The sequence below is a fragment of the Callospermophilus lateralis genome, unplaced genomic scaffold, assembly GCF_048772815.1.
Source record: "Callospermophilus lateralis isolate mCalLat2 unplaced genomic scaffold, mCalLat2.hap1 Scaffold_139, whole genome shotgun sequence".
NCBI lineage: Eukaryota > Metazoa > Chordata > Mammalia > Rodentia > Sciuridae > Callospermophilus > Callospermophilus lateralis.
Window position 1 is genome coordinate 3157668 of NW_027512543.1, and position 133859 is coordinate 3291526.

General features: G+C 36.6%; 1 protein-coding gene across 1 annotated transcript; it reads left to right on the top strand.

Moving 5' to 3' along the window:
* Window positions 1-47262: 47262 nt before the first annotated feature.
* Window positions 47263-119162, top strand: LOC143640239 (coiled-coil domain-containing protein 102B-like). Its single transcript, XM_077108115.1, has 7 exons — window positions 47263-47343; window positions 78018-78630; window positions 81036-81256; window positions 86770-86878; window positions 113949-114065; window positions 115215-115407; window positions 118945-119162. Exons 2-7 carry the CDS (start codon window positions 78034-78036, stop codon window positions 119160-119162), a joined length of 1455 nt encoding a protein of 484 aa, XP_076964230.1. The 5' UTR covers window positions 47263-47343; window positions 78018-78033.
* The last annotated feature ends 14697 nt before the right edge of the window (window positions 119163-133859 follow it).

Genomic DNA, 133859 nt, shown 5'->3' on the forward strand with positions numbered 1-133859 from the left:
TGTTATATTTTCATTGCACATCACTAACCTAGGCAATCTGAAAATGGTAAAAAAAATTGCATTAATCTGATAATGATCAAAACAAACTTTAGGATTCTTGTGCAGAAAATATATTAAATTTCCATATGGTAAAACTTATACTAACTAAGTTCTTAGTACTTACTCATCTGTCTCGAGTAGTGATGAATGCCCTTAATATTTAAAAGTTTTTATAATTGTGACAAGTGTTTTTTTTTTTTTTCTGAAAAAGACTTTCAGATGAACAATGGATGCATATATATGCTTTTTATATTTTGCATGCACATTGCTATGGTCTAAATATCAAAATATCAAAATTTATATTTTGAATTTTTATTGCTTATGTAATAATAAGTGATGGGGACCAACAGGGGTAATAAATTCGTGATAGTGGAACCTTCATGAATGGGGTTAGTGTCCTTATAAAAAAGGTTAAAAGGAGCATTTTAGTCCCTTTTTTGCGTCTAACTTCTACCATCTGAAGACACAGCAAGAAAGTGCCACCTTGAAAGAGATAAGACACCCAGTCTGCTGGCACCTTGATAAGGAATTTCTCAGCCTCCAGCACTGAGAAATATTCTTTTTAATTAATTGTAAGTCACCTAATCTGAATTATTTTGATGTAGTAACAGAAGCAGGCTAAGACGTACATCTTCACCAAAAGGTGTGTATGAGGATATCTATAATAGAATTCTTTCTGTGAAAGACTAACAACTAAAATGTCCAATAGTAGGATGGATAAATTGTGTTGTTCTCCTATAGCTATAAGAACAAATGAACTTTTGTATAGGGAACTTACATAGATACATATAATAAATTAAATGTCAAGCAAGAAAAGCCATTTTATTATGATTTTATTTTTTATTTTTAATCTATTTGTTTTGAGTCCAAGGGATTGAACTCAGGGACACTTGACCACTGAGCCACATTCCCACCCCTATTTTGTATTTATTTGGAGACAGGGTCTCACTGAGTAGCTTAGTGCCTCACTTTTGCTGAAGCTGGCTTTGAACTTGTGTTCCTCCTGCCTCAGCCTCCTGAGCCTCTTGGATTACAGAGGTACGCCACAAAAACTGGCATGATTTTATTTTCATAAGCTCAAAACTAGTGGGACAATAGCACCGAAATTCAGGGATTACAGGTAAATGTTCTGTCTCAATGTGGATTTGTAGAAATGCATCAAAGTCTTAGTGTTTGTGTACTTTTCTGTGTGTATAATCTAACAAGAACAGTTTAAAACAGAATAATAAATAAAATGATTCAGGGTTATGTTTTTCAATAAAAATATATAATGTTCAATGGTGCTTCTCAAATTCTAGTATGCACTAGTTGTTACACAGCAAAGATTGAAAAGTGGAACAGTTTTATAAAAATGCATGTTAAAAACTTAAAAGTCAGAATTCTAAAATATAATGAAAACTGATTGAAGAATGAAAAGGATTTGAGATTGGATAGGCATTAAAGAAGTTGAGTCAAAAGTTTGAAATTATCTCATAAGAAAACATTAGACCTAATTTCTAAGATGTCCATCTTTATGGAAAAACAATTGTATATACTATACATGTACACACACACACACACACTATATATATATATATATATTGGTTTGTGTTAGTTATGACATTCAAGAGATATAAAACCTATAGGAAGAGATTAATTATTGGGAATTGGCACAACATGTCCCATGTTCTGCCACCTGTAAGCTCCAGAACAAGGATAGCAGATGATACAAATGAGTTCAAGTCCAAGCACCTAAGAACTGAGAGCCAGTGATGTTAAGATCTAGTCAGAATTCCAAAACCCAAGAACTGGCAGCAGGTACGATGGCAAGAGAAGGTGTATGTCTCGGCTCAAGCAGAGGGAGTAAATTCACTTTCCCTGCATCATTTTGTTCTCTTCAAGATGTATGCGGGTGATGCCCACCCACACTGGAGAAAGCCATCTGCTTGATTCAGTTCCTGATTAAAATGCTAAGCTCTTCCAGAAACATCTTCAAAAATACTCCCCAAAATAATGTTTTACCACCTATCTGGGTATCCTTTAACTCACTCTTGTTGACACATAAAATTAACTAGCAGATTATTGTTACAAACGCTATAAGAGCAGAAAAATGAGGAATTTTCACCAGCTCATTCAATGAGGCGGCTATCAACTGGAACTATACCAGAAAAGGCATATGTGAGAAAGGAAATTATTCATTCGAAATTTCACAAACAAAAGCAGAAAACTTTCCCTCTGAAAATACCATCAAACCATATCTAACGGTACCAAAAACACAATACATCATGACTGAAGTATATTTTCCAGAAATACAAGCATGGTTTAACATTAGATGAAATGTTAAATGTAATTTTCTGTAGTAACCTATGAAAAATAAATCCTTTAAGTGCAGTAAAATAATTTTTATATATTTAAATTTCTAATCATAACAGTAAAACTAGGAATAGGAAGTCAATTTTATAACATGCTGTGAATGGTAATTTGCATCAGTTCTGGAATTGCCCAGAGCTGTTGTGCTTAATTTCCTGCATGACACTAGCCTCTAGTCAAGATCCCAAACATGCTAATTAATAAATAACATTTCTTTTCTAATCTTGGATTCAAAGAATTTTCAGTGTTTGCTTCTTTTGTTCTTCTGTTTTGTTTGCCTGGTTGTCAGCATTGTTTATTAATTAGAGTGAGACAGTGGACTTACATTTGGTATCAGTGAGACCCCAGAGAGTTCTATGGTTGGGGCTGATTTTGTTGCAGAAATATGGGTAAGTGAGCAGTATTATATTTAAAAACCCAACTAAAATTCCACTTTGGAATTCCTAGTTCCACAGTGTTCTATGTATATGTAGGTAGTTCCTGATTCCAGAAAGAAAGTGCACATACCTATGATCCTTACAGTAAAAAAGATCTACATGCTCACCTGCTCTCTTTTCCAAACCGCTTGCAGTGAGACAGTGTTACTGTGATCCATATCATTATTTCATCACTGTTGTTATATTGTATCCTTTTCCTGCAATTAATCGTTTGGTCAACATCCTTACTTAGAATCCTGTGAAGGTTTTTTTTAAGCAATTGAACTGTTTTTGTATAACCAGTATTAGAAATGAGATTACTAAATAGATTCCTGGCTTATTCTTTACCCAAAATATCAGTTAGGTATTACTTAGAAAAAAAAAATGATGCTGAAAACTGGATAAAAACAGTACTATTTATAGAGATAATTATCAAGCTATGCTTGGTTTGAAATACCGCAATCTTTAAAATTTTATTTGTTATATATGACAACAGAATGCATTACAATTCATATTACACATATTGAGCACAAGTTTTTACATCTTTGGTTGTACACAAAGTAGCGTCACATCCTTTGTGTCTTCATACATGAACTTAGGGTAATGATGACCATTGCATTCCACTGTCTTTCCTATCCCTATGCCCCCTCTCTTCCCCTCCATCCCTTTTTCCCTGTCTAGAGTCCATTTAATCCTTCCATTTCCCTCATCCTTGCAGCATATCATGAAACCGAATCCTTAAATCAGAGAAATCATTCAGCATTTAGTTTTGGAGATTGGCTAATTTGACTTAGTATTATATTCTCCAGCTCCATCCATTTACCTGCAAATGCCATGATGTTATTCTCCTTTAATGCTAAATAATATTCCATTGTTTATATATACAACATTTTCTTTATCCATTCATCTACTGAAGGGCATCTAGGTTGGTTCCACAGTTTAGCTATTTTGAATTATGCTGCTATGAACATTGATGTGGCTGTGTCCCTGTAGTATGTTGTTTTAAGTCCTTTGGGTATAGACTGAGGAGAGGGATAGCTGGGTTAAATGGTGGTTCCATTCCCAGTTTTCCAAGAAATCTCTATACTGCTTTCCATATTGGCTGCACCAATTTGCAGTTTCATCAGCAATGTATGAGTGTGCCTTTTTCCCCGGCATCCTCGCAAGCACTTATTGTTGTTTTTCTTCATAATGCTTGCCATTCTGACTGGAGTGAGATGAAATCTTGGAGTGGTTTTGATTTGCATTTCTCTAACTGCTAGTAATGATGAAAATTTTTTCATGTATTTGTTGATTGTACATCATCTTCTGAGAAGTGTCTCTTCAGGTCCTTTACCCATTTATTGTTTGGTTATTAGTTTTTTGTTGTTGTTGTTGCTGTTGTTGTTGTTTTTGGTGTTTAGCTTTTTGAGTTCTTTATATACTCTAGAGATTAGTGCTCTATCGATATGTGAGGGGTAAAGAGTTGCTCCCAATATGTAGGCTCTCTATTCACCTCACAGATTGTTTCTTTTGCTGAGAAGAAACATTTTAGTTTGAGTTCATCCCATTTATTGATTCTTGATTTTAATTCTTATGCCACAGGAGTCTTATTAAGGAAGTTGGGGCCTAATTCCACATGATGGAGATTAGGGCCTACTTTTTCTGCTATTAGATGCAGGGTCTGTGGTTATATTCCTAAGTACTTGATCCATTTTGAGTTGAGTTTTGTGCATGGTGAGAGATAGACTGTTACTTTCTTTTTGTTGCATATGGATTTCCAGTTTTCCTAGCACCATCTATTGAAGAGGCTATCTTTTCTCCATGCATGTTCTTGTCACCTTTGTCTAAAAAGATAATTGGAATTTTGTGGGTTAGTTTCTGTGTCCTCTATTCTGTACCATTGGTGTACTAGTCTGTTTTGGTGCCAATACCATGCTGTTTTTGTTACTATTACTCTGTAGTATAGTTTAAGGTCTGGTAGAGTGATGCCACCTGCTTCACTCTTCCTGCTAAGAATTGCTTTTGCTACTCTGGGTCTCCTATTTTTCCACATTAATTTCATGATTGCTTTTTTTCTTTCTATGAGGAATATCATTGAAATTTTGATCAGAATTGCATTAAAATCTGTATAGTGCTTTTGGAAGTATGGTCATATTGATAATATTAATTCTGCCTATCCAAGAGCAAGGTAGATTTTTCCATCTTCCAAGGTCTTCTTTGATTTCTTTCTTTAGGCTTCTGTAATTTTCATTACATAGATCTTCAACTCTTTTGGTAAGTTTTTGTTTGTTTGTTTGTTTGTTTGTTTTGAGGCTATTGAGAATGGGATAGTTTTCCTCATTTCCCTTTCTGAGAATTTGTCACTGATACACAGAAATGCCTTTGATTTATGGAGGTTGATTTTATATTCTGCTATGTTGCTGAATTCATTTACTAGTTCTAAAAGTTTTCTGGTGGAAATTTTAGGGCCTTCTAGGCATAGAATCATATCATCAGCAAATAGTGCCAATTTGAGTTCTTCTTTTCCTATATGTATCCCTTTAATTTCTTTCATCTGTCTGATTGATCTGGCCATTGTTTCAAGAACTGTGTTAAGTAGAAGTGGTGAAAGAGGGCATCCCTGACTTGGTCCAGTTTTTAGAGGGAATGTCTTCAATTTTTCTCCATTTAGAATGTTGTTGCCTGGGGCTTAGCATAGATAGCCTTTATGCTGTTGAAATATGTTCCTATTATCCCTAGATTTTCTAGTGTTTTGAACATAAATGGGTGCTGTATTTTTTCAAATGCTTTTTCTGTGTCTATCGAGGTGATCATATGATTTTTATCTTTAAGTCTATTGATTTTGTGAATTACATTTATTGATTTCCAAATGTTGAACAAACCTTGCATCCCTAGGATTAATCCCACTTGATCATGGTGTATGATCTTTTTGATATGTTTTTGTATTTGATTTGACAGAATTTTATTGAGAATTAGTGCATCTATATTCATTAGAGATGTAGGTCTGAAGTTTTCTTTTTTTGATGTATCTTTGCCTGGTTTTGGAATCAGAGTGATATTGGCCTCATAGAATAAGTTTGGAAGTGTTGCCTCTTTTTATATTTCCTGAAATAAATTTGAGAGTATTGGTATTAGTTCTTCTTTAAAGGTCTTGTAGAACTCAGTTGTGTATCCCTCTGGTCCTGGGCTTTCTTGGTTGGTAGACTTTTGGTGATGTCTGTTATTTCGTCACTTGAAATTGATCTGTTTACATTGTGTATATCATCCTGATTCAATCTGGGCAAATTATGACTCTAGAAAATTAATGATGCCTTCCATATTTTCTATTTTACTGGAGTACAGGTTTTCAACATAATTTCTAATTATCTTCTGTATTTCCATATTGTCTGTTGTGATATTTTGTTTTTCATCACATATGTTAGTGATTTGAGTTTTCTCTCCCCTTCTCTTTGTTAGCATGGCTAAGGATCTGTCAATTTTATTTATTTTTTCAAAGAATCAACATTTTGTTTTGTCATTTTTTTCAATTGTTCTTTTGTTTCAGTTTCTTTGGTTTCAGCTCTGATTTTAATTATTTCCTGTCTTCTGCTGCTTTTGGTGTTGATTTGTTCTTCTTTCTCTAGGGCTTTGAGATGTAGTATTAAGTCATTTATTTGTTGACTTTTTCTTCTTTTAGGGAATGAACTCCATTCAATGAACTTTCCTCTTAGTACTGACTTCATAGTGTCCCAGAGATTTCAATATGTTGTACCTGTGTTCTCATTCACCGCTAAAAACTTTTTAATCTCCTCTTTGATGTATTCTGTAACACATTGTTCATTCAGTAGCATATTTTTTAGTCTCCAGGTTTTGGGGTGTTTTATTTCTTATTTTATCATTGATTTCTAATTGCATTCCATTATGATCTGATAGAATGCAGGGTAGTATCTCTACTTTTTTATATTTGCTAAAAGTTGCTTTGTGGCATAATATATTCTCTATATCAGTTAAGGCTAAATTATTGATTGTATTATTGAGTTCTATAGTTTCTTTGTTCAGCTTTTGTTTGGAAGATCTATCTAGTGATGAAAGAGTTTTGTTAAAGTCACCCAAAATTATTGTGTTGTGATCTATTTGATTCTTAAACTTGAGAAGAGTTTGTTTGATGAACATAGCTGCTTCATTGTTTGGGACATATATACTTATAATTTTTTTTAAAGAGAGAGAGAGAGAAAGAGAGAGAGAATTTTTAATATTTATTTTATTTTTTTTTTTAGTTTTCAGCAGAAACAACATCTTTGTATGTGGTGCTGAGGATCGAACCCAGGCCGCACGTATGCGAGGCGAGCATGCTACCGCTTGAGCCACATCCCCAGCCCTATATTTATAATTGTTAAGCCCTGTTGGTGTATGGTTCCTTGAGTAGTATGTAGTGTTCTTCTTTATTCTTTTTGATTGACTTTAGTTTGAAGTCTACTTTATTGGATATGAGGATAGAAACCCCTGCTTGCTTCCACAGTCCATGTGAGTGGTATGATTTTTCCCAACCCTTCACCTTCACTCTGTGAATATCTTTTTCTATGAGATGAGTCTCTTAGAGGCAGCATATTGTTGGTTCTTTGTTGTTTTTTTTTAATCCAATATGCTAGTCTATGTCTTTTGATTGGTGAGTTTAGGCCTTTAACATTCAGGGTTATTATTGAGACATGATTTGTATTCCCTGCCATTTTTGTTTATTTTTTTTGTATTTAACGTGACTTGGTTTCTCCTCCGATTAGATTTTCCTTTAGTGTAATCCCTCCCTCTGCTAATTTTCATCATTGTTTTTCATTTCCTTTTCTTAGAATATTTTGCTGAGGATGTTCTGTTGTGTAGGCTTTCTAGTTGTAAATTCTTTTAACTTTTGTTTATCATGGAAGGTTTTTACTTCATCATTAAATCTAAAGCTTAGTTTTGCTGGATATAAGATTCATGGTTGGCATCCATTTTCTCTCAGAACTTGGTATATCTCCTAACTTTGAGGGTCTGGGTTTAAAAATCTGATGAGATATGAATTGGTCTTCCCCTATATGTGATCTGGTTCCTCATTATTATTGTTGTAATTTATACATTTGGTGTCCTGTAAGCCTCTTGTATTTGGTTTTCCAATTTGTTCTTCATGCTTGGGAAATTTTCTGATATTATCTCATTGAAGAGATTGTGCATTCCTTTGGTTTGAAACTCTGTGCCTTCCTCTACCCCAATAACTCTTAGAATTGGTCTTTAGATGCTGTTCCATAATTCTTGGATGTTCTGTTGATGGTTTCTTATTATCTTCACTGGGTGATCAACTTTATTTTCCAGATTGTATACTTTGTCTTCATTACCTGATGTTCTTTCTTCCAAGTGATCTAGTCTGTGGTGATGCTTTCTATTGAGTTTTGTATTTGGTTTATTGTTTCCTTCAAGGATTTCTGTCTCCCCGCCTCCCCCGGGTCTATCTCTCTCTTGAAGTAATTTTTTGCTATCTGTATTTTCTCTCTTATCTCATTGTTGGAGTGATCAATTTTTGCCTGTATTTGCTCATTTAGGTTATTCTTTAATTCACAGATCATTTAATTATGAACCTTCTGAACTCCTTCTCTGATATTTCATCCACTTGGCTGTCCATGTTCTGTTATTATATTATCCTGGTTGGTTTGGGGAACTTTCCTCCCTTGTTTTTTCATGTTGTCCATGTGTCTTCCTTTCTTGCAGTGTGGTTCTGAGATATAACAGTTTCTTCCCTATATTCTTGTAGTGCCCGTGAAGATTGTCTGTAGGTTGGGCTTCCAGACCCTGCTGGTGTCCCTTAATGGATGCTACTGCATCCTGGATCTGGGACCTGAGTAAGTTGGAGCCATTGGATCTGGGCCACTGGGCTTGACCACCCATGGTAGTCTGCTGGTCAGAAGGGGTGGTCCTGCACCAGAGGCTAGGCTCTGGCTAGGTATCTGCCCCACCAGGAAAGGGTTGGACCAGGAGTGCTATATACTTGGGCTCTGCAGAGGCTGGTATAGGTGGATCTGGGATGCTGGGCTTGACCTCCCCTGGTAGTTTGCTCAAAATAGCGCAGACTTTGCAAACAGTTTCTGATATGAGACTTTCAACTGCAGTCTAGAAACACGGAACATGAACTCCAGGAGCTAGAAAGGGGACAAACTGATGGCAGGTTGATTAAAAATTCACTTCTGTGAGAAGCGAGCTCACCTGTACAAACCCATAGAGTGGACTAAGAGAATGAGGTACAGCCAAAATGAGGCTTCTCTCCAGTGGTCCTGCAGAGTGAGATGTCTGGGTGAGCAGGCACACCTAGAGCAGTTACAGTCAGTCAGAGTGCAAGGACCCTCCTTGGTTCCTCACTAGCTGAGTACTATGGGGTAAAACAGTTTTCCCCAATGTCATCGAGGTTGTACTGTCTCCTATTGGGTTATTTAAATATTTCCTTAGTTGTCCCCACTGATTTTATTAACCCTTGATTGACATGTTGACTTCTTGTATAAGAAATTCCATGTTCTCTTATGCATTTCCTTCCCTTGATGTGTCCTTTCAGAAAATATCTGGTTCCTTTTTGTGGAATATTGATTTCAGGGACTATATTATGGGCTGTATGTTTGCAGATTAGGTTGGTCCCATGTGGGATGCCATTCATTCAGTGGACAGAGTGATAAGATTAAATTATATATATAATTTATATATATGGATTTTTAAATCAATCTGTGATTATATCTCAAATTATAGAAGAGAAAATAGTTTTCAGATTTAATATATATTAAATATATATGTATATAATTTAATCTATGACAGAATTAAACTAAATCTATTACACAATTAAATACATATAGAATTTATATGTATATAAATAATATGATTAAATTATATATATACTAATTTAATCTGTTACACAATTATGGTAATTCAGATATTATTCTGGAAAGTTTGAAATCTCTGAACACTGTTTCCACTTCAATAAAAGTACAGGAGTATGAATATACATATTTTAATCAAACTATGATTATATCTCAAATTATAGAATAGTAAATAGTTTTCAGATTTAAGTTTCAGTATCTACTATTTCCTAATTTTCTTAAAAAATAAAAATAAATTTTCTCTGGCTTTTTATGCTTATGACCACTTTTAGAAACTTTCTCCACTTTGACCTATTCCAGTTACTCAAATGTTAAAATTCAGAAAGTAAAAGAATTTAAATAAATATAGTACTTCAAGGATTAACTCTTGAATCTCTTTGCATGGGCCAAGTAGCATTGACATGTTTATTTTAATGAGCATCCTGTGTATTTTGAGTATTTCTAGTATTCTGTGGTGTGCCCAAAAGAGGTCTGGAAACGTGGAAGTCTTAGTCTTCTCAATGGCTATTCAACATTTCTCTAGGGATTCTAAAAGAGTATGTCCTAGTCATCTTTCTTCTGTAACCCTCACTTGACCACAGATACTGTGACATCATCTCTTCAATTTTCTATTAAATGTTTCAGAACATCATGATTCCCAGAGGAATATATGGAATTGTAATTTTGAATCATCCAAGTCATGACCAGGGACCATATTAATTAACACCAACCTGAAACGAATGGATTTCCTTTTGGATCCTCAGATTAGAAACCTTCCATAAACTGATTTAAGCTGGTGACTAAAGGAAGACATTCAATCTATAGGGAGAACTGTACAGAGAAGATGTAAGAACTGGGGAAAAGTCATGTAGAGACTAAAGAGAATCAGAGGTTAAACAGACCCATTTTATGACCCTTATTAGAACTTGCAAATGTTAATGAATTAAAGCAACTCAGCAATGGAAAGAAAGTTGGTCCCACAAGCCCTAGTGAGAAAAGGAGAGGAAGTGAGGTGGGTGTGAAGGTGAGACACCAAAGATCCACACTTTGCACACACTTGTCTCTTTGTCCTAGAAAATAAGACTATGGTTTCTGAATTTAAAATAGTGTTGTTTAGTAAGAACCCTTAAAAAAAAAAGAAAGAAAGGAAAATAAAGGAGATGGGAAGAACATGAATCTCATGGTGGTTGCTTAATATAGCAAAATTACAAATCTCCCTGCTTAAACACCTCCAAGTATTTCCTTGTGGTTAACAGGGAAGCAGACAGGGAAGAGATGATAATGTGACACTCACCAAGGGAGAGGAAGGGTGACCTTACAGTCAGACATTATAAAACTTCAAGATAGCTTTAAAGAAGCACTGATAGTATAGATTTCAATGGGGGCTGTAGTGCTTCCCTAGTAGAATATTAAGGATTTATCATGTGGTTGAGACTATGTTATTCACAGTACAGACTACCTTAATACTCAGAGGCTGAGATCTTCATGGTTGGACTTTGCCAAATAAATCCTTATGCCTTTGAGGCAAGGAACATCACATGTTATAACTTAACCCTCCTAACCTTTCATTTGTTTTGAACTCATTACTTTCCCTTATTGATGAGTAAACTAAGATTCAGGAAACAAAACACCAAAAACTTTCCTGAAATGAAAATTAATCTAGGAGGTCCTCCAGCTAGCCATTTAGGTTCAGCCATTGAAAGGGAAATCATGCACCTGATTGCCTGGGTTTACTCCTTTCACTTTGTGATGATTTCTGCCTCCTGAAAGCGAAGATGGATTTATCAGCTTGGAAAAACATTTAGGTTCCAATATTTTTTTAGGAATAAGTAATTACTTCTGCTGAGACTGTGTGTCTCAGTATCAGAGAGCAAGGCTTGAACAATTCACTTCACCCATATATCTATCTGTATTTCCCAGGAAGGACCACAGACACATGTGAATGTAGCAATAACAAACACCCTACTTGGTTCAGAATAACAATTTATGATGAAAAAAAAAAAGCCAAGCTCCTCAAGACAGGGGTTTGGGAACTGAAATCTTCTGGAATAATATTTTTTGCCAAAAAAACCCTACATGATTAAACTTAAAAAAATCAGAGAGAAAGCAGTGAGCAGTGGTTGCTATAGTATCCAATACGCATCTGTCCTCTGGGAAGAAGAATGGAGAATAGTGTGCTGCCACAGGGAAGCTGGCTTTAGGGCTCATTAAAGACACAGATGACAGGACATGCTCAGCTCTAAAAAAGACAAACAGCTAGAGAAGTGTCCATCCGTAAATACTTTTATTACCATCAGCGCATAGAGAGTAGCCCAAAAGCAGGGTTTTAATACCTGTATTGTTTCAAAATCTGAACTGCATTTTACAGTCAGCATGATGCAGTGTGCTTTGAGTGCCTCCGTGGAACAACAGTGAGGGACTGCTGTCATCACCTCGCCTGGGGAGAAATTCTATGCATCACATATACTTAATCCACAAAGAGAAATCGAGAAATGCCAAGGGCCTTATGTGTACTGATTCAAATGCCACCATTTTAAGTCTACTTAAGATGTAAGGCAACACCTCCTAATTCAGTATTCTGAAAATGAGTACCCTTTTTTTATTCCTTCAAAAACCTTTACAAATGTCAACCTTTTCAGAATTGTTTTCAGGCTAGAGGTCACAACCATTTAAGTACATGTCTTGAAAAAAACACTTGTAATTTTAGTCTCCATTCTCTGGATGTTTTCCATCTTATGTTTTTGCAGCTTGGCAGGACAGAGACAAAGTGTATGAATGGCTGAATAGCTCCTTTGCCGTCACTTTCCTCAACCTGCTGATATTTTATGAAAATTTAGACTAAGATTTTATAGATAGTCTTTCTTTAATATTTTTTTAATAATTGGGTTTTTTTTGATCCCAAAATACTTTGTGGTATAATTTGACCAATCTTACTGCCCATCTCCCTCATGGCAAATCATTTTAGTATTCTCTTCACGAATGTCTATGAATGGCTTCTTTACACACAAACATTTCTGAAATCTTGCATTGCCAAGATCATATTTTATGATAACAGTATTTGAAAAGGACTTCTGCTTGTGTGTACATACAGAATTTTCTATCCAACACTTTCTCCCTTAAGTACATAAAAACATAATATTCTTTATTTTCTTGCATTCATTTTCATTGTGAGGTCTGATGTCTTTCTGATCCCGTTTCTCTGCAGGTGATTTGTAAAGAATCAAGACTGAATTATAAAAAGCTCTATATGTTTCTGTGTCTTTGAGGTTCTTTAAATCTCACTATAGCGTTTCCAGACATGGGTTTTTCTCTGTGTATCCTATTGGGCAGGCAGGCACACATGACAAGGAGACTCAAGTGCACAGGCCCTGACTCACCTTCTTACCATATGTTTTCACCTAGCTGCCCAGAACTTTGCAAGGGGTTCCCTTTTTTCATAAGGAACACACAATATCCAGTGTAAATTCCCCAATTCGAAACATTCTGTGTTGTAAGCTGTGTGGCTCTGTTGCTTTAGCTGAGTACTTGAATCTGCAGAGGTCAACATTTGTTTCTGAAGGCCTTTGATGCCCGAGGTAGCCTGACATTGTGTAGGCTTGTCAGCTTTATTGCCACCCAGCCACTTTTCTCCTTAGAGACCAACTAGCCTTAGTCACCACAGGCACTTTGTCCCACAGTTCTCTTAGGCCAAATACCACACATCTTATAACCAAGCAATATTTTTTTCACTGTATACTAGCTTCAATTATTTAAATGAAAACATGTTTGGGCTGAGGCTATGGCTCAGTGGTAGCGCACTTATCTGGCATGTGTGAGGCACTGGGTTCAATTCTCAGCACCACATGTAAATAAATAAAGGTCTATCAACAACTAAATTTTTTTTAATATTTTAGAAAAAGAAAAAGAAAACATGTTTTACAAATAAATACAGAGAATAGTAATTCTAAAGGCTGTGTTAGGGCACACACTGATCAAAAGTATAAAAATTCATTAATGCATGTCAGTTTTGAGAGTACCTTAAATTTAAAGTTGTTCAACATTTGAATCTTAGTCACATACATAAAAATGTTCAACATTTGAATCTTAGTCACATCTTTAAAAATGTGAGGCATCATATGAGGCATCATATCATCAGTGATGATAATCTTAAATATTGAATCCAAGAGTAGCTCTTAGAAACATAAAGATGTTTCTCTAGCTTCACAGTGAATTAATGTTAACAGTATAAACTAACATATGCTTGTGAGCTTCAAATTATGTTTTTCTGGCTTCTTGGTCAAACTGATGATTCGTGTCACTACACCATGCATATTCCTTTATCACTCTGTCCTAACACTATGAGTTAAGCATGTGGTTTTTATAGAACTTTTTTTTCCTGCATGCAAGTGCAAATTGTTATATGTGTGCTGTGTTTTCTCATGTTTGTATTTCAATGATTTACATTCTGTCTAGTTATAGCGCATTGAAGAGCAAACATCAAGCTTTGGTTCCTAGCAGAGTCTAGGCGGGATTCTTGGCAAGTGATTTGGTGAAGAATGTTCTCAGAAGAGCATCAGGGATTCAGGACGTGGGAATTCAGCTCAGCAAGAACGTGTGAGAGCTGATCCCTGGGGAGGCTCTAGAGCAATCCCATCCAGGAGAAGTATATGACATGCACACTGCACAGCAATGCCTCTCTTCATGAGCTGGTTCACCTGCCGAGGAGAACAAGAGAAGCAACAAGCTGAGGGGTGACTGGAGTCTACATCCACAGCAGAGGAAATACCTGTGCATCTTTATCTACTTTCCCAGCTATGAAATAGAAGGAAACAGGGAGGGGCAGGCTTGAAACCTGTTAGCGGACAAACCTGAAAAAATACAGTCAGACTAAGTATTAGTTTCCCAAAGCTACTGCAACAAGTTACCACAAACTAGCTGAGTCAAAAGAACAGAAATTTATTGCCTCACAGTTCTGGAGGCTGGAATCTCGTGCCAGGCTTCCTGCAGGATGGCTTCCTTCTGGATCTGAGGGAGAATCTACTTCTTGTCCTCTTCCCAGCTTCTGGCACTGCTGGCTATGCATGCAAAGTCTTGGCTTTCAGCTGCATAGCTCCAGTCTCTGACTCCGTCTTTATGTGGGTCTCTTCCTGAGTCCATCCCTGTGATCTTGTCCTCTTGCAAGGGTACCAGTCACTTAGTGATCCCACTACAATCTCATTTTAACTTACTACTTACCTGTTTCTCTAACGACCCTATTTCCAAATAAGGCCCTCTTCACAGGTGCTAGGGATTAGGTTTTCATATCTTTTGGGGAGACACATTTCAACCCATATGAGACTAATAAATTTCCAATGCTGCCCTTTGACATATTAATGCTTTGATATAAGGTAAACTTAATGACATAAATAATTTATCAATAGATAATGCCATGAACCACTGACACAGATTAGTGGCTGTTGTGGTAGAGCTGAAAACATTGATTTTCTCCATTCACTGACACCTTGATGCCATTGAGTTCCTGCTAAGGTCTTTGCTGTCTCCAGAAACTCCATCATGGAAATGAAATTTGGCCTCACTACCTGCTTTAGAGAACACAGCCTGCTTTGTTTTCTACCTTTCCTGGACATAGGGAGAGTTTAAACACTCTTCTCTTTATGAGAGGGACTGTCATTAACATAACTGACAGGTGGTTTGTAACAGCTCTAGCTTTATATCTGGGGAGGCCTGGATATCTGGCTTTGACTTTTAGGCAAGAGTGATGGAAATTAATATATCTGTTTAAGTTCTGGTCTATGGAATGCTTTTACCTTGTGATTTTAACTGGCATGATGGGTGAGATGATTTGGTCTTACTATGGATCATAGTGCATTAAAATCTTCTTTTGGAGTTTCTGCCTTGAGCTCTCTGGAAGGCTAGCTTCATGATATACATCTTGATGGCTCAATTCAGAAAGTGCATTGGTGTGTGAGTAAGGAGTGGGAGTTAACATTTGCATGTTTCTCAAATTCCCGATGCTTGGGGAACTCTCTTATCTTTCTCTTACAGAATCATCTGTGTTGCCACTAAGCAAATTTCTGTATGAGTAAGGCATGGGCAGTCTTATCCTACCAGACACTTCAAGTCATGATACCTTTGCAGAGGCCGATGGAAGACTTGTCTTGGGGCTTTATCAATATGACCTTCTGATTAATTTTATGTTCTTAAGCAACAAAATAAAGTTTAGCAACAGACTGGAGGTTATAAATTATGACTGATAGTCTTTGATACTCGTTTTATGAAATCAGGGCTTATGTGTATTCCTTTTTAATATAGTTCTTGCTTGTAAGGACAGATTACAGTGGAGTGCCTAACTTCTGGGCTTAGGTCAGCAAAGGCCACACAGCTTCTCCTAGTTCTCCTGGGACACTTGTTTTCAAATCAGCATGGAGTTGTTAGATAAGAAGTCCACCTGCATTGAGATGGCAAGCCGTGAAGAACCCTGGCCTGCACAGTCAGTGTGTAGGTGTTCTGGCTCACAGCACAGTGGAGGTCCCTACTGACAGATTCAGCCACCTGGGATCAATCTGCAGACGTGTGAAGACATTTCCAAATTACCCCTCAGCTCTCTAGTGACCTCCATCTGTCAGTTCACCCCAGCCAAGACAGCAGAGATGGGAGAGCGAGACAAGGCATTCACCCTGCATCAGCCTGTGGACAGTAAAACCCACTGCTGTGCAGCACCATGTTTTGAGTGATTAATTCTGCAGCTGTGTAACCAGAGCATGGTCTCAAAACTACCCATAGAGGAGGAGTTGACATTGGAGATATGATCCAGTCAAGGCTGAAGCCAGGCACCCAGACTGACATGGGTTTTATGTCTCTAAGAGAACAGCCTCGACCCTTATTGACTGTGGGATTAGCATAGAGAGCAGAGAATGAGAAAGTGAGCAGCGCTCTGGGCAGGCTTGTGCTCGCTTACTCCTGTTCCTGGAGTCAGGAGAAGAGGCACTAAGCCCTCTCGGACTCCTTCCAGTTCCTGTCCCTCCCCACAGAGGTAAGAGAAAAGGCAGTGGAAGTCATGTACTTGTTAGAGATATATGAATAAGAAATGGGGTGTGCTTAGTTCAAATCACAACCCTCGGCTTTCTTTTCTGGAAGCCACCCTGACCACAGAGATCTGAGCGTCCTCTGCTAATTTAATCACAGAGTACTGAGAGAGCCTAGCTCAAGTGAGAACCAGTCTTGAAGTCAGCGTGCCCCTGCCCCACCACATACCCTGTATGCTACCTTGTAGAACTAAGTTTATAAATAATAAAGATGCTTTGTTCTCCAACAGCCTCTTTCCTCACCAAATTAAAAAAAAAAAGAATTATTGGTGCATTAAGGATATTTTTACTGGTGGGATATATTGTGACATACATGCACTTAATATAATCTAGCCTATTTCATCCCCCAGTACCTCCTTTTCCCTTCCTGCCCTGACATTTCAGTCCTCTATTCTATTGGTTTCCCTTTTATTCCTCCCCCATCCTTTTTTTTTTTTTTTAACTTTCTAACTTCCATATATGAGATAAGACATTCAACCCTTGACTTTCTGAATCTGGCTTATCTCACTTGGCATGATGCTCTGCTTTTCCATCTATCTACCAGCATAAGAAATAATTTCTTCTTTTTTTATAATTGAGTAACACTTCATTATGTATATATACCACAATCTACCTATCCATTGATGGACACTTGGGCTGGTTCTGTAACTTGGCTACTGTGAATTGCACATGCTATAAATATGCATGTAGCACTACAGTGTGGTGGTAGAAGCAAATGTGACACCATTTTGTTTTATGACTTCATCCTGTAAAACAACCATGCCAAGTAGAAGAGTCATGACTGGGGCAAGATGCTCTTTTTCTTTTGCTATAGAAACCTTTAAGAACACGGAACTACCTAATGGGGTATTGTTTCTGTAACTAGGGTGACGGGCTGTTTCTGTAACTGGAGTGACTGGGCTAACTGTGATTGGTTAGGCTTCCTTCCCTCTGCTTAACTGCACCGTTCCGCTTCTGTAACCTGGCTTGCTTGCATTGATTAGACCCCCCCCCCACCCCGAACATCCCTTTTGCGGTTTTCAGGCTTATAAGGAGTGCCCTTGCAATTGCTGATCAGGGGAGAGCTTTATGTTCTGGTCAGCCATCACCGGTGTGCTTCAATAAAGGCTTGATTCAATTATACCTAAGTGGTCTGGAAGTCAGTTTATGAAATCCTGGGAGGAAGCTTTAACTATAACAACAGTATGTGACTTCAATTCTTTTGGGTAAATACCAAGGAGAGAGATAGCTGGGTCATATGATGTTTCTATTCTTAGTCTTTTGAGGAAGCTCCATACAGATTTTCATAGAGTTTATGATCATTGACAATTCCACCAACAATACATGAGTGTTCCTTTCCCCCATATCCTTGCCAGAATGTATTATTTGTATTCTTGATGGTTGTCATTCTGACTGGAGTGAGATCAACTCTCAGTGTAATTTTGATTTTCATTTCCCTAATGGCTAAAAATGTTGAACATTATTTTTTTTCTTACGTTTGTCAGTAATGTGTGTTTCTTCTTTTTAGAAATGTTTATTTATTTGCTCATTTGTTGATTGTTTTTGTTAAGTTGTTTGTGTTCTTTAATTCTCAGTTGGAAAAGTTGCTGGCCAAGATTATCTCCCATTCTGTAAGATCTCTCTCTTCACACTCTTGCTTCCTTTGCTGTAAAGAAGCTTTTAATTTGGATATCATGAGTTTGTATCTAATTGAGTTAGCATTTTCAAGACTTCTATATGGTTCTTTTTCAGAAAAACTATCTCTTTACTGAAATGCTTTTTCATTTTCTGCATTTTCTTTCTTATTTCACACTTTAACTCTTTTTTCTAGTTCATTGGTCATTTTAATATTCAACCTTTTCATTTCTTGCCCTGACATTTCCTTTACTTTATGCCTATAGGAGCAGTTACTGGAGGGTTAGGAACTCTGGGAGGCATCTTACTGCCTTGCTTTATTATAGTTCCTGAGTTTTTATGTTGATTTTTGGCACATCAACTGGAGTGATTATCTTTTCTACTTTGCTAAAACAAGAGAATTTTTAATGAGTTTATTTATCCTTGCTATGTGCCCCAGGATGAGTGTATATCTGTGTCAAAACTCCCACTCAAATGACCACATGCTGTGTCAGTCCCCAGGACTACTTGAAGAGTCACCAGTAACTCTGACCTTTCAGAAGGAAGCCACGTAGTAATAAACCTTAAGAAAACATACTGTAAATGTTCTCCACAACTCCACTAATCCAAAAGCAGAAAAAATCAATAATGCTCTAGAATAGGCTGAGAAATTAGGCAATAATATAGTATTAATATTGAAGAATAATACATGGCATGATATGAAAAAGAGAAAAATAAGAAAAGAGGAAAAAGGGGATATTAGAGACAGGGGCAGATAAGGCAAGAAGAAAACAATCAATACTTTAGAACATTGAAAGAAATCCATAAAAATGAATTAAGGAATGCAGTATCCAATAATAGGGAGAAACTATGAAATCAATACAGAAAATAACATCTGTGAAATCAAAATCTGATGCTAGAGAGGTTTAAGTTATTCCATTCTGAACTATCATGATGGAGAGATTTCTTTTTGGGGGAGGGTAGATACCAGGGATTGAACTCAGGGGCACTCAACCACTGAGCCACATGCCCAGCCCTATTATGTATCTTTTAAAAAATTATTTTTTGGTTGTTGATGAACCTTTATTTTTTATTTATTTATATGTGGTGCTAAGGATCAAACCCAGTGCCTCACACATGCTAGGCAAGCGCTCTGCCACTGAGCCACAACCCCAGCTCTCCTATTTTGTATTTTATTTAGAGATAGGGTCTCACTGAGTTGCTTAGCTCCTCACTTTTGCCGAGGGTAGCTTTGAACTCATGATCCTCCTGCTTCAGCCTCCTGAGCTCCTGGTAGGTATGACAGGCATGTGCCACCACACATGGCTGGAGAGATTTCTTGGTGGGTCCTACAGATTTGGATCCCATCAGGTTTGGGGAGGGTTAGCAAATGCCCACAACCCTTGGCTCTACCTCTCAGTTTCTCTGTATGTGGTGTCTCACCCTCACTCGCTCCCATCTAATGCAAATCTAAGAGGCTCCCTGTGGTCATTGGTGTGTCCAGGCACCTAATAGCTTTTGGTAGGTTAAGAGGAAATAAGCCCTAATTGTCACCTAGTAGCCAGGTCTCTCCCTAATAGGGGATGGAGTCTTGTGTCTCCACACACAGAAAATTTTCTTGTGCCCAGAGCTATTAAAACAGGTGTGAGCTCCCCTGTGTAGACTTCAGGGTATACAGAGCGTGATGCTGTGTGGCAGAGGTGCAGTGGCCCAGTGGCAGTGTTTCTGGGTGGTATGTGGGGGGAGTGAGGTAGTTGCACATACAAAGTGCACCTATGTCTGGAAGTGCTCTGTCCTGTCCGTTTTCTGTAGGGCATGTCCTTCCACTTGCCTCTGTGGCGTGCATGGTACTGCTTCTGCCTGCAGCTGAGGTCAGCAGGGCTTACTTCAGCAGGCTTGTGTCTGGGTGTGCTTGGCAGTGATTGGCTTCTGTGGGCGCACACATCTGCAGGCTGGCTCTGTTGGACTGCTGGGGCCTACGCAGCTTCTGATAGCTAGTGGGGATAGCTGTTCGGGTATGCTCAGTGGGGCCAGCATCCGTGGTGCACAGCATACTGCTGGGGCACTTGCAGGCAGGTTCTGTCATCTGCTGAGGCTTCGGCAGCTGGGACCAGCAGCTGGGGCACTTGCTTCTCCCTAGTGGTTGAACTCCCTGAGAAAGACTTGGTCTCTGTTTCACTCCACCTCAGTCCCCTCAACAGGGATGAGAGTTAGCAACTGCCAGCTCTCTGGGATCCCTCTATACAGATATGGAGACAGCCCATCTCAAAGGTGTTCCCTATAATAGTAAACTGCTCTGTGTAGGTGGGCTGAAGCTCTATAGATTTAATTTCTTCTAGAAAAGTGGGCTTAGGAGTGGCCTCCCCAAAATGGAGGCCCAACCACAGTTTTCTGCCAGCAATTTGAGATAAGCTACGCTGTGCTCGCTCTCTAAGTGGCTTTGCCGCTCCTGCCCCAGCTTAACTTGCCTACTGTTGTTTTTGAAGTGAGCTTTTCCACTTTGCCTCTCCCTCCTTCTCCCTTTATTATTCCTCCCCACAACTCACGTTGGTTAGAGTTTGGGGTTAATCAACTCTCCTGTTTTCTATTTACGTATTCAGAATTTTCTAATCCCTCCAAGTCTCTAAGGTCGAATACTGTGTCTTAGTGCGTTCCCTCTGTCACCCACATCTCTCATTGGCTGTTCTCTCAGGGCACTGATTCCAGACTGCGGATGAGTCCACATTCGCTGCCTAGGTCCACTCCACTATCTTGCCTCTCTTTTACACTAATTCTTACTATGTTCAGAACTTGGGTGAGTATGAAAGGTATCATTTACAGAGTACTATGGTTTAAATGTGTGCCTCAGCATTCACATGTTAGAACAATCTCCAGTGCCTTCATAAAATGACTAATGTCCTTATTGCAGAAGTGATTTGGCTATCATGGGAGAGAGAGTTGTTATAGTAGGGAGTTCAGATCTCCCCTATTCTTTCACTCTTGTCCTTGCTTACCCTTCTGTCTCTGCCATGGGATGATGCAACAAGAAGGCCCTCACCCAATGCACACCCCTTGACCTTGGACTTTCCAACCTCCAGAACTTTAAAAAATGAATCCCTATTCTTTTTAAATCACCCAGTCTCAATATTCCTGTTGTAGCCACACAAAATGGACTAAGAATTTGAGCTTCTTAGCATATACAAGAAAATTCCCCTATATTTGTATCAGACACTCAATCATATTATTTACAGTGTCATGTGAATTGTCTAACCACAAAGCAGAGTAAACCTTTAATGTTATTACTAACTTATATCATATTAAAATTTATGCAGTGTATGACATATTGTCCTTATGCTTAGAAATAGACTCCAGATGTGTGCTTGGGAGCCAGACTGCCAATATATCACTATCATATTAAGAACTTATTACAAAAGAGCTGAACTTTGCATAATTCCTAGGCCCTTGAAGTTACCCTTACTTCAGCTATTTCTGAATATAGTCTGTCACTTAAAGAGGTGAGAAAACATTTGCAGATTACTAAGAAAAACAGTTAAAGCATTTTCAGATGGGAATCCTTTTCTATCCAAAAGACATTTCAAAGGGCTGTTGGAAGATGTATAAACTTTTTCTCAGAAAGGAATCTTAAGCAGTTTGTTACCTAATGTGATGTGCTTCTTTCATAATCCAAACCATACCAGGATTGCACAAAGGAATTACAAAGTCCCTAGTCATAGAATTCCTGGTGAACAGTAATATTACGGGTTTAGAACAAGCAATGGTTCAATATCCTCTTTGATCATAAGAAAAATTCAGTCATAACTTTACCTTCACAGACACAAGTTTTCTTCTGTTACTCTCCTTTTTAGGTTTGGTTTTATACCCCACTGCTACAAATATTTTCCCCTAAATTAGCTACACTTTTAGTTGCACAGATTCTATATTATTAATGAGTTATCATATTATAAAAATTAACAGCTTTATTGCAGTATAATTGATATACTAAAACAGAACCTATTTAATGTATACAATTTGATGAGTTTGGATGTAGGTTTATGTCCTTGAATCCATTATCATGATGAAGGTAAAGAACATAATTTTCACATTAAACCCCTCCCTTTTAAGTTAAGAACACTTAACATGCAAGCTACTCCTTCAACAGATTTTAAGTGTACAAGGCCACATTATTAATTGTAGGCATTGGGCTGTACCAGGATCTCCAGAAGTTACTCATCTAATGTGACCGACTGTATACCCATCCATCAACTTCCTACTTCCCCTCCCCCTCCAGCGACTGCTAACCAACATTCTACTCTCTGCTTCTGTGAGTTGGACTATTTTAAATACTGCACATGTGTAGCATTCACCAAGTGTCAGGTTTTCTGTGACTGGCTCATCAGCCTAATGTTCTCCAGGTTCACCCATGTTGTCACATGTGGAAAAACTTCTTTATCAAGATCAAATAAAACTCCATTGTACGTATGTGTTAGTCCCCAGTAATCTCTGTGGAAAAACTACCTGAGACAATCAACTTCTAAAGGGGAAAGGTTCTCTGGGCTCACAGGTTCGGAGGTTTCAGCCTATGACTGGTTGGCCCTGTTACTTTGGGGCCTGTGGCGAGCCAGTACCTCATGGCAGAAGCACATGGCAGAGGAAGCTGCTCATGTCCTGGCCTCCAGAAAGCAAAGAGGCAAGCAGGGCCCGGGGCCCAACATCTGCTTCACTCTCCCAGTGACTTGACTTCCTTCAACTAAGCCCCACCTTTTAAAGATTCCACCACCCTCCAAGTGTGCAATAAGCTAGGACCAAGCCTTTAACGCCTGGGCTTTGGGGGACATTCCAGACCAAACAACAGCACTGGACATACCATGTTTTTTCTGTGATGGATGGGCACTGCTGCAGTGAATGTAGGCGTGTGGGTTTTCCTTCCTCACGCTGGTCCCAATTCCTTTGATTGCATAGTAGTGCAACCATTTTACGTTTCCACCAATGGTGTTCAGGGGCTCAAGTTTTCCATGTGTTCACTGACACTTCTCTTTTTGCAGTTGATAATAATCAACCGAAAAAATGTGAGATGACATTTCACAGTGGTTTTGGTTTGTGTTTTCCTGATGATAATGGCTTTGTGCCCCTTTTCACATAACTAAACACTTTTTCATGATTTGGGAGTAATGTCTGCTTAAGTACTTTGCCCATTTTTGAGTTGGCTTACTTGTTTTAGTCTGCTGTTTGTTGTAGAATTCCCTTATGTATTTTGGACTTTAACCCCTTATCTTACTTTCTAAGCTAGAATCCAGATGAGACAGGATTTTCCACTTGTGTGCACCTTGATGAGACTCTGCCTTAACATAGAAGCTTGAGCCTGAGCAGACAGGCTGAGTGCTAGGTGTGCATTTTTCTAACTGGCAGACTTGCAATCTGCAGTGGTGGCCAAAATTTCCTAATGAGGCAGCTACATATAGTTGTTTTTCCAATTGAGTAATTTGTAGTTCTCTGACTCACTGTAGTGGTGGCAGTTCCTGAGTCAGCATGTGCTGGCGGCACAATAGCAGACAACCCAGAGGCTGCACAGGCAACTTGGTAGCTGGCTCAAGCCGGTCCTTCAGTGCTTCCTGTTTTGAAAGCAGTTTACCACATACTAATAAATCCTCTTTTCAACCTGGCAAGAACAGACTCTGTGTTTCCTGTGTTGAACTCCTACCTGATAAGTTGCCTAGGTGGTAAAAGTATAGCAACATGTATACAAAAGACGGATTCTAACTCCAGGTTAATGGTTGTCACTAGCACTCTGATGGGGGAATAAGAATGGGGAACACAGATAATTTCACTGTATTATTCTTTACTTTTTATTTCTTAAATAGCTTGTGAATACCTGGGATTTATAATAGCGATATCTATTCTTTTTGCATGTTAGAAATTTTTTCTTGAAAATATCTGACTGGACATTCTTTTGGACTCTTTGGGTATGTTTGTCCAGCCAAAGGAAAAAGTGGATCTTCATTTTCTTTGGTTGAACTCATCTTGAAACTTGGAGATTAGCAGTGAAGAGGACAAGAAACTAAGACCTAAGAACCAATTAACCATCTTATTATAGATAATCTTAACTATGTAGCAATATACATACACCCAGGCACGTGTGCGTGCACATACGCACACACATAAAGATAAAAGAGATATATGTATTTATATATATATATATATATATATATATATATATATATATACACACACAGAAACACACACACACATATATATACACACAGTTAAGATTATCTACATCCCAGTTTTATAAAAATAACAGAGTTCTTTGTTATTTTTAAATTATAAAAATTGTTCCAACATTGTCTTGTGTCCCAAATACTAAGAATGGGTTTTGTATAAGCCTGGCTTAATACTCAATCATCTCCTTCTTGCTCAAGTTGATTATAGATAGACCTGTTAATATTACTGTGTATCAATTTCTTCCCTTGAATTTTTTTAAATGTCAATTTTATTACAGTTCTTGTGAGAGATGATATTTAGTTGGGTCTGAGTTGTTTATTTCACAAAGGATTTGAAGAGGCTTACAACCAAGGTGACCATGATAAAAACTGCAAAACTTTTAGCCAAATGGAAAGGCCATAAATCATTCCCTCGTTCTGCCTTGTGAAGTCCTATTTAAATATTCAAAAGATTTAAAAAAGGAAATTCTCCATATTCATTGGAAGCCAGTAAAACTTGCTATATTCTGCATTTTAAGGAACCAAAAGAAAGTCTGCTAAATTTAGTAACAATGTGACTGAATTGAATTGAACAGGCTGTGTAAGATGGCTATGCAAACCCCTCTTAAGCAAAGGATGTATAGATAGGACTGGTGATTGGACATCAAGAGGACAGGGTCAGAAGCAATGGTGGGCTGGGGAGACCACTATGGACTTACTATTTGTGTCCCCATAAATCCATATGTTGTAACTGTAACCCCTGATGTGAGGGTTTTAGGAGATGGAGTTTTGGTACATTCTTAGGTCATGAGGGAAGAGCCCTTAAGAACAGGATGGATGCCCTCATACAAGAGGCCCAAAAGAGCTTTCCAGCTGCTTCCACCAAGACGGAAATGTGTAACCCAGGAGGTAACCCAGCAGACACTGACTTCACTGGTATCTTAATTTTGAATTTCCAGTCTCAATATGTGTGAGAAATAAATTTCTGTTGCTTTTCAGTTTCCAGTCTATTGCATTTTGTTATAGCATCTTCAATACACTAAGAGAGAACATCAAGTAAGCTATTTCAGATTGCTTCTTTATTCTTGATCTCCATTCATTGAGAAATGCAAGAAAGCTGCATAATAATTCAGAAAATTATGCAAAACCTAGAAAGCCTCAAAACTGTTCTCCAGTAGAGAAATAGATGTCTGGAGTGGGAGATGCTGCCCAGGAAATCACTCCAAGTCTTTATCGTAGTAACTACAGCTTGGCTGCTATTTCTAGGAAGATCTAGTTGCATGGTTACACCTCAGTCTCTTGGACCACTGGACTTGGAGACAGAGGAGGTCCAGGTATGACTGACATGACCAGGCTTTATGCCAGCCTGACAGAACCAGTTCAAGCCCTAAAAAGTCATGATTGGAGAGAAGACAATCTATGAACAATGTATCAAAAGAAAGGAATGCTGATTTCTCTTAAAGTGAAAAAGTTTATCTTTCTCTGCAGTATTACTATTGTAGAAATAGAGATATTTTATACTTATAAAAACTGCAATGTAAAGCACAAATATGAAAATTATAGTTTGGGGTTTTGTCAAATATGATATGAAATATGTAAATTGTCAGAAAAGTAATTGAAACAGGAGATTTTATATTCATGTAATTGATTCATAATAGATTTAAGTAAAGAAAAAATGGAAACAATTGATAACAAAATTTTATTAATGTATATAAATATACATTATAGTTAAATATATAGTTTTATAAATATACATTATAGATATATGGATATATATATATCCAATATTTGAGATTTGAACTTCCCTACAAACATCAATAAAAAAATTATAAGAACCTATGATTTAGAAGACCAGTAAGCAATGAAGGGCATGGTGGCACACAGCTGTGATCCCAGTCGCTCAGTAAGGCTAAGGCAGGAAGATTGAGGTTCAAAGCCAGCCTCATCAACTTAAGGAGGTCCTAAAAACCTAGTGAAAGAGACCCTGTCTCTAAATAATATACAAAAAAGGACTGGGTATGTGCTCAGTGGGTAAGTGTCCCTGGGTTCAATCCCCAGTATCAAAAACAAAAAACCAGTAAGAACTTTTCTACAAATTACAAATAATAGAAATTGTGTATAGAGTTGCCAAATTTGATCAATCTAAACTTGGGATGCTCAGCTAGAACTGGGTTTCAGGTATCAGCATTTATAATTCACTTATCATTTTCAGGGCTCCTGTATTATATCTGGGAGCCCTAAACACCTAGGTGATGCTTTCCAAACTGCCTCTGCAGACTAAGTATTACTATCAAACTTCTGTTTTCAAGTATTTTTTTTTTTTGGTTGTAGATGGACACACTATCTTTATTTTTATTTATTTATTTTTATGTGGTGCTGAGGATCAAACCCAGGGCCTCATGTGTGCAAGGCAAGTACTCTACTACTGAGCTACAACCCCAGCCCAAACTTCTATGTAATACAAACCCACATTACCTCAATCACTTCAAATACTGTTCCAAGTAACTGTGAAATTAGAGAGCAAATCAATTATGAGATAAGTTAAAAAGTTGGTATTAAGCATTCAAAAATAAAATACCAAGAAAATTATCATACTTTGGCTCAAAGAAGGTTTCCAATAATCATATTTTCAAATCAATGAATTAATTCAGGCAAATAAGAGAGGATAACATGGAAAAAAATGAATATAACTAAAGAGAAAATTACTTCAAACACTAAAATTAAGTAGGTTATATTGATAAATTATTTAATAGTAAATTAATAGTATCTTGTAGTTTCTAAAATAAGTATAGCAAAGCCCCTAAAACAATAAAATAGATGACCCCCTGAGATAACAAAAACAAAGAAAACATATATAAACAAATTAAAATATGAAAGACAATATAGCAGATACAAAATGTATTTAAAAAAAAAAACTCTTTTAGGCAATGTCTTTTTCTATTCATCCTAGTAAAGTTGCAAATTTCAAGAATGCTTTAAAATAGAAATCCAAATTGCATGTGTTGATTCAATAAGGAAAACGTTTTGGTAGAGTGATGGCCATATGTGCCACATATGGTAGGTATTTCTAATTGCACTGAAGGCAAGAAATGCCATGCCCAGTGTGAGCTGTATATTTAAAAGCTTCTGCCTGGAGTTTCACAATATGGCACATAGCTTGTGAGGACATACCTGGTGTCCTTAACAAGAGCCAGGGAGTGTTACTTCTAAGGGACATTCAGAAGCCAAGTCAATACAACCATGGGGGTAGTACAGAAGTCCCTCGTACTTCAGAGGCCAAGTTTTGTAGCACTATGTACACGTCCTATTGATGCAGTGCTGTGTAGCCCTTCTATGTAGCATGTCCACGCCTGTGAGTTTAACCCAACAATTGTACTGAGAGCCAATGACAACTGGATGCTCACAGCTCTGCTCTGAGCTTACCTTCTAGAAGTGAGTTCTTCATTACTTCTGTAACTAAACCTGCATTGCCCCAATCACAAAACCTTAACTGTTACCAAAAGCCTTTTTTCCTTATTCCTGACTTCTTAAGGAACATAACTGTGTTTATTTCATGTTGAGAATATGGTACTAGCTTGCATGAAGAGAACAGGCTCATTGTCTTTACTGAGATTGCAGGTTCCAGAGAAAGGTATGATTTTATGTATGACCATAGACATTTCTGCCCCTCCTAGGAATTCTAATTTATTTTCAAAAACAAATTCAATCTAAAACAGCTGTTGAAACTGCCCCCAAACTGTCATGTAAGGAAAGGAGAAATAATTCTGTTGATGAAACTACATAACAAACTAGTCATCCCCATGGAAATTTCAGTTACTCCTAAGAGAGACGTTGTCATTTCTGCATGGATGAGTTGGTAGCTTAAAACATAAGCATTCAAGAGTGCACACACACAAACACAGGCATGTCTTTTGGAAATAAGAATTTTTAAGTAGCTAAATTCTTAATGTCTGGTCAGCTTACCTTTAGATAAATAGGTTTCTCTGTTTTATATGGTGGTAGAAATATTGTTATGGTTTAGATATGAGGTGTCCCTCAAAAACTCATGTGTGAGACAATGCAAGAATTTTCAGAGGTAAAATGACTAGATTATTAGAGGTATGACCTAATCAGTGTATTAATCCATGGATATGGATTAATTGAGTGCTAAATGTAGGCAGGTAGGGTGTGGCTGGAGGAACTAGGTCACTGGGGTGTATCTTTGGGTTTATATTTTATCCCTGAAAACCTAGTTGCTGTTCTGAGCTGCTTTTCCCCACCACAGCCTCTGCCATGATATTGCACCTCATCTAGGGCCCAGAAGGATGCAGTCAGCCAACCATCGACTGAAGCTCTGAAACCATGAGCCAAAATAAACTTTTCCTCCTTTAAATTGTTCTTGTCAGGTCTTTTGGTCACAACAATTAAAATGCCAACCCACACAATTATTGTTTCACTGAGCCTTTGTTTAGATGTTATTATTTCAGTTCTGCCCATTTCCAAGGTTAGGGATAAATATAACTCAGTGCAGAATCCAATGCAACGAGGAGGAGCAGAATCAAATTCTCCTGTGACTTCTGCCAAAGATCCAAGAGTTTTTGACTCCAAGTTTGAACACACTGGTTTGTGGATCAAAAACAAAAACTTCCAGAGTCTCACATGCAATCTAGTATCATTCAATAGAACAAAGATTTGCCCACTAAAAATGGATGTATTTTATTGAAACCTTTTCTTGTTGCCAGCATGAGGTGAAATGAAAAGCTGGAAACTGCTGAAAATCTGGTCAGCATGGGCCGCTGAACCAAACAATGAAGACAAAGCACTGTGTTCTTAGAACTTGTAGAGTACAAATTATCCACAGCTGTGAATAACTCCTAGTATTTGAACAATGGGTGAAATTTTACTTTTTGACCCAAACTGTCTGTCTTGGCTCTCTCCACAAACCCTCTGGCCAATTCTCCATTTTGCTTTGTACTTTACAGTCTTTGGCAGAATCTGTACTGCTAAGAAACCAGAAGTTTTCGTTCTTAATTTTATATACTGGAGCCAAACTATTTAACAAGTCTTTTCTGATTTATTGACATATGTATATCTTGATAAGTGAAATAATAAAAATATAAATATTTTCATTCATTGGGAAATTGAGACTTAAAAACAATTTTTTTCTATCCCAAGGAAAGAAGATATGTGAACAGTAGAGTATACCCTGATTTTTCTTGATCATTCTTAACAGACTAATTAAAAAAATAGCTTGAATATTGTTTTAGGTAGAGCTGGATGATACTCATCTCCAGGAACTTCTATCGTTTAACAGAAACTTCAGAAAGAATATCAGAAAGATAGAAACTTAGATGGCAAACTGGTACAAGTCTGCAAAAGCAAATTAAAGAGCAAAATGATTACTGAAAAGGGCAAAGGAATGTTAAAACGTTTGGAATACAAAAGAAAAGTCACAAAATAAAGGATTGAGTAAATTTCAGCCTTTACTAAAAAATACATCATGTGCTATAAGAACTTATTCCAAAGTTATAAAAGAAATTTTCATTCTTGAAGCTACCTCTTCAAAATTAAGAAGAAGAAAAAAGGCCATGACAAAAGAACTGGGCTGAGTTTCTCCCCTAAATTTGACACCGGGTTGTTGTTGCCAGGGTTAGAGGATGTCTGCAGCTGTAAATAATCTGAAATCCAGAAGTTGTGGGAATGATGCTGATGAAATCCTGGTGACACTGGAAGGGATCCAGGGAAAGGGAAGGTTAATTTGATAGGTCCTTCAGAATCCAAGAAGTTAGTGTACTTCATATGTTTTCAACAGAAGAAAAATTTAAAATGAAGGTTTTAAAGTTAATCTTCTATATTTTATTTTTTTCAAAACATTTTTATTTAATGTAACTACTAGACTTTATGAAAAGTTGAATGACTAAAATCCCTTGCTATATAGCATCCTAATATAAATGTATCTTAATTGTAAATTGGATCTTAAATGAGGTTTTTAAAGCTATGCTTAAAATAATTTTATTTTTTTTCAAACTAAATATATTTTTCTTTAATTAAAGATATTTTCCAAGTACAAAATATGCAAACCATAATATTACTTATTGACTATCATTAAGGATGAGGATTTCAAAATATGTAAAAAAAATTTAATTGTTAAGGATAATTATTTAAAATATAAGCATGTTTGTGGTTGGTTGTCATTAAAATGTTTGAGTGGAAAAACATTAAGATCTCTTGCCTAATTTTCATATTTGCACAACATTTAGGGTTTTTTTCACATTTTATAATTTTTTTGGTCCCTATTCTTTTGTTTTTTGCATTTGTTCTAATTATACATGACAGTAGAATGCACTTTGACACATCATACATAAATGGAGTATAACTTCTCATTCTTCTGGTTGTACATGATGTAAAATCACACTGGTCATGTAGTCGTATATGCACATAGGATAATAATATCCAATTCATTCTACTATCCTTTCTACCCCATACTTCCTCACCTCCATTCACTTCCTTCTGCCTGATGCAACATACTTTTATATTTCCCTAACTCCTACTTTACTGTGAACTAGTATACTCATATCAGAGAAAACTTTCTGGTTTTCCATTTTCCTGAAAATGCCATAATTTCGTTTTTCTTTAAGGCTGAATAATATTCTATATTATTCTGAATAATATTCTATTGTGATATATATATATATTATTTTCTATCCATTCATCTGTTGAAGGGCATCTAGGTTGGTTCCATAGTTCGATTATTGTGAAATGAGCTGCTGTGAACATTGATGTGGCTTCATCACTGTAGTATACTGCTTTTAAGTCCTTTAGGTATAAACTGAGGAGTGGGAAAACTGGGTCAAATGGTGCTCATGGAAACTCTAGCCAGAGCAATTAGACAGATAAAAGAAATTAAATGATACAAATAGGAAAAGAAGGACTCAAATTATCACTATTTGCCAATTACATGATTCTTTATTTAGAAGTTCAAAAATATTCCATCAGAAAACTTCTAGAACTAATAAATGAATTTAGCAAAGTAGCAGGATATAAAATTAACACCCATAAATCAAATGCATTTCTATATATCAGTGATGAATTCACTAAGGAGAAATTAGGAAAACTGCCCCATTCACAATAGCCTCAAGAAAGAAAGAAAGAAAGAAAGAAAGAAAGAAAGAAAGAAAGAAAGAAAGAAAGGAAGGAAGGAAGGAAGGAAGGAAGGAAGGAAAAAAACTTGGGGAATCAATCTATCAATTAAAACTATAGAACATTAAAGAAAGAAATTGAAGAGAACCTTAGAAGATAGAAAGATCTCCTATGCTCTTGGATAGGCAGACTTAATATTGTCAAAATTAATAACCAAAAGTGTTATACAGATTTAATGCAATTCCTATTAAAATTCCAATGACATTCTTCATAGAAATAGAAAAAGCAATCATGAAATTCATCTGGAAAAACAAGAGGCCCAGAATAGCCAAAGTAATCCTTAGCAAGAAAAGAGAAGCCTAAAGCATTACAATACCACAATTTAAACTATACTACAGAGCCAGAGTAACAAAAAGGGCATGGTATTGACACCAAAACAGACATGTAGACCAATGGTATAGAATAGAAGACATGGAGAGAAACCCACATAAATAGTTATTTCATACTAGACAAAGGCACCAAAAACATTCATTGGAGAAAAAATAGCCTCTTCAACAAATGGTGCTAGGAAAACTAGAAATCCATGTATTAAAAAAATGAAGTATAATTCCTATCTCTCATTTCACCCTGCACAAAACTCAACTCAAAATGGATCACAGGCATAGGCACCAGAACACAGACTCTGTGCCTAATAGAAGAAAAAGGAGGTCCAACTCTCCACCATGTCGGTTTAGGAGCTGACTTCCTTAACAAGACTTCTAAAGTGCGAGAAATAAAATCAAGAATCAATAAATGGGATGAATTCAAACGAAAAACCTTCTCAGCAAAGGAAACAATCAAAAACATGTAGAGAGAGCCTACAGAATGGGAGAAAATCTTTACTGCATGCACCTCTGATAAAGCATTAATCTCTAGGGTATATAAAGAACTCAAAAAGCTTAACATCCAAAAAACAAATAACCCAATCATTAAATAGGCTAAAGAACCGAACAGACACTTCACAGAAGAAATACATGCAATTAATAAATATATGAAAAACTATTCAAAATATGTAACAATTAGAGAAATGCAGATCAAAACTACTCTAAGATCTCATCTCACTCTAATCATAATGGCAATTATCAAGAATATAAGCATCGATAAATGTAGGTGAGAATATGGCGAAAAAGAATACTCATACACTACTGGTGGAACTGCAAATTGATGCAATCATTATGGAATGTAGTATGGAGGTGCCTCAGAAAACTTGGAATGGAACCACCATTTGATCCAGTTATCCCACTCCTTGGTTTATACCTAAAGGACTTAGTATCAGCATACTACAGTGACACAGCCACATTTATAATTCTTTATTCTGATACTTCTATTCCTTAAGTATTAAAATGTTTTATATCTCTTAATAAACTTATACATCTGCATAACATAAATTTCTAGTTGACATAGAAACATTAATTTATTGTAGATTATTCATTGAAATATTCTAACAATTGTGAAATACATCATTGATACTGTTGTCAGAGCCATCCTGGAAAGTTACTTTGCAGTCACACATGTTGATTCACAGCACAAAAATACTAAAGAATATTAAGTAATAAAGAATGTAATGTTTGTGTAGAAAAGTTATTAAGATACACACAGGGGAGTGATGCTGTAAAGAAATGTCTTGCCTTAAAGAAGTTTGGAGGTTGTCCAATTATATTGAAATGTGCAAAACACAAAAATATTTTACTTAGGTTAAAATTATCAGGAGAATGTTTTGATAGGCAACAAGTATTGTTCAATGATGTTAGCTTTTGCTCAATTTATAATTTTACTGAGAGCTTAGAACTCTGTTATGCATGGAAAATGGATGAGACTAAGGTCTTCCCTTTGGGAATTCTTTGTTGTAAATTCCATTGTGACAGTTCATATTCCCTCCATAAATTTTGCTCGTATTTCCACCAGAATAGTTACTGTATTTTTATTCCATAAATTATCAAGTTATGAACTCTTATAGGTCTTTCAAATAATCTTTGAGCTGCTTTTTCAGTCTCCCATTGGGACAAAAATCTGTTTATTATATTAATTCAACAAACAACTAGGGGTATTTTTCTTAGATGTTTTCATAGTTTCTTTCTAGTTATACATAACTTTAGAATTCATTTTGACATAATTTTTTAAAAGGATGGAATATAATTTGCTCAAATTTCATCCACAGTATTTTTCCTTTTCCTCCCATCCCTCTGCTCTCCTGATCTTTCTGCTATTTGCTTGTAGACTTTTTTTTTTTCCTTCGTTACTGTCTTGTGGTTGTATGTGGTGAGAGTCACTGTGGTATACTCACATTCGTACGTAGGAAAGTTAGGTTAGATTGATTTAATCAAAGTTTTTGGCACCTTTGTCTAGTATAAGATAATTGTATTTATGTGAGTTTATCTTTGTGTCTTCTATTTTCTTCCGTTTTTTTTCATGTCTATTTTGGTGCCAATGCCATGCTCTTTTTGTTAGTGTCAACCTGTGATACACTTTAAGGTTTGGTATTACGATGCCTCCAGCATCACTCTTTTTGTGCAGGGTTGCTTTGGCTATTCTCAGTCTCTCGTATTTCCAAATACATTTTATAGTTGCTCTTTCTAGTTCTGTGAAGAATGGCATTGATATTTTGATGGGAATTTCATTGAATCTCTATAATGTTTTTGGTAGTATGATCATTTTAGCAATTTTAATCCTGCCTATCCAAGAACATGGGATTTCTTTCCAACTTCTAAGAGCTTCAATTTCTGCCGTTAGTGTTCTATAGTTTTCATTATAGAGATCCTTGGTATCTTTCCTTAGATTAATTCCCAAGTATTTGTGAAGTTATTGAGGAGTTTAGCAATTTTGCTTACCCTTTCAAAAAATAAACTTTTTATTGATCTTTTGTATTTTTTTATTCTGTTTCATCAATTTTAATATTTTCTGTCTTCTACCAACCTTGATTTTGATTTGTTCTTTTCTAGGGACTTGAGGCATAATGTTAGATTTTATATGGCATATATATATATATATATATATATATATATATATATATATATATATATATTAAATTTTTAGTTGTAGATGGACACAATACCTTTATTTTGTTTATTTTTTTATTTTTTATGTAGTGCTGAGAATTGAACCCAGTGCCTTACAGGTTAGGTGAGTTCTCTACCACTGAGCCACAACTCCCAGCCCCTGTATTTTTTTAAATGTATGAACTCAGTGCTATAAAATTTCCTTAGAACTGTCTTTATACTCTGCCAGAGATTTTGATTCATATCACTATTCTCATTTGTTTAGAAGACTTTAAAATTATTTTCCTGATTTCTTTTGCTATCCATTCACCAAAGTGCATTAGTTAGAAACCAGGTATTAGAGTGGTTTCTGTTTTATCTTTTGTCATTTATTTCTAATTTCACTCCATTGTGATCTGACAGGATGCAAGAAATTCTCTCTCTCTCTCTCTCTCTCTCTCTCTCTCTCTCTCTCATATTTGGTACTACACTTAATTTTGACTAGATAGTCCCTTCTTTGAACATTCATCTCTTTTTTTGAAAAATAAAAACAAGGATAACACCGTAATTCCTTCTATAGCTATAACTAAGTCACAAATTTTGCCACAAATTGAAATTTTTCTCTTGCTTAAGAGAGTAAACATTACATTTAAAAATATTTACACTTTTTCTTTGAAGGTTATCCATTATTTGTTAAAGCAACAAATAAAAGTGATCATGATATCATTAAATCTGATAAGAGAATATAAAAACAACACTAGAAATTGGTGGGCAGATCACTAGCATTCTCTTATAGATACCATTGAAATTATTATTTTTTTCTAATGTTTAAATTACTCTGTTCTATTAATAAGACTTATTTTGAGTGGGAAATAGTATTGGAGGATCATATTTTGGGAGTGAGGAATAGTATTTGTTACTGGGCTTAACATTGTTCCTTGGCTTTTTTATTTAATAAAGCTAGGATGTGTATGTGTATGTATAATATGTTTGTGTAGTTGTACGTGTAATTTTATGTGTCTATACAAAATAACGGATTCTCACTCATATTCTATTTAAATCAGGACTAAGCTTTCTCCTAACCTCTTTAGTCTTTTCAGTACCTCTTTTATCCATGTGGCAGACCCTTATGCTGAGTGACACCAGAATCATATTAGTATATCGCATATCACGAATTTTTCATTTGTTTTATATACTGTCCATATATTGTTTTATATATGGACACAATAGTCTCAGAATAACAATATCCATGCTGCCATCAACAATATGACTGCTGGAAAGTTTGATTTTTGCACTTATTTTTGTCAAATTTCCATGATATAAATAACTTGAATCATTGGTCATTTTGTGGTCATGACAACTTATTGAATGTACATGTGAGTTCATTTATTTTATTTTGTCTAGAATTGTAGAGATTGATTCCTTTTTAATTTAATTTTACATGGGCTCAAAATTGATCCTACAAACAAGGTATATTTGATTTAACTTTTTTATCCTGTGCTTTCTACCCAATAATCCTGATAGTTGCCATTTTGAAATATATAGTTTATTCTTAACTTTTCCATACATATTGATGATATAATTCATACCACTCTTAGTTGTTGTTTGAAATATTATAGTTTAATACATTATACAAAAAACACATTAAGTACATGATACATACATAGCTACATATGCATGTTTTGCCTTTCTTAAATGCATTGTAAGATGATACACTTTTTATTATGTTTTCCTTGGCTTCTTCACTCTCCACTATAGATATCACTTTATAGCCATGTATGGGAATACCCCTCATTCCTTTTTACAACTGGATAAATTACATTTTTGTGTCTATATTTAACTATGCATTTCATCTATTTTAAGATTGACAGATATTTGTGCTGATTTAAACATGTTTTTTCAGTTTTTTTTCTAATTAATGATTTTGTTACATTTCCTTTTCTGCTTTCACCAGTTTAACTTTGGCATACTGGCATTGCTGCTGCTTAAAATGCTAAAAGAATACGTCCAATTTTGTTAGTGCTAAATTCTTTTTATTATATGTGAGATCATTTTAATTGTTTATTTAGAATGAGCTTTACATAAGATCCATGCTTTGCACTTGGCTAGTCTGCATTTTAAGTCTATTTTAATCCACAGATTCCTCTTTTCCTTTGGAAATTAGTTATTAATGTTAGTAAGTGTGACTTTTTCTGTCTTCTCTTTTCTGTATTTCTTATTAACTGGATGTCAGACTGAGAGGTTCGTTCTGACTTTTGTGTGGGGCAGTTCAACAGGCTGGAGACTGTGGTTGACTTCTCTACTGAAGTCACAGCTGTTTGGACTCGGGTTTATGTGAGTGAGAGTCAAGGAACCACAGCCACACCTGTCAGGGTCTCCTTCCCGCCTATGCCCTGAGCCATCCCCAAACAGAGGACCAAAGTTCCCAATTGTAGAGACATTCTTTCACAATAAAACAGCCTTCACAACCGCTTTCCTCCTTGATTTCTAATGTGACTTCCTGCTTGGCCTAATACTTCTCATTTTTTCCCACAGTTCTGCAAAATATTGTTTCTTTTTTACTCTGCTAGTTAAAAGTTTATCATTGGAAGGGCCCCAAGGAAGTCTTTAGATTGTTATGCTGCTGAAAAAAATAAAGTTGTTCTATGGTAGAGAGGATTTTAAAGTTGCTATCAATAATAAAATATTCAAATTAAAGAGCTCACAATGTCATATGCCTCAAATGTATAACATTAGAATAAGTCAAAGAGTTCTTTGCCTAGTAGCAAATGAATAAACAACAGAAAGACACTAAGAACAGTTTCCTAAATATATCCAAAGTAGTTGTTGCATTTGTTTGATTCTCAAGGGAAAAAAGAAAAAAAAAAAACAAGTTTGACAAGCATATTGTAATGAATTCAATGGAAAACTTCCTTCCATCTTTTAAAGATAGATTCTCATTATCAAGGTCTTACTTGCTGACAGGGTAGAGGTACTAGATTAGAAATTAGTTCAGAAGCCATAGTGCTTACACCAGGGTGTTAATTAAACCACTAATCCATAAATCTGACAAGTGAGGTAGCACTTTCAGGCACGAAATAGCAAACATAAGACTGGCCCTTCTATCTAATATAAGAATAACTTCCTACGACAGTTTGATGTACTTGGAAATCGTGTAGGTGGTGGACCTTTTCCCTCTTTGTAGTCTAACTGTCCAAGCATATTTCTTTCAATTAATGGTGAAAGTTTCTGGTTACAGGGCCAAAATCTTCACTTGCCAGCAAAGGAAGTTTCTTGATTAATTTTCCAAATATAACATCATCTAGCTTTTTCTAAGATTTGCTACTTCCTTTTCATCAATCTATATTCTATTTATGAATTCATATTGGATATTTACCATTTTGGGAGGAATCTAATTGCCAGGAATGGTTTATTTTACCTCTAACAATACTTCTAATTGAGTATCTGCCAAGAGTTAATGTAGTAAGCACCCACTTTGAGTTTGCCATCTCACCAGACAATGCTGATTGTCTATCAGGACTTTTTTTTTTAATAAGTAACAAGCACAGACCAAGGCACATTGATTTGTGAACATTCTCCCCAAGTTGCACATCTAATTGACATGTGTTTATGTTTATGCTGAAAAATACCAAATCTCTGATGCATCACTGATTGAGTAACTAACTTACACACTTATTCAAAATGTGTTCATTGAAAACCAAGTACTTCTCAGGCTAAAGTGCTGGGAACTGGGGAGAAGGAGGCGAAGAGGGCTGGGAACTGCTCTGGAGGGATTCCCAGAGGTGGGGAAGCAGAGCTATGAAGAAACCGTGATGACTTTTGATCAAAATGATTTCCTGCTCTAGCCTTCAACTAACTCATCCTTTCCAAATTTCTCACTACAACGATGAAAAGGAGAAAAGTTAAAGAAATACAAAAACAAAAACTGAGAAAACCCAGTGCCAGAATTCCAAGAACAGAAAACAATTTTAAGGAAGATGGTGTGTGTATGTGAAAGATGAGCCCTCAGCACCTGGCTTGTCCTCAAATTGGGTAGAGGTTACTCTGAATGATAGTGAGAAGACATTTAATGTGCTCCTATTTAATGACACATGCCACAGGGAGAACTGGACAGCCATCCTCAGGCGCTTTTCTGTGACCATAACAGAAAACTTACTGTGGCAGTAATTCTGCACGTTTGTGTCTTTATACAGGTGGGGGATGGCCCTGGACCTGACGTCAAGACACACACAGTCCTGTCACAGAAGGATTATGAGGGAGGGTGATGATGGGGTGTCTAGCAGCAGGATATGCTGGGAATTGCATTTCTTCCCAGACAGTGTGCCTGGATTGCTGAAGTAATCAGAAACTGTAGACAAAATAACAAATTTGCTCTTTCATAGTTCAATAATATATGGCACATATTGGCACAATAATTCATGAATATATTTTTATGAATGAAGACATTTGTATGGGTGTGTGTATGTATGTATGTATGTATGTATATACATCGTATATTACAGGTTTATACTCAATGTAATTGCCGATGGCTCTGTAGTCAGAAATGTGTGGAGACCACTACAATAGAGTAGCGAAATGTCATGCAGTGAGGGAAGGAAAAGGCAGTAAAGGAGAGCTGTTTTACAGAGATAAGTTATATTAGTTATTTCCCAGGCCTTGCTCTTGATTTTAAGGAGCTCTGATAAATCTTAGGCAAGCTCGCTGCCTCACATATGGGCTGACTTTAAAAAAAAAAATAAGTTAGTTTCATGGAGCTATAACTCACAATGGCATATAGTCCACTTTATTTAAAGAGTACAATTTAATCATGGCATTTACACTGCACCCATGAGCAGTTACTCTCCGTTTCCCCCCAACTTCAGTGGAGGCACTCATCTTTCTGTGTTTATACACCTTGCCCACTTTGGACATTTCATAAAAATATAACTTCCTGCAAATGGATTCCTACAGCGTGTTGTCGTGTTTTGACTGGCTTCTTTCACTAATCATCACGTTTTAGAGTCTCTTCAATGTTGTAGCATATTATAAGCACTTCATTGACCTTTATTGTTGAATTTCATTCCATCATCGTTTATGGGGATATGTCTCCTTTTTAAATTAAATTTCAACAGGTCCGGTGTACTGTTTTGAAGAACTGCCAGATTACTTTCTAAAGGAGCTGTCCATTTTGTATTAGTCTCAGTGGCATATGAAACTTCCATTTCTCCCTCATCCTCATCAACACTTTTTTTTAAATCAACACTTTTTCTTATATCATTTTAATTAAAGTCATCATACTAAGTCTAAAATAATGTGCCATTTTTGCTTCCTAATATCTGTCATTTTGCACTTCCTAATATCTAATGATGCTATGCATCTTTTCACATACATATTACCATTTGTATAACTTTTTTGGAGAGTGCCCACAGAGATTCTGACAAGTTTTACAAGTTTTTTATTTTTTCTTGGCTGCAGGTTTCCCTACTGCACCACTTAACTGATGCTACCTGGATCAGAATCATTTTGCACACACTCACAGTGACTACTCTGTTCACAGTTCTATGTCAACGTTTCTGTTCTCTGTTGTAACATGTTTTAAGAAGACCTGGATGAGTGTCAGACAATGACGTGATGGCTATCACACCAGGTGAAAGGGCTGCTGGGACACATGCCTTACCAAGCATGAAGGGAAAAGCCTAGGACATCAGTAAAGTCTTTAAGCACACAGGATAACACACTCAGATTAGTGCAACTTGGACATAGTATCCACAGATAAGCATGATTATCTATGTATCATCTGTATCATTCACTAATGATGCCCTTAAAAGTATAGTAATGCCTGCCAGACTTCGCTGACCATGGAGGCAATGGGTGGCAATCTTCTTTGTGCTTATTTATGTTCTCTTTACAATAAATATATCTGACTTATGTAATATATATTATCTTTAGACAAAGGTATATTTTAATTTCCAGATAATTGATAAAAGGCTAATGAGTACATAGACCAAAAGAAACCTGGACATATATTTTTCCTTGCTGAAGTCAAGATTCTTTATCTGTAAAGTAATGCTTTTATTGTGTTAGTTGTTTTCCTAAGTGATCCCATGGAGTCTGGGTTCTGTGGATGACCTCCAAGGACCATTGTTGGAGGAAATTAGATGTGAGGAGAGTTTCCAAGTAGGCAGGTATCCAAGGTTCCTCTACGCCTTAGTGGGAGAACTTTCACTTCAGACATAAATGACTTCTGTGTAATATATGCTTTTTTTATTGACTCTTAGAGAAAATGCTTCATTACTTTATAAAAAAATTCTGAAATATGTTTTTGTTTAATAAAGATTAATTCTGGCCTTATACTGCCAAAATATTAATGTATGATTATTATTTTGTTATTTTTCAAATTGCCAACAACTTATCTGAGTATTGCTTATGTAATGATTTGGAGTTTAAATAGAAGAAAAATGAATTGGTTTTCCCACTTTATACATTTTGAAAGTTTTTATAATAATATCAAGTATCACTAAATCCTATAAATTATCTTAATTTAAGTGATAATATACAATAACTTTAATTTTAAGATGTGAGAGATATTACAAATAGAATAGTAATTGAGGTATTTTTTAGGGCTCTGGGACATCAACAGAAGAGAAATTGTTAACACCAAAGCTGGCTTTATTGTAGTTGTGTGTTGACAATTTTTAGCATTCAACCAGAAAGTTAAATCTTCTCTGGTTTCAAATAAAAACAAAAGATAATTTCTAATTGAAGAAATAGTTGTAGTCCTGGTTAATACTATACTACCAAATATATTACCATTATTAAATTATTTTGGCTAAAATTTTAATGACATATATATATATATATATATATATATATATATATATATATGAAGTATATCTGATTATTTTAAAGGAAAATGTTTGTTTTGGGGTCACTTTTTTGTGATTAGATCTTCCAAGGAACATTCCTGAAATGTTCAGAGTCTCACAATCACAAATGCATGGATTTTATTATAAGTAATGTCCCTAATTGTCTTGGTCAGATCCTAAGTGTTGGGTGCCAGAACAAGACCACAACCATGAAACTATCACTTATTGGCAGCAATATGTTAAGCCATCAAACTAAACCATGCCTACATTTATTTAGCATTTATATGTAGTATGTAAAATTTTGCTTTAGACTACCTTATAGATAATGTAGTTTAGGACGGCATAATAATAATTACTACTGATGGTAGCTTTCATTCATTCATATGTTAAGTACCTTTTGCAGCACTTTATGTCTGTCATCTCTTAACCTTTACAATCTGTCTAACACCCACCTCATAAATGAAGGCATGAGGCTCAGAGATGTTCCTGGGAGCACACTCCACTAGACGCCAGCTCAGGTCTGTCTGGCGTCATCTCTTTTCAATGTATTAGATTTTATAAATCAGATTCATGACTCATTTTTTTTCTTAACATTTCCTTTGACAAAATAGAACTATAAGTGACTTAATGCTAAAGCCTCGCATTCTTATTGAGAATATATATTGAATGTAAAGCAACGGAGAGACAATAATCTCCATTTTTAAAATAGTAAGAGAGTTAAAAATGTTATTTTCTATTTGTCACAGCAGACTCACATACTGTCTTTTGGGTTTGTTTATGAGGCTGATGTAGGAGGGTGGGGACAGGTTAGTTAGCTTAATAGATGACCATGACCTCCCAGTCCACCCGCTTGATTAACAAAGGCAACTTTGTAACATCAGAGCTGTGGCTTAGGAATTTTGTGAATTTTGTAAATGTGTGTTTATAATCACAATTCTAAACCACCTACTGATTCTCAGTCAAAATCACAATTGACTTCCTTACAAGAAATTTTCAGTTACTGACACTGTCACGTTTCCTGACACTGTAACGTTTCAAATACTGTTAAAACCATTAAAATTGTGGCACTTAAAATTTAAAAGTATGGCTTGGTTTAAATAGTTACTAAGGTCCACAGAAAATTCTATGTGTCTTACTTGGTTAGTATTTCTATTTTTTAAAAGTTGTCTGGGAGAAGCACATATGCATGATGTTGGCCCTATTAATTCTTTTAATTTGTAAAAGCCGGAAGAAATGGTAGGAAAAATTTAAACATCAACATGGACCTCTTCACTGTTATAAGGGCATGTTTTTTTCTAATTTATTTTCTCTACAACTTCTCCAATTCTCAGATATTCTCCTTATTTTTATTTTCTTCAATGCACTCATAGAGCATTCATTCATCAACTCATTTACCATTTGTACTCTCAGCCATTTGTCCATTGACTAACTTGTCTATTTTCAAAAGACCCAAAGACAAATACAATATTACCTCCTTAGGAAATTTATGGTCTCTGAGGCAAAGCATGTAACTAAGTGCAGAGCTTTGGTATTAACCCTGAGTCATGGGAACGAGGAAATGCCTCACAGCAGGGTAAGAGATGGATGTGTATCTGGGTGGAGGTTGCAGTATGAGTTTTCAATTTTATGCTTTCTTCTGGACCTCCCAGTTAGGGGATAATGACCAGGAATAAAATCATTTTTGATGAATAGTTATTTCCCATTGCTTCTCCAGCAGAGACCATTACCACTTTCCCTCAGCTTGAAGTAGCTCCTGACTCAGTAAGAAGGCCCCAGGAGAAACCCGACAGTGTCTTAGCCAGGTGACCACCTTTCCCCGCAACACTGAGAGCTGTGCCAGCCCAGCTCCTTCTGCTCTTCTCACTCTGTGTCTTCCACAGGAATCAGGGGCCCAGGACAGCACCATCATTCAGCAGTGGCTTCTCCACCGTCAGCCTGCTGACCTCTCAAGACAGGAAGAAGAAAAGGAAAAAGAAGACGTGAACTGGGTTGGCATCTTGAGTAGTTTTGTTTTGTTTTTTTGAAAATGCTCATTAGATCTCCACTTATGTTTCATTGGCAAAACTTACTGCCCAGCCAAGTGCATTTGCGCAGGAGGCTAGATTGCAATTTCTTTAATTAATCACATTGTTGACTAAAACAAGAATAAAATTCTTATTGTTGGAAAAGAAGGGGAGAAATGATATTGGGTAGGCAAATAACAGAATCCACAGGGAAGGCCTAGTGTATGGAATAAAATTAGAATCTGTTCAAGAAGAATAAAAATCAATCCTCACTGATGTGTGCTACGTGCCTTAAGACATTGAAAACAAATTATGAAAAGTTCAAGACTTCATTTCCCCATGCTTTTTTTCCCCATTTTTTCTTATATTCCTGACGAATGTTACGTGAGATGGAATGTTCAGGTAATGCAAGTGGGGTGTGTGTGTGTGTGTGTGCGTGCGCGTGCGCATGCATGTAGATTATGGATCATGGTTTCAATGTACCCTTTGAGCTAGGATGGAGACCCTGGATTACCTCTCTTTGATAGTGGTAAGAACCATGCTACCAGTGAACAAAGAACCTGAGAGCCAGACCTAGCAGTAACTGTGAAGCAGGACACCCACTCCACTATCTGGCCCCAAGGGAGGTGGGGCTGTGTGAGAAAACATGATCCTTCAATTGAGAAAACTGCAAGTGAGACAGTGCCCCCATTCACAGTCAGAGTTCACTAGATGGTAATTTAGGAACCTCCTGTAAAAAATTATAGTGAGACAAAATCCTGACTGGTGCAGGTACTGCAAAGACAGAAGAAGACGAAGCAGAGACAGAGACATAAACTGATGGTTCAAGTTTTAGTACAAAGCTGAGTTACTAAATTTGAGGGGCAAAGTAGTATAAGGACTCAGGGATAACAAAATGATCTTAAGATGGAAATAGAGTGGAAGTTTTTGGAAGAAATACAAGAGATTTGGTGTAACTGAGATTTAACTGGTTCCTAGTGAATATTTCATTAGACTGTTGGAAGTACAGATCTGAAGGCTGAGGCACTATTATAGGGATATCTTGTATATTTGGAATTTTATGTATATTAGTTTTCTAGGGCTGCTGTAACCAATTATACAAACTTGCAATTTAAAACAAGGGGCAGTTCTTGTCTCACAGTTCTGGAGGCTAGGAGTCCAAAATGGAGAGGCACCCAGACCTGTGCTCTCTCTGAGGGCCTGAGGAGAGACCATTCTTCTCTTTTCCTAGCTGATGGTGGTTTGGGGCAGTCCTTAGCTTGTAGATGCATCATCCCAATCTTTGCTTCTGTGTTGCCATGGCATTCCCCCACTATGTGGGTACAAATGCCCCTCTTTTTACAAGGAACCAGACATTGGATTAGCTCTGGCCCCATCCTGCATGGCTTGTAAAGATACTACTTCTAAGTAGGTCATATCGATAGGCATTGGGTAAGATTTTAGCACATCTTTTTGGAGTTCACAATGCAATCTACAATGATATATATGATAAAAGAAAGCCTCAAAAATAGATGTGATAACCCTGACAAAAGATGTGGAATAAGAACAGAACCACCGATGGTTCTTTGGAGGTATTCCAACACCGAGGAGAGAAGACAAAAAGAAGGGATCAGTGCATGATATAAGCAAGAGATTAAAAAAAAAAAAAAAATACACGAAAGCTTCATTCTGGAAAATAAGAGAAGCTTGAGAAGCAGAGAGTTGACCAGAGGATTAGAAATCTTCTGCGTTTCAAGTAGTATGTGAACTGGATGAAGGCCACTGTATCTCTCACTGAACAACAAGAAGAGCAAGTTTGGGAGCAGAGAAGAGATTTAAGAGGACATTGCAGTGATCCAGAAACGATTATGTGCTTGAACCAGGGTGGTGGCAGTGAGAAGAGAGAAGAATGGCGAAGTTATTGATGAGGATCACAAGGAACTGGTATTGGAGGGGTGTAGAACAGGAGTCATGGTGACTTCCAGGATTTTTGTTTAGTCATCTATAAGCTCTGTTGGTATTTATTGGTATAACATAGTAGGCCCACGGCATGATGATGACTTCAGATTTAACATGTTGGTTCCGTATCTGTGATATTTTCTAGTGCATGGGCACAATGTGCTAGTGAATGAGTATTGGAGACTCAGAAGATGATTGGGCCCAAAGACAGATATTGAGAAGTCATCTGAAAGATGGTAATTGAAACCATGAGCATGTTTGACACTAACCAGAGAGAGAATTCGTATATGTTTACCTGAGAACCTACCTGATGTCTAACAAAGGGTGGGAGGAGAATGGACACCACAAAGGAGGTGGGAAGAGGCTGCTAGAGATGAAGGTCAGGAGAGTGTTGTGCCAAGGTAAGCTTCACGCGGACAGGGTTGCGAAGGGCATCGAAGGACTGCATAGATCCGTTAAAGTGAGGATAGAACAGAGTTTGTAAACGTTATCTTTTTTTCACATAAAGGCATGTGTGTGTGTGTGTGTGTGTGTGTGTGTGTGTGTGTGTGTGTGTTTACTCTGATGCATTAATGGAAGTGGATCCAGATTAAATGGGGTTATTGGCTGGGGAGAGCTCTTCCAATCACTTGACTATGAAGGAGAGACAAAAAGTTCTTGCAAATGAAAATGACTAGCTGGAAAGTGAAATTTATTGGCAGAAGTGAAATCCCCTGAGGACTTTATGATGTTTAAAATCCCATGGGGAAGTCCAGGGAGGGGGAGAATTCAAAGACGAAGGGAAGCGTGATGGAGCCAGATAGCTCAAAAGGGTTTGTTGATTCTATGGGGAAAATGGTCACATTTCCACTGCGTCGGGGAATGAGAAGGAAAGGATGTTGTGAAGTAGAAATAAATGATAAAAACTGATATTCAACTGGGCTGGGGTTGTGGCTCAGCGGTAGAGTGTTCGCCTCGCACGGGTGGGGCTCTGGGTTCGATCCTCAGCACCATATAAACATAAATAAGATAAAATAAAGGTATTGTGTCCAACTATAACTAAAAAAATATTTTTAAAAACCCTGATATTCAGCTAAGAATAATCCTCCAAATTAAAAGGTGGAAGAATAAACTCAGTTACTTGACATTTACTTCCTAATTTCCAAAGCTGTCCTGGTGTCACTCATGAGGAGCATACTGATTGTCTCCTCTGCCCTTGCTCTTTACCTTCGAGAATTGTGTCCTCTGTCAGCCAGGAAAGCTCTCTTCTCCGTGGTCTGCCAGCACCCCTCATCACAACACTTCCTGACAGCTGAGTTATGTCACTGGAAAGCCACTCCTTCCCCTGGGAAGAGGACTGCAGGTCACATTCCCTGCCAACATGACTAAGATCCAAGGGTTGACAGATTTTGTATTCTGAGTTGTATTCTCAAATACTTTATTAAATATGATTTCTTTTCTTTTTTGGCAATTTAATGCAACCCAAATTGAACAAGTGATATTTTCCATTGTTCTATGACCTGCAGTAGAATTTTCCTTTAGCTATTTTCCAGATAGGGGCTTTAATAGTTTTTGTTAGCTTTAGGCTTTTCCATTTTTAGAAGTTATTATTATTAAATACTAAATATACATGTGAATGAGGAGGTAGGTATTTTCTTCCTTTTCTGCTCACAGAACATAGTTTCAAATGGGCTGTCTGGAAAGCTTTGAATAACAATACTTAATACTTTGAGAACATTGAAATTATTTTATTTTTGTTATCTTACTTGTGATCCAAAGAGGGTGTTGTGGTATCGGTTTTGAGAGAACTTCTCAACCAATGGGGATCCTTTGGGAGTTAGCGTGGGGTGTCCTTAATACTGGAACAATCCCGTTGGCCAGGCCCCCAGAGCTGCTCAGATGAGAAAAGGATGCAGGAAATTCTCTTGTTTACACATGTGTCTGCAACTGAGACGCTAGCGCAGTCCCGCAAGCCCAGAGGGTAAGAGAATTTCATAACCTTCTGGTTTTCTATTTAATTTTCATACTTTCCTGCTAGGCAAAGCCTGTGTTCTCAGAGCAAAGGAAAAGACAGTTGCTTATAAGATACAGAGGAAAACTACTTACTGTAGGTATGGAAGCAGGATTTGGGGGATCTTTTTAAAATGCAGTTGATTTCTTCGCTTCCCTTCCTTTTTTCCACTCTAGGTATTATCTGTTCTGACAGCTTCATGCATTTTCTGTCTTAAAACAAAAACAAAAAAAAAAAACTGCACTCTAAACAAAACTCAGGTAAGAATTTCAACTCCAATTTTAGACAGTCGTAGAATAGATTGATATTGGACCCTTACTTTCTAGTTCCATTTGCATATAAATGAATGTGTTTGAAGTAATCTGTATTCTTGTAGTAAAAACAGTGAAATTGTAATGCAAAGTCTATGCACTTTTCATTTCATGAGACTTCATGCTGAATTCTTTTTATCCTTAACAGAAAAGTATACTTTATATATAGCACTAATACTGACTTTGTTTTATATGTTACCTGTATAATGTAGAAGAAATAGGAACATGGAATAAAATCATAAAATCTTGTATTTAAGAACAAAGAAAAGGAATTGATGTTCAATTATACAGAAATAAATTGCAGGGCTAAAGGAAAAAAATATCTATGATCAATTGGGAAGAATTTGCTTATGTTTTCTACAAAGATAAATTATCAAATAAATGCCCAGTGGGTAAATCAGTTGGACATAAATATGAGGAAGATATTCTTAAAATAAAAGATACAATTAGAAATGTTTAAGTAATATAAGGCACTATATAATGATATTTCTTAATAATCTTATTTACATTAATACCCATTTTTCTGTTTTTATAATCTTTTTGTTATCCATAAATGTCCTTATGTACACATTAAATGTTCTTGAATTCTATTTTTTCCATATTTTTGAGAAATAGTAAATTGGAAAGGAATTTAATAAGTTAGTCAGACAATATTTACAGGTTTTGTGTCATTTTGCAATCTGGACTTAAAATATCTGGAGAAATAGTTTATGTGAATTGCTTTATTTTTCAGAAACTTTAAAAATAGTTTTCTTGTGAAATAATGTTATTTTTTGTTTCTCTTTTGAATTCTGCATGTTCATTGGCTTCAACAGTTGCTTCATCCCAGGTACAGAGCTTCTTGCCTCTTGCAGTGGGTATAACCTCTAATTTACGTATTTTAGCTAATTCTTAGAGGCAGAAAGATAATGAATATGATTCTTAAATATATGAAAAATATTCTCAGGTCACCTTTATTTGAAAAAGTGCCTTATTTTTATGCTGATATGACAAGGTTAATTGAGATCCATCAAAATCTTAAAAATTTTTATTTTTAGCAGAGATGTTAGTATTATAAGAACTCATGAGACTTTGAAAGAGGTTCAACTTTCTGATGAATATTGAAAAATTAGTGAAACTTAGTTGCTCAAAACAAGAGAAATATTCTTACTTTGTGGAAGTTGTCAACTTAAAGGCACTAATTAGCATAAAGCATGGAGGAATAGTGGGAAGTAATCTGAGAGATCAGAACATGAAAAATGCACTTTGAGAATAGTTGACATTGTGCTCCACATAGTTGGAGCAGAAAATGTTGGTGGAGATCTTAAAATCCACACAATGTCTCAAGTTTTATATATCCTGCAGTGAGGGCGATGGCAAGTTTCTGAGCTGGAGTATATCATTCTTACCTCATTCTCACCATCAGCAGCACATCCTGCCAACACAGATGGTGTTTCCTGGGTGCAAGATGATTGACATACATGTCTTCAATTCTGATAGCTCTGCAATAAACTGAAATTCATTTTACAAGTTACCTTCATTTACACATGAAGAAATCTGGTGTTCAGAAATGTCAAATCATTTACTTACAGCCACAGATACAGTGAGTGCTGGAGCCAGGGTTCCAGGCACTGTCTTTCTGGCTCCAGAGTATGTTCACAGTGCTATGCTGGTATTTCAGGAATGTGAATCTGGTAGAAGTCAAACAGAGAGTTTTGAAATGGGCATTGAATTAATAAAGTACAAAGAGGAGGAAGGGAGACAACAACCCAAAGATCAATTTCAATATTCCGTATAGCCAATCAATCACAATTCTATCAAGTGTTCCACTCTTTTCTTTGGCAATAGAGAACAGAAATCAATGATGAAAATAAGGAACAGTAACTGTTACGGAGACATATCTGGCATTGTGGATCTGTGTCCCTGACTGCCAGGGAGGTGTTTACAGTGTTCTATGCTATGTTTCTAATAAAGTATGAAAATATGGATCACTTGAGGAAGGGACAGTAGGTTTCAGTGTGTGTGGGCACCTGTGTGTGAGTTCATATTTGTCATCTGCATCAAGCCTAATACCTGGTTCATGGTAGATAACAAATGAAAGGCAAATAAATATTTGGGTCTGTGGAAGAGATTTACTAAAAACAAGTACAAATAAAATGCTTGTAGAGAAAAAATAAGGAGCAGATTTTACATTTGAATTGTTTTGCCTCCTCTTCAATACTCATGGCTTTCTTTCTTATTTAAAAAAACATTAAAGAGAAGGTATCTTTTGATTTCTCAGAGGAAATTTCATTACAGGTTTTCAGCAAAGATAACTGTACGCAATAGAAATACTTGAAGTGCTTGGGAATGTTGTCAGGAGCATGTTGACTCTCCTTGATTTCTTTTCAATGTGTGATGTTGAGGACTACTTAGTGACCATGCCCTCTTAACACTATGGAAAGATGCAAAATTATTATCAAAGGAAAGCACCATATACATTTTAGTTTTTATCTCAACAAGTGGAAGAGTACACATAAAATTTATGTTCTTAATGGATTATGTAATATTCAGTGTATCCAAAGTAAAAATACTAGAACCTATTTATTAGCAAATGTCCCCCATGTATACAAAATTTAAATATCTTTTATTTCCTCCTGAAGTAAAATAGAACTAGTGTTTGAATTAGCATTCATTTTCTTCTTCTCTCTTTTCTATGGTTTGCATGAAGTTAAAACAAACTTCAGCTTATGCTGTTAATGAGTTTTTTTGGAAGATTTATATACACATATACAAATATATGCATATATGATGGTTTCTATGCTATCAGTTATAAACATGTTATCTGTTATTTTATAAGTATAGTATCATTTAAGTAAGCTTTACAGGAGAAACATATTTTCCATACACTGAAACAGATGAAGATATTTGAAATGCAATGATCTGGTCCCTGACCTCATGACTTTGTATTTTAAATAAACAGATTTAGGTTATGTTCCAAGATTATATTGCACAGAATGATTTTTATTCCTGATGCCAAGTTCTCACCAATTACAGATGCTCAAATGTGATAGAATATGAACTTGAGACCTTGGGTACAAAAAGGAAAACTGGACACTGTATTAGAGGAAATAAACCAGCCATTTAATTGAAATCCTAACTTTGAAAAATTATTACTATTACTATGTATTTAAATATTATCTGGGTTGATTTAAGCCAGGTGAGTGAGGGATTCTGGAAAGATGGAAATAATAATCATATAAAATGCTACCGATTGTTCAAATAAAACAGGAATTTCAGGTCTAGAGTTAACCATTAATTAGATTTAGTGATGTAGAAATCATTCATTCTCTAATTTTGTTTGAAGTTGGGGCTAAAACTGATTGAGTAACTTCAAGAGAGAATAGAAAGAGAAAAATGTTTTCTTAAAGATTTTTATTATAAAAATCCAGAGAAATGGGATGGCTCCTGAGCAAGGATCAAGATCACTTTTTGAAAGTTGAAGGTATCACAACACTTCTCTTGCTGATGAGAATGGCCTAAAGCAGGGGTCTAAACTTATGTAACACAGGAGCAAGGACTGTGTTGGCAGGAGACCCGCCTTTGAGTAGGTGAGCGGGGATGAGATGTGCCTACGAACAGGAAGCCTGACTTGAGGGCATGGACAATCCCTCTGCAGAGACACATAGCACATGTGATGGAGAGGTGTAGAGCGTGGGAAGACATAACAATTTTACCAACAAAGATGCCTTAAGGAAGACAGGAGTCTAGTGGAAGAGAAGTGAAATGGGATAAGGTTGAGTTGGCAGTGGTGAAAGCCCCTTTGAGGTTCAGAATCAAGAACCTGAGGTGAGACCCAAGCAGGTGTTTTCTCTAATATGAGCAGGTGCTCAGGGGCACATACGGAGCAGGCAGATAGATGGCATTGACCTGTTAGGGTTTTCTAAGCTGGTGAGGTGAATGAAATGCCAGGATGAGACTTATCTATTAAAAATGGAGTACAGAGGAGGAGGGGAGGGGAGATGAGAAGTAAGTGAGAGACAGTGAAAAGATAGTAGAGTTGATTGACAGACTCAAAGCTGGGTCAAAAAGGACAGTTACAAGGAGGATGGGAGGAGGTAGTAAGAGGTGTTTGCCATTGATTTGGAAAGAAATGCTAGTGCAGTATGGTGTCTAGGGTGTATAAGCAGCCAGTGGAGAGGTGAAGTGAAGATATTGGAATTATTAGGAACTTAGGGTGAGAATATTAGTTATAATAGTACTACATGTGGAAATGTTTTGGACTTGGAGTTTTTGTCCTTGAAATGTTTCAACTCCTCCACTACTTAAGCAATTAAGTAACACAGTTGGTTTCACTAGATAAATTTTAATACCCATTCCCATGCTAGGGTGCTGGTATCTTGCTAGAATTCTCTGTTTGTCTCCTTTCTGTTTACATCATGTCCTGATTGCTCATACAAACTGCATTAGAAAAATAAATCTTCATGCAGAGAGGGATAGAGCAAGATAGAATTTTTCACATCCAACAAATTTTAAGTCCACAGTTTTTCTAAATGTTTATTCTTTGCCAAAGTTTAAGCTAAAATTTAAATACAGTTAAGTTTTAAGATAATGCTGTTCAGAGAGCATGAATAGGTAATATGATTCTTGGCCTCTAACTTCCAGTACAGCAAATATTTTAACAAATACACATTTTAAAAGTTAGTCATCACTTTTTGCACATTGTCTAAATGGTGGGATTTCTCAAAGTTTAGATTGAACTGTTGAGCAGATGTATCTAATTTTTTTAATGATGACCATTTGCTTATGATATGACAACTGCATTATGTAACTGTATGGCCGGGAATAAAATGACCTGTACATGTATATTTAAATGACAGCCATAGACATTTTGGTGTACATTTTCATTATCAGAACACACTTTTCAAGAATATATTTGCCAATAATGTTATGAGCAATCACCTTAATTTGAAACATATATAGGAAAACTCTGCATGATTGAAACAGAAATGTTGCCAAAATATGTTGAACATGCTTTTAAAAAAATAAAAATATAGTTTTCTATTTCTGTAAAATTCTCCATAAAAAAGAAACATTTTGAAACTTTTGGATACTCTAGAATTGTGCTGTCCAATATAAATATAGCTCAAGCATGGTTTTCAAAAATTAGTAGCTAAAAAATTAAAAGTCAAATAAGTGAAATTAATATATTTTAGTAAACCCAATATATAACATTATCATATAACATGTAAGCTATATATATATATATATATATATATATATATATATATATATATATTTCTTAGTGAGATATTTTATATTTTTATTTTTTGTGCCCTGTCTAATTCATAATTCATACTTTAGATCATTTCGACTCATGCTGCCCTCATTTCTAGGGAGCACTATGTCCGGCAAGTAAATACCATGCAGGGTGGCCTGTGACTCATGCACTGTGAAATAAAGTAAAAAAAAACAAAAAAAAAAACAAAAAACAAAAAACCACTCTCAGGGAAGTCATAGATCATATCATCTCTCTACTTATTGTAAATGAATACATAAAGTTTAATGAGCTTCTTAAGCATGAGACTTGATCCAGATTTCCTAAATCTAACCCACCATCCTCTGGCTTCTACCAAACCTTATGATGTCGTCTTGTTTGCATATTTATGTTATCTTGACACTGAGAAGTACATAAATTCTGGCAGCCTATAGACATAACCAAGCCAATATGCTCTCTGGTTGTTATTGATTAAGAGATTTGAATAATTTAGGGAAGTCTAATAGGTGTCAAAGCAGACAAGGATGGAAATGATAAACCCAATTCTAAGAATCCACAGAATTCTTAGTATTTATTTATGTATTTATAAATTAAAATTAAATTAAATCTATAAATCTGAGGAGGCAGAGATATTTAAGAGAAAAACAGCAAAATAAGAGTTTTGGAGGAAGATTTTAGATTGAGACGTTGGAGGGATTACTTGTGAAAGAGTAGATGAGAAGAAAATATTCAGACTGGGAGACGAGGTGAAAACAAAACTTCCAGCAACCAAGATTTTAATCTGGCCTCTGACTCTGCAGCTTTCCTTACACATGGGTTACATTTTCTGTTTCAGAGACTGGAAAGTCAGATCTTTTGAGAAATATAAACACTGCTTATTCACTTCCTGTTATTTAGAAATTTTTAATCCTGTTCCCTTAGTTTTTATTACTAAGGAAATAAACAACTAAGCCAAAATAAAAGAACACAAATGAAAACTGATTCCAGATCAATTAGCAATTATGTTAAGAATTCTGCTTTATAGTTAAATTGGTTTTCTTTTTTAGTGCTTTCTTTTCCTATGTTAAAATTAGAAAATCAGGAACATCAACACTTATAAAGATGATTGGAACCTGAGGATCCTGTGTCTAAACAAATGATTAATTCACTGACTAAAATAAGGAACATATGTACAGGGACTAAAACCAGGAAAAAGTTCTACTCATGTTTATAGCAAGTAATTGTTGGATAAAGTTCTAATATTTGTTTTTTTTTTTTAAGATTTCATGTCTTTCTTAAGATATAAAAATCTTATAAATGAAACACTTCCAGTGAGATCAACATTTGCATCTCATTGTTATAAGGAGCTTATGCACTACAAAAGCATCACGTTGTGTTTTCCGAAGGATGTATCTGAAAACTGAGTTCTTGTTTATATTACATTAAAATGAAAAGAATTACAATAAAATGTGATTGATAGTATTTCTATGGACTCAGAAGAGTCCACAGAAATGTAATGATGCCACACATCTAATTATGGTGACTCAGACACTCTTGGGTAAACCCCCATACACTGTTAGCTAATGTCCTGCTAATCCATGGTAATGATATATTTATATTAGGCTATATATACATTATTTCCCTTTTGTTAGTTTGTACAAGAATATTAGTCTTAAATAATTCCATTATCTGTCTTTGATTTTTTGATAAATTTTCTGAGTTTAAAAATGCTCCTTAACAGGAGAAATTACTTGATTTAACAGAATATAAATGAATGTTATTTTATTTAGGTTGAAAACACATTTTTCATCTTCCTTTGATCTTTTTTCATTCATCTCCCAAGACATACAATGATATACTTTCTGAAATTCATGCTATTAGTATTCAGAAGGACCTAGCCTTGTGATTTCAAAATTAATTGTGTACTTTAAGAAAAAACAATTATGAAACAGGAAGTTCCATATTCACTAATAATTTTATTCTGTCAACCTCTTCTGCAACTTCATTAATAAAGGCATTTAATTCAAGGACTAAAGCTGTCCTGTGGGTTTGGAGTATTCAAAGACTTAGTTTTTGCAGGGCTGCCCTGTGAACACACCGCTGTGGAGGGGTGGAGGCAGCCAGCTTTCCTGTCTCCATAACACACTTGGAGGATATTTAGGAAGTTCAGTTGACTTTCTGCCCCAGTCCCTTCATTTTCCATATAGAAAGTAGAGTTGGCTGTGTAAATATTTATATGTGGGAGGGTAATCAGGAATATTAAACTCCAAAAACAGGGCTAGTTTGCTTTATAGTTTATACAATTCTATTTTCCAAATAATTCATTTTCATTCATAATATAAGTTTTGTTTCATTTAAAAATGTGAACAGCTCGCTAACTTGATAAAAGTGAGTCTTTGGAAAACTTTTCTTTTTTAATACTTACTTGAATTTCTCAGTCAGATTTCACAGGTAATCACAATGGGAGCTCCTTGAGGGTGGACATTCAAATCTCTTTCTTCTCTGGTACAACTTCAACCTCTAGAATGATGTGCTTGGGACATAGTGGACATTCAATAAGCACTCACTGACTTAATACAAAAATGCAAGTATAAAAATATAAGAAATATTTATCTTTATTCTACTGTAACATCATGCAGAAATGAGAAGACATTTTTGTGTGTGTTTTAATAAAATGGTCATCAGAATACAACAGACACTAGTATTGCTGTATGTATATACGTGACTGTATAACCAATATGATCCTGCAATCTGTACACGTGGAAAAATGAGAATTCATACCCCATTGAATCAAATGTATGATATGTCAAGATCATTGTATTGTCTTGAGCAACTAATAAAAAATAAATTTTTTAAAAAAAGAAATAAAATTAGAATAGAAATGAGCAAAAAAAATGGTCATCAGAATACATCATTTCATATGAACTTGCTGGCTTTTGTGTCTCTTATTTTGCTTTTGTTATCACATGAGCTCCTTGAGTGTTAGACAAAGGAAAATAATTATAGGCACTTGAAAATCTTAAAATTACTGTAGTTTACTACTTTTTGTTTTTTTGATATATAATTTACTTTATATGATAATCTTTTTCATTGAAGTTTGGAGCCACAGAAAGATTTGCAACAGAATACAAATCACTTAGAGTGGAATAGAATATATTATATGCAAGGGATGCTGGCTTAGGAAACACACACACAGACTCACACAATATAAAATCTAATATAACTAAAAGATTTAAAAGGATAGTAAGCAGCTATGTACTTTTTCAGATGAATTTTATTTTTATTTTTATCTTTTTTTCAACAGGAAGTTATTTATAAATCTCATTGAATCATTTCCACAAAAGGGAAAATAATTTGGGTTACCATAGCAGCTAGCAAAGCCCCACTTAGATTTTTATCTATGCTTGAGACAGATGCCTGCTGATTAAAATGAAAACACAACAGCAAAAAAGACCAAACATAACTTTTTGTAACTCTACAACAGCATTAAAAATTTCAAGGAAATCTCCCCTAATCTGCTTTAACAATCTAGTAACTAAAATCTCCATTGTTAGTGTGTCTCACTCTGCCTTTTCTCTGAATGCTTCCTGAATGAAGTTTACTCTTATAATTTGCAAGTTCAGGGATTTTTATTGCAACTCTGTTTAAAAAATTTCTTAATGAGGAAGTCCGAACATAAAGTCATAAATCATATAGAACCTCCACAGAAACATTTAAAAAACTGTTACCTTTCTATGTTGATACAATGTCAACTTTAAAGAAGGGAGCAATTGACTCAGGCAGGAGAGGTTTGAGGACAGAGGGTTCTGGAAGGAATGGGCAAGGTGAAGGGGAGACTGGAGGGAGGCTGCTTTCGGGAAGGTGAGAGCAAGGGAGAGAGCAGGGATCAGGGTGGTGATCCCCTGATGCATGGAGTAGGGACAGCCATGAGACTTGGAGGTGAGTGAGCCAGGGAGGTGAAGTCTGGATCTGCAAGGAGCAAACACCAGGCTGAGTTAGGACTTAATGCACTGAGCCTGCTGACTTAAATGAGAGAGTGGCTCAGTCACTGAACATGAGTATCTTCCATATTAGAAGGAAAAATAAAACTCTGCCAAGAGAGAATAAGATAAAACCACACGGGAATACATAGGCTTGGATTTTTATTACTACAGACCAGTCCTTAATCTTTTGTTGTTAAACACTATTGTTGAAACATAAGGAGATTGCAAGAACTACAAATCATGGTTAGATTTATGAAAAAGAAAAGCAGCTTTTCATATTTCCATGAGTTAAAGTCTCTATTTTAATGGGAAAACATATTTTAGTAATTTTACTTAAAAATAAATTCAAAATCCACTTATGTTAATGTATCAAATAGTCTCTATTCTACTATATGAAAAGTGTCAAAGTTTTAAAGTATATTTTGTGACAAAATTTAATTCATAACCAAGATAGTAATTTCAGGAGAAATTTTCCTTTTGTGTCTTGTGAACATAATAATATGTGACCATATGTGATTACCTACTTAGGGATTATGTACTTAAAAAGGAGTAGAGAATGACTATCATGTCTTGGTGCAGTTTAAATAATAGAAGTACTTAGAGAAAATATTAGGGAATTCAAATGGCATCTCAACAGGCTGGCATAAAACATCTCTTTTAGCAGAGGCTATGCTTTTCAGATCTTTATATTAACTGAGTAGGTTGATGCTTTTATATAAGTCAAGAACAAGTAAAATACAAAAATGAATAAAATATATCAAGACCCTAATGAATATTGAAGTTTGAAATGTGAACATAAATATCAGTACAAGCTGGTACTTGTATACTCTTCATGAAAGAAACACTCCTTCTGAATAAATATAAGCAACATACAGTGAAGCAAATACTGACATTCCAAGGAAATTGATTGATATCCGTAGCACAAGATTAAAAGCTAGGGAGATAGAGTAGGGGAAAAGGAAACTTGGACGAAGAGAAGGGGAGTGGAGGGAGAGCCCTTAGACGTCTGTTCCAGTAATTCAGGACAGAGGGGATGGTACTTGGACTAAGTAGGTGCCAAGAGAAAAGTGAATGGAGATGAAGAACTTTCAGAAGTTACAGTGAGCAGGACTGACAGCTGATGGTGTACGGGGACGATGAAGAATGTTTAGGAAGGAAAAACTGACAACCTTCTGGCTTCCACCAGCTCAAAGATGCTGGTGCCTTTAGATGGTACGAAAAAATGAAGGAAAGCAGCTAATCTTTTTTTAAAAATTACAAATATTTTATGAATATTAATCCTATATGATACATACATTTTCCTTCAATCAAAGTTATTCGTATCATGCATTTAATGGGAAATTGTTATGTCAACAGTTCCAAAAGTAAAGTATCTTTCAGACCATATACTTTCTCTTTAAAATCTCTGCGTATTCTTGTTGTGCTTCTAAAAGTAGCTTTTGGCTTGACTTAGTAGATTTGGGTGTAATGGTTCTAGTGGGTCCAGGTTCAAACTCTGTGGTCACTTCTTCTAGTGCTCTGGGGAAGCTTTTGCCGGCCGCCTGCTCCGTCTTGGCCAGGTGGTCCTCCCCGCTCTTCCTTGCAGGCTGTGGCTGTGAGGAACGAACCACTACGTTGTTTTCTCTTGGACCAAGAGTTTCTCCGTGTCCCTGACTGTGGTCCTGATTTTCTAGGCTGCAGAGTTTGATCTTAGAAAGCTCTTGGGAAGCAAGTTCACTGTTTTCTTTGGGGTGGCCTGTGTCAGCCTCCGTCTTGGCCTGAGAACTGGAGTACTCCTCTCTGGTGCGCTGGAGACCCAGTTCCAGGTCTCTCCCCGGGGTCTGACTTTCGTAAGGATGGGACGGCGCCAGATCCAGTCTGGCGCGGTAGGGTTCCAGCTCGGCTTCCAGTCTGGCCTTGCCTTGCTTCAGCTTCTCCAGTTCCGACGTTAGCATCGTAATCTCAGCTTTCAGGTGGTTCAGCTGCTCCTTTCTCTGGAACGTCGTTTCTCTCTGCGCTCTCTCGTACACTCCGATGGTCCTCTGGAGGTCGTCGCTCTTTGCTTTCACAGTTTCAATGTTCTCTAGGTATCTCTGCTCCATGTCCTGGCTCTGCCATCTCACCCTGTCGATGTTCACTCTGAGCAGAGCGATTTTGTCCTCCAAACTGTTGTATTTTTGCAATAGATCTTTTTTGGTACATCCACTAGTGGGAACCTGGGGCTGGTCACTGTCACCAAGCCTCTTGGGCTCTTCCTCTGGAGTTACTCCCAAGCCGGGGGCTGAGCCGGGCGCTTCTGTGCCTGCCTTGATTGTGTCCTGTGGGCCATCCATGTTAAAGTTTCCCCGTCCTCCGCGTGAGAAGATACAGGAGCCTCATCTCGCAGCCTCTTGACAGCTAAATGTCCAGACTGAGCAAAAGTTTTCTGCTAAAAGGCTGGGGGTCGAGTTGCGACCAGCTTTTTCATATTATACACACGTGCCTTCCACAAATGACCAGTGAGTCCTCCCAAAGGGTGGTGGGCACTGCCAGTTGACCCAATGCGGGGGTGGGGGGGCTCCTGGCAGTTTCTTGCTTTGGTAGAACCGAGAGCAGCCGCCGGTTGACAGCTAGCCATTCCACCGTCTTTGTCCCGGGCTTCGCTACCTTCCAGGACCGTTAGGACCGTGGTTCTTCCCGGTCAGGACCAAGTGACCGGGAAGAACAGTCAAACCGCCACCGGCACGGAGATGTCACGCAGCGCCCCATCTGCGCGGCTCACGGGTCTAACTCGTGGCAGGACTTTCCGTCGTCCATCCGCCGTCTCGGCCCTCGAAGCCCCTGACGGCCACCGCAGCGTCTGTGGGCCACCCAAAGGCGCCACGTCCTTAGCGGTGGCTTCACCTGGGTCTGAGAGGGTGGGGCAGGGAGGCCCGGCAGCCTGCAGTCATCAGGGCACCGAGATGACCAGAGTGAATTTATATACAAGGAACAACATGGTATCTGTTCCCAGGCTCCCTGGAGCCCCAGAATTCATTGATTCTTTCTAGGAAATAATGGGAATATTTCTATACTGCCTCAGGGGGAAAACTGGAATATTTTCTCTACTCCAGTTTCTAGGAAAGGTGTGAAAAATATTTCTTCAGTCTCTCTTTTTTTTTTTTTAAAAAAAAAGGGCTGAATTTTTTAGTTTGCAAATTATTGATAATGTTTTTTTTCTCCTAAGCCTTTTCTCTAAATAACACGCATTGTGCTCTGTTATGCTGGAATAGTTATTCAATTTACATGATCTCTTTCAACAAATCACACACTTTAAATTGAAATAAACTGGCTTAACCAAGGAACAATATTCTTTCTTAGAATCATAGAACTCTAGGTTCAAACAGTAGGCTAGCTCAGCTCCATTCAGACATTTCTTAAAATCTATCCTGTATAATTACATTGTTTTCAAAGGAAAACTGAAGAAAGATATAGCTATTTTCTGTCTTCAAATATTTCTTTTGATTCTCTAAAAAAAATTAAAAGGCAGCAATAAATGACAGAATATCATTTCATAGAAACTGTTTTCTGAAATGTTTAGAAATTAGCTGAGAGCATGCATTTCAAAAAATGCAAATGATCTCAGAAGTATTTGAAGTAGAAATAAGTGCTGTAACATTCTTCTCAGAATATTTCATTTAAAATAAAATCAAGGTGAAAGAAAAAACTCTACAATGTGTTTATTATAAGTTGAAAGACTAAAAACTAACTTTAATGAGGAAAACTAATACCTCAGAACATTTAGGATAATTATATTTGTTCTTCTGCTACATAACTCTATCGCTGCTAATGTTTTTGGTGTGTTAGATTATTTTCCCGGAAAATTATTTTCAACAATATTAATTAATAGAAAAGGTTGTGTATTGTAGCTACATGTAGTTTCTTAACCTCTTTTTATTGAAGAAATAAAGTATTTTACATAGGTTATATGAGTAAACTACCTTATCACACATTAGCTCGAGGTTTTTAGTTATTGAAAGCTAAATGCTTTTGGTCACCAGTTCTGAAATATTAAAATTAATTACCATTTCCTAGTTATTATTCTCTCACCTTTTCCCTACATTTCTTTGATTCACACACTCACACCCACATCAACCACACATGCAAATACACACATACCAGAAGTGTTTTTGTCTCCAACAAGACTGAGCTCCAACAAGACTGAGGAATCCCAGTGGATACTCATACCCACATCAACCACGCACAAAAACACCAAACACATACTGAAATGTTTTTGTCTCCAACAAGCTTGGGGAGATGCCTGATGATTGGAATATGACTCCCTTGTAGGATCCCAATGGACACACAGAAACCAAAATTCATAGATTTTCAGTAACCTCTTTCTAAATTGAATTGAGGTTTTGATTCCCCCTAGATTCACTAATTGAATATCTTCTTTATTCTGGTTTCTGTGAGAACTCAAAGGAGATGCTGCCCCTATGAATCAATCTCTCTCTCCTCTCTCTCTCTCTCTCTCTCTCTCTCTCTCTCTCTCTCTCTCTTTCACACACACACACACACACACACACACACACACTGAACACTTTTTTTTTCAAAGCTTATGCCCTACCTTCATTTCCCCAACTCTTTCTGCAGACACCAGGTCTGTTTTTCAGTCTAGACTGTGTACCTAGCATACTGTAGTGTAAACCAGGACTGACAACAGAGAGGACAGCAGAGCAATGGGCCCCGTGAGGTGAGCTTTCTATTTGGACAGGAACCAAGGGAAAATCAGCTTCAGTTGTTTACTTCAATTTATCATTTCACTGTTCCCTTAACTAGATTATTTGGAAGTGGAATTGTTTACATTCCAACATCCTGTTCATTTTTTTATCTTTAAACACTTTGTTTTCTAGATTTTATTAATCTCATTTCCCCTAATTTCAGTTTAGCAGATTTTTTTTTCCTGCCCGAAGGAAGAGGAGAAAATAAAACACACTGTTCTTTACTAAAGATGTGACCGACACTAGCAATCAGAAATGTGTGCCAGTTGGCTTTATATTCTGAATTTTAATTTCAGCCACAGATTCACCATGTACAGAAGGGGAATATATATATAGAGAGAGAGAAAAAAAAAGCATAAAATAATGACAGATACCATCTATTGAACGTGTGTGTTGTTCCTGGAGTATGTGAACATGTGTGTATGAATGTGTGTGTGTGTGTGTGTGTATGTCTATAGGGGGTGAAATAGCCACAGTCACTCCTGTTTTATTGTAAAACAGGACAAGTTAACTTCTATGGGTCACACCTGCACAAAAGTGGCACATTGGTTTTCAGTCTAGCTTACTCCCCATTCCCTTTCATGATTTTTGGAAACAAAGGAGCTTGTAGAAAGGTTCTCTTGAAGAGCGATCAACAGCTGTCAAACAGTAATAATGGGTAAAAGCAGCATGACACAGGGGAAGGATCAGCTTGGCTGACTTAATCTATAATAAAACCAGAGATAAAATGTATGTTCAAAGTAACTCTTGTGATGGTTAACAGGATGCTCTGGACCGGTCTAACGTTTTCCATTCCAGGAGAGAGAAAGTAGTGAGTTGTATAGAGCCAAAAGAATCTCGAGCCATCCCACTACTTAACTGTTGCTGTTTAGACCAAACAACAACAACAACAACAACAACAATATATATATATATATATATATATATATATATATATATATATATATATAATGTTACATGAGTTTTTATATTTTAAAATTAAGTTTATCACTACTTTTATAAAATGCTTGATTGACATGATTATACTGGTCTGAGAATTCTTTTGATCTGAAATAGTACAGAGATTCCTATAGCATAAAATAAGGTTGAATTTGTTTTTCCCCCCTAAATTTATGCAACAGAATTCCATGGGAAACTTGGGGATCTGAAGTAAAATCTTTTATGTTGCCAAGGATTGTTAGAAATTTATAAATAGATTTGGCTTTCATAAGCATAGTGAGCAAGAAGAATTCAAAACTGGAATTAAAACTTTTTCATAATATCAAGTTACATATTTGCTTTTCTCATTTTAATTTTAGCATTTGAATAGCAACATAATTATTAGAATTCTGTTTTTGTGTGTCCTAACTGTTTGAAATGGAAATATGTATAAAGATGGAGGAAGTGGGTAGGTTTTTAAATTTTTTCAAGTCTAATTATCTTTGTTTAGTTCTTGCTCATTATATTGAAGCAGGCCCAGAGAATCTTGCACTGACTTATTTAAATTGAACATTTTTGTGAATGCAAGAATGGTATCTTTGAGTGGACAAGGTATTAAGAAATGACCTCAGTTGCCTGTTTGTATAGGATCACAGGACAGTTGATCACTTTGTCATGAGACTTCTCAAAGATCATACAAATTATTTGTTTGCTGATATTTATGCCTTATTTCTAGTAAAGGATGTATATTTAAGAATCAAATTCTGATAATATGAACATAGCATTTTTAATGAGTATTAATTTCACAAGACAAAAACATATATGGAGAACTTAATGTGGGTGTTTGTATAATCAAACATGTTTCTTTGTATTAAAGAGACAATTCGAAAAGAGCTAAATTTTTAATTTTTCGGTATATTGTCACTTCATTCCAATAAAAACAAAAATGAAATTTGTACATGTGACATATATCATGTTATTTGTATATATATAGTATCGTATATATAAATCTCATCATACTTTTACTGCAACTAAGTGAATTTATTGGAGACATTTTGCATTTTAGAACCATTCAGAATTTCCATAATAAACCACACTATTGGAGGAGACTTTATTAGACCCACTGAGGTTGTCCACTCTTTGGAGGAGTGCATCTCCTTTCAGGCAGAGCTGATGTAATTTGCAGAAGAGAGGGAACCATGTGGACCCAGCCCTGTGGCCAGGCTCTTCTCCCCCAGTGTGTCTGCAAAGTCTTTTCTCCTTATACTCTCCCCTCAGCCACCAAGCAAAGGCTCAGTGCTGCTCTGTGGTCAGTCTGAACTCTCACAGGAGCTCACCTTGCCAAGCAGGACAATGCTCTTCATCACATGTCTCTTGCCCCTCCTGGAAGCACCCTGACTGCTGAGATCTGGATGGATATATAAAGACATCTCTGGCTGCTTTCTGGTAATCTCAATGCTGAGATTCAATGTTGGTGGATTCTCTAAAGTTATTTAGCCAAAGCACATAGAGCTCATGGATTTTTGAGAGCAGTCATGAAGTCACCCTCCAGCTCAAGTGGCAGAGCCCTGTTAGAATGTCCACCATGCCACCTCCTCATCATCACCCCTGTGCAGTGGAAAACTCTAATCTCTGTCATGCACACTTGTGCCTCCTTTGGGGCTCATTATAAATGTGAATATGCAGAATGCATTATTTTGTGTGTTTCTGAAGTTCGTCCCCATGGCAACAGCATTGATTTGTGTTATGTAATTGCCCATCACATGACTATGGCAAAATATATGTGTTCGTTTTTAGTTCACAGACAATGGATACTTTCAATTTTGAGCTATTAGGAAAAATGAAGTGGGGATAGCTCTTGTGGTTACGGTTTTCCATTGTGGTTTTAATTTGCATTTCCTTAGTAACAGATGGCATAAGAATATTCCATATGCTCATCGACTACAGGAACATTGTCTTTCACAAAATGCATTTTCACGTCTGTAGCATGTTGTTCAAAAATCTTGTTTTCTGGTCAATATGTGACTTCTTCAGTTCCAAGTCATTCCGTGAATGGCTGATACCTTCTCCAGTGAGACTGTTTGTATTTTCATTCTGTTGATCATCTCTTCTTTTAAACAGAAAATCTTAGGTTAAACACAGTTTAGCAAATGTACAAATATTTTACTTTGTGGTTAATATTTGGTATCCTGTTTAGAGAACCTGCTTACTGTAATGTCATGAGTGATTTTTCTTAGTTAACTTACAAAAGATTTATTGCTCTGTCTTATGCATTTGGGTGAGCATTTTAGTTTTGTTTTCTTTGTGGCACTGGGGATTGAACTCAGGGGAGCTCTAAGACAGAATGATATTTCCTATGACAAATTTTTCATGTCTTTATTGTTATTGTGAGATAGGGCTTGCTAAGTTGCTGAGACTAACCACAAACTTGAAATCTTCCTGGGTCAGCCTCCAGTCTTTGGAATACAGGAGTGTTTCCACTGTTCCTGGCTGAGCACTCTATTTGGAAGATTACTCTTACATATTGTGATGCAATGGTTAGTTCTATGTAAATGTATTGTTGAATTGGCATTTTTTTGTTAAAGGAAAAACTATTTCCCCTATTGAATGGTCATAAATCAGGTTCAAAAGAAATCTGTCTGTATTTAGATTTTGTATTCCCTTCCATTAGTGTATTCATCTCTTTTATTTGCCAATATCATATTGTCTTAACTATGCAGCATTATCTTATTTCCTTCTAACTTTATTTTCTTCTAATTCTGCTCTTTTTTTTAAGTTGTAGATGGACACAATACCTTTATTTATTTATGTAGTGCTGAGGCTGGAACCCCGTGCCTTGTGCGTGTGAGGCAATCTCTCTACCAAAGAGCCACACAACCCCAGCTCCTTAATTCTGTTCTTTTGTAAATATTTTCTTGTCTTTCTTTGATTCTTGGCCTTGCCATGTGGGATGTAGATTCCAGCAGTCAACAGTGAATTCCTCACCTGGAGCCATGGACACAATTCAAGGGCTGAGTGAAAGGAACCATCCAGTATGAAGCACAAAACTGTGCTTCAGGAACAGAAAGCAAAGATATCTGATGAAAGAAGCTGAGGAGGCTACCGTCAGCAGACCTTCCCCTAAAGACTGGCCAGAGGAAGTCCTTCAGGTGGAGGAAAGACAAAACAAGTGAAGGTTTCCTGGAGCATCAGAAAACAGGGAAGAACAACTATGCAGTGGAAAGATCATGTGTATGAGAAAACACTTTCTCCTCATTGGTTTACAGATCTGATTATTTAAATAAGAATCAAGACCACTGTATACCCAAGAAAGTGATATTTAAAGAAATGAAAAGGGCCTAAACATAATAGTTTTTCTACACTGCGCTGTACGTCATATTTACATATTTTAATTTCTAGACAATCACTATGAAACCTGGACAAAGTGATATACTCAAGACATCAGGCAAGTGGATTTAAAAAAAAAAAAACAATGTTTGAATAACATATGGCAGAAAAGAAGACAATGACAACAATGAAGAAGAAGAAGAGGAGGAGAGGGGAGGAGGGGGAGAAGAAATAGAATAAGAAACAGAAAACAAACAATAAAAGGCAGACTCCAGTTCCCAAGTATCAATAATGCCTTAATATCCTTAATATACTCATTAAAAGTCAGGGGTTGCCATTTGACCCAGCTATCCCTCTCCTCGATCTATACCCAAAGGACTTAAAAAGAGCACACTTACAGGGGCACAGCCACATCAATGTTTATAGCAGCACAATTCACAACAGCTAAACTGTGGAACCAACCTAGATGTCCTGCAGTAGATGAATGGATTAAAAAATGTGGCATATATACACAATGTAATATTACTCAGCAATAAAAGAGAATGAAATCATGGCATTTGCAAGTAAATGGATGGTGTTAGAGAAGATGCTGCTAAATGAAGTTAGTGAATCCCCCAATAAACAAATGCTGAATGTTTTCTCTGATATAAGGAGGCTGATTCATAGTGGGGTAGAGAGGGGGAACATAAGAGGAATGGAAAAAATCTAAATAGGGCAGAGGGGTGGGAGGGGAAGGGAGAGGGTATGGGATTAGAAATGATGGTAGAATGTGATGGACATAATTATCCAAAGTACATGTATGAAGACACGAATTGGTGTGAATATACTTTGCATACAACCAGAGAAATGAAAAATTTGTGCTCTATAATATGGATTGTAATGCATTCCACTGTCATATATAAATAAAAAAATAATTTAAAAAGTCAGGTGTTGACAAGTGAGTAAAACAAGATAAAATAAATAAAAACATGAGCAAGATATGTACTACTAATAAAAAGATCAACAAATAACTAACTTCCTTCAACTACCAATTAGCATTATCAACCATCATCCATAAAATAATGAAAAACATACTGGGCAAAGATTTGCTTAAAAAACACACAGAGAACAACATAGCTCCTAAATGCATGCAGATAAAATTGAAACTGTAATCCACGAAAATTTCAGTGTGGCACTGGAAGTTCACATACCCTAGAACACTTGGGAGCTTCCCTGTAGGTGTGGAGCTGCACCAGGACACAGCACCTCACACTCAGCACCCTGCACAATGCCGACCACAGAGTGGCCTCCCAGTGGAATACTCTAGTCTGAGAGGGATTTCAGAGTTACAGTGGGTTCACATTTGACCTAGCCTTTTCCATTTCCGTGTTACAAATTCCACCACACTGCCATGACTTGCCATCACGCAGACCTCTGAGACATCATTGCTTTGTAGTATCCAGAATGCCCAGTCTCACTATCACCTATGATCCTTCTTTCTAATTCTCATAGTACACCTGAAACCCAACATTTGTTCACTGTTTTGCTTACAAATATAGTTCAACTTTAAAGTTCTATTAAAATCTTAAAGCTATATATTAATGGATTGTCACTTGAGTGGTTATTTGTACAATGAATGTATGTTTATTTATATTTTTGTGTATTTAAAAATATGCCACATGTGTTAGATATCAGTATATAGAAGGAAGTTGCAGTCACAAAATCTACATAGGAGAACAATGAAACTTTCCATTTTCTAAAATTATAATCATAACTGCTTTAAAAATTAAATAGCTAAAATACTCTCTGATGTTTCCTTCTGACCTTAACATCTTATTTAGATTATTGTGTGATACAAATTAAAAACCAATTTTTAAAAATATCATTTTGAGGACAATAACAAAATAGTATTATTGAGAGGACAGTGAACTCAAGCACAAAATGCCCTAATTTATCCCCTTCCAGTTACCCACTTACTATGCAGTGCCTACCAGCCCAAAACATAATCACTTGGACAAGATTGCTATGGTTTAAGTGAGAAAGCATAGGTTAAATCATTAAAGAGCTGCATTTTTAAATGATACATACAGATCTATTACTTGGAGTTTTCTGATTTCTGGTTTTTTTTTCCTCCAGAATATTAAAAAAAACCCCACAAACTAACTGTATCTCAACTATCTAATATTTAGTTTCATGACTATTTATGGCAAAAGAACATAGTAGAGATGACATTTTAATTGTTGTACAAATATTCCAATAATGGGAGGGAAGCTTAGTGTACTCAAAGTCAGAGTGAATTCTCAACTGTCTTTGGGTGATCCATTCCCTGAGTAACTTTTCAGATGTATGGTGTTGCAGAAACCTCAAAGTTTTGTGTTCTTTACCCTTAAGATTTAATCTGACTAGTAATTTGAAGGGAATTCCATCCATATGCTTATAATTTAAAAAGCTTTTCACCCCTTCCAATGTTTGATGTCTAGAACTCAATTGAGCCACTTTTTTCAGGGGTCTTTTGGCAAAATGGTACTAAGTGACAAACGAAAAGCTTCAGTTTGGAATTCAACGTTCACAGTATTACATACATTCTGAACTATATTAAGAAGCCTACTCATTCTGAATCTGAATGTCATAAATTAATTGTTAGTTTGAAGGTTATTCAATGGCGTTAAAAGATAACAAGGATTACTCTAATGTTAGAAGTCAGTACATTTTCCTATTAAATTGTATGAATATTTTTATAGAAAAATGTTAGTATTATCAGTAATCTATTAATTTTTTCCTTAATATTTATTATTTAATGAGTTAATATTTAATGAACTATTTCAACAGCATATTTGCATCTACTTGACCAGATTTTTCAAAGAAGTTATATTTGTCTGCTCTTTAAAAACAGGGTCTAAAGTGGCTATGGTGACACATGCTGTAATCCCACTGGATAGGAGGCTGGGAAAGAGGATTATGAAATTTAGACTGGATTCGACACTTTAGTGAGACCCTGTCTCAAAATGAAAAATAAAAAGGGCTGGGGAGGTAGCTTTGAAGTAGAGTGCCTTGGGTTCAATCCCCAGCAAGGCAAAAGCAAAACAAAAACTTATTGTGGATGGGGGAGTAGCTCTGTGGTCTCCTGCTTTCCTCCTGTGTGGGAGGCCTGGTGCTCACTCCCAATACTGCAAAGGAAAAATACGTGGGCTTTGTTTGTTTCTATTACAGCATCATCCATGCTTACTAAGCAAGCATGATTTGAAGGTAAAAAATAACTAAGTTATCTTAATGATTATCTTTTAATTTATTCTCTATAATGAAATGAAAATTCATTGACAACTTGATTACCTTTGCAGTTACTACAGATTTTTTTTTAAATAAGAGTCTTAACAACTATGGTATGACCCTGTGAAATAATAAAATATAGGAATGCATAACCAAAATATATTGGAAAATAACTGACACGATTTATGTCTTTGCTCCTGTATAATTGTAGTGCACACAGACTAAACATAAAAGTAATTTGACATAGAAGTATTATTTTCTCCAAGCACTGCAGACATTCATAAATATGCACAAACATGTAGTTTAATCTACTTAAAATATTAAAATCATATACAATCCAGTTATATATGTATATGTATACACATACACATTTATATATACAAATGTATTTAAATACATGATTGCACATGTTATATATTGTTTGATGGGGTCTGGGAAGGCACTTTCATGGTATGGTAACTTTAATTCTTCTGTTTTCTGTTTTGAAAAGTGATTTAATGTTATGCTCATGGAGGAAAACTGAGCTCCAAGAGTACCTTAATTCTGAAGCCAAGAATGTCAGATTAGTACATGGAGTGTGTGTGTCACTACTTTCTTCTTTATCCAATCCATCTGGTCTTTACACAAAAAATATTAAAAAAAAAAAAAGTGGCCCTGGCTGCTAAACTCTGTAGCCTTACTGGATGATACAATGGGTTGAAGCTAAACTCTTTCTCTTGGTCTTTACCCAAAGTTAAGCATTCATGAGACCTCACACTGTGTGTGGTATTGGGTCAGGCTGCTGATACTCAGTTTGAATATTTAGTGAAGAAACAACTTGGTACAGTGGCAAGAGTTCTTTACTTTCAAAGATGTGAAGTAATCTATGTTGCTGCCAGTTATTATGTTTCAGATATTGATCAACACACCGAACCTTGCCTAATATAAAATAATATCTTTTGCATCATGCAAAAACAAACTTTTAAACTCATTGAGAAAAACATACAAAACTCATTTCAAGAGTTAATACATCTCTGAGAAGATGAGGAGGGGGCTGTGTGCCAAAGGAGGTGGACAACCTTGAGAAGTTGCAAGGGCAGAGGGACTGCCTGCCTGCTTAGGGCCCTGAGGAATGCCAGCCCTAACCCTCTTCACTTTATCTCAGTGAGATTTATTTTGGCTTCTGAACTTCAGAACTGTGTGATAATAAATATCTGCTGCTTCCCGTCCCCCCCGCCCCGCTCCACCCCGGGATTGAACTCAGGGACACTTGAACACTGAGCTACATCCCCAGCCCTATTTTGTATTTTACTTAGAGACAGGCTCTCACTGAGTTGCTTAGCAACCTTGCTGTTGCTGAGGCTGGCTTTGAACTCATGATCCTCCTGCCTCAGCCTCCCTGAGCTGCTGGGATTACAGGCATGTGCCACCACGCCCTGCAATATCCATTGTTTTAATATGCTAAATGTATGGTTTAGCAATTTATTTATTGCTGCAACAGAAATAGGAGACTTGTCCCTCACTTTATAAGATAAGCTAATTATTTGAAGGGTTGTCATTTGCTTCTTAGCTAAACTTAAATTGTTCTATAATAGTACTGTTTAGTATACAGAATAAATGAGTTACAAATTAACTTTTATTATTTTTAAAATACTGTTTTACTCAACCATCCAGGCAGGAATGACAATCTTATATGACTTCTTAGGGGTACTTCAGAAATGTTGCCTTTCTGTCTACCCTACTCTTGAAGCCCAGTGTTGGTTCCATAAATCTGATCTTTCTCTTGTCTAAAATTAACCTATATTTACCCATCTTTCTTAGATGGTCCATATAGCATTTGAAGTGATTTTGTGGAACTGGGCTTTTGAAAACACTTTTAATTTGATATAATTTCTATTTTAAAAGGCTAAATTTTCTTCTGTGGTATCAGTATAATATTATTGTTTACATTTAAAATTAAATTTCAGATTATACATAAGAAAAATTAGCAAAAATGCACAAATATATTTGTTTTAGTAAGAAGCAGAGTAAACAACAAAGTATTTGGAAATATGCATAGGTGTAGCACATAAAAGTCTAAATATATTCTACAATTTCTGCTCTGAATCCATGTTTTTCTTTTAGCTCTTTGATGTGGAATTCCTTTACCCAGTTTGGATTATTAGTACAAAGAATGTACTGTTGGGAAAATGAAACAGACATTAAGAATAAATTTTACTTATTGAAAAATTTGTAACTGGTTTCCAAAGATAAATATGACAGTCGTTTGGCAAGCATGCACCAAAACTCATGATTAAGCCTGAGAAAATTTCCGGACATCTAACAGAGTAGTTGGCGGTGTGCACACTCCATCAGATGGGTGTAAGAAAATGTTATTGAATCATACTGACACAGAGAGCCGTCTCATGTTCAGTATCAAGCATAGCCAGATCCATGAAGAACCTCTGACTTAACCTTATATATTCTTTAAGATGAAATGTGAATGGGGTAAATGGCTTGGGAATTTCACTTAAGAAATGCCTAGGAAAGGGGCTTGGGTTGTAGCTCAGTGGTAGAGCCCTTGCCCAGCAGTGTGAGGCTCTGGGTTCAATCCTCAGCAACGCATAAAGATAAATAAATAAAATGAAGTTATTGTATTCATCTACAACTACAAAAAATATTTAAAAAGAAAAAAAAAATGCATAGGAAAGTCATGGGGTATGTACTGAGAGATGCACAGAAATACTGGAAAGCGTTGATGAATTCAATGTTTTAAAAGTCTATAATTTTAAAAAATAAATGGCTTTTAAATTTAAAACAAACAAAAAGTTTTAAAAATAAAAGCCCAGTCTTGGAAAGCATAAGCACCATCTTAGCACCACCTCATTTGTAGTAGAATTATGCTAGGAATTATTTCATCCTGTGATCCACAATCATCATATACATTCATAATCATAATTTCAAGTTGTCTACTATGTGCTCTTATTTTAAGTTCTTTTTAACTGAAATTTATGAAAGCAGTTGTACTGTCCTTTCTAATCTGTGAAGGTCACACGAGACAGGCTTTCAGTGTAATGCAAGTTCCAGAGAAGTCATCGGTTCAACTTTGAAAAGTGGTAGAAGCTTTTGCCACTGCTAGACCTGCACAGCTTTATTTTCCATAAACTGTGCATGTTATCTGTGAGCCACCTGCAAGTTATGCTAAAGGTATTCGTATTTATATATTTAAAAAAGGTTTGGTGGAGCTCTATACTTCTAGTACAACTAATATTAACTTCATTTTTTGGCTTAAGATATTAAGGAATATTTTGACTCTTTATTTGGCACTATTAAGTTGGATTATACTGTATATTAAACTAGTTTGTGATTTTGTTTACAAAACTTTGTGGAGAACATAAATGTTAAAAAATGCTGGAAAATTCAACCAGTGTCAGGTTTTCATACAAATAGGTACTAAGTAGTATAGATGTCATATATATATAATATATATATATATATATATATATATAATTTATATGATAATATATAATATTTCCAATATTATATATAATATACATAATATAATATATATATATATATATATATATATAAATGTACTTAAGCTGTTAAACTCAAATATTTATGCCTCAAAATTTGTACAGTGGTGAGAAATTTCAGGAATACTTTAAAACATATTTTTTTAAAAATTGGCACTCCAAGTGCTAAATTAGAGTAGTAAATAATGTATCCACCAAGAAATTTTAAATTGGGCATAAATTTGTACTCTGCAGGAAAAGTACTATAAAGTGTTCAAGATGATCCAGAAAATAGGAATTCTATTTTTCTAAGATTCATTACAAATGATGCATTGACACCTTTAAAATGGTTTATGGACTTTGGAATCTCTCTTTATTCCTTAATTTGTATTCCAGATAGATCAGACTGGTTACTTTCTGTCTCCAACTTATAAGGTTATTATTTGCATGTAATTTGGCATTTCTTTTTTAAAAATATATATTTATTTTTTAGGTGTAGATGGACACAGCGCAATGCCTTTATTTTTATGTGGTGCTGAGGATCAAACCTGGGTCCTGCCAGTGCTAGGCGAGCACGCTACCGCTGAGCCACAATCCCAGCCCAAATTTGGCATTTCTTAAAGCATAGAAAACATAGGAATATTATCACAAGGAAAAATTATTCTGAAATAGAGCCTTTTTTCTTTTTTTGGGGGGGTACCAGGAATTGAACTCAGGGGCACTCAACCACTGAGCCATACCCCCAGTCCTAGTTTGTATTTTATTTAGAGACAGGGTCTTTCTGAGTTGTTCAACTCCTCATTAGGTTCCTGAGGCTGGCTTTGAACTCGTGATACTTCTGCCTCAGCCTCCCCAGCGCTGGGATTACAGGCATGTGCCATTGTGCCCGGCTGAAATAGCTTACTTTAAAAGAAATGGAGTTAATTTTTAATCAGTGAACATTATCAAAAGCATTATTCTTGTCACAATTTTTTAAAGATAATTTCTATTGTAAACCTTGTCCAGTGTTGATTTGAAGCAGTGATGCCCCAAGAACAGGGAGCCACGAGAAAGAAGAGATAGAAAAAAATGAATAGAAAAGTCATAAAAGGTGAGGCTCATTGTATGAATCCCATGTTCATTCTAATGATAAAGGTAATTTCTATGAACAATCCAAGTAATTTATAATTTAATTATGACTCTTGGAAACTATAAATAGGCATGTTTTACTGTGTTTATGGTTATTTTATAATACCATGCTTTTGGAAAGGAAAGTATATAAGCTTTAAATAATTATCAAATTTATTTTACATTCTTTAGTTGACTATGGAATTTTTTCTGCCTTTATACAATTCCAAAATCTTTCATTTTGCAACAATAAGCATGGACTCTAATTTTCCATGCAATTTGCCACAGTGTAAAGATAAATTTTAAGTACAACATTTAATCAGGAGCAGAGCCTGAGCCGCCTGGCAGTCCTGTCTGGGGCCATTCACTATCACGGTTCCTCTCTGCTGTCAAACCTGCTGTCTTCACATTTTGCATTCAGTGTTCTCTTGCACAGCATCCCCAGAATACATTATTTTTATGTTTTCAATCCAAACAAAATATATATGCTTTCATACAAGTCACATGTGTGTGTTTGGCAGGCCACACATTAGAATATAATGTGCTGTTTTCTCATAGATCAGAAACCGATTCTTCCTCTTCTCCTTTAGTCAGAGTATAAGGCACAGTTGCAATCATTGCTTTAGGCTTGTGCTTTAAATCTGTATTACTCTGTTCTCTCATTGCTATGGCTTTTGCTATTGTTGTGCATGCATGAGAGGTCCTCTCCTTCTTAAGACAAACAAATATGGGAAAGGTTTCATTAGAATGCATTTTCTGTAGGTTAAGGGGAAGCAATAACTGTAAATTTTAAAAAAAAATCCCTTTGGATACTATTTTGTTCTGCCATGGTGATGCAACTTCTGCCAAAAAGGCTTTTCTTTCTGTTCCACTTCATTCTTCAGAAAATACATAAAATGTCACTTGGGAGAGATCTAACCAAGTAAATAGAGACATTTTGGATCAAAATCCACTATGTGTTGCTTTTAAAGACTTAGCTAAAATTCGTGATTAATTTATTTCTTGTTTTTGGTTATTAGCAATGTCCCAGGATGGCAGAAGCCACTATCACAGAAGACCCCCACTGTAGACATTCCTGTGAGACTTGGGCCTCTGGAACATCTGGGGTAGTAGGATTATCGGTCCCATCAGCAGTCAAGCAGAAGCTTCTACCTGGAGGGAGAGAAGCTGGGGAAGGGGTGCCAGGGAGGGAGGGAGGTGTGCCCCTGCATAGCAATCAGATGGCCTAGAGCTGAACACGCAGGGGAGGTCCTGCAAGGAAGGCAGGTCCAGGTGGCTGCAGCAAGACACATAGAGATTGGAATGACAATTGGAGGAGCTGATAGCATTTCTTTTAAGCTGTGATGAGGCCATTAAAGGAACTCAAAGGATGATGTCAGCATCAGCAGACTAATGGTGATGTGATCTGATAAGAGATACTTTAGCATAAAAATATCCAAAATGGATATCATTGTGCTGCAGTGAAAATGGATAATGCTTTGAAGCTGTAGATTTTTGACAAGGTGAGGTGGGGGCTTCTGTTACATGAAATTCAGAACACTATTGTGAGTAATATTTTTCCTTATGTTCTCCTGTTTTTTAAAAGACACTATTTATCTTTCAAAACAGAGAAAATAAACTGAAAAAATTAAATGTGACAATAGTCCAGTAACAGTACTATTGACTCCTACTTGTAATACTAAGAGAAACTTTTGCCTTACCTTGGAGAGAGCTGCTGTGTGAGCCAATCTGCAGGTGAAGTTCTATTCAGCAGTCAAAAGAAAGCAGTCCTATTGAATACAAGCTGTCTCTGTCCCATTGACAAACAAGGATATTGAGTCAAAGGCCGTTTGCATCATCTGTCCAAGACCTTTTCTCCAAAATGCGGGAGAGTCAGGATAAGAACCAATACACTCAAGATCCCACCATCTTATACATTAAGCTCCTCTTTGGCCAGAAATATGATCTTTAGTAATATTGGATGGACATTGCATTTAATATTCCTATCACATCTTATTTATTTGATTATGTACAATATTAAAATATTTGCAGTAATCATGGTAGCCTGAGAATTGAGAATTTTTAAAATGCAGAAATAAGTACAAGAAACCAAAGTCAATAGCATTAAAATGTTTTCTCTTACATCAAAGACCTTGTGCCACGATTACTGGCAAATACTTATACAGTCATCGTAAATAAATCACAGAGGATGAACGTGTATATATAGGGAAAACAATTACTTAAATGAATCCACAGAGATGTTGAATATCTCCACCTCAAGCAGGTCATCTTTGCTTGAGAAAACTCTTTGGAATAGGAAATACTATTATAAGTTCAAGGACTGAAGGATTAAACCAAACTCATTTTTATTTAGTTAGATGTGGAAAAAATACAGAGTTAATTGGTGGGAAAGACCGGACTGTACCAGAATCCAATTATGGAGTCTTCAAAATACTAGTGAAATAAAAGTTAATGAGACATTTTAAGGACATTAGAATTTTATGATACTGATTTGTTTTGAAAAATGTCAAGGATAAACTTAAATTTAATATGATAAATTAAATTCTCTGTGTTCATTTTGGAATTTCAACAGAAAGAAAATGTAATTAAATATGTGTGTGTATGTTTCCAGTTATGAATTTCTTTTGTTCTTTTCTCTCTTTTTATATTGATCTTGATCTAATAATTATCAGAAAAGTGTGGTCAGTTTTATTATTATGTCCTCTGAATTACAGTAAATGTGTAGGGATGGATTACTCCAGTCAGCTCTAATTCAAACATGATGAACACAGATGCCATCATGTAATTACAACCATGAATCTACATTATTTTAGTAAGTACTACAATAGGGAGTGAATTGGTTTGGCATCACTATAAAGTACTTATTAAAATGTGCTTTTCTTCCTTTACAAATAAAGTTATTATACATTAGTTTTAATATTATAGTAATTAACTTGAGTATTATAAAGTTACTTAATTGTATAGTCTTTAGAAAATATTATGTAGTCTTTTTACGGTCATTGGCTTATTTTATAAGTAAATGGCTATAATAAATCAGTTATTAAGTTATTCAGTTCTTAAATAGATGGGTCATAAGAAGATGGATTATCATGCACATAAAATATCATCTATAATTATTTACACCAGAAAATTATATCTGAGAATAAAAACAACAAAATCTGGTAACCATGAAACTGTATTAATTTGAAAATTCAAGTATTAGCAATTATTTTTTAAAAATGTTACTTGTTATGTTTCCAATATACCTATATCAGACAAAGTAATAGGTACACATGTTTTTAAAATTATATGCCTTTACAAATTACTTTGTAATTTGGCATATATATGGAAAATTTATTTTTATTCCTTTACAAAGCTTTGAAATGATTTTTTTAGTGTTATCAATTCAGGGATACATCTTCATTTGTGGGAGATAGTCACAACTAGTAATACACCTTGGACATATCCCAAAAATCTAGCACTAAATTGACAAATATATACCAAAAAGCAATTGAAAAAATGAACACAGTTTTATAGTGTAAATTAAATGTTTTAAATTTGTATGTATATTCATGTCATCCATTAGACTGCAGAAGTTTCAACAACAAGGGCCACATCTTATTCATAATATTTTATTCTCAGAACTTATCACAATGTTTACCGTGGTAGGAAATTAATTTTTGTATTAGGTAGATATGCTTCAGACTGTAATCAACAGGAAACTCAAGGATCATAGCTTAAATCAATAAAGGTAATCCTTCTCTTCTGACAAAGGAACTGGAGGTATGCATTCTAGGCTTTAAGCAGCATCTCAGTCATGAAATGTCTCTCTTCATCTGTCTTGTTCTCAACTTACATGTTATGAGAGGGACTTCACCTTGCTTTTCCAAACCATATCCTAGTTCAGGAAGGAAGAAAGCAGAGCAGTGAGAACTTTTCATATTGATGCTCTCTTCTGAGCAGAGGTTACCTGCCTGTCTTGAGAGTAGGGAAGAGTCCCCCGGGAGGAGATCATTAGGGAAGAAGGAGACTAATCATGGTTTGTCCTCTGGGGTTGCGATAAGGATTTCTGCACACAGAGAAGAATAGAGTCTTCATTCAACTTCCACGAATTGGGTTTAGTTAGCAGGAGCAAAGGAGACTAGTGTGTAATTTAGTAGACAACAAATATTCCAGTTTTTTAATTTTGTGATGGACAATGTTGCAATTACAAATGCATGAATTCTTCTATGATTTTGGTTATACAGGGAGAGAAAGTATGCAATATTGAAAAGATGCTTTGTTTTTCAATTTGTTTTCTCAGTATAGGGCTTGATCTAACAATGACAATGGAAATTCAAATGTGTAATTATGTCCTTTCCTAGGCCTTGAAAGACAAATATGAACCTAGATTCCATTCATCGATTAATTGAGGAAACTCAAATCTTCCAGATGCAACAGTCGTCGATCAAGCCACTCTGTGACAAGGAAGCTCCCAGCCCCTGCCCTAGGGACGCCTGTGGTTCCTGCTTGCCCCCTTGTGGGCCACCCTCTCCTGCAGCCTGTGATTTCAGGGCTCAAGCCTTCAACACCAACAAATGGGATATTTGTGATGAACTCCGCCGGCGGGAACTTGAGGAAGTCAAGGCCAGGGCGGCTCAGATGGAAAAGACCATGCGCTGGTGGTCAGACTGCACTGCCAACTGGAGAGAAAAATGGAGTAAAGTTCGAGTCGAGAGGAACAGTGCCAGGGAGGAAGGAAGACAACTCAGAATAGAACTGGAGATGGCCATGAAGGAGCTGAGCGCACTGAAAAAGAAGCAAAGTCTGTCACTTCAAAAGGAGGTGACAGAAGCCACAGTAACCCAGGGCCTGGAGCTTCCTGGCTTTGAAGGGTCTCACCACGGGAAAGACCAGCTTCAAACTAGTTCACCAATGTGTGGCTCCGTTGGTTTGGAGAAAAGACAACTTGTTGAGGAGGAGGACACAAAGAGTAAGGTAAGAAAAAATCCGCTCAGGAATCCAGACATTGCTGCACTTTCAACATTGTTCAGACCCCTGGGGCAAAGGGACAGGAAAAAACCCAGCAGCACCTCTCCCTGGGCCAGCAGGGCCACAATCTGGGTGGGCCACCCGACACTGATTTACTCTTCCACAGTTCTAGGGGAGAGAAGTCCAAGACTAAGGTGTCTGCAGGATCCTCGTCTCCTGAGGCCTCTCTCCTTGGCTTGTAGGGTCTTCTCCCTGTGTCTTCACCTCATCTCTTCTCTGTGTCCAGATTTCCTCTTCCTACAGGGACAGCATCACTAATTCCTCTCGAATGCCCCCTTTTAACTTGATCACTGCTTGAAAGACCTATCTCCAAATACAGCCCTGCTCTGAGCTATCAGGGATGGGTATGGAGTTTTCAGGAACACGATTTATCATATTGTGACTTTACTAACATACAGCAAAAAAAAAAAAAAAAAAATGGTGCAGCATTTACAAAATGTGAACAGAAAATATTTGGAGAGATTTCTCTCCATTCACCCTAAGTGTGTCAATAATAATACATTATTAGAGGAGATTGTTGCTTAAGGCTTTAGACTAGCCTGGCTACTTGGAAAAAGATAACTTTGGGCAAATATAAAGAATACATCCCATGATTCATACTTGGAGTTTTCTAGAGTTGTTTGCATCTTGAGATTTATGGGAATTCTGCATAAAATAAAGTTTCTAAAAAAAAATGTGTTTTAGTAGTTCATACATTCATTTATCAATAATCTCCTCCCCCTTTTTATGACATGGTAAGTGCTTAGGGACATACTTAGGGAAATTTTAGAAACTCATGAAAGCTTGGTCCATAAAATCATATTGTTACCCCATCTATGAAATTCCATCTCTAAAAACCTGCTAGTCAACATCTTGCAGCTTTAGAATTTATCTAAAATCTTAAGTTTTTTATACTGTTTGCAATTTATGTTAGATATAGTCTAGATCCAATTGCAAATGAAGAATTTCAACAGACTGAAGTAACATGATTACTTCTACTGGTTTGGTCTTCTAATTGCTTTTGCTTACCTTGACAATGAAGGCTGCTAGTACCTTTATATACATCTTCCTAGGAATGGGAAATGTTCTCCAAATTCAATTGTGTTAATATACAAATTTGGAAATAGAGATTGGCTACAGGAATGCAGTCAATATAATGTGCCATAAATCCACAAAATACTTCTTTATTATTAGAAGTCACTAGATTGTATTTGAGAAAATGGAAGATTTTCTGTACACATATTATGCTAGGAAATTCTTAAATTCTTGCACTTTCATTTGGAATATTTTGTGTCATTAGTATCAAGAACAAATAATACATAGATGTATTTATTCAAAGTTTTATTTTGGAAAAAATACACAAAATGCCTTGTGATTGCAAGAAAATAAATGTTTTCTGTTGAAGAAATTTCACTGGTTTCTTTACTTTGACAAGTTTCACTGCTAGCTCTGGACACATAAGAAGAAAACCTGTGAACATAGAACTTAGGTGAACACTGTATTTAACCAATGATTTTTTTTCTTAGACTTTAAAAATGAAGTACAGAACTCATTTTATTGTTTTTAAAGTATTGTAAATAATTGCAATATTAATTATGAAGACAATTAAGACATGAATAATACTAGGTAACTTTTTAAAATACATAGTATTTTAAAAAGAAAATAGTATAAATCAAGTATCATTGAAATTTTAATTGCACTTAGCTTTCTTCTATTTAAATCTCATAAGTCAGGTCAAATTTAAATTATAAACAAATGTCCACAACTTGAGTTCAATGGAGTTTTGGAATTATTACACAGGATTTTTGATTCAGTGTGCTGTCCTGGTAATTGATGTCCATGTTTATTAAAATGTCTCAATTTCTATGTGAGATATGACTAGTAAACTAAAATTAAACAAACATGCCTATTAAAACATTCAGGACCTTCCTGAAAATTCTTTCTATCCCATCCTTCAAAAAAATGTTTTTAAAAAATCAGTTTTTTTTTTTTACTTTGAAACTTTTAAGGACCTTGTGACAAAATAAATTTTAAAAAAGAATTAATCAGTTTATTAAAAACTCTGCATCTATTCAAATTTACCCAGGTTTATTTTTAGTTGTGATTAGGAAAAGAAGACAAACTGCAAGTTAAAGCAGACCCCTGGAGAAATTGTTTTATAATAATGTTAGAATACAGAAAGAAATGTTTGAAGAAGAATGTGATTTTGTTGGGTCACACAATATGACCTTTAGGGAATGATAATGAAATGCAAATATAGACTTGATGTTTATCACACCATTTATTTTCCTTTGAGAATGTTTTCCTTATGAGTTTTCTCCTGAATGTAAAATATTCAACACGATAATTGGATTATGTTTTCCTTTTCTCAGGAAGAAGGTGTGGTTCTTGATTCATTAAGATTAAATGATGAGATGAAACCAAATCCAGATTGCACTGATTTGTTCAGGAAGGGTGGTTTTGGAAGCTGTGCCCTGAAGCCTGGGCTGAGACTGCCTGCAGGGAACCTGTCCCCTGAGAATGCAGTGACTAAAGTCTCAGCCTGGCAGCTGCCTTTGGAAGACTTCCAAGAAATCCTGTGGAAGGAGAGAGAGTAAGTGCTCATCTTTGTCTCCCTGAACAGAGTTCCTTCAGTCTGATAAGCTGGTCATTTGATGATGCATTTGACCTACGTGTAGACACAAGTTGTAAGATCTATGCCCAACATGTGTGAGGCCCTGAGTTCAATCCCCAGGGATTGGAAAAAAAAAAGTGTACGATTTGAAAAGATGAGCTACACACACACACACACACACACACACACACACACACACACACACTTTTAATTTTGAAAGTAACTCATAACTTGTTAATCCTTACCATTCTTTTAAGATGACTTTTACCATTAACATGTTATCATCTCTCATTAGGCTTATGATAATTGTATTTGGATTTTTAATGTAGACTTTCAAAATACTGTGTATTCTCTATGTTTTATAGCTTTATTAGACTTTAGTGAGTCAACAAAGATGAATAAATGTTAATATTATTAATGGACAAATCAGTTTTATGACTCATTAATCACAGAAAGGAACCCTTACATGCTGTCCAAGGTGAAATAGAGGAGGCACACGGGACTTGAGACTAGGTGACCTGGACCTCCTTCCTCCCTGGTTCTGACATATTCTAGCCAGAGATATTGGGCTACTGTTTCCCTTAAGGACACAAGGTGGCGCTACTATGCTGCTGCTATCCTTTAATAACATATGTTCCTAATCCTGTTTGTTTTGTTTTGTTGATATTGGGGATTGAACTCAGGGGCCCTCAACCATTGAGCAATATTCCAAGCCCAATCTTGTATTTTATTACAGACAGAGTCTCACTGAGTTGGTTAGGCCCTTATGGTTGCTGAGGCGGGCTTTGAACTGATGGTCCTCCTGCCTCAGCCTCCCGAACTGCAGGGATTACATATGTTCACCAAAATCCTGGTTCTTAAAGCAACGCCTCCATGTACTCTATCCATGCATCATAAGCATGGCTGGACAGCCCATCTCTCACACATGGTTTTGGCTGGGAGGGCCCCTGGCAATGGGAGGAGTGTGGATTATTTCATGATCTGGGCAGGTAGGAGGCAGTCATGTGGGAGACACCTTTGTCCTGTCTTCTTCTTCATGGCACCCTTGTGAGGATTACACACAAATGGTGTCTGGGAAAGAGGCCAAAATGTGAAATACTAGATATGGAATATGTTGTGTGTGTGTGTTACCTTCACTATTAGCTTAAAAGTATTAGCATAATGTGGATGGAATTTTTTGATGCATTTTAAAATATACCTACCAAATCTGAAAGTAATTATTTCTCCATCTCCTTAGTTAAAAGACTCTAAATGGATAGAGCTAGAAAAAGAATAGCGATGTACACACACCCATAGATGATAAGTATATATTATATACTTCTATATATGTCACATATTTAAATAATTATATAATATCAATTTTTATAGATGATGTAAGTGTGTAATATATTATAGATTTGATATCTGTTTTGTATTGACTCAAATAGTAATAAGCACATGCACAAGCTTTTCAAATGTACTGCAGCTGTTTATCTGCCATTCCTTCTCCATCAGCCTGAAGTGTCTCACTATTCACTCTCCATTTTTCAAGCAATACTAATTCCTTTTTGCAGATTTTTTTATCCGTGCTTCACAACATTTATAGATTGTGTTAAATTGTCATCTGTATACTAATGTATACTTATTATTCTACCATCAAGTATAAATTCCTAATAGAGGAAAAAAAACATTAGTAGAAAAAAGAATGCAACTGAGTATGATTTACACTTGTACACATGTGAAAATCTCATCTGGCCCTTGAAGTCTCAGTGAAATTGGAGCCTATTAGTTTTTATTTCTTGAAAGATTTAGCTCTCTGTAGTCACATACTTCTCTCAAATCTGCCACAGTGTAATAGGAACGGTGTTCTGCATTTCTGCAGATAGAACCTTTTCTATTCTAGGTTGTCGGATTTAATGGTATTCATATGCTACCTTTATGCGTCCAGTCATACACATACACAAAACATATTTCTGACTTCCTTGTACTGAATTGTCAATCCCCAGAGGAAGCAAACTCTCAGTTCTCAGCTACTTCAGCATGTAAACCTAGATATGCCAAAGAATGAAGCAGGGTGGGGGTCTGACTCGGCTCTGGCTCTGTCTTTCCACTGCCTCTTAGAAACAATTCCACGGGGGTCATGAGTCCTGGTGTGTGTGTCTGTCAATCAGCATTTGCATGGAACCCACAGGAGGCCACTGCAGTCTTTATACCACAAGAGAATGTTCCCAGGGATATAGTATCGCTAGGATTCTCTCTAATCTTACAACCCTTTCCTGGAATGTCAATGAGTGGGTAGTTTCAGTAAAGAAGCTATGAATATAATTTTTTCTGTGTTTCCATCTAGTCTCTTGACTAGAACACAGGAACCAGCTACAGAAATACAGGGAATCATTTTACCCATGTATGTCCCTCTCTAGAACCTCTCATCAAGTCCACTAAAATTATTATACTGTTCACATTCAGAACACTGTTTAATTTTATGAACAACTTCCCAACATAGAAACCTGATGTTCTTACAGACCTAGGTGGACCTAAACATTAAGAGAGCAGAGTTTTGGCACTACCAAATCCTCTGTAAAGGAGGCCATGAGGTAAACTACTTTGATGAAATGTCGAAGCATATGAATCAGTCTTCCACTTCAACTATGCAGAGCACTCTGTCCCTTATAAATGCTTGCTTTGTGTCATTTAAGCTGAACTTCAGTTCATCCTATTTTAGTTCCTTAATCCTTAAAAGTAGCATGCTTATATTTTGCTTTGCTTCATTAAGTGTTGAAAATTTTTGATAATAAAATGAGATTTAAAGTACCATAGAGAAAGTGTAGTGAGTTAAAAATCTTTAAAGATATATTTATATATGTGTATATATATATATACACACACATATGTATACATATATATAAATATATATATAAATATATAATATATATTTAGAAAGATAAATATGACATTTCTATTTCCTATATATATGTACATCTATTATTCAACACAATGTGAAAAGTAATATATATTGAATATATTGGCTGCTAGATACAAAACTAATATCAGGAGAGTGTTCAGGCAGCAGTCAGGGAGAGCTGTAGGCAGTGCGGTCTTCTTGGATGGGTTCTGTGGCATGACAGTGCACTTGTCCCTGATTGCTTTACCTCCAAGCCTTGCTGTCTGAGTTAATGTGCTTAATTAAATTTCTTATCTAATTAAATAAATTATACATGGCTTTGTTGGCAACTTAAGAACACCCATTGATAAAAATGTAATTATAAGTAGCTGGGAATGTGATCACAAAATAACATCTTTGTTGCTTTTGAAAGTATATTTGTAGTAACTTTTATTGTTAGCAGTTAAATACTAACTCTAAATTTTAGACGGTTATAAAAATAAATACATTTGTGTTTTTCATGCCCAATTATTTTTATTTGGCAAAAATATTTTGAAACTAATGACTTACTAGGAAATACTGATTAGACATTTTTTCAATGCAATTTTCCACAGTGCAAAATTATCTAGAATTTATCAATTTTTCAAGTATAATTTTCTTAGCATTCTGTTTTTCAAATAACAAAATTAGTTTTAGGCAAAATATCAAAGCATATTCCATTACACAAATGTAGTTAACTAAAATTTTTGATTCATTTTTTAGTCATTTTACATTTTGTCTGCCATTTAAGTTTTTCAAATATTGACAATATTCCAAGTTTCTATTCATTCAAACCTAATAAATCAAAAATTTAAATTTTATGATGATTATCTTGAATGTCCCAACAAAGTTTCAAGCTTAGAACTACAATTTTTAGACTATTCAACTTAAATTCAAAGTGCTAGTCAATACCTGAAAACTTTTAATATTCTAATATGCATTATCATCCCAAATTTAAAGTTTCCATGTGCCCAATAGGTATTGTATTTCCTAAAGTATTTCAATGATTTGTAGACATACTTTCTAACTCAACACAAAATAATATATTTGGTGATCTGAAAATTATTTCTGTACTTATTTTCTTCTCAACATCCCAAACACAGTCACTAATTTGGACAGAAATAAATCTTGGTAAAAAGCTTGGGTGTTAGCTGGCTGGGTTTGCTCATCAGAAATTGGAGCTGAGGCTATTAATCGGAAGCATAGATATTCATGGGCACAGTTTTGAAACCTAGACTTCTACACTGAACTTTTTAATTTGGTAATTTTGTTTAATGTATTTACTGTGATAATAGGATTGCAAATCAAAATCCTTATAAAAATTATGGTGGATTTTTTTCAACCTGAGTCCTTTGTAGTTAAACTAAGCTGTAAATAAGTCTTTTATATCCTTGTATGGCTTGATTCATGCAAATGCAATTATATAACTCTTTAATGGCTCTTTATACATTTGATTGGATTAAACTAATATATTTATAGCCTGACACTATTTGAATTATTCTTACAGCATTGCTACAAGGAAAATTCATATTTCCTACAGATAGGTAAATGATGCTCAATTTTGATTCCACATGCATTTTCTAGCTTTATAAATACATTTCAAGATCTTCCTAATAGCACTTACCATTACTAAAATAAATCTGTATGTGCTTATTAATTATAATTACAATAAGGCTGTAACTATCAAACACAAATATCTCAGTGTTATGTAACACTCAGAATTTATTTAGCTAGAGCTGAGCATGTGCGGTCTTCACTAGTTTTTTGCTGTTTCACATCTAATATCCCTTGTCTGAGCTTAGAGTTGAGGAATGAGGAAATCAACTCCATCATGAAACGAGGAAAAAGAAGGAGGATGTTTGAACAGAAATCTAATATCTTATACAGGCGAGGACAGGCCAGCTGTAAAGATCAACCTATGCTAATGACAATCACACATAAATTAATTATTTTCAATGACTCACTCTAGTGGACATTGTGGGCAAGGAAAAAAATATCAAAGGCTTAGGTGTTAAAAAAACAGATTTTATCCTACTTCTGTTTCTATTTCTACAAATGGAACATTAATCTAAATTATTTCCAGTAGTTTAAATAGAGATCACACTGAAATTGCTTTGTTGAAACTAAATTGCAAATAATAAAAATATTTTCGATCCCCAATAAGTGACTAATTTTTAAACTTAGATGAGCTTCTTGGTGTTCTGTGTCATCTCAGAGGATGCTTCCTTCATATATGGTTACAAGAGGAAGATGTGTCAAAATGAAATTAGAAACATGTATGTCCTTCTGTGGGTGGAAGTCATGGCAATCTGAGGAACTGATAGAAATGCACGGCAGCAAGCAGAAGGGCAGTGTTGGCAAAGCCGAGTTTACTTTGTTTGATCTACAGTAAAGCTAATTGCAAGAATAACAAATTCAACCAAGTTTTAGTCAATATTTATACATTTTATACATTGAAAGCACATTTTCTCTCATAATGGCCATTAACAAGTATCAAAGATTAGGAGGAAAGAAAACACAAAAATTGATACATTCCTAAAATCTTTTTCAAAATATGTCTGTTTCACTTTCTTTTACTTCTTAAATGTTTTAGGATGCGTGTTGCTCTGGAAAAGAAGGTAGAACGCCTGGAGTCAGCTCTGTCCCTGTGGAAATGGAAGTATGAGGAGCTAAAGGCCTCCAAGGAGGCCAACGTGCAAGAGGTACATCAAGATTCAGAGGATTGTGTGTCTCTGGGGTCTCTCTTTTGTGATGGGAGACTATGACTAGAGATGATGAGTTTTGTTGCACTTTAATGCAGATTCATTCGTTTCCTAAACTTTGTACAGATTTTGATGGCATATAGCAGTTTTCGGTTTGGTCTTGGGACTTATATTTAGGTCTAATGATGTGATGGTATTGAGGTTGGTATCTCTCGGCAACCTTGGAGGGTTGCTCTACTGACAAGGGATATTAACAGGAGAGTGGTCTGGAGTATTTGGGGGTAGCTAGGGACTTGATAGCACTATATAACACCTCAGAACATTGACCTATACATATTTAGTAAACTACACATAAACAGCGTCGTGATGCTTGGGAGGAAAGGTATTAGAAGGGAAAGGAAGAAGTCACTAAAGAGAATGAGAGTAAACAGGTAGAATTCAAGGAAAGGTGAATAAGGAAATTGAAAAGAAATGAAAAGACAAAAGAAAAAAATAGAAAATAAAAAAATTTAAATAATAAAAAATGTTTAAAAATTTTAAAAATAAAAATTAAAAAAAAAATTTTAAAATGCAGTCTTAGAGTTGGATTAACTTCTCTTCCAGTAGGTGGAGCTGTGCCCACCAGGCCAAGCTTCTCCTCTCAATACGCAGGAAGCAATCACTGTGAAGCGGCTCCTCCTCCCGCACTGGGCGGCTCTCCAATCCTGAGTGTCTAGGGCCTTTTCTTGTGTCTAGTCACTTCCCCACTTTTCCTCCAGCCAGGCCCTGCTCACTGGTGACCTCACCACAATACTGGATACAGGCCAGGTCTACTGCTCCCGGGAGCCCTATTTTCTTGAACAACTGAGAGAGAGAAGGGAAATTGCATAGTAAAGGAAGGAGACCCTCACTGTTATACAAAATTACATATAAGAGGAAGTGAGGGGAAAGGGAAAAAAAAAACAAGAGAGGGAAATGAATTACAGTAGATGGGGCAGAGAGAGAAGATGGGAGGGGAGGGGAGGGGACGGGGGATAGTAGAGGATAGGAAGGGCAGCAGAATACAACAGACACTAGTATGGCAGTATGTAAAAAAGTGGATGTGGAACCAATGTGAATCTGCAATATGTATACGGGGTAAAAATGGGAGTGCATAATCTGCTTGAATCAAATGTATGAAATATGATATGTCAAGAGCTTTGTAATGTTTTGAACAACTAATAATAAAAAAAGACAGAAAAAAATAAATCCAAAAAGAAAAAAGAAAAAAAAACATTCAGAAGAGAGAGAGCAGCAGGTTGCCTGTCTCGGAGTGGGTAACGCAGTGAACCCAGGGCAGAAGGCATGGCAGAGAGGAGAAGGTGGATAAAAGATTGAAATTCCTCTAAAGAAAACTATTTGAAACCACGTGTCAGTAGCAGACTTAGTCACACCCTGGCTGTAAGAGTCTTGTTCTGAATGGCACACTGTGCTGCAGTTTTATGTTAGTATTTCTGTTTCTTAGAACCCTCTATTGTATATATTTGAGATGTACATAGAGACGGTGAGATGGTTCTTGATCAACATGACAGTTGGTACCACTATAGACTCCTGGGAAGGGTCTGCTCACGATGTATTTCTTACCATCCATCATAAACAACTAACTGCACATATTCTTTAATGAAGCAGTCTGAAATATCAATTTATCCCTAGTGGATTTAGGTTCTGTTCATGGTGGCATTATAATTATTTATGATCAACCATTTTTCTTTCTAAAAAAAAAATTTTTGTTTGTAGATGAACACAGTACCTTTATTTTATTTATTTATTTTTATGTGGTACTGAGAATAGAACATAGTGCCTCACACATGCTAGGCAAGCGCTCTATCACTGAGCTACAACCCTAGCCGCCCCCCCCCATTACCTTTTTACATTTCTTTTGATTTATTGACTGTAGAATATTGTCATTGACCCTCTCATTTGAATGGTTTATTAATATCTAGTATTCAAAGACATGAAAAGAATGAAATCCTGCCATTTGCAACAATGTGGGTGGAACTGGAGATCATTGTGTTAAGTGGAATAAGTCAGGCACAGAAAGACATCCTCTGCGCAACCTCACTCCAAAGTGAATATTAGAATACAGATGTCATACAAGTTGTGAGTAGAAAGGTGGTGACCACAGGCTGGAGCCAGGGAAAAAGGAGGCCTAGTAGAGGTCAAGCAGTGTGGGGTGACTGAGATGGGACTAAGAGGTTTGAGCTTGGTGTTTCACAGTAGGGTAAATATAGCAATGGTAATGTGTTTCAAAAATCTGGAAGAAAATACTTTCAATGTTTTGCCATAAAGAACTGGTAAATATTTGAGGAGATAGGTGTGTTCAATACGATGTACATACTACAATGTATTCAATACACAATGTATTCATGTATTGAAACAACACACAGTGTCTCATAGACACATATACAATTTTTAAGTTTTAGGTATCAGTTAAAAATAAATTTAATAAAACAAAAAGAAAGTTGGGCACGGTGGTACACACCTGTAATCCCAGCAACCTGGGAGGCTGAGTCAGGAGGATCGCAAGTTCAGAGACAGCCTCAGAACTTAGCAAGGGCCTAAGGAACTTAGCAAGACCCTGTGTCAATAAAATAAAATAAAATAAAATAAAATGAAAAGAGCTGGGGATGTTGCTCAGTGTTAAAGTGCCTCTGGGTTCAATCATTTACCCTACCCCCCAAAACAATTAAAAAGGAAAGTAATTGTACATAATTCTGTGTTCATTGTATCAGTTAGTGTTCGGGAAAGAAAAATGAGCAAATCAAAGGAAAGAAAATAGTGAGCAAGAATCCTGACAACTAAATCCTTTCAAGTAGGTTAACATTTAGCAGGTGCATGTGAAATATGCAGATATTGTGTACATGTACACACACTTACATGGATATATGAACTGGTGATATTTATATATGAACAAGTACCTAACTGAACCTGGAGACTCTGGGTACAAACATTTGCAATTAATCACTTTACTTTTACTGGAAGAATAGTTTACAATATGAAAATCATGTTATTCTTAAATATGTGCATATGCTATATATGCTAAAGGATTCCAAATTTGACTAAGAAAACTAATATGTGAGATAAAATTGTTCTGAAATCCAATTTTCAAAAAGGCCACATGCATGTACTATCTCTTGCCACTAGTGTGCAGTGCAGACTTGATAATGTCACTGAGTTTCATAAGCCTTTTTATTCAAGAAATTTAACAGTAACATTGCAACTGGTTGGGGAAGAAGTCATGGTTTCAATTCATTTATAAAGCAATATGTATATTTTTAAATGTTTGATATTTTATATTCAAAGATGATTTTTGGTAGCAAGTCTGGTAATGTTCACTCTAAACAAATCAACAAAAATAGTTAGGTGAAAAAAATAAAACAAATATACAATTATAAAATATAAATTGTTGCTTCTTTGTTTGATGTCCATACAGAATTACATATTTATACACATGTGATGCTTTTACAATATATAATAGTGGTATGGTCTTCAGAATAGAAGAAGAAAGCTCAACAAATGAATAAAGAATTTTTATTATAGATGAAGAAAATTTATAGACATAAATGGTTTGTTCTATTTATATGGGATTGATAAAAATCTCTTTTCACTTCCTGACAAGTAACTCATGTTATTCTTAGAATCTTTTTGTATGAATGTTGTATGCACATTTATTTTAATTTTTATATAATGATGAAATGTTTAAAAATACTCAAAACTGAATAAGAATACCTAGTCACATATAATTATATGTCTTTTGTTTAATTCTTTTTAATAATGGATCACAACAGAAGAAGGATTTTATGGTATATTTTAAAATGGCATTGTCAGGTAAGTGTAAGGACAAAATATTCAAAGTATAGATACAAGTTGATTGACATTCAGAAAAAGTGTGTCATGATGCATGAGTTGAAATTTTATACGTATTATTCTTTCTTACTCTCTGTCTCCTCAAAACTTTTGATAATTACCTTCACTTTCACTGTCTGGTTTTATGGTTTTATACATAAAACTGTTTGAATATAAGAGCAGTTATTTTGTGGATACCAGAAACAGTTTAAAAGCAAATTCATGTCTGGTTGAGGACTGCTGATGAAAAGATTAGCAATTGTTAGAGCTGGAAACAGATGTGCTTGGTCGAGCTAGATTTTTAAAAATGTATTTAAAAGTCTGGTGTGCTTTAGTGAGAAATCATTCTTAAATCACTGACATTTAGAGAAGAGAAATGGTAAGAATTTAATTGTAAAATCTAAGTAAGTATTTAAAATGCAACCAAGACAATGAGCAATAGAGGTAATTATATCCAAAATGCTGTTCCTGTGTTGAATTTAATACTTATTCAGCTCTTTCCTTGTAAGTCTATACATATTGATTTGGAATTAGATTAAGAATTCTAAGTGTGCTGAAATGATCATTCCTATGAAATCGCATGGTCTAGAGGATCAAATATTCATGCAAGAAACATTGATTACAAATAATTGTGACAACTCATTTAAAGAATAAATGACTCTTATTCTTTCCATAATGGAAGAGATCCTTTGACATATATGAGAATACTGCTAACATTTTAAATCCGTCTCAATCTAAAAACCTGAAAGTTTACATTTTTCCTGAAAATACTGTGCTTCTACCTCTTATTCTTTTATGGATTGTATTAAATAAAATATAAAATATTCTATCATTTTATGATCATAAAATATGTCTAATAGTTTATAATTTGCAATGCTCTTCATTAAATGTTTGTGAATGATTATGTTCAGAGGCAAAGGCATCTCTTGCTACCCCGATTGTACTTACAGCCTGCATCAGAATCTTACCTCTGACATTTCAAACACCTTTCTGATGTGGTGGAAATAGGTTAGAATTACTAGCTGCACAAGCTAAAATTTTACACTTACATTTTTTAAAGATATATCATGGGGAAGCTGTTCTACACCTACCAAGTAAAGGTCCTTGAAGATTCTTAGCAGAAATAGGTATCTGGAGAACTATTAGCACAGTTGTGAGAGCCAAGCTAATTTGGAAACATTGTCTCATTGCTATTCTTGGGGCTTAAGAAATAATTCCATAGAAGTGAGTGAAAACATTAATGTGTCTCTTCAATTCTCCCTCCAAAATACAGCTGGTACTGTTCCTTTCCATTCCTGCACCATCCCCGTCAGAGCCAGCACAATCTCTTGCTTGGTGTCTCCGTCCAGGTCTCCTCACCACCATGCCTGACCTACTTGACTCCTTTTCCATCCACCAACCAAGGAGATATTTCTAAAGCTTTACATTAGTTTGAAACATTCCAAGACCTCCCTTGTACTTAAAGTAAGCACTGTCTTCCAAGAACTTTGGGAGACCAGGAAATGCAAATTCACCTGGCCAAACCACCTTGCAGACATTTGATGGATGCCCAGTGATGACACCACTCATTTCTACCTTAACTGCTGAGCAGTGACACAATTTTAGCTAATAGTGCCCAACAGACTTTTTTTTTTTAGTAAGTACCATCCCTTTGACTCCTCTGTTTGGAGGGCAGCCTTCTTCCACTCAGCCACTCTGTGGTTCTCTGGGTTCTCAGAGGCCACATAGCTGGATGATAGGCATCAGGATAAAGATTAGGAAAAAGGAAGGAGGTCAAGTGGGAATGATTTAGATGGGCCAGGCTTCAGAGTAGAGCACATGATTTCCCCTTCCCAACTCACAGGTGCGTTACTCAGTGGATGAACCACACCCAATTCTACGTGGAGAAATACATTCAAGTGTTTTACCCAAAAGGAGAAAGAAAATAGATTAGATAAGCATCTAACTAGTGTCCCATTTGGGGTCAACATGTTATCTAGTACAGCGATTCTTATTAATATGACATCTTGTTGATAAATGCGTTGGCTAAAATATTGCTTTCATTGTAATAGATGAATGATGAAGAATTCAGCTTATATTTAAGAGAACGTGGGCTTCCTAATTCTGAACCCTCATATTAAGTGCTTGCCTTACATCCATGCAGCTGTTTTTACCCCAGGGGACCCTGTCACTTCATGGCCTGTGTTCTGGAGAAAGATTGCAGGGTGTGTGCTTCCCACACACATCTCTTTCCCAGGGAAATGGGTGGTGGTGGGGGAACAGAGCTGCACATCTCCAGTTTCCCCCTCAAACTCACCAACCAGATGATCCCCCATCCACTTGGGAGACGAGTGGAGTCTTGGGGGGCAGCTGGGCATCTAGAGGGGTGATGGCCCATGTGGTTACTGGTCAGCAGTGCCTCTGCTCTTCTTCATCTTCTCCCTGGCCATGTGAACCTCTGGCTACACTGGTGTCCATTCCTTTCAAGAGACAAACAGAAGGACTTGCTCAGTACCTGGGCCCACGCTGCTCAGTGGTTAGGTCCACTCAGCCTTCTCTGTCCAGAACACCATAGCAACTTTCCCTGCTCCTACCTGCCAGGCACACCTTGCTGTGTGCCGCAGTCTGGCTGGGCACAAAATCACGAGCCACTCAAACAGGAACAAACTTTATTTTTTGAAACTGCTGCCAATGCTCCGTATGTGTCCGGGAAGATTGCCGATCGACCCACACCGCGTTCTCCCCATCCCAAGAGCAGGGTCCTCCTCCCTCCTACTGCACTTCCCCAACCAATGGGAACTCTTCAGGAGTCCTGTAGCAGGCCGAGGTGGACAGCAGGAGTCCAATATCCATATGAATGCAAATCTTAACATAATCATATCATCTCAATGGCTTGCTGGCGTCACCTTTCAACCAAAAATGCCATGCATCATATTACTTGCTGTGGCTCTTAGCAGCTGTGCACCTCAGTTTACACATTACGTCATTAGAGTCATTCTTTCCAACACCTGCTTCTTTTCCTGTTTACCCTCCATACAAGGTGTGAAATTTTGAAGACCTCATCAGAACGAGTAGAGCTTTGTATTCATGTGCCTCAACCCGGTGTTGAGCACAAGTTCTTCAATTTGTGGTGGATCTGAAATGAGTTGGACACCATCCTGGTATTTTCCTTGCTAGCTCCACTTGCATCTGTTCTGCACACTGGCTGTAGCTGCGGTGTGAGGAGACTAGTTGAAATCCTACACTTGGTCTTTTATTAGCCTGATGATTCCACTGCTCTGCATCCATCCCTAAGGATTTTAGATTTTCCAGAGCACTGGAATGAGTCTTTATCCCTGAAGTCCTATCCATCATGAAAATTTGTTCAGCCCGTTCTTTGTATGACATAAATTAGCTTATCAGGAAAAGAGTAAGGCAGATAAAACACCAAATTAGAATTCGGCAAATGCAGAAGAAAAATGAAGCATATGGGACCCACTTTGCTGACATAAGTACCTTCAAGACCTTTTTAAACAAATGTAATTAAGAATGATACAAGCACTAAATTACATAAGTCAGAATTAATTAAACTACTAGTGGATAATTTATAGGCATTGCCAAGGTAACCCTCAGAACACTGAGATGACTGAATATACTCTAAGATTATTATGAGACTAATCAAAGAAATTTAGCCTATTCCTAATCCATTTTACTTGTGGAAACATAAATTAAAAAGAAGATGAAAACAGATATTTTAACATTTATTTAACTTAAGCAAAACATCTTAAAAAATAGAAGGAAAAAAATCAGCTAATATTAAATTAAGATATACACATTAGTAGTTTGAGAATAATGGTAATATTAGGCTAAAAGAAATAAGGACCAAGGTCTCTAAGAAAGTTACAAAGAAAGTTAATTTACCCCACACCTTAGCGATGTTTCACCTAGTATGGAGCAGAGAATTCATGAAATATTTTTATCTCTATTCTACTGGGTGGGCTGTTTTGCAGTGGTCCTTGCCTCATAAATGCAAAGTCTCTGTCTTTTTTTTTCTATCAGAAAACCTTATGCAGGGACATTCTGTTTAGACTATTCCATAGATAAAGATCCACCTCAGTACATAGCATTAGTCTTTTTCACTGGAGGTCCAGCTGTCCTGTTGAGAAGGAGATTGAACAAGGTCACCTGCCTTCTTCCCTTCTCCCTGATGGTTTGCTCACCTCCCCACCTCTTCCCCCATGTCCCAACATCAAAAGTTTTGATTGTGTATATGGCTGGGTGAAAAATCAGATTGAAGCAAAGATATGTTATCTCACTTTAAAAATGCTCGGACATACAGACATCTGAAATGATAAATTGAAAATTGTTCATTCTTTTACATATATTGTATAACCTTCATTATTTTATAAACATCCCCTTTTAGCCTTTTAAAATACATAATCTGAGGTCGAGGAACCAAGGTGGGAGTTCAGGATCTTTGGGGTTTTGAAGAGGCGTGTTTGTATGTAACAAGATTAAAATTGCTTGCATGAGGAATATAATTGAAAAATGGGTAGTGCTCCTCCTTTTTGGAATTTCTGAACCAAATGCAACATAAATTATAATGCTCCTTATTACTCTACCCAGCTTGTGCTTTGTGCTAATGTAGAGGTTAGAATTTTCTTTGTTTGTTTGTTTCTTTCTTTTTTTCTTTTTGCGTTTTACTCCATAGCTGTACACATTCTTTAAAAAATTGTAATCATTTTCAAAAGATATAAGCTCACCCAAAATAAAAATGTTGGATAACACAGATGAAAACAAACATGTACAATAAATTCTATGTGGATATTTCACTAGTATATCCTGAAATAATGTGGTTTAGGCACTGAAGAGTGAAAGAACAGCACAGGAAATGAACCACACAGAAACTAAGGGAGAAAGCTGGATTCCTTTGGATGAGAGGAGATAATAGAAAAAAAAAAACACTCAGGGGATTGAAATATAACAAGAACAACACCAGAATGAAAACAAAAGAGGAAAAAAGAATGTGCAAAAAAGCCAAGTCACTACTCGCCACTGTCCCATGCTCTGGGGGAGGGGAGTCCTGCCTCTCCACACTCCCACCAGCAGACTGTCTGGAGTTACAAACCCCATTTCTGGGTCTTGCTCACTTTTTAGTGACTCATTATCCCCCAGTGCTTCAGACTACTTCCTAGGTCACTGGTCACCCCTTGAGAGCACAATTTGATGTGGTGCAATCAGGATTGCACTGGGGATAGCAGGACAAAACGTGGCAAGTCACCTGGAAGGACTGCCTTGTAGCTGCCCCATATGGGGTTGTGCCATGGGAACACCCATAGCATCCCCAGCACCTCTCCTGGCTGGGTGCTTCCTAACTGGCACCTATAATTTATGAGCATTAAGAAATCACAGGCAAAAGGCTAAAAGAGCACTTCAGCTAGCATTTTCCCACAGATCACACAGGAGGTTGAAAGACACATAGCCTGCATCCTGAAATATACTTTAGAATGTGTAATTGCCACTTGAGGCAAATCTCCTTTGCAATATAGTACAGAAGTTATGATCAAAGCCAATTGGGATATGATTTTATACTTATATTAAAACGTTGTCTAATGTGTAACAAAATGAGGTGCTGGCAGAATCTTGTATGGTAGCTCTCACATGTATAATCTGAATACTATACAAATATTTAAGATATTTTAATGCAGTCATGATGAATTAGCCAAATTCATTAGATTCAGCTAGGAAGAATTTAAAAAATTATGGATAGATTGATAGATATATCTTTATTTCCAGGTCTCTCTTTTAGAGATTTTTACTTAATTGATTACAGGGCTTCTTAGGGATCTATATTCTGAGATGCTCATTATTCTTCTGTGCATTCTCCTTTGAGACCTGCTGTTTAAAGTCTCTATATTCCAAAGCTAGAAGAGAGCATGGAGATCCCAAAGACCAACTGTGATGTTTAATTCGGTGTGGCTGCTTGAGTGGACCACAGGATGCCCAAATACTTGGTCAATTATTTTCAGTGTGGTTGCAAACATATTTTGGGTGAGATTAACATTTGAATCCAGAGTCTAGGTACAGCAAATTGCCCTTCCCAGAGTAGCTATATCTCATCTAACAAATTAAAGGCCTAAATACAACAAAATTCTGACCTTCCCAACAGTGACTGGGAACACCACCAGTCTGCCTTCTTTCTAGCTGGATGCTTGATTTTTCCTGATTTCATGGGTCTACAGCTACTAACTGCAGATGTTTGGATTTAGCTTACATAATTCTTTCTGGGCATGTGTATACTTATGAATAAACACATGAACATAACACACCCTCACACAAAAAGCAACGTACACACACAAACATCTGATCTGTTTTCTCTGAAGAACCTGGCTAATCTATCCAACCCTCTCAAAAGAGTCATAATTTGGCCCAATCAATTCCCTGCAAGTTCCAGCTTCTTTCCATTCAACTGTTTTTCCTCTTCTACTAATTGTGTTATGGGGCCCCAAAGAGGTACTTGTGTTTCTAGTTAATAACTTCAATTCTGAAATGAAATATATAATTTATTTAACTTACCCTGCATATTACTTTGTAAGTTGACTTAAAATAATTTTGCATGTAGGGTAGAGCAAAGGATATGTTGATGAAAAGATAGTTCATATTTTATTTGTTTATTTGAATTAAACTACATATCATTCTACAAGGAAGGGACATGATTTCTCATTTCGAAGGAAGAATTAGGGAATGCTGATGAAGTTTAAGATCAGGGCCCCTCTAGGTGGACCTCTTTCAGGTCCTTGACATGGAATAGCTGTGGAAATGTTTGGGATCTTACCAAGTCAGAGTTGAGTAGAAGCTACATGCAGTTTGTAGGCACTGGAATATAGTTTTGGAATTGTTTCTCGTGTGCGTGTTGATGATATGAAAATTGTCTTGACAATGCAGCATAGCTTTAAATAAAAGTTACCCAGAAAGTATTTTCCAAGATACCTATGATGGACAAACTTCCAGAAGTGAAAATGCTAAACAGTGAATAGACCTACATAGTAACACTGTGATCTTATTTAATCCCATTTAATTCACACACACAAAAAAATGATCAACTGTTCTGGAAGAAAGGCTAAGGTTTCTCTATGAATAAAATATACTAGAAAGTCACTGCCATACTAAAAGTTTATCAAAGCATGTATTTGTTTATTTATTTATTTATTTATTTATTAATTCATTCGGTACAGGGATTGAACCCAGTGATGCTTAACCACTGAGCTACAACTCCAGACCTTTTTATTTTTGAGACAGGATCTCACTAGGTTGTTTATAATCTTGTTAAATTACTGTGGCTGTTCTAAAATTTGCAATCCTCCTGCTTCTGCCTCCCAAATCTCTGGGATTACAGGCGTGAGTTACCAGGATCAGCTCATCAAAGTATTTACAATTAAAAATCTAGGGTCATCACTTTGTGATTTTTATGGTATTTGTAATCTTTGTGAGTTGTGCTTATCATTCTGAATAAATATTTACTTTCATCCCTCGTTCTTCTTTGTCCCCAAATTGTGAAGAAATCAGAGTCTCTAAGACCTGAGTTCTCCAAGGTCCTACTCCCTTTCTGCATGCCCCCTGTCTCCGCGAGGTGGCGCTCCTCCTAGCGGCGCTGGTATCTGCGTGCGCACAGACTGATAGCGCGGCACCCAGGCAGGTCATCTGGCCTGTTTGTCCCCTACTGTGTAATCACCTCGAGGGTAAAAACACTCTTTCATCCTTCCGGGCTCCTCTGCTACCCCAGTGTCCGACTCCCACTTACAAATGGACTTAATGGGGGCAGATGAATGCTGCAGGGCTGGAGCAGAAAGTTGCTGAGAGTCAGGACGGCGTTCTTTGTCCTATTTACCACGGTTCCGACAGGTTTTTGTTTTTAACTTTCCACCACATAGCAAGCAGGTTTTTGCTGATTCTAGATATCTGCACTGTTTACCCAAAAAAGGCACAAAGCCCCAAAGAAGAAAAGTGATTTTGTCAGCTATTTGGTTGTGAGAAGTAAGCGCCAAGGTCAGACTCCTCTGGCAGCCAGAGACTCCAAGAACGCCATATGTCGAGGGACCTCGTTCGGGAACGCGTTAGCAAACTGTAAGTCACAAGAGGAGCGAGGGATCGTCCGAGATGGAAAGTACGCAGTACCACGTGGGCAACTTCAGGCACCGTTTCAGTTCTGAGTGTGAGAAGCAGCGTTCCCTGCTGAGCCCCATTCCTCCCTGCTGAGCCCCACTCTGGATGTTAGATTATGTCACACGTAAGAAGTGAGTGAGTGGGGCTTGGATTCTTCCTGAAACAGGGGCTCCAATCTGACAAAAGAAGCCCGAGGGCCCTGCCAGGCTCAGCCTGTTGGATTACGAGAGTTCCAAACAGAAGCTCTTTACAATTTCCAGTAAAATTGGAAGGCATCACTGCCCTTACCCTTTTGATTAAAGCGATCTTTCTTTGCTTTTTACGTATTTTTAGTAGATTTATTGAAATGCAATTCACATACCATATAATTCATACATTTAAAGTACATAATGCAATGGTTTTAATAGATTCACAGAATTGTATAAGCTTCATCTTAATCAACTTCAGAGCATTTATATCAGCCTCCCAGGAACCTGGTAGCCACCTGCAGTCAGAACTCATTTTCCCCGACCCCTGTGACCCCTGTGGCTTCTGTTGCCACAAACTCATTTCATTCTATAGATCTGCCCATTCTAGGCATTTCGTGTAATAAAATTATGGACTGGCTTCTTTTACTTTATGTGATTTTCAAATGATTTTTGTAATCTGCTACATTAGCACCTTTTTTTGTTATAACCCGGTAAAGAACATAAACATGCTGATTTTAAAAATAAAAAAGCTGATTTTAGAAAAAAATATACATAAGAAAGTTTAATGTTATCTTTTCCAATAGAAAAATACTAACATTTAGGTGTTTGAGGCATGTCTGGGCCAAGAGGTAAATTTTTTCAATGTTATTTTCCTTAAATGAAAACTTCAATTTTGGCAAATTCTTGTTCACTATTTCCTGTTTGATAGAGACGTACTAAGTCAGAATCAAAGAAAAACTTCAATTTCTAAAGCCATGCAAGAATTGTAAGATATTCTCTTATTATGACTAAAGTTAGCACTAATTTTTACTTGATGATGTCTATGCTTTAGCTTTAGTAAATACATTCAACCATGATTATTTCATTTGATTTAGTTTCACACTATTTCGATTATTTGCATCTTCAGGCAATATTTAATTAAGAATTAAATAATGTTAATTCTTTTAAAAGTCTGTTTATCTACAACTAAAGATCTAAAATGTGTTTTTTCCACCAATAACTTTGTTATGAATAATTTCAACTTCTGTGTGAGATGAAGGAATAAGGGCTGTGGAGGAGAAAGAGGGATCTTAGATAATAATCTGTAAAGTTTTAAGTTTAAGAGCAATATATTATAAGGGAATCACTTTCAAGAAAATCTTGACGATACTTCCACATAGTATGTTACTAAAATCACAATAATGATTTGTTTTACATCTGCAATTCATAAAAATATTTATTATACATGATATAAAGACTCCTGCATGCTGTATATATATATATATATATATATATATATATATGTATAGACACACATGTCATATATATAAATGTGTTATATATGAGTCAAAAGATATGTATGTCAAACCTAAAAGTCAGTTAGTTTTAATGTAGTATAGTTTGTATGTAGTAATGTTTTGTTAAGTAATAATAACTTTCTATAATATTTTTAATTAAAACAATTTTTCTGAATTAAAGAACAAAGTGCATTATGCACTTTTGTGTAAAACTTTGAATGTTATATTGTTTCACGATGTTAATCATTTTTTCTACTATTAATTTACCAATAGACATTGTTTCAATCACTTTTGTAGCACATTGGAAGCTACTTAAACTGATATCTAGTCTGCTTTTCTTCTCTGATGGAAAGTAAAGTAATTGGAGATCTGAAGAGTGTGAAATGCCCCAGTGTATATGAGAGTTTTGTCAAGACCACACCTACAATACAAGATTCCTGGTTCTTTTACAGTATCTTTTCAACTACTTTGCTGTTATTCTTTGATCAAAATGCTAGAAATTTCATTTGGAGCCTATGACTAAGAAGTCAAATTTACTTCTTGTGGTTTAGTGTATGAAGTTTTTAGAAATGAATAATTCATGAATTAAATAAAAAAGTCATGTTTCCAATTTAAAAATGGAATAAAGGATAACAATTGATTTCTATATAAAAATTATATTTCTCAGTTATTTCATTAAGTAATTTCTTTATACAGATCACATTTGTTTTATCATTTCTGTCTGCATGTATATTATGTAGGTTAGCAGACAATTTCACAAAGAACTATAATATTTTATCTGAAATATATGCTAGATAACTTCTGGATAAGATATAAATTAAACTTCTCAGATGTTTTTTCTCTGCGAGTCATGATCAATCCTATGTTGACTGTATTATGTTCTCTCTAACCTTGTGGAAAAATTCTTAGAAATAATAATTAATTTTTTGGAACTCATATTGGCTTTTCCCTGGCCTTTGAGTGACTGTGGGCAAAATTCAGCTATCAGCTGAAATGCATAATCTTGGGTTACTGAAGCCAATACTGGACCTTTACTTCATTGCAAGTGAGAGTCAAGTAGCATACAAAATGGAAGTACTTATCCTAAATGACTGTTTAATAATTCTCAATAGACACAATGGATGTTATTATTTTTCACACTGTTGATTTTTAATCTTATAACTTGGTAGTTCAGCTCTTGGAGGCACACCCACAACAATATATAAAAGAAAAAAACATGCATTATACAGTTTGTGTCAAAAATACTAATGTCTTTCATAGTTGACAGGTTCTTTTAGTGAATTACAAACATGAAGAGGAGTATATATTAATAGATCTTACACTTTGAGATTAACAGAAATGTTGATACTTACGGTTCTTGAGGTATGCTCATTCACAGAGACAGGGGATAGAGTTCGTAAGAAGGGAAATTGTCATTTAAAATTTTTTTTCCTATGGAAAATTTCAAACACTTACAAAATAAAAAGAATATCATCACAAACCACAGTGTTTATGTTAGCCATCAATAATAATTATCATTTTGTAGCCAATCTTGTTATTCTGTACCATCCCCATGCACATTCTTACCATTTATTATCCTGTTTCTGGATTTCTGCATGTGACTCAGAACATAAGGACTTTTTAAATTTTTTTGATAAATGTAACCATACCCGTTTAAAAATAAAATTTAAAAACAATGTACTCATATCAAATATTAAGTGTTCATTTTTTTTCTAGTATTACAATGTTTCTTTTCAAAGTTCACTTACTTGAATCATTATTTTCAGACATTGATTGGATATATGGGTTTTAAAATGTGTAGGGATCCCCCCTACCCCTATATATCTTTCCCCTTTTTGTCTTTGAATTTATGTAAGATAAGATTTAGCCAGTAAAACTGAGCTTGGGTTCCACAGGTCGTACCCTGTAGTGCAGTTTGGTGTGTCTCCTGTGTTTCCTATAGAGGGCAGCTGGACTTGAGGGATTAGGTGCGACAGGGTTCCAGGACTACAAGTCAGTGTTTTCCCCCAGGAAGACCACAGTGGTTGTCTCCATGGGGAAAACACTGACTGATAATGATACTCACTGACTGTATCCATCAATGTAGGAGTTGCAAGATGTTGACATTGGACCAGTTACTTCTGCTTATTAGTTGTGCCTAGGAGAAGGTGGCGGGTTAGAGGCAGGACACACTTCCCAGCAGTGCTTCAGCTCAGGATTTGGACAGGGGGATGCTCCTCGGCCAGGAGGGAACTCACTGAATTCCACATTGGACAGCAAAATGATCACAGAGACACAGAAACATAGAACTCTGAACGTAATATAAAAATAAAGTGTTAGAGATGGCCCAGCCCACTGCAGAGGGGAAGGGAGCACAGGAGCGGGGAGCAAAGCTGAGGAAGGAGGCTGTCCTGGGGCTCTGCTCCAGACAGGAGGCGGAGCCCAGCCCACCCAGAGGCAGTGGGGGAGTCCTGGGGAGAAGAACAGTGATGATTAAACTCTCAAACAGCTGTTGATACCCTGCAGTTCTCGGATCCTCAGTGTATTGGTAAGCCAACTTGCACATCAGGACTCAGGGAAAAGGTCCCTGGTTTTGTTGCAGATATCCATAGAGTTTTGACTTTGCTATACTGGTTGCTTTGCCTGCTTTTGTGGAGTTTTGCAGGCGTTTTTTTTTTTTTTTTTCCTTTTTGCAGCACTGTGGAAGGAACCCATGGCCAAATACATGCCAGGCTAGTGCTCTACCACTGAGCCACATCCCTAGCCTGAAAACCTTTAAAGTAGTTGTCAACACCGCACCCTGGTCACCTTCCCACAAGTCACCACAGGAGTAGCTACATGGTTTTCAATCCAGATTCCCAAGTATGGTCTTTGTAAATTAATCTGCCTAAGGACACAACTTTGCCAGCAAGTTCTTCTTGCCCATGTGACCTTCCAGCCACTTGTGAAGGGCTTATTTCCAATCTTCAGTGATAGTTTGAAGCTTGTGGCTGGGGTGGGGAAGACGTCTAGAGTACCTAACAGGAGATACTTTGAACTATTGGTGTTGTGAGACAAACTAAGGGATAGGTCACAGAATCTGTAGCATTTCTGATGGTTTCCAATTTCCTTTTCATGAAAATATTGGAGCAGGAGCAACTGGATTGATCAGCTTATAGATAATAAAAACTAAAATGTTAATATCAACTCAAAATGTAGCTTTCCCATATACTTAGAAGGATAATAAAACAACACAATGACTGCTATTACAAAACATTTTCTGTTTCTACCTAACATGTGAAATCAAAATTTTCAGTGCCTACATCAACAAAAAAAAAAATAAAACTGATGGTAATTATTATCTCATTTTATCAATAAGTTATTTCACCTATATATACACAAATTAATTGAAAAATATCTATTCACTTATCTCATTAAGAGATGAATTTCTAGTAAATGATTAGTTTATATTTAATACTTACCTATTAAAATAAATAATTTCTTGTTTTTTTAAAGCAACTATATACTCATAGTAATTTTTATTTGTTTTTCTTACATATACATGACAGTACAGTGTATCTTGACATTTTATATATACATGGAGTATAACTTATTGGAATCAGGATCCCATTCTTGAGATTGTACATAATGTGGAGTTGTCTATTCATATATGCACAGGTTGTCTATTCATATATGCACATCAGACATTTACGTCCAATTCATTCTACTATCTTTCCTATTTCTATTTCCCCTCTCTTCTCTTCATTACCCTTTGTCTAATCCAATGGACTTCTATTCTCCCTCCCACACACTTTTTGGTGTTAGCATCTGCATGTTAGAAAAAACATTTGGCCTTTGTTTTTTTGGGATTTATTTCACTTGGCATGATTTTCTCCAGCTCCATCCATTTACTGGCCAATGCCATAATTTCATTCTTCTTTATGGCTGAGTAATATTCCTTGTGCAAATATGCCACACTTTCCTTATTCATTCATCTGTTGAAGGGCACCAAGGTTGGTTTCATAGCTTAGCTATTGTGAATTGAGCTGCTATAAAAATCGATACAGCTGTGTCACTGTAGTATGCTGATTGTGGTCCTTTGGGTTTATACTAAGGAGTAGGATAACTGGGTCAAATGGTGGTTCCATTCCAAGTTTTCTGAGAAATCTCATACTGCTTTCCAGAGTGATCACACCAATTTGCAATCCCACAAGCAATTATTAGTGTGCCTTTTCCCCACATCCTCGTCAACATTTATTGTTACTTGTATTCTTGATAACTGCCATTCTTACTGTTGTGAGAGGAAATCTCAGTGTAGTTTTAATTCACATTGGAGGATCTATTCGGTAATGTGAGAGATGTGTTAAAGTCATGCAGTATTATTGTGTTATTGTCTACTTGATTCTTGAAATTGAGAAGAGTTTGTTTGATGTATGTAGAGGCTATATTGTTTGGGGCATAAATACTGAAGATTATTATGTCTTGTTGATAATATATATATATATATATATATATATATATATATATATATGTATATAATATATATTATATAATGATATATTTTTATATATTTATATATATAAATATTATGTATAATATATATATATATATATATATATATTATATATATTTTCCCCTAAGCACTATGAAATGTCCTTCTTTGTCTCTTTTGATTAACTTTGGCTTGGAGTCCATTTTATCTGATATGAGGATAGAAACCCCTACTTGTTTACGAGATCCACATGGATTATGTTTTTCCCCATCCTTTTCCTTTAGACAGTGGATGTCTCTGCCTATGAGGTGCTTCTCTTGGAGACAGCATATTGTTGGGCCTTGTTTGTTCATTGAATCTGCTGGTCTATGTCTTTTGATTGATGAGTTTAGGCCACTAATGTTCAAGGTTATTATTGAGATCCGGTTTGTGTTCCCAGGCATTTTGGCTTATATCTCGTTTTTTATTTGAATTAGTTTCTGCTTTGATAGACTATTCTTCTAGTGTAGTCTTTACTTTTGCTGTGTTCACTTCTTTAATTTTTCGTTTCTTCTTCATGAAGTACTTTATTGAGTATGTTTTGTAGTGCAGTTTTTCCAGTTTTGAAGACTTTTAACTTTTCTTTATCATGGAAAGTTTTTATTTCTTTCTCAATTCTGAAGCTTATTTCCTACAGTAAAAACAGTAAGTTTGCAAAAGGCTTTACAGTTTTGAATTATGGAGAGGGAGAGGGAAGAAGTGATGTAGCATATGATGATTATGAGGGAGGAGGAGAGACGATAGAAGTAAAAAAATTAAAGGAAGAGGGATAGAGAGAACAGTGGAGATAGGTTGTTAGCAGATGAAAGAAAAAGAATCAAGTAAAACAGGTAAGTGAGAGAAAAATACATGTAATGTAGAAATTTTAAAAATTAAAAATAAAAATAAAAGAATACGTAACAAATCTGAAATATACTAATGAAACATCCTAGTCCTCAAAATACTGATCGATGAAAAATCACTGGCTTCAAAAATGCTAGAAATGAGAAATAAATTTGAATATGTACAAATGTCCATGAACTATTTAGGTCACAATTAAACAGAGAAAAAGAATTAATAAAAGACTCAATGAAAAGCTCAAGAATTGTTTCTGTTGGAGTTCAAAAGGTTCTCAGCTTCCCTTCTCAGCAGTGTTAGGTGCGGTGGTCTGGAGTGTGATGCTTGCTCCACCTTCAGGGTGGGGCTGCTGGAGTGGGAGAGGAAATCCTGTAGGTGGGACTCCTGGAAGTAGACTTAGGTGGGCTCCAGGTTCTTCTATGAATGCCAGTTGGTCTGGAGATTTAAATTCGCACACATCCACAGCCGAGCAATTGCTGTTCCACCCTGGAGGACTGCACCCAGGGATTTCCCCTGAGTTCTACTTGTGCAATGGCGGAGCGAATTTTTGGTTCACCATGTCACTTGCAGACCCCATGTTTCTGGTCTCAGGTTCAGTCTATAATATCAATGTCATCCACCACTGTCCTTTTGAATTTTTTTTGCCAGGCTCATCTCCCCCAGTGGGTCCTGCAAGCAACTGGATTTGGGGGGGTGGGCAGGGCTGGAGAGCAGGGTTTCCATGACCAGTTGTTCCTGTTTAAACTTCTGCCCACGTCTGATTTTCTCCTTGTCACTTGGGCTCACTCGCTGTGGTACTTGGGTTTGCCAGGAATCACCTCCCCAAGATGATGGCCCTGGCACGGTTGACTGCAAAGCGGTTCCTTGTTCCTTTGTTCTCTGCACACATCCGAGACGGGCTACTTTTCTGCCTAAGTATATTGCATAGCACACCTTCCAGCTTAATTGGGCTTTGTTTTGGATCTCTAAACTCTCAGTACCCAGACACTCCTCAGGCCTCATGCAAATGTGAATTCCTTACGTTTCCTCATCCATCCACTTTGCTCTCAGAGGGCAGCTCTGGCTGTTGCCTCCAGCCACGGTAGTGGGCGGTGCTGGGGATTTCTTCCTTATTTTATTATATCCAACCTCCTAAGTCTGCAATCTGCTTTGAATGTCCAGTGATAAATCCCAGTAAATTTGCCCCCACTTTTTTTTCTTTTCACCCACTTTGCCGAAAAGCTGCTTTCTTGGTCTCATACCACGGAACAGCCAGGGAGGAGGCCTTCTCTATTCCACCATTGCCACAGTCTGGCTGGGCACAATTCAGGAGCCACCTTTCAAAAGAAACGAACTTTATTTTTAGAACCACACACGCCAAACAAAACAGCTCCTCAGGAAAAAAACCTTCAGAGCCGAACTGCTACCATTGGCTTCCCACAAGCCCCTCAACCTCCCCCACTCCTCCTGCTCTTGAGGCCGATTGGCTGGGTCTCGTGGGCAGAGACCCCCAATGAGCAGCTCCATGGCCTGAAAGGGCAGGGAAACAGTCCAATGAGCATCGCCGCAGAGGAGCCAATCAGTTGGCAGCTAGAAGTTTGCTGGGGCCGCTGTGAGCCAATCATCAGCTGGCAGCTGGAAGTTTGCTGGCAGCTGGAAGTTTGCTGGGGCTGCTGTGAGCCAATCATCAGCTGGCAGCTGGAAGTTTGCTGGCAGCTGGAAGTTTGCTGGGGCCCCTTTGGCTGTGGCTCTCAACACACCATCTTGAAGCCTCCCTCATATTAAGATAATTTACCACAAAAACTTGACATTTGGAGCCTTACAACCACAATATACGCATACATATGTTAAATATGGACTTTTATTGCATATTATAGAGAAAAACAATTTTTTAAGGATAAATACATGTTATACTGCGATAATCTGGAAGAAATAAAATAGAAATACGTTTTCAAGAACTAAAATTAACAGACATTAACTTTGAATACATAGCAACAAACACAGGTTTGTAAGGTTGGAGTATCACTGATGTCCATAAAGTCGGATATTTCATTTAAAGGGCCATTATTTCAAATTTACTAGAAATTTTATTTTAAAAGCTGTAAAAAATGCACTCTTCTAAGACAAACTTTAAGGTATGGTGAAGTGGGCCTTTATCCCAGCAGCTCATGGTATTGAGGCAGAAGGATCATGAGTTCAAAGCCAGCCTTAGCCACTTAGTAAGACCCTGTCTCAAAATAAAAAATAAAAAGGCTGGGATGTGGCTCAGTGGTCAAATTCCCTGTGTTCGATCCCCAGGACCAAAACAGACAAAAAAGTAGACAAACAAACTTTAAGGATGTATGTGTTAGGCCTAACTCCCGACTCAGTGCTGTGCTCCTGTAATCTAGCAACTCAGGAGGAGGATGTAGGAGGATAGCAAGTTCAAGGTCAGCCTTGGCAGCTTAGCAAGGTCCTGTCTAATAAAAATAAATAAAATGGCCTGGGGATTAGTTTAGTGATGGAGCACCCTGGGGTTAAATAACTGCTACCAAAATAATAAAAAAGAATTTTTTGAAGGATAGATCTGCACTAGAGTAAAAGAGCACACAGACCCCCGAGATAATTCACTTATCGTCCTTCTTTTGACCTGAAAAATTTAACCAAGCTTTCATTTATCAAAGCTGGCTTTCCTGCTATTATTTAAGGTTATAGAAAAGAATTAGATGAAATTTACTTTAAAAATTTTCAGCTGAAATATTCTGAGCCATGATCTAATACATGAAGTGCCTCTCTGTGGTGTCTCTGAGTGTGTGAAGACGTCTTTGTGGGTTCGTTGTTAACAGAAATTACTTAAAACTTCAACCTGGCTGTTGGATATTCTGACATTTGAGTGCCATTCCTTCTCACCTCCCTCACCTTTTATGAGGATAGGGCAATACTGTAAGAACCTGGTAAACAGATAAATCTTGTTTTATTTTTATCCTGAATTAATGGATATTCAATAGTTATCCCAAATGTCGAATTAAAAATGTGTGCATCACAACAAAGACAATGAGAAGAGTCTTGGAAAAGCAATGGCCAGGAATAATTCGATTACAATTTCAAAGGTCAACTCACCTTCAATGTGAAAAGAGATTTGGGGGCAAAGATGATACAGACACTGTCAAATTTGTCTTGGTCATCCAGAGAGAAATAGGTGGTTTCCTATGCTCGTTGGGGGAGGAGAAATAGGGAGAGTTGAGAAATACACAGGATGAAAAAAATGGCAAAACTTGGTGATTAGTTAAATGTTGTGGATGTGTTGGGGTGCAGGGGACATGACTGAGAAGGAGAAGTTAACAGATTCCTGACGTTGTCAACCAGGTGGCCGTTCATTAGGAGACAAACAAGCAAGAAGAAAAACATAGGGGGAAAAGCTATGAATTTATCAAGTTTGAGATGGAAATGTTTGATACATCTTTGATTCAGGACCATAAAGAGAGGCTTGAACAATGACGGAGCGATGGTGGCTGAAGCCAAAGGAGGAGACGGCGTGACACTGGGTGGGTTAGCCAATAAAGCACATGGGGCTTGGTGGAATGACACCAGGAGGACAGACGGAAAAGGAGGAATTGCACAGAAATCTAGAAGGAAGGGAGAAGGATTAGCTTTTTTTTTTTAACCTGAGTCCGAGACAGGATATTTTCAAAACCATGTGCACTTCTGTCAAGGATTGAAGTAAGAAAGGGTGAGATGTGGGTGCAGGAAGGCCTGGGGAAGGCTGAAGCCAGTGGAGAGCCAAGCGAGAGGGAAAGGTGGGGAGAAGGTGGTCCGCAGCACTCCAAGGGCATTGGTAGACCGAGGGAAGAGTGGGGGCGAAAGCGCCAAGCCTGGAAATAAGGAGGGTCTTCTCCCCTGGGCCTCCCTCACTCGCTTGTCCCCAACCTAAATGAGAAGTATTGAGGAGTTAAATATGTCGAGGAAACCTTGAGGAAAGATATCAAATCCTGAGGGCAAGTGGAATAATTAGCCTTCAATTCTAGGAGTTATTTAAATTCCTTAACAAGAGAAAAGAAGGAAAGACTCCCGTAGATGCATGCACACTGGTAGATTTTATCTTAAGTAATTGGAAATCTTGGCTACGCATGGCTTCTTCTGCATGAAGGGAAGCTGCAGGATTCTTTACCAGAGCAATGCGAGAGATGGTGAGTTTGGTGTTCAGGGGAGACTGAAAGGTGCTGTGTTGTTAATGATATTGACATAAACATTCCACACGTTATTTCACAAAGAACAGAATTTTGCAATCTGCCTTTGTTATGTAATCGTTGCAGACCATCCTGACAGGTAAAATGACAGGCAAAATGAAAATAAATGGATGGGTTAGATTATATTTTTGTGCCCTTTTGTTATGAATTTTCCTCTTCCTACCATATTTCGATAAGTAGAAAAATTTTTATCGATATGATATACAATATTTTCATTTTTTAGACATCATCTTGAGGTTGTTTTTCAACCCATGCTTATCTTGATTCACAATACACATTTACATATAACATTGATAATTTTCCAGAAACAAATCATGGCAGATGTTTCTGAAGTCACAGACGTGGCACATTGCCTGGTCTAACTTTCTGTAAACACTGCAGCATGAAAAGTGGGTTTTTAAAGAGTAATTTTGGAAATATACTTCAGTGTAACCTTGGGGAAACAAGACCTTACAAGAGAATATACTAAATAAATATTAAATAAAAGGACATGAGCTTGGAAAATGCTTTCTGATGCTGACTCACTCACTTTATCTGGTACCTGCTATTTCTGTCACTTGCAATTTAACCAATGTGACATGTCATTTGTGGATGACATTCATAATGTTTCTAAATTAATCGTCTCTAGCATCCACAAGCCCACTGCTTTCAAATTTCAGTTTCTAAATAGATTGTTACAACTCCATTAATCTAAACCTAAAGTCAAAGAGGTAAGTGGCAAAATTAAAGTGAGTTCCAGTTGAAACTCAAAACTGCAAAATAATCAATTTAACTCAGTTTTTCAAGTAGAAAGTAGCTGTTTCATTAATTTATCAGTTTTCTCTGCTATATATTACTTTAGTAGCTTCAGATGCACACTGCGTCATTTCTTATATTTAGTTATTTTGCTCTTCTGTGCTTCAAAGGAGCACTGAGAAGGACAGTGTGGCTGAGCAGGAGATGAGGGGGGAGGGATGGTACAACCAAGTGGATAAAATAACTTTAAAGTGCGTCTTTTGCTGATTGGGAACTTGCTAACGGGATCTGAACAGAGAGAAATTACAGGATCTGAATTACTTTCCAGAGCTTTCTTTGGCTGCTGCTTTGAGAAAAAGAGCATGGGGCCACACGTAGAAACAGAAGGATGGAGGCTACTCCTATGCTAAGTGAGGGATCCTGGCAGCTTTTAATCAGAATAGCAGTGGTGGATTTGGAGAGAGGTAACTGGATTTATAATTGTTGTAAAGGCTCAGCTAATAAATCAAATTGACTTGCTTTTAATTTGGAAGGTACATGAGAGGATTGAATTAATACATCCAGTATTGTTGACCTGGTCCACAGGGAAGATGGGATTGATAGCTGCTGAGTTGGTGAAGACTGATGGACCAACAGGTTGAGGGAGAAGTTCTGACTTTGGCTTTCCAGGGTGTTGAGTTTGAGATGTCTACAGAGGTGAGAAATTGGAACCTGGAAATATATCCCAAGTTCAGTAGAAAACACAGGCTGCAAATAGACATTTGGGGATGGTCAGCATTTTGATTAGTGCACAATGCCACCAGTGCATGTGAGCTGACCTATGGAGCAAATGTGTGACATTCACAGGGGCAAGGATGAACCTTGGGACACTCCAAAATTCTATTCTGTATTCCAGCCCATCCGGGAAATTTGTCTAAAGATACATTGTGAAATTTCTTAGGGGACGATCTTTTATTATCTTTAAAACTTGTATTTGCTCTGTCATAAACTTCTGAAATTTATGAATGCAATGTAATAACTGGTCACGGTGATACATGCCTATAATCTCAGCAACTCAGGAGGATGTGAAGAAGGAGGATCACAAGTTCAAGCCCAGTCTCAGCAATTTACCAAGACCCTAAGCAACTTAGCAAGGCCCTGTCTGAAAATAAGTAAATAAGTAAGTAAGCAAATAAATAAGTAAATTAAATAAAAAAGCCAATAGACAATGCAAGTATGGCTCAGTAGTTAAATTCCTCTGAGTTCAATCCCAAGTACCAAAAAAAAAGTAAAGAAATTAATGCAGTATACTCTTGCCTTTTCCTGAAGATACTAGTTACTTTTTAAATCAGTGTATTATTTTATTCTGTAGTTTGTGTCCTCTTGTTAGTGTCTCCCCTGCCACCTGGCATTCTGTTTCTTAATCTTGGTGTTAGCCATTTTTTCCCCTTTCTTCTTGCTCCTGGGTTCTTTGAATGTTCAGAGAGCTTTGATTTTGACATTGACATTGATGAGTGAAAATAGAAATTTTAAAGTGTCTGGTGTGGATTTCCTTTGCTGTTGTTTAGGGAAATTTACATTCTGACTCCTTTAGACAATGAGAAGATTTATTGATTGACATAGTTTCTTGTGGATTAAAAGGTAAGACTTCTGAAAGTAAGCCAGGGCCATCAAGTGTCCACAGGAAGCTGAATTTTCTTTTGGTGAACCCAACTCAAAAAACAGTTTAACTCTTGCAGCTCGCCATTTCCTCTGTCAAAGTGACTTTCCTTTTATTTTACCTTGGATTAATGTCACACTACTTAACTCACATGGTAGTGGGTTGAACATGCAAAGACCAAGGGTCATGAATTCTGCATATCTCTTGCTCTGACTCTCAACTCCTCTGAGCTCTCTTCATGGCACCAACTGAACCATTTCAGCAAAATCAGCTCCTGTCCCTAGTGTACTCCATTGCCTTTGTGTTGGGCCTCTGGTCTCTTTGGCTAGGCTTCCTCTACTATCTCTATTAGCTTACTTATTACTTTTCAGAAAATTATTTTACTGGATTTTATCTTTATAACTACAGATGCAGTGTTGAATTCAGATGCAGGTAATGAATTCAGTAAAAAGCCTCTTGAAGTTTTCTCCGTCTAGTTAGTAACTTTGTAGATTACAAAGATGCTTATGCTTCTTTAAAATATGGTTCATGCCAGGAGTGTTGGTGCATGCCTATAACCCCAGAGGCTTGGGAGGCTGAGGCAGGAGGATTGCGAGTTCAAAGCCAGCCTCAGTCAAAGCGAGGCACTAAGCAACTCAGTGAGACCCTGTCTCTAAGTGAAATACAAAATCGGGTTGGGGATGTGGCTCAGTGATCGAATGACCCTGAGTTCAATCCCCAATAATAAAAAAGAAAATATATGGTTCATTTTTCTGTAGAGTAGGGATAATAATAGCAGTGCCTAACATTTGGGTCACTACCAGCATGAACTAAGACAATGTTTCAAGTTCAGTTCCTGGAGACTAGAACATACTGGTAATATTATCAGCATTAACAATGTCATGAATAATCCTGTTTTTAAATTTTTGAATAGGCTGTATTATATTGTCTTGTATATACAAGTTATATATAATTAATGATGGAAACATTTACCTATATGATATAAGGAAGGTCTACATTAATAAAATAGAACAGCATGTATGTATAGCTACATATTTTATATATTTATTTAATTTCATATTTCTGCTAAAAACTTCTAATTATAAGAACAGGTGTGGAGAAATATCACCATTTATGTTAATAGGATTTTTTAAATTCCTAAGTTTTTATACCTGTTCCTAGGTTATTATTGGTATTTTTATTATTGGTATTTTTCAGGTATTTTTGTATGTTTTATATACATTTTACCAACCCAAGCACCATTTATATATTTTTTTCTCCAAGTTTGCCTCGGCTACAATGAATTTAATATTTATACTTATGTTAAATAGATATAAGACTGATTATAAAAAGCACTGAGGTATTAATATTCTGGACTAAAAGATCAGAATTAATTCATTAATTTGGAAGTCAACTGACCCATTGTTAGGAATACGCAGAGGTATTAGGTTTCACTATTTGTTGTACATTCTGAGTTTTGTGCACTTTTCAATTGAAGGATGAGATTTATGGAGACTTGCTGTTTTTTTTTTTCCTAACAAATCAGTATTTTTCAACTACAAGCATTGTAATAAGTTGTCCAACTATAATAGTTATAATAGCAACAACAAGGCCTGTCAGAATCCACATGGAAAATAAAAAAGATTTTACAAAATCGGAAAGATTAATGGGCATTAGTCTGGAACCAGCTAGCTTTTGTAGCGTGTTGTGATTATAGTTCCAACTTTGCTTTTCAGCGTGACATTCTTCACAGTCAACATGAAAGTGAAACAGGAGGAATTTCAGGAGATATAAAGGAAAAATCTACACCTCAAAACAGCAAGGATAGAGTCATCTGTGAGCTAAGAGCAGAGGTAAGGTATTGGATAAAGGGTGTAACATTATTAAATCACACTTGAAAATTACTAAATTATATACCATTTTAAATTGCACAAGTGAGATTACTTATGAAGGTGAGTGCTGCTTGTATAGTAATAAGCTTATATACTTTATGTAAGATTCTTTGGAATGATACTCCTAAATAGATGTGAGCTATCTGAGCAATCCAATAGACAATGCAAGTCTTTTTTTTTTTTTAAGTGTCATGAAAAGCCTTTTTTATTTTTTTTAATATTTATTTATTTTAGTTTTCGGCAGACACAACATCTTTGTTTGTATGTGGTGCTGAGGATCGAACCCGGGCCGCACGCATGCCAGGCGAGCGGGCTACCACTTGAGCCACATCCCCAGCCTGACAATGCAAGTCTTATTGTGAGTAAATATCTATTGAAAGTTCAATCATCTGACGGAACATAATGTTAACTTATTTTTAGAAACAATGACATACAAAATATGTGGCATGTGGATTCTGGTGACATTACCAACGCTATTAGCAGCTAACAACACTGAGATATAGGATAAATTCACATTGGTTATAGCTAATTGATTTATTTTCTGTTCTGACTAGCAACTGCAACCAATAAATTTTCATGGATTTGTAAACTCAGAGTGTTTGTCCTGTCTTAGATACAAAGCAGAAATTATTATTCCTGGACATAGGAGGAGGGGTTGAATTATTTATATTTCATTGAAAACTGCGTTGCGTTAAAAATAGAAAATAGCAAATTATTTATTTTATAACGGGTGATTCTGGACAAATGCTTTGGATACAAATGTGTAGGAACAAGTTAGGAAATGGAAAAGAAGTTGTTGAAAATATAGGCTGGGGGGAAGGTGATTTGGATGAGGCATTTTGTTTCCTATAAAACTCTTCAAAGACAGAGCTCATGCTGGAGTGTATTTTATGTCAGATGAACCAAGTGCATTGGGAAGTGCGTAGATTTGGGAGTCAGAAGCAGCAGAATCATCTTCTGATTATTTTCTTGAATTCCTGAAGCCCCTCTGTGTCTGAGTTTACAGAGATGGGAGTGATAATAGTCACAGTCATTACATAGGGGCTTTAAAAATAAAAATGTGCCTGGGGAGTACTTGGTGGAGAAGAGTTCTTGTACTTTGGTACTCAGCCCAGCTGTTCTGGAAAGTCGGGGCTTCAGGTCTTGCCTTCACTGCCTCTCCCTGCTGCCGGGCTGTCCTTACCCTTCCTCCTCAAGACGCCTTGCAGGTGTTGGGACCAGGAATATGCACCAACAGATCCAGATGAGAAGGTGACTATTGAAAACAACCGCTTTTCAGTCAAAGGAGAAAAGAACGGCTCTTGTGCCTTTTGTTTCTAAGAGGCTTCCAATCCTCAGGTCAGCTGCCGCTTTCCCTGGGCTCTGCGCTCTCTAGAGCACCTTTGATAAAGCACTGCTGGACGTGCACCTAACACCAGAAACAGAGGAGGAGACCTGTCAGACTGCTTCCTGTAGCTCTCCTCAAAACCAGGGGTGTGGGTGCATACACGCGCGCGTGTGTAATGTTTTTAAAGAGCAGTTTTAGTTTTACTGCAGAATTTGGCAGGAAATAGAGTTTATATATTCACCCCTGTCTGTAGGACATCTCTCAGGATTATGGTGCTTAGTAAAATCGATGAACCAACGTCCACACATTATCAGCTGAGTCCAGGGTTTCCATTAGGTTTCACTATTTGTTGTACATTCTGTAGGTTTTGGCAAATGTCTAGTCACAAGCATCTATCCTAAAACTCCTGTATAAAACTCCTGTAAAAAGCCATCCTTTTCTCCTTTGACTGAAAAGCGGTTGTTTTCAATAGTCACCTTTCTCATCTGGATCTGTACTCTCCCCTCCAGTGCTACTTCTCTGATAATGACCGCCAATACACATATTTTTTGTTATATATTCCACGTGTCCCCAAGGATGCATTTTTTTTTGTAGCCAACTTTCTTCTTGTGTTCAGACAGGATCATTTCTACTAGTCTGCCTTCAAGTTCATTGATTCTCTTTTGTCTCCTCCATTCTTAATTTTAAAATTTTCAGTGTGCTCTTTGTGCCTAAGTTTTCCATTGTTTCTTTGATTACATATTCCATTTATTTGCTGCAACTTTCAATTTCTTTACTAAAAGGCTTACTGTTTTTTTAAGAAATGTATTTAACTTCTAGTTGCTTACTGAGTGTTGTCCAAAATTCTTGCCAAATAATTAAACATTGTTGCCATTTCAGGGGTGGCATCTGTTGATTGATTGCTTTGAGATAGGATGAGTAACATTCAATTCGTAACATTCAATGAGTAACATTCATTGCTTTCTGCATATGTGGGGTATTATGTCACACAAAACTGGACCCTATGGAAGAGTCCTACTGAAAACCCCTGGAAGATGAAAGGTTGACTTGCCACTTGGCCTCCCTGAGGTCCAACTGAGGGTCTCCTTTCACTGCTGGGCAGTGACAGCAGTTTTTTCTGCCTGCTGGACCTCATCCAGATAGTTCTGCATGGGGTTTCCTCTGGCACCACCAGAGCTTGGGGGGCCTCATTAGTGCCAACTAGCAATGGAAGTCTATTTAGTTACCTTCTTTGTGGCCGTGACCAAATAACCTGACGAGAATAACATAGAGGAGGAAAGGTTTACTTTGGATCGTGGTTTCAAAGGTTCATCACATGGTTAGCTGACTCCAAATCTCCGGGTCTGAGGCGAGGCAGAAGATCATGGCAGGAGGGTGACAGAAGAGACCTCCTCAGAACATGACAGCCAGGAAGCAGAGAGAGCTCCTCTACCCAAGGACAAAATATAGACCCCAAAGGCACACTCCCAATGACCTACTTCCTCTAGACACACCCTACCTGCGTATAGTTACCAACCAATTAATCTATTTCAGTGGATTAATCCACTCCATGAATTAGGTTAAGTATCTCATGATCTCATCACTTCACCTCTGGAAATTCTAGCATGTCTCCACATGAGAATTTGGAGGACACCTCATCTAAACCATAACAATCCTCCCAAGGAGGATTGGGGAACTTCTTACCACCTGACCAGGATGAAATGATGTCCTCCCGACTCAGCCTCTGCTAGCAGGAGTGGAGGTGGGGCTCTTTTTTTTTTTTTTTTTTTTCTGGGAGTTTGGCTGGATTCAAGCATAACTCTCCTCAAACTTTTGATCTTCCCAGGTCCTTTGACAAAAGCAAACCGACTTAGGTTACATTTTCATTATGGCTTTTGTTTCTTCATCTGTCTCCACTGATTGGTGTTCCCAGACGGCTAACATCTTTGTGGTGTATATACAGCCCAAAGAAAACCCCAGGAGCACAGCAGACTGCCAGTTGTTTCCCAGGTTGCCTAGGTGGAAAGCCTCTGCTCTTTTACTGAGTCTTTAATGTTTGCTTTGTGAATAATAGAGTTTTTAGATCTACTTAGTGAAAATGTAAATTGATATAATGTTTCTAATGGAGCACTTGGCAGTGTGTACAAAAGATTTCAAAAATAAACATCCTCTTGACCAAGCCATTCTACTTCGAGGAATTTAAGCCATTTTTAAATGTATGTGTTTGCATGAGGCTACTTATTACAGTGTTGATTGTATATCTAAAAGCAAGAACCCATTTTTTAAAAATGGTTTATATTTTAATAAAATTGATATAATTACACAATTTTATGTGAACATAAAAAAGTATAATTTTAAGAAACCATATACATTTATATATATATATATATATATATATATATATATATATATAGTATATCTATTTATATATATAAATCAAATACATTAATATGTATATGTTTTTTCTTTTTTACTTCTCTATACTTTCCAATTATTTCTATAATAAACATGCTTAGATATGGAAATGTTTAAAATAAAACAATTGGATATGATCATCCTAAAATAATCACATCATTTTTCAAAAGATTTATTATTATTAACTTCTTTGAGCTAAAGTTGTTAACATTTAAAAAATATTGCAAATTTTATTTACATTTGACCCTCTTTAATGCATACTCTTGAAGTTTTATGTGTTTAGGAGAAAATATTAGCAAAACACAGATCTGGCAGCTCACTGTTAAACAAAATACACAAAGAACTCTTAAAGCCCAATCATAAGAAAATAAACAAGCTTACTTAAGAGTTGACAAAAGATATGAACACAAAACCCATCACAGATGACAAGATAACAAACAGGCATAGGAACAAACATCAGTATCCCACTTGACTAGGAAACTTTAGACTATAACCACAATGACATGCCCCTGCAAAACCACTAGAATTTCCAAAATCCAAGCATCAAATTCTGGTGAGGATGTGGAGCAAATGCAAAGAGCTTCAGCCACTTTGGAAGACAGTTTGTCAGTCTCGTACAAAACTGAACCTCTAATTACCATATGATTCAGCAATAGACATCCTTAGTATTAATCCAAAGGAGTTGAAACTTATTTCCACTTGAAAACTTGCAGAAAAAAATTTTTAGGAGCTTTATGTATACTAGAAAAAATAGGAAAGAAATAGAGATACTTTTCAAAAGGTGAAGAGATAAACAAAACGTGGTATATCTAGACAATGTGATATTATTCACCACTAAAGAGAAATGAACTATCAAGCCACCCAAAAAGGATGTCAATGAACCTTAAATACATATTGCTCAGTTGAAGAAGTCCATCAGAAAATACAACACACTGTATATTCTAACCGCACGATATTCTGGAAAAGGGAAAGGATCAAAATTATAGCCCAGAAGCTCAGCAGACTCCAAGGAGCATAAATCCAAAGACACCCATCATCAAGCCACATGGTAGTCAAGCTCAAGAGAATCTAGGGGAAACATCTTGACCTCATCATGGCCAAAGCCTTGCCCCACTGCAGGGACGAGCATTCAGCAGGCATGGCACGTCCCACCAGAAACCGTGGAGGTCAAGACAGAAGCAGCATGCCAGTGTTCAAGTGTAAAAGACCGGCTGGCTGAACACGCAGTGCCTGATGAAAGGTTCTTGAGGACACCCGGAGAGCAAAAGGAATGTGACTCTAGCAAATCAGCATGTGAAAATGTGTCATCAAGAAAATTCAAACTAGAAGGACCATGAGATGTAACTACAGGGTGGCTAAAATTAGAATAAAATAGCCACAGCACTACGTACCAGTGAAGAAGCAAAGCCATGGGCCACTCATCTGTTGTTAGGGGAGCATGAACTGATGAGAGCACAGTGGAGAAGAGTTTGCCCATTTCCAGCATAACAACTATCCTCTGATGAAGCAGAGAACACCTGGGCATTTACGTTCTTAGGAAAGAAACTTAGATTCACATGAAACTGTAGGTGAATCTGTATATGGATTTAATTCGTAAATTCCAAAACCTGGAAACAATACTTAAGACCTTCAATGAGTGAAAAATCAAACAAACTGTAGCTGAATATTCTTCAGCAATAGAACAGAGTGAACTCCCCATTCGCGAACCATCTCAAAGAGCCTCCAGAGAAGTACACGGAGTGGGGATTGTTAGTCCCAAAGACTGCATAGTCTGTGATTTTATTTACAGAATAATTTTTGAAGCAGCAAATTTAGAAACAGAGATAGATTTGCGGTTACCAGGGAGGCAGGTGTGTAGGAGTGGCCGATGTGACCCTTTGTGGTGATGGGAACCCTCTGCCTTTTGACTGCCTTGTCCATGTTGGGTTGGGGTGTGTGCTGGAGTTGCAAGGTGTCATCGCTGGGGAAAACAGGGGAAGAGACACATGGATTTACCTATATACCTTGCAAATGCCTGTGAATGGGCAAATTATCTCAGAACAAAAATTCATTTCAAACACCCTAGTCCTCTTCCAAATGTATGCCAAGTTCCACCTTTTCATGTACTTTTCTAAAAATATGCCTCCCACATTTTCTTACCATTCCAGGATCCAAGAGAGCCAGGTCTAAGTTTTTATCTTAACAGTATCTAGTGTTTGGCTTCTCAGTAATTACACAGGCTGTCTAAGATTGTTTGCTTATGAGTTTGTTTGCAAACTGGTGTTAACAGCTTATCTAAAAGATGAATTGATTCTTATATGTAATAAGTAAAAGTGGGACACTACATGTAGTAGGTACTCAATAAATATGTCTCTCTTTCCATTCACATTTCATTTAGTATATTCTACATTGGCCAGACTATCCAGATTCTGAGATTTTAGTGACATTATACGTATACTTGTCAGAATGCTTCCATGTCCCTGTGTTTACTTAAACTCCGCTCAATTGTAGGCTATTCTGAGTGTAAAGGTACTGTCTTATAGCAAGTGCAATTCCTGCAGTTTTGGGTACCAAATACACTCTCCTGGTATTATATTTTTTTCCCAAGCCAGATTCATATACCATCCTCCATGCATAGGTTATGTGTTGATCCATAGGCTAATCTTTGAGAATTTTTTGGACAAAGACTATGAATGTCTTGAACTGGAAAGAACCTAAGGTACAATTCCTTGTTTCAAATGCCTGTTCTGATATTAATGAACCACCCACAGTGGGCTCTCCTTGAGTGATCTCTCAGTGGTACATTTTGTCTGATACTTTGTATTTAAGTCTTTTCACATAGTGCAATAAAATGTTATTAAAATGTTTTCTTCCCAATCCTAAATAAATGCAGTATGATATAAATTGAAGGTACCAAATGCATCATTTTTTCCTCACTTTCAGAATGTCTATAGTTATCCCCTTTAAAATGCTGCTTCCAAATTGGAAACAAAATACTCAAATAGGTAAGATGTTAAATTTAACTTGTGATTATAAAAGTAGTCTTCTTTATTTTGCTTATGCAAGAGAAGACATAAACCTTTTGCTACTTTTTTTTTTTTACATCCAGTAATATTGTATTACTGGTCAGGTCTTAGAAAGGGGATTTTCTCCACATGAGTGCCTTTCTACGTACATAGACAAAATGCAGCAACAAAGGCGTTGTAAGAAAACCACCCCAAGCATCAGCATGGAAAATAACAAGGTGCATTCTCATTCATCCAAGGTCTCATTCAGTCATTTTTTCAACAACTACTTCTCCAACGTCTTCCATGTGTTTGATACTGCGATCAAGCAGTGAGGACTCCCTAGGGTGGTTTGGTGTCAAGATCAAGCACTGAGGTCTTTGGGATGCAGGGTGGCCACAGGTGGATACACAAACAAGCCAGAGAGGAAAGTGGTGTGTCATGCCTGATAGGTAAGGTAGAGAGATCTGTGCAAGCACAAAGAGACAGTCAACTGAGAAAGCTGAACTGCCTTCATATAGTGAGGTACAGAGGCAGGCATGTGACGGAGGGTAGGAAAAGAGACAGTGAGACTGCAGGTCAGTAGTAGGAAATCAACACTACAGAAGGCGGGCACTTTGAGTACTGATGGTGAAACAAAAAGCCCTTCCTCGCCCTCTTGTACTACTGTAGATGTTAGGAAATGTTGATGTGAGGAATACTTTGAAAATCCGAAGAACACACCGTTTTTATTTTAAGCTGAAGAAAAATGCTGAAGGCAGAAAAATGTTTTTATTTGTGTTAAAAATGAAAAAAAATATCTTAAAAATGTTTTCTTAAATTATGAACTCTCTCTTTAATACTTCAAATATTGTAGGGTACCTAATGTGTTAGGATCTAATAATTCAAGAGTGTGGTAGAAATGGTCCTGCCCTCAAAGAACTGCCTTCAGGGAGGGACGTGGTATTCCTCAAAATCCTAAGGGCACCTTTCCCACTTTACTGAAGCTACATACCAGATGGGCCTGGGAGTAGGAGGATTGGCTTAGTCAGAAACCAGAGATGCTCCGAGAAGGGCAATAGCTGGGTCCACTGAACAGAATAGGGAGTAAGAGCATGAGAAGAAGATCACCATTAAATAGGGTTGAGAGGGGGGAGGGAAAGAGAGAGAGAAGGGAAATTGCATGGTAAAGGAAGGAGACCCTCACTGTTATACAAAATTACATATAAGAGGAAGTGAGGGGAAAGGGAAAAAAAACAAGAGAGGGAAATGAATTACAGTAGATGGGGTAGAGAGAGAAGATGGGAGAAGAGGGGAGGGGAGGGGAGGGGGGATAGCAGAGGATAGGAATGGCAGCAGAATACAACAGACACTAGTATGGCAGTATGTAAAAAAGTGGATGTGGAACCGATGTGAATCTGCAATATGTATACGGGGTAAAATTGGGAGTTCATAATCTGCTTGAATCAAATCTATGAAATATGATATGTCAAGAGCTTTGTGATTTTTTGAACAACTAATAATAAAAAAAAAGAAATCAGAGATGATACACTGGAGATTTTATTTACTGATACGGTTAAATAATATCATCTTTGACTAAACAGGTATTGCATGATTAGAACTCTGGTATCATTATACTTTAATTTTCTGAGATAGTCACAGTAGGTGTTGATCTGAAATGATGTACATCTCTCATACCTTGATTCCTCTTACTGATATACACATTTTAGCAAAGAGATTTAGATTGCTGAGAACACTAAGAATGTGTCAGAAATGATTACACAGTTTTGACACATGATACTGTCATTTGTAAGAGGTTCATTCAGAAGCCTGTTAGTGATATGGACTTAAACATTCCGAGTTCATATTTACAGAACGTAGGGAACAAAATCTATAAAAGGAAATTTGGTACAAGTAAACCCTTAGAGCAAAACAACAGCCTGGGGAAACTGAAAGTCACACTGTCACAGATGGATATGCTTTCCGTGCACTAGGTACACACAAGCCTAAATACTGTAGTTGTCCAAGGCTGAGACTATCACTTATCCTGCATTCACTAAAATCTGATAGATACAAACTTGAATACTGGGTGAAACCCTGTGGGATAATTTATCCAGGAATTATCAGATGTCTTGAATGATACATTTCTTTCAAGAAAAGTTGTGAACCATGTGGAGTGCATTAAAGTCCTTAAAACTTCTTTTTTCAGACATTCCATCAGGAGTAGTCATTCTTGGCCAGGTGTGGTGATGCACATGCCTGTAATCCCAGAGGCTCAGGAGGCTGAGGCAGGAGGATCTCGAGTTCAAAGCCAGCCTCAGCAAAAGCGAGGTGCTAAGCAACTCAGTGAGACCCTGTCTCTAAATAAAATCAAAATAGGGCTGGGGATGTGGCTCAGTGGTCTAGTGCCTCTGAATTCAGTCCCCAGTACTAAAAAAAAAAAAAAAAAAAGTAGGCATTCTTTGTGAGCCATGTCTGTGGAAAAGGTCTCTAGCTAAGTTTACTTACTTAATTACAATCTGAAGTTTATTGCCATTAGCAGTTTTTTTTTTTTTTTTAACTTGCTTCTGCTGGATGACGTGATGGGAATAGAAGGGATTACATTAGTTTAAACTGTTTAAAATGATAGGTTTTCTTAGGTTCGTCCACTTCTCTTCAAAGTCCTGCACACTGTAGAGCCCACCCCAGAGCACCGTCCACGGAAGACCTTCCTCCACAAGACCTGCCCAGTGATGCCCTCCAGCTCTCACCCTCTCTGTGTGTTTCTGGTCCTTTGAGGGCACACAGTACGAGTCATGCCTGCTGCGGGGCCACAGTCAGACACGACACATTTGCACCAAGATGCCCTCTACGTTTCCCTGTCCTCATTGTCAACCATTCCTCCCAAAGCTTTGAACTCAAAACCAATTTACTAAAACCATTAGAGTACAGTTGTGTTTGACAAAGCCACAAAGTCCTAGTAAAATAAATATTCTGTTACATTTTAGAGGAAGTTGTTTCAGAACTTTCCCATTATTATTCTCAAAAACATTTCCCTTGGGAAACATATTTTCATACAAACAGAACTTCTGATAATATGGGCCTTAAACCAAACGGGCAATTGCACTTGTTTTCTTTTGCCAAAATCCCAAGTTAATAAAAACAGGACATAAAAAGGCCTGTCACTTTAGATGCTAGAATTCTTACCTTCATTCTGCATTATACTGGATTATACTGGCTGAGTATTTTTTTAATTCAAAATGCTTTGGACCAGAAATGTTTTTAACTCCAGATATTTTTTTCAAATTTTAGGGGAAAAATATCTATCTACCTATCTATCTATCTTGGAGATGGAATCTGAGCCTAAGCATGATAATTAATTTATGTTTCATATATACCTTATATCCAAATCCTAAAAGTAAGTTTATATAATTTTAAAAGTAAGTTTTAAAATAATTTTATCATGAAACAAATTTAATGGTGTGGAATTTTCCACTGTGCTCTCAAAAAGTTTCAGGTTATGGAGAATTTTGGACTTTAGATTTTTCAAATTAGGGATGTTTAACCTGTAATAGGTGCTCAGCAAATGGTCATTGAATGGATGTGGAAAAGATAAAGCAGATAATAAAGAAAGGGAGGCTTCTATTTTAACCTTTATGAGTTTAGGGGGAAAAAGTCAAAATGGAGGGAGGAAATTGCTTTTTAGATTCATTTGGAATTTGGAATGTGGTTTGATGTGTTCTGTAATTGACTGCATCCATTGGTCATCCTTATGATTTGAATGTTTGTGCCCCCCCATCCATACCCTGAATTCCTAACCCCAAGGTGAAGCAGTTAGGGACAGGCCTTTTGGAGGTAATTAGGTCATTAGGGTAGGATCCTCAAGAATGAGAATAGTGGCCTTATAAAGAACTCTCCAGAGAGCTAGCTCTTCTCATCTACCTTATTAGCTTTCACGGAGAAAGCACCATCCATGAAACGGAAAACAGGTCCTCATTGGACACCATGCACACTGCATCTCATTCTTGCATTTGTTAACTTCTGTTGCTTATAAAGTGCCCAGTTTATGGTATTTTGTTACAGCAGCCTGAAAGACTGAGGTTGTTATTAATATGAATAGATAAGGGTAATCTTTTCCCTAAAAGAATATAAAAAAAGATAAGAATATAAAAAAAATAATAAGTAGACAACTAAGTAATAAAGATAAGTCTCATTTTCTAAGAATAACTCTACTTTCAGTGATTAATTGAATAAATTCAGTGGCCTCTACATCTCATTGAATTTGATACTTCTTTAATAGAGTAAGATTGTTCTCTCAAATACTACTAGAAATCCTTCTGTATTTTAAATATCTAAAGCAGTGCACAAAGATGTTAATTAGATAATTTCTATACATTTATGAATCAGTGAAACTTTGATTTATTTTTCATCCTGGTAGGTGCAGGTGGAGTGGCTTTTGGAACAATTATTTTTAACAGTGATAAACCATATTGGTTTTCATTTTTAATATTGATTTGTTCAAGTTCAAAACAGCTGTTCTGGAATTGAGTATTATAGCCTGAGGGACTTTTTTTTCTGTGTGTTTAGCAATGATTCAAATATCATAGAAAAGAGAAAAAAAATCGAGTCTCTGATTTTAGTCTTTCTAGAAAACTCTACAATAGAAATTGCTTAGCCACAGAAATAAATAAGAGCAGTGATATATCAAAACAATTATTCTTCTGAAAACTTTTATCAACCAATGAGTGGAGGACACCATTTGGACATGAAAGGGGACAGAGGGGAAAACTCAGGCCAAAAGGGAAAGGAAGAGAAGCTACATAATAGATACACTTCTGCAGTAAATGCTGAAAAGTAATGGGAGGTGCATAAGTGACTATTGAAATCTGTTTTTCTTCAGATTGAATCTCAGTAGGTATTTATAGTAAATTTCATGGAGGCTTTATGGTTCTAGGTGTCTTGTTAAGTACCTCACACTTCAGATCTCATTTACTTAGCATATCAATCTTGTGAGGTGGTGTGATGGTGAATTTCAGGAGCCAATTTGTTTGGGCCATGGGGTTCCCAGTCTTTTGAGGAAACACTTGTCTGAGTGTGTGTGTGTGTGTGTGTGTGTGTGTGTGTGTGTGTGTGAGGGTGCTGTGGATGAGGGGAACATTTCACTGACGGACTGAGTAGAGAAGATTACCCTCCCTAATGTGGGTGAGTCTTTTCCAATCTGTTGGAGACCAAAAAAGAAGAAGAAGAAGAAGAAGAAGAAGAAGAAGAAGAAGAAGAAGAAGAAGAAGAAGAAGAAGAAGAAGAAGAAGAAGAAGAAGAAGAAGAAGAGAAGAAGAAGAAGAGGAGGAGGAGGAGGAGGAGGAGGAGGAGGAGGAGGAGGAGGAGAGAGGAAGAAGAAGAAGAAGAAGAAGAAGAAGAAGAAGAAGAAGAAGAAGAAGAAGAAGAAGAAGAAGAAGAAAACTAAAAGACTGAGAATGTGGCCACGACTGTGGGAGCTGGGGCATCAGTCTTCTGAATGTTCAGACGTGGGGTGTGTTACGGTTTGGGTATGAGGTCTTCTCCCAAAGCTTCTCTGTTCAGGCTGGAACATTCATAGGTGAAATGATTAGGTTATGGAGCTGAAGCCTTGTCAGTGGATCAATCCATTTAATGAGTTACAAATTTAAAGGGATCAAGTGTGTGATAACTGTAGGTAGGTGAGGCATGGCTGGAGGAATTAGGTGCTGGGGGTGGGGTTTTAAGATTTATATTTTGTTCCTGGAGTCTCCATCCATCATTCTGCTACCTGACTGACAGTATCTGAGCAGTTTTCCTCCCCACACCCTTCTGCCATGATGTGCTTCCTCCCCTCAGGCTCAGAGCAATGGAGTAAGCCGACCACGGACTGAACTGATGAAACTGTAAGCCCCAAATACACTTTTCCTCCTCCTTGCTGTTCTTTTTAAAATTTATTTTGATTTTTCTTATACATAACAGCAGAATGCATTTCAAATCATAGCACACATATAGAGCACAGTTTTTTGTTTTTCTGGTTGTACACAAAGTAGAGTCACACCATTCGTGTCTTCATACATGTACTTAGGGTAATGATGACCATCTCATTCCACCATCTTTCCTACCTGTGCCCCTTCCATTTCCCTCCCTCCCCTTCGCCCTATCCAAAGTTCCTCCATTCCTCCCATGCTGCCCCCACCCCCATTATGGATCACATTCACATACCAGAGAAACATTTGGCCTTTGGTTTTGGGGGGGATTGGCTTACTTCGTTTAGCATGATAGCATGATATTCTCCAACTCCATATATTTACCTGCAATGCCATGATTTTATTCTCTTTTAATGCTGAGACATGTAAAGAACTCCATGCTGTTCTTACTGGATATTTTGGTCACAGCAGTGAAAGCTGACTAGCACAGTCTGAAACATCAAATATTATGAAATATCCAACTTGATGGCTACAGAAATCTTCATAGTCTCCAAATTTTGTAAGCCAATTCATTATTTCTTTCTCTCTCATCTTCCTTCTACCCACTTCTTTTTCCTGCCTCCCTCCCACTGTCATATGTATGTATGCATATATGTATATATATATATTTATTCATTCTATTTCTTTAGTGAATTGTAATGTATACTGTATCATATACATTTTTTTCTTTTTAAAAAATCTGACAGCAGGAAACAGAGTCATAAAGTGACATGTCCAAGGCAAATGGCTGAGTTAGAATTAACCAACACTACTTTGATCACCATAAGATGCTGCTTTATACCACCAAAAATTAAATAAATATTTTAAGTATTAATTTATCTTATTGTTTTGTAATTAGTTTATTTGCTTATCTTAGAAACATAATTTTTCTCTCCTAGAATACTAAGCAATTATATATAATTGCTTAGTATTATATATATATATATATATATATATATATATATATACACACACACACACACACACACATACAGAGAGAGAGAGAGAGAGAGAGAGAGAGAGAGAGAGATGCCTTCTATGCTGTGAACACATAAGGAGGCAATGTGTGATTATGGGAAAACTTCATTTTTTCAAAAAATAATTTTAAAAGCCTTTAACCACATTATTATTTCAGTAATAAAAATCATTAAGTGTCCTGAAAGAACCAATCATAATTTGCTCTGCAAGAATGGACTTTGCATGCTTCACTTCATAAAATTTGAATTAGAGGCATTTGAAAAAAAATGCAAATAAACAAAAAACTTTTTTGTCACACAAATATTGTAAATTCATGTGTTGTGACACAAAGAAAGCAAATGACAAGTTCAATTCCAGCATTTCTTTGGGCCAATACTTTATTTATATGATCCTTCTCCTAAGCAAGTTTGATTGTTCTCATTTGCTTAATCTTCAAGCTCCAAATGCTGGTGGAGAAATGAGCCAAGACAGTGGCAACTGGTGGTGAAATATCCTGTTGTTGTTCTCCCCTCACATCAAGCCCTGCATTTAAGCAGATGGATTCTTGCTACTCTATTCATTGATTTATTTCTAGAATCAAAAGTGGTGTATGGTAACATTAGATATAAATTGGGTAAATGAATGACACATTTAATCCATTTATTCGATTTAGTTCCTTAGTAAACCCAGAATATCACCATTATTTCAAGCATGTATTTTATTTTAGGGTTTTCCTTTCTATCTAGTACAAAAAGCTAATTGTTAATCTTACAAGCCTGATAAAGGGATTGCCTCATTTTCAAGAGAAGCCAAAGAAGATTAATCCTTTACATCCAGCAAATTGAGCATAGACATGTCCCTGTACTTTCTCTTCAAAACTGCAGAGTAACAGGAATAGGAAATAGCAGGACTCAAGGCAGGATTGAATAGCAGCGGTTGAAATGTGTGCAAGAAGTTTTCAATCACTGATCCCTTTCTTCCTCTTTTGAAGCCAGCCAGTGATTATGCTTGACTTTCTATAGAGGAAGACTGGAAGTTACAGAAACTGTAAAACAATGGAACTAAATTTTCAAAACTCTGAAGGAAAATGATTTACATCTTAGAATTCTGTTTGCATCTAATATCCAATAAAATATAGAACAAAGCACTTTAATTCATACAAAATCTCAAAAAAAAATACCAGTTGTGGTAATCTCTTTCTAGTTCACAAAATAACTTAAGAAACATAAGAGGGAATTGAATTAAGTAAGAAGGACTACAACAGTGTTTTGAGAATTCTGGGGAAACTCAATGTCAAGTGAATGTCATCTATAAATGATATCCACAAATAGTTTTCTGGGATCACTGGTATTTCTAGGAAATTTTTACTTCCATTTGGAATGTTCCATATTATTGAAAACTATGCAAAGGATAATCTAAGGTACTGTGTAAGTTCAGTAAGTTAAAAATATATAACAAAATACATACAATTTAGTAAATTGTATAGAGCATCTGTAAATTTTTCTTTACAACATTCAGACAGACTATGTACCATGTTCTCTGTTAAGATGTTAGAGTTGGCCTGTGTGGGGGATTTGGAGAGAGGAAAGTGGAAAGTAAACTTTTCATTGAAAACTTTTCACACTATTTCAAAAATTAAAAGGTGCCACATTTATATGAATATAAATACAAGTTTCTGTTATTCATTACTATAGTTGTCCTTGAAAAGAATCTGTTTTCTTCTTATATAATTCATTAAATTAGGTCTCCTGAATAAATTTCTGAATGAATGAGGAAATGTATCTAAGACTATGCATATTTTTGTGACATTTGAAATGTATCATTAAACTAATTTCAAAAAATTTATTCCCATTTATATATCAAGGATCAGTATAATAGTTTTCATAGATGACATATCATAGCCCATAGTGCCATATTGTGTGTCCAAGCCATTGTCAGGAGAAGATGGGTCCTCACTTTAAGAGAAGTGTGATATTATACAAATCACACACAAACATTAAATGTTCAGCAGCATCATATTTTTATTTTTAAAACAAATTATATTTTTATTTTTTGTTATTAATACATTATCTGATAACCAATCTGAGACAGGGTATTGCTTTCTTTATTCATACCAAATTTTGGAAAGAAGATACAATTAATTTGCAACAAATAGTAAATAAGTAAATGTTAGAGTCTGTAAACAAGTCAGGATGGCACCTGGCAAAATGACAGAGGGAGTAATTTGTAAAGTAACAAAAACGAGCCATTAAGTGTGGAGATTCCTAATTGGTTGACTGATGTATCTAGTTTATGTTAATTAAGATAAGCTGTGTGGAATGTATAAATATCGCTCAGGTCCTACAATAAACGGCTCTTACTCCTGCTGTATCAATCTACACAAGTTGCTCCTCACCCCCCTGGTTATTTTGCTGCAGCCAGTTGGGCTGCGGCAAGTAAAGAATGAAATTCGAAAATCCTCAGGGCAGTATAAAGGGTAGGAAGTAGAAACCCATAATATGTGTACAAGTATCGAGGAATACTTTTTTCCATATACAATAGAAATGTAAGAAGACCTATCATTAGCATATATTCCTGTGATGTGGCTATAGAAAGCAGGATTCTAAAAACAACAAAAGAGTGATCTGAACCTACAGTCGAAATTAATTTTAAAATAGAAGAAAGCCTTCTGTTGAACTTTCTTATGTAAAAACCTAAATTATTTAATAAGCTTAAAAATATCCCCAACATATGCTTTAAGACACTTGCATCATTTTACATTTTCAATGCTTGTTTTTTCTAATAAAACAAATGTTTTTTCCCTGGGTCCCTAGAAAATCTTGTTCTGGGAAAAAATTTCAGGTAGCTAATAACATATCTCAAAGATATGACACTTACTTGTTGTCCCTTATAATACTGTAATCTTATTCATTGATCAGGAGAATTCATAATGTCCTGTTTATTGTATCCTTATTATTTAATCTGATACTCACTGATTTCACAAGGACCCCCACAAATTGTTTCTATTCTCTAATAATTTGCTCATAGAAGCTCATCATTTTCCTGCTGTCATTGTTATGGCACTGTGACTTTTATAAGGCTATTTGATAGTCCTGGTCACTTTCCTGTACTGGTCCTACACTGCCTCTCCTCAGGGTCAGCAGCCTGGTCTCCTCATGTCCCTACATATGGTTCATCCTGGTTTCCATCCAGCCCGTCCCTTTATTTGACCTGGTTGCCAGCACTGGAGGCAGGGAAGAAGGGGCGAGTGGAGGCCCCTCCTTCTCCCATCCCTTTTACTCTGGGAGGTGACCACCTGTGGGATGGGGAGCCAAAGTAAAACAGGTATTCTGGGCAACTCCAAGGAGACCTGTCGGCTTCCAGACGAGAGCCACTTAAACTTTTCTCACAAATGATTTTGAATTCTGGTCATATGTAATCACCCGAAACAAAATTTCAAATAGCACTCAAGTTTATCCTTTGACCTTTATCAAATCTTCTGGGGAATTCTTTCCTCTCCCATAAATGTCTAGAACTTTTCTGTAAAAGGTCAGGTGAGCAGAAGATTCTTACATAATCGATCCATAGACATTGACATTTGTTTTTGAATTTGGACAAATGTTCGCGTTGAACTCTGGCTCACTGACATATTTGAGTAATCGATCTTTTTAAGGGACTCACACTTGAGAAATATTCTTCTTCTAGAAGAGAAAACTTCAACTACAGATATAAAGTCATACCTAAGTGCACTTTCAATGTTGTTATCAAAACTAAAATTGTATTTTTTGTAAAACATCCTAAGCTTTTAACCTTACCAACTAAATAAAAACACATTAGTCATTATCTATCTATACATTACAGTGGGAAAGCATTTTTTTTTAATCAAGAATGTTGTCTTGGGCTGGGGATGTGGCACAAGCGGTAGGGCGCTCACCTGGCATGCGTGGAGCACTGGGTTCGATCCTCACCACCACATAAGAAAAAGTAAAATAAAGATGTTGTGTCCATTAAAAACTAAAAAATAAATATTAAAAAATTCTCTCTCTCTATAAAAAAGAATGTTGTCTAATTCTGCAAGAATGTAACTGAAATTTTGGAAGCAGGACTCTGGCACTGGTGAGAAGGTCAGCAATTCATGTTGCTGAGTAATAATTCATTGTGTATGTATACCATTTTTTATTTATCTATTCATCTACTGAAGAATACCTAGGCTGGATCTATACTTTCCCTCTCTATCATACACTCCTGCTCACTACTCTGTATCACAATTGAGATTCTTCCTACAAGATTGAGAGAACTGATAGCTATGGACCTCTCCAGTCACTTTGGCTGCATAAACGGGTGACCTCTGTGACAGTATCTTTTCTTCCTCTATGTCTTGTGTTTCCTATAGACAGGAAAGTTAAGCCTAGGACAGAGATCTCCAAACTCTGCTCCACTGACATGTTTTGGTGTTGCCCCATGAACATAGGACAGTTGGCAGTACTCTGGGCTTCTACCTTTGGGATGCCAGAGGACCTCTTCACCAAGAGTTTGCTAAATGTCTCCTTCAGGAAAAACCATCCTGGGTAAGAGTTTTTGATGGAAAAACTAGATTACACTGAGGTTAAATTTTATTGAGAATAATGAATGGATTACAATGACACCTTCCTGCTTCATATCCAGAGAAATACAATGATTCCTGTTAGTGAGGCCGAATGTGAACACTTGGTTAAGATGTGAGCTTCAGCTTTCTCAAATATAAAACTGTACTCAATTTGAAATTAGTGAATGATTTGTAGGATAACCCTGGATATTATTGTGTTCTTCAAAAATAGTATCCAATGATTTTGACACTCATTGGTGATCTTTATGTGAAGTAATTAGCATTATCATAATTGGTAGTTGCAAAATTTCTAGTTCTACTATTATGTTACATTAATTAACAAGCGTTCTCCTGCCTTCTTAAATTAATTTTTCATTATTTTTCTCTTTTTCTGTTGAGTAATGTTATAGACTTATGAGTGAATCCTTTCAATCTGTTATTAATGAACAATTATCTTCTGTGGTCTAGTATTTGTGCCCCCAAAGTTCACAGGCTGAAATCCTACCACTCGGGGGATGGTTCTGGGGTGAGGCTTTTGGGAGGTGATTAGTTCAAGAGAGAAACACCCTTTTGACTGGGATTAGTATCCTTATAAACCCCCAAAGTGCTGGCTGGTCCCCTCTGCTCTGAGATGACACAGGAAGAAGCTACCATCTATGAGGCCGAGAGCAGACATTCACCAGATGTGAAACCTTCCTTGATCCTGGACTTTTCAATCTCTAGGATTGTGAGAAGTAATGTCCTATTGTTTTATAAAGTACCCAGTTTGTGGTAGTTTGATATAGCTGCTTGAATGGAGTAAGAAACCAGCTCTCTTTTGGATTCTCAAATTGTTCCAACTATAGCCATATGAAGCCCTTTTAAGTTGAAACTGTTTTTGTTATATTTACCAATTAATCATTGAGTGCTCAGTTGTTTTAGGCACAAGGATATTCTGGACTCATCTGTATTTCTTGCTTCGGGTTCGGAATCAAGTGTTTCTCTAAAGAGTGCTGGTTTATCTTATTGGAAATATTGGGTGCTAAACATCTTCATTTCCTTGATTTAATTTAATTCATGTTGGAGTATGTTATTATTTTTCTCTGTAATGTGTTGGTTTTATGAGAAGTATTTTCAGTGCTGAAAGATTTTCTCATTTTGTTTTCTGTTTTTAATAGCTTCGTACAGTTGCTGCGTTCCTTTTTCTGTCATGATAAAGTAGTCCATCAATTTGCTTGGGTTGTCATTACAAAATGCCAGAGACTGGGTAGCTTAAGTGACGGACATCTACTTTGCAGCTCTGCAGGCTGGAGGTCCAATACCAAGGAGCCTGCAGAAGAGCTCCCTGCACTTCCTAAGCCCCCTCCCTGCTCCTTGCAGCAGGTGCTATCTCATCCTCTGGGCCTCAGGCCCAATTCTGTCTTTCTCCAAGCACAGTGATGGTGATATCACTTCTTTTGCAGGTAGTTCTCCCTCCTGTGTTTCACCTTCTATCCACTTCCCACTCACTGCTCCCAGGTGGTGTCCAGAAAATGTTCTGCTGCTCTTGGGTATTTATTTCCCCTCTAGGTACAAGTCAAAGCTCCAAGTAGATTAAGTCTCTTCACTGGGTTTGCAGGTATGGACTAC

Coding starts and splice junctions, on each gene's coding strand:
- LOC143640239 (XM_077108115.1), top strand. CDS start 78,034: ATGAACCTAGATTCCATTCATCGATTAATTGAGGAAACTCAAATCTTC. Junction 78,631..81,035: donor AGGAGGACACAAAGAGTAAG/GTAAGAAAAAAT, acceptor TCCTTTTCTCAG/GAAGAAGGTGTGGTTCTTGA. Junction 86,879..113,948: donor AGGAGGCCAACGTGCAAGAG/GTACATCAAGAT, acceptor TTTGCTTTTCAG/CGTGACATTCTTCACAGTCA.